The following is a 144,179-nucleotide window of genomic DNA, read 5'->3' as shown; positions in this document are numbered from 1 at the left end:
GAGTGAAGTGTGGAAGTATGTAATATTTTGTTCTCTTGTGTTTTGACTTGACCAACTAGTGGTAGTGGAATGTAGAAATGACTAGCTTGTCCTCTCTTCAAGTGTTGGTGGAAAATGCATGCAAGGGTAATGTAGACATTTGATAATTAATAAAAGTGTGATTAAAAAGATATTAAAAGAATGAGTTTTAGTAAATAAAGTACAAATCGATAAATCATGAAATTAATATCACAAATAATATGAGATTTTAGAAGTTTAATAAAATAGTTTTCTCAAATTTTGGACAAGAAATGAATTTTAAAAGAAATATTACAAGTAGAGCTCTAATAGTCACATTTCACATAAATATAAAACACGAATATAATACACGTAAAACCTCGAGAAGAATATATACAATGAAACGCTATTTTACAAGTTAAAGTTTATCGGCTACTCGCAATTTATCAAATATCACTAAATCGCATATATCTCAACTATTATTTAATCGGGTAACGGCAACGAACACATTTATTAATGTAAAGTCAAAACCGTCGCAACTAGTAATATTATTTAATCGCGTAGCGAGAATTATTCGCCAAAAGTCATATAAGTACATTATAACGACATACGAAAGTCATGTAACGATAAACGAGTCAAATTCACATAGTTTGGCAATTAAAACACGAAATTTAATATATCACCAAAATGAAATACTGTAATGTATATAAGTCAAATATTACAGGCGTTACATCCTTCCCCCCTTAAAAGGATTCTGACCCCAGAATCTAAATAAACAAATGAGGATACTTATCTAACATATCACTTTCTAATTCCCACGTTGATTCTTCAACTTTGGGATTCCTCCACAAAATTCTAACTAAAGGAACTGTCTTATTCCTTAACACCTTATCCTTTCTATCTAGAATGCTAACCGGTTGCTCGATATAAGACAAATCGGGCTCCATCTCAACTGGTTCATTCTCTATAATGCACTTGGTGTCGGGGTTGAACTTCTTAAGCAATGAGACATGGAAAACATTGTGAACGTGCTGCATTTGAGGCGGTAAGGCTAGTTCGTACGCCACTTTCCCAATTCTGCTTAAAATCTCAAAAGGACCAATAAATCTTGGACTCAATTTCCCTTTCTTTCCGAATCTGGCTATTCCTTTCCAAGGTGACACTTTTAGCAAAACGGCTTCTCCAATTTCGAACTCAACATCTTTTCTGTGCGGGTCAGCATACTTTCATTGTCTATCTTGAGCTGCAATCAATCTATTCCGAATCACTTCTACTGCTTCTTTCGTTTGCTGGATCAATTCTGGACCAATTACTTTTCTTTCTCCAACTTCATCCCAATATATCGGGGATCTACACTTCCTTCCATAAAGAGCTTCGTACGGGGGCATTCCAATGCTGGCATGATAACTGTTATTATACGAAAACTCAACCAAAGGCAAATGCTCGTCCCAATTTCCTTTGAAGTCCAAAGCACAAGACCTCAACATGTCTTCGATAGTTTGAATTGTACGCTCGCTTTGTCCGTCCGTTTGTGGATGATAGGCAGTACTCATCTTGAGTCGGGTTCCCAAATGTTCTTGAAATTGCTTCCAAAATCTCGAGTTAAAACGAGGGTCTCGATCTGACACAATAGATACTGGAACTCCATGACGAGTAACAATCTCTTTCAAATACATGTGAATTAGCTTGTCCATTGAGAATCTCTCGTTAATTGGCAGAAAATGAGCCGACTTGGTCAACCGATCAATTATTACCCAAATAGCATCATGATTAGATTTCGTCCTTGGCAATCCAACTATAAAGTCCATTGCAATGTGCTCCCACTTCCATTCTGGTATCTCCAACGGCTGTATTAATCCACTTGGCTTCTGATGTTCAGCTTTTACTCTTTGACAAGTGTAGCATTTACTGATCCATTGAGCAATTTCCTTCTTCATATCTGGCCACCAAAAGTTTTGCTTCAAATCTTGGTACATTTTTGTGCTTCCGGGGTGAATAGAAAACTCTGAATTGTGAGCATCCTTCAAGATCTCATTTTTCAATTCCTCCACGTTTGGTATCCAAATTCTTGATGAAAACCTCAAGATTCCTTGGTTGTCTTTCTGTGTACAGATTTCTTCTCCGGTCAACTCATTCATCTTTTCGTTCATTACTTCTTCTTGGCACTTCTTAATCTTCTCCATCAATTCAGGCTGAAAGGTCATGGTATGAATCATTCCTGTAGGTGCACTAGGAGCTCGAATTTCAATTCCCATCTTCTCAAATTCCTGTGATAGTTCTTGAGCCATAGTCAACATATTCAACCTTTCTTTGCGACTTAACGCATCTGCCACTACGTTCGCCTTTCCGGGATGATAATTAATCGTGCAGTCGTAGTCTTTAATCAATTCCAACCATCTTCGCTGCCTCATGTTCAACTCTTTTTGCGTGAAAATGTACTTCAAACTTTTGTGATCCGTGAATATTTCACACTTCTCGCCATAAAGATAGTGTCTCCAAAGCTTCAGAGCAAACACAATTGCTGCCAATTCCAAGTCATGAGTCGGATATCTTTGTTCGTGTGGTTTGAGTTGTCTTGACGCGTAGGCTATTACTTTCCCGTGTTGCATTAAGACACAACCTAATCCTTTGTATGACGCATCACTGTAGATAACAAAATCTCCTTGATCATCTGGCAAAGCTAGAACTGGAGCAGTGACTAACTTCTGTTTCAACTCTTGAAAACTCTTTTCACATTTTTCGGTCCATTCAAACTTTTCATTCTTCCGAGTCAATCTTGTCAACGGTGCTGCAATCTTTGGGAAATCCTTCACAAACCTTCGATAATATCCGGCCAATCCCATGAAACTTCTAACTTCAGTTGGGGTCTTCGGCCTTTCCCAATTCATCACAGCTTCTATCTTCGCTGGATCCACTCGAATACCTTCACTTCCAACAATATGTCCTAAAAACTGCACTTCTCGTAGCCAAAATTCACATTTTGAGAACTTTGCATACAACTTCTCCTTCCTTAAAGTTTCCAAAGCTATCCTCAGATGTTCAGCATGTTCCTCTTCAGATTTCGAGTATATGAGAATATCGTCGATGAATACAATGACGAACTTGTCTAAATACTTCTTGAATACACGGTTCATCAAATCCATGAAGGCGGCTGGTGCGTTTGTCAATCCGAATGCCATAACTAGAAACTCGTAATGCCCATAACGAGTTCCAAAAGCTGTCTTTGAATTGTCTTCCGGCTTAATCTTCAATTGGTGATATCCCGAACGCAAGTCAATCTTCGAAAAGTAAGTTGCTCCTTTGAGTTGATCAAATAAGTCGTCGATTCGAGGCAAAGGATACCTATTCTTGATTGTCAACTTGTTTAATTCTCTATAGTCGATGCACAATCTCATGCTTCCGTCCTTTTTCTTCACAAAAAGCACTGGAGCTCCCCACGGGGATACACTCGGCCTTATAACTCCTTTGTCTAACAACTCTTGCAATTGCTTGGCCAACTCCTTCATTTCTGCCGGCGCCATTCGATACGGTTGCTTTGAAACTGGTTCCGTGCCGGGTGCTAAGTCAATAGAAAACTCAATTTGACGGTCGGGAGGCAATCCAGGAAGATCGTCAGGAAATACATCAAGAAATTCATTAACTATCGGAATGCTTTCTATATTCGGCGTCTCTTTAGATCTATCAATCACATGAGCCAAATAACCTTCACAACCTTGCCTTAACAACTTCTTAGCTTCAATTATCATCAAGAATGTCTTAGTTTGTTTCTGCCCTTTAAACTCTACTTTCTTGCCTTGAGGAGACTTAAGGATTATCTTCTTCTTCTTACAGTCTATTTGAGCATCATTTTCTGCTAACCAATCCATACCTAATATAACATCAAACTCTCCTAATCGAAAAGGTATAAGGGAAGCAGGAAAACTAAAGCCAGAAATCTCTATAGTACATCGGGGGCAAATACTTCTAACAGATACTTGTTCTTGATTAGCAACAATGATAGAAAGAGGTTCATCTAACGGTTCAATTTCACAATTCAACTTGCCAACAAAAGATTCAGATATGAAAGATCTAGTAGCTCCAGAATCAAATAGCACTTTAGCATGGTTGTTGTTGACAGAAAGCGTACCTGCCACAACCTCAGAACTCTGAATAGCATCTTTGATATTCATGTTGAATGTCCTTGCTTGAGCCGGATAAGAGGGATGGAAAACAGGAGTTGCAGACTCAAAGACTTGAGTAGAAGGTAGTTGTAGAATCGGAGCAGAAGATGTCATTCCTTGATTGTAAGGGATAGCTTCCAACTGCATCAACTTGCTGGTTCCAGGAGCTTTACAATCCCTTGACATATGACCGGTCTTTCCACACTTGAAACATGTAACAGAAGGCTTCGGGTTCTGGCACTCGTTCGCATAATGACCCTTCGAGTTGCACTTGAAACAGACAATATCAGCCTTATTACAACTTCCCGTGTGTTTCTTGTTGCAGAACTTGCATTCTGAATTAGCTTGTTGACTCCTTTGACCACTCGGTCCTTGAATCTTCTTCACACTCCTACTATCACCTTTCTTGAATCCTCGGGGACCTCCTTGATTCTGAAACCCAAACTTCTTGAAACTCTTTCCACTTTGGCTCCCTTGAGCCGAACCTTCACCTTTACCCACAAACTTCCTCTTCTTGTTATCCTTCTCCTTCTGGTTCTGATCACTTTCTCCTTCAATTACCATTGCCTTCTGGACCACTTCAGCATATGTGGCCAATTCAAAAGCAGCCACTCTGCTTCGTAGCCAAGGCTTCAATCCTTGTTGAAATCTCTTCGCTCTTTTCTCGTCCGTGTCCACATAATCTCCCACGAACCTTGCTAATTCTGTAAACTTCTTTTCATATTCCCCAACAGTCATTCCTTCTTGCTTCAATTCAAAGAACTTCAACTCCATCTGAGTTTGCATATACCTTGGAAAGTACTTGTCTAGAAATATCCTCTTGAATCTATCCCAAGCAATAACCTCACCTTCTTCTAAAGCACGGGCTGACTCCCACCAGTAGTTCGCTTCATCCTTCAGAAAATAGGAGGCATATTCAACTTTCTTATCATTGGTTACAACAGCCAAGGTGAAAGCCTTCTCCATCTCCTTTAGCCAGGATTGAGCTTCAACAGGGTCTTGAGTTCCTCGGAACTCGGGTGGTTTCACAGCTTGAAAAGATTTGAAAGTAGTAGGTGGTGGTGGTGCTTGTTGTTGTTGCTGGAGTTGTTGTTGAAGTAATTGTTGTTGTTGAGCAAGGGTGACAGATTGTTGGTGAAGAAGTTGCATAAGTTGAGCCAAGGTTGGTGGTGGTTCTTCAGTATTTTCATTGGTGGTGTTGCAGGCTCTTCGAGGAGGCATGATTCTGAATGTAGACAAGAAAAGCTTAATTGCAGTTCAATATATGCATACAAGTTATATCAAAGGAGAACATTGGGTACAAAGGTATTATTCAAGAGTTATTCACATGGTAACGGTTTATGGTAATTATTATGGCATCATGGTATGTATGTGTATTATTAGAGTCTAAGGTATCATATTGCAAAGGTGCAATTATTCGGTCAAGGTCATATCATGGTATATTGGAAAAGTTCAAGTATAATCAAGTTCAAAAGGGTTTAACATGGCAATTCTATCTAAGCATGGTATAACAATATAATAGAAAAATGAGATAAAAGGTCAAAGTGCGAGATTAAACATTAATCCAAATGATAGGTACGGAACAGTACGAACGGAAATAAAGTGCAAATAAAAGTCTTCCCGAAACAATCCGGGGGTACAAGTACGAAATGGAAAGTCAAAGTACGGATAACATGATAATAAAGATAAATAGACTAAGGAATAGTCTAGGGGGATGGTGATGATGCTGGTGAAGCTGATGGACTGGCACCTGGCTCACGGAGACTGCTAATCACACGGCGGAGCTCGTCAGTAATGGCGGTCAAAGTGATACGGCTCTCACGCTCGCGGTAGGGTGGAATAGCTGCCAAACGGTCCTCGGCCATGCGAATGATCTCCTCGATCCTAGCAATCAAACGGGGACGGTTGCCCTCATCATCAAAGTCCTCACGGTACAGCTGGTCAATCCGGTGCTGGAGAATCGTGTTCTGGCCCTCAAGTCGGTCAGTAAGCCTCACCATCTGCTCGTAAAGCGGGAACGGAACAGTAGTCGGGAATCCGGGACTAGAAGATGACGATGTCTGCCAACAGTTATATATATATATACACGCGGTTATAGTCAAAAGGGTGAGAAAACTTAAAAGATTCTAACGCCCCAAATCCCACATGATCTAAGTTCATCTTAATCCTCTAAATCCTATCTTATATTCATTTATCCTATGTTGTTCAGTGACTCAAACCTGTCGCTCTGATACCAACTGTGACGGACCCAACTTAATAACCGACTAAAGCATGCATAAACGATAAATAAACTAGAATTATAGAGTTATGAAATATTAGAACTAAAATCTAAATCCACAATCCCCGGATCACCAGGAATGAGTATGAACAACATCTAAAGTTATTACAATCCCAAATAGAAATCCAAATTAAGTCTAAGTCATACTACAGTTTTTAAATCCCAAAAACTTAAAAGAAATTAACTAGGGAACTACGAGTTCCCAACCTGTCCCATCATACGGCGGAAAGCAATCCCGTTGCCTGAGGTGGTCTTACGAGCGGTCTGCTTGAATCGGGCCATTCTCGGGTTTCACTGAAGGGTTATAACAACAACAATATATATGAGCAAAAAGCTCAGCAAGTGAAAGCAGTAAATAAAACAGTTCACAATATGCAATATAATCAAGTGCAAAAACAGCAATAGATATCACAAGGTATAAACACAAGTAAAGGTGTAATGTGGGATAAATTTATTGGAATTGGAAACACACAGCGCTACGAGCATTGAGGGGTGATCAGCCCACACCAAGCTCCGAACCACATAAAGTGATTCAACCAGGGAGGATCCTCGGCACACATTGGCCATAAACAGACATCAGGCTCCCCGCTACTGATGCTGCAATAATTGACTGGCGCCTCAGTCGTAATAAATTATTATCCAATTCCTTTTAAGGTCATTTCAAATCAAATCATTTTCAAGAAAAGGGTCTTGATCAAAGACAAGTTATAAGCAAGGGTGTTTTCAAAATATAAGTGATCTTTCAAAAGTAAAGGATGTTATTAAGATCGGGGTTCCAAATGAGATAATTCAGGTTAATGTGGGGTATCAAGTTCTCATTATTCATCAAGGACTATTGGAGTATAATCATGTGGTTGTAAGGTGATATTACATGAAAAAGGTAATTCAAGTGTTAAGGGTATTATTGGAATCCAAAGTCATGATCACAAGGGTGACAAGGAAATTCAGTCCTAAGTAAACAGTAATTCAACGTTCACAGGGTATACAATTACAAAGCAAGTATAAAGGAAGAGTTTCACTTGCCTGGATAAAGCTTACTGCACTCTTGTATAGATGCTTCTAGGGGTTCCTTGCCTGGCCTCCTACTTGCACCTATAATTAATAGTATCCTCGTCACTAACTACCCTTTCGCGTATAAATGTATATACATATATATATAAATAAATATATATACATATATATTAAATATACACTTAAACTTAATTAAAACAAGTAGCATGATCATCAAGTAATACACATAGCAAGTAAGGCATGGCATTTTGTTACTTAACTTATATTACTTAATAATCTCTAATTATTCCTAAGTCAATTAAGCATTTAATCAAGTAGCACATAAGGTCTAAGACCAATACCTCCTAACCATATTCTACTGACCTCAAATAACAAATTAATAGTAAGGCACACTTGTGCCCCACTACCCAAGACTTACAAGTGAAGTGCAACCTAAGTGACTCACTAGTATGCTTACCTTGGCGACACTTGTGTGCCTTGGTAAAAGAATGCATCTACACTAAGTGAATTGACTTAAACTAACTTGCACTCTCTAATATGACTTAAAACTAACTCATGAACTCCATATGAGGTCAAGGCCTCACTGATGACACACTAAAATGCAATGCACCCTAAGTTGGTACTAGAATGTGACTCCCTGTGTGACACTTGTGTTCTTTAGTGGAAATGAGGCATCTCCACTTAAGGGTATTGACTCCAAACCAATTTATAAAGGTTGACACAACATTAAACTAATGTTATGAAGTGGTGTGACTCAAAGGCATTGCCTATATGGGTCCTTAAAAACTAGTGAACCAAAGTGACCATTCTGCCTTGGCAGTTTGGCACCTCTTGGGGGTTTTGGCAAAAACAAGTGTTTCCACTATGTGCCTTGGTGAAATTGTGACTCTACTGGATACTTAAGACTTAAATCTAAGTTGTGCACTTGGAATGACACTAAGGCCTTGCTCAGGCCTCCTTGGGCCTCTAAACAAAGTTGGCACAGAGCACCCTGCTCTGCTGTGGGGACTGCCATGAACTTACTCACTTGTCACTCACTAAACTCACTCAATACCCCAATCCAATGACTCAAATAGCTTCCTAATACTTCCCTAAGTTCATCTAAATCAAGGCCCCATGAGGGCCTCCTCATTGACAAGGTGTTTAACATACAAAAGTGCAATTGACCCAAATGTGCCCTGTTCTGGGGTGTACCCTGAAATGTGTGTGTGCATCTATGTAAATGATGGTTTTTATGACTCTTATGGCTACTGGAGACTTGTATACATCAAGTCCCAACTCCAGGAGACTTGGGCCTATGAGGGCCTAAGCATGACACCTCCATTTCACTAGTTTTCTAAGGTGTAAAAATCTGCCATGGTGTGTGTGTGACTCCTTCCACCTTAACACCCTCCAAAACTCCATATACCAACAAACCAAGCCACAAATACTACCCTACAATATACATATACCTACTGACTAGCTACTCCAAGCAAGATATCACAAAATCCAACCTCATATAAGCATAAAACCGAGGCATTTGTAGAGCAAAAACAGAGCAGAATTTCAGGAGCAGTTTTTAAGCACTTTCCAAGCCAATGCACATACATACAAGTTTATTAATCATCAAAACTAAACATAATACATCAAGACACCATCTACATTATCATTTTATGGCAAAAACCGAAACATGCATTGATCAAAAACCAAGTTAAAAGCTCCAAATCATCACATATAACACCCATTCGAATATCATGGCCTAAGATCACTAGTTTCACATGGTTCTTGTATAAATCATAACATGCAAGGTCTAAAACTTTTTTAAAACACATTGTAAAGGATCAAAACTTCTTGAAACCATAACAAAACATCACACAATTTCGAATTTAAGGTCATGAAAAGAACCCATTTCCTTCGGCTCCCTTGAGGGTCATTGCCGAAGGTGATGAAGCAAGTGTATTTCGGCTAAATGGAGGTATAACCTCCACCAAAATCACATCAAGCTCATCATCTAGGAACCCCTGAAATGGTGACTCTAAGTCCATAAGAACTAAAGCCCCATTCCGGTTCCAAATGACACATGCAAGCTAAGTCTAACCTTGAGAGAGAAGATACAAGTGTGGGTGATGAAGATCTTGGCAAGACAAGCTTGATTCTTGAAGAAGATGAAGAAATCGGCAATGGAGGAGGGTTTAGAGAGAGAGAGCCGAGAGGAGAGGTGAGGGAGAGAGAAGAGAGAGATGAGAGAAGTGGGTTTGATTTTAGTTGGTGTGTATGAATGAGTGAAGTGTGGAAGTATGTAATATTTTGTTCTCTTGTGTTTTGACTTGACCAACTAGTGGTAGTGGAATGTAGAAATGACTAGCTTGTCCTCTCTTCAAGTGTTGGTGGAAAATGCATGCAAGGGTAATGTAGACATTTGATAATTAATAAAAGTGTGATTAAAAAGATATTAAAAGAATGAGTTTTAGTAAATAAAGTACAAATCGATAAATCATGAAATTAATATCACAAATAATATGAGATTTTAGAAGTTTAATAAAATAGTTTTCTCAAATTTTGGACAAGAAATGAATTTTAAAAGAAATATTACAAGTAGAGCTCTAATAGTCACATTTCACATAAATATAAAACACGAATATAATACACGTAAAACCTCGAGAAGAATATATACAATGAAACGCTATTTTACAAGTTAAAGTTTATCGGCTACTCGCAATTTATCAAATATCACTAAATCGCATATATCTCAACTATTATTTAATCGGGTAACGGCAACGAACACATTTATTAATGTAAAGTCAAAACCGTCGCAACTAGTAATATTATTTAATCGCGTAGCGAGAATTATTCGCCAAAAGTCATATAAGTACATTATAACGACATACGAAAGTCATGTAACGATAAACGAGTCAAATTCACATAGTTTGGCAATTAAAACACGAAATTTAATATATCACCAAAATGAAATACTGTAATGTATATAAGTCAAATATTACAGGCGTTACATTAAGAACAGGTGATAAGTTACTGTTGCTCATTGTGTTCCAAAAGTGGATTCTGCTGACGATAAGTTATCCTTTTTTAGAAACATATGTTTTATTTTTTTTGGACCTTTTTTGGCTTGTCAGAGGAAGGTTTGTTATGCCTCGGCTGAACTAACAATTATGTCAGGGTTGTATTAAAATTGTTGATATACGGCTTGCGTCCGCATCAATGTAAAGACATGAGGCTTTTCATATATATAGCATATATTCATGGCAGGTTCTCGAAGACCTCATGGTACACCACATTTTTTGTTAAACCTGTTTGGTCCTTAACACTGTCAACCACAACTATTCTAAGTCCAGTTGGCGATGTGACTCTGGAAACCGCGACATAGAACTGCCCATGGCCGAAAACCGGGCTTGGTAGATATAACCCGACATTCTGGACCGTTTGTCCCTGGCTTTTATTGACGGTCATCGCATAACAAACGGCTATCGGAAACTGCTTTCGTTTCAGATTAAAGGGCAATGTGTTATCAGCCGGGCACATATTTATCCTTGGGATGTATGTTGTATCACCAATTCTATTACCTGTCAATATCAGGGCCTCTATTAGAAACGGGTAACATCGTGTGATTATCAGCCTGGTACCATTGCACAATCCCTTCTTGGCATTTAGGTTACGCAGAAGCATTATCGGCGCTCCAATTTTAACTCTGATTTCATGATTTGGCATACCACTAAATTTGAGTGAGTTAAGGAATTCAGGAGGGTATAAGACATCGTCTGCCTCAGAGAATGTAGAACCCTTACAGATACTGTCACAGCTGTTGTAGACTTTGAACTCCCCTGGTAGCCTCTGCAAAACATTGATATTGACGTTTTCAACATGCTCATTGAGTGGTGTTAATATAGCTCGATTGCGTAGATACTCTACGTCACCATGTTTTTGATCCATTTCCGCATAGATTTCATTAACCATTGCCTGTACTGGATCACCAGAGTAGTTAACAAAGACCTGCAGCACATGTATTTGGATGAGAGTACGCTATAATTTAATAAGCATTCCTCGTGTAGAAATGGAAAACATGTTTTGAGTGAAAATTTATTGCCTGTATCCCAAAGTAGATAACTCCTTGTACCAAATTCTGTACTTCAGATTTCTATACGCAAGTGTAGCACTAATATGACTGTAAATGGCATGGCCATTTTCTTCATTAAGGACAAGTGGTGATCTTGAAGATGTGGTTTTTTTATGAAAAAAATCATTACACCGAATGGTACTCTTGAATAAATGATTCCCTGATTAGACAGAAAATTATCGTAGTATTCTTTGAGATAATAATTTATATACTGTAGCAAGGCAATCTAATGTGAGGGCCATGTTCAGAAGATGCAAAGGCCCCTCAAAAACTAATCTTGAGTATTTTTTTTAAGAAGTGTGTTTACCTGGTTCTATGGGTCAAGTGCAAAGAAAGTACATGATGGTGTAATACCAACATGCTAATGTTGGAACAGAACATAGACTGAAATGAGGTGTAGGAGGCATACCTCCTCTGGTAAGTTTATCCACGAGGGTTCCAGGTCGTCGCCAAGTGCAATACCTTGTTCAGATCCATCACCCAAAGCCAGCACCCAATCTCTAAATTGTACTTTGGCTCCTCGAACTGTAACTGTTGGTACATTTGTCTCAATACGCATGTTCTCGTCTAGTGTAAACACCTCACAACTTTCCCAAAGCTTTGACTTGTTAATACTGGCCGCAACAACTTCTTGACGTCCTTTCCTAGGAATGACCGGCAAAATTTGTCGGAAATCGCCTCCTAGAACCATGGTCAGGCCTCCAAATGGTAATAATCGTGACTCCTCATTAATCTTGGAGCGTATATCACGGAATGTGCGATCAACGGCCTCAAATACAAAACGGTTAGTCATTGGAGCCTCATCCCAAATGACCAAGGCCGTGTTACATATCAGCTCAGCGAGGTGTGTGTTTTGTTTAATGTCACAACAGCTAAATTCATTGACATCAATTGGTATTTTAAATCGTGAGTGAGCTGTCCGACCACCTTCCATTAGTAGCGAAGCAATACCGGAGGAGGCAACAGGTAGGACAATCTTCCCTTCGCTCCTAAGGCTCGCTATAATAGTCGACCACAAGAATGTTTTGCCCGTCCCACCAGGGCCATATATAAAGTAGAAGCCACCATTATTTGTATGCACTGATTCCAGTATTCGATCAAAGATGATTCGCTGCATATAATTCAAGCATTGTATACCCTCACCTGACTTTAATTTAAGCTGTTCCCGATCATACATCATCTCTTCTAGCAATAACTCGTTCATGTACTTAGTACCTGAGGAGATATTAAGGTCAGGCAAACCTGGGTAATCTGCAACCTTTTTCCCATATTGCTTTAACAGCCCATTAATCGCCTCCAGGGCCAACATTTGCTTGTCATCATCAGTGAGTTTTAAGTTTGGCAATTTTGTAATTTTCCGTCTAGTATACTCTATGTCATCAGTGAGTGCTACCCAATGCTTCTCCCAAAGCTCGGACGGGTTGCTAATTTCACAGAAAACTAATAAAGTGACGAATAAGTCCCGGATTTGCGATGCAGTTGCATAGAGCGAGGCATCGGAAAGAGCAATATGCCATTCTTTATCTGATTCAAGCAATCCTCTATGAAAACATGCTTCCTTATACGTAGGGTATATAATGTTGTCGACCGTTCTGATGTCCTCAAAACTCTGTGGCCCGACCACAAGGTTCAATAGTAAGCGCATGTAAAAACGTTCCCCCGAAGCCGGATGTGCATAGACCATGCGTCCAACCACCTCAATATTTTGTTTGCGGCGAAACCAACGTTTAGCTGATGCATCCCATCTGAATTTTGTTGGGTACTTAATAAATGTCAAGTCCCGCCCAAGCTCATCATTACGATTATTCAACATCCACTGAATAAACATGGTGCCGTCAGGATCGACCCGCCGAACAACCTCTGGCAAAGTCTCATTGTCACGAAACCTTACTTCCTGCTCATTCTCCAAGTGAAAATATAATCGCTGAACAAAAGGCTCCCTGTGATGTATTGGAAACTCAAATAGGCGCCAACATGACTCGGCTGCTGATACATATCGACATGACAAATAGTTCTTTACCTCATCTACACACAGTTTCTTGACGGAGCTCGAGGGTATGTCTGTAGTTGGTGCTTGTGTTCCATGACTCTCTAACAGAATTGTCACTGTATCTGGACCCTTGCCAATATATTTGAACAGATATTTTATAGAGAGGGTACGATTGCACCATTCAACATTTATGTGTGCTTGGTATTTCACGAGAAGGCCACGATGATAAGGGACCACATGCCTAATTAATAAAGCAGTGAGCATAAATAAGTGAATGTATGTGTAGTGCCGTGCAATTTACTTTGAAATGTGATCTGGCCTTCTATTTGAATTGTTCATAAATTTTATATCAGGCTACCTAACATTTGATGGGCATATTTTTGGTCTTACATAATAATTGTAACATAGGTACATTACCAAAGCAATGCAGAATTGGTAAACAATTTATACTTTGAATTTGTGTGATACCTGTTATCCAAGTGTATATTATTGCACTCCACGGTATGTTTTGTATCCCGCCTCCTATACCTGGCATAGCCGTCTGCATCCATAACCGTTACGTCACTAAAATTTTTTGGATAATGTTTTGTGCATTGGCCATTGGACATGCAGGGGCATTTAGGATTTGCTGCTCCACATGGGCCATGCATCATGAACTGGGAGACAGCTTTGTAACCCACCTGATCGGTAAGCTTATCTGGAATCTCGGCACATATAACATCATCAATTTCATCGACAGTCAGTAGTTTGTCAGCAGGGGCTAGCCATAGCACAATATGAGCATGTGGAAGGCCGCGCTTCTGAAACTCTATCGTGTAGACAACTACAATTCGATCCAGAAGAAATAAAGAGATGTAAGAGTCCAGTTGAACCAAATATCTTGAAAGCATTCAGTTTTGTTTCATAACAAGGGTGAAATTATCGCAACGGTTATACATGAGGATTGGTAATTAGCACCCTGCTGTTTTTATAATTTAAATTAGAAAATTCTAAAGTTGAAATACAGAATTTGAATATTGCAGACTATTAAAGCAGTAAGCATAATGTATTTGGTTTAAAAATTAATCAACTATAACGAGCTGTACGAGATGTAAGAATGATAAAAATTTACTGGAAACATCTTAATGTTGGTGTACACTATCATTACAACACAGAATACTTATTACCATATACTTGCCAAAAGAATGAAACATCTCTTGAAGCCTAACATTACAGTTATGATCACCATACATCAAAAGCAAAACAGGATGTGTTTATAAACAACCATACATCAACAGCAAAAGGGGATGTATTTATAAAGCTCACAAATCTATCTGGTAGTTAAAGACCAGTGTGAAGTTGCGAGTGTTTGTGTGTCAAATCTGAAATTTAAAGGGATTAAGGAAGAGATGTTTTATTAGCTAGCCAGATGATTAGTTTGAATTTCAATCTTATTCCCGTCCAGAACCCAGAGTGTTAGTATTAATAGTCTATTGGGATGTTGTAATTAATTAGTAAAAGTGCTAGGCCTTTAGCTATCAATAATGGGAATAGCACAGTGGACATGTGATATATGCAGATACAATATCTATCAGGCTCTTGTGTTACGCGCGTTGTTGCGCAATACCTAAGCTCTGAACAGATGTTCTGTAAGTTGTTTACATAGCAGTATAAGCTCCGTGTAACCTTCTGGTCTGAGAGATTGAAAATTAATGTGGGAGACGGTCAGAACCACAAATTTTATTATTCAATAACGGGGCTGATATATGGGGACATGGGGTAATATATAGAATAGAAACAGATGTATCTGTTTGTTTTGCCTATAATCATAACACATTTCTGGTGTGGTGTATATCACTCAGAGAAAAGGATGAATGAAAAGACATTTTTGTTACAAGCCTATCTATGGGTGGGGAGACAAATACCTGCAAGGACACGGCCTAAGACATGTTTTTTGGTGAAGTCATTGATCATAGCGTCAAGCTTCATTTTGAATACGCGTGCAACAATATCGGGACGCACGGAGGCATCATGGGAGCCTGAAGACCGAACAGCTTCCTGAACCTCATCCCATTTCGGATTACTGGTAAAAGTGATGAATAGGTCTGGATGTCCATATTCCTTGCACACAGCCAAAGAATCCTGATAATTTTGTTGCATGTATCTAAAGCCACCAGTGAAGCTTGATGGTAATATAATTCGTTTTCCCACATCTGTCGCATCCACATCTCCACGCCTAAAGCCATCAACAATATTATTGTAAAGATCAGATCTGATTATAGATTGATTTCTCTGTACCCACAGCAGCCTGCCACGTTCCACAGAGCACCATGCATCAACCAGAAATTGCAGCAGAAGTCTTCCCCCAAGTAATAATGTACGACCTTCAGCAGTGCGGTATTGGGCCCTGAATGCATAATATTCACGCATACTGACCGTATCATTCCTTTGAGTTTCACTATTGTTTGCACCACGGTGTTTTATGTTGTTTCTATATCCATCCTCACCGAATGGGAATAGTAGAGGGTACTGCAATGACATAAATGAAGGGTGCAATTCACTGATGTGCTCGAGCCCCTTCTTCTTGTTATCGACAACGATATCTCTGTGACTTGAGAAGTCATTATCCACTACCAGGCCAGCAAATTCATAGTCATTTTTAGTTGGAAGGTTCTCGAAACGGCCATCTGTCTTACGTCTTTCCAACAATCTCACAGAAATAGGTTCCGGTTGCCCCCATGTATATCGCTCTCGCAGCTGTCTAAATATATTGACCAGAACATTGTCGCGCTCGAGCATTTCTTGCAAGACGGATACAACACCTGCATCCACCTCCCCATCCGATCCTGGGAAGTTAATCCTATGCGCTAGAGCCTCTTGGCCGTCATACATGTACAATTGAGCAAACTTGGGAGTCTTTCCTTCTGGCGGTATCAAAGATCCAAAGCTATGATATGTTCTTCCACAGACACGGAAAACAAATGGTCCCTTTCCAGTATTCACCGAATGATCAATATTACCACCAAATGAACAAAATGCAAATATGTTGTTATAAACACGACTTTTGTTGAAATACTCCTTTGACCTTGCACTGCCCGTAGTTAAGAATTGGCTCAACTCTGGGGGTGTAGTTCGCAATAAAGGTAGTTGGACTTTCCCCTTGCCACAACAAATAGAATATCCCTTTGGGCCAGTCCCTACATGCCTACCCGTGAATTCGGCAGCCCATACCTGCGCCTTACAGAAGGCGCATGTTTCGTCCTGGGTACCAAGGCTGAGGATTGCATTGCTTTGCACTGTGGGCGAAAGTGATAAACAGAATTGGAAGCATCAATTATAAATCTTAGGCATTAAGATGAAATGGATCCAATTCAAGTAAGAGATACCAAAGGCAAAGAGGGCTAAATGCTTACAAAATTCCTGCTTTTTACGATCTATGGATGTGCGCATCCTCTTTGTTTCTAAAAGGCATCAAAGTCAAAGACATTAATGAATTTTCATAAAGGTATGCTGTGTTAAATGTTTACCTGCCCCCTATATGTTTCAGAGAAGGAAGACATACAAATGCTGAGATAGTGACCTAAGTGAAACACTTTAACGAAGTAACATTAAAGGATGCTCGGTTAAATGTTTGTCTACCACCTACATGTTTCTGAGAAGGACGACGCGGAAATGCAGAGAAAGTGACCTAATGTAATATATGATACGACCCATACCGCTATTCGTGTATTGTGGATGGTCGTGGATGCTGCAAGGCACAAATTCATTTGCCATTGCGGAGAACCTTTGTAGGTATATTTTAATCTGGTGTTATGGTGAATGTATGTAATATTTTTTTGGATTTTGGCACTTCCAACCTGCTCTAAAACTCTACATATGTTTTGAGTAGATGAGTAAGTACATAAGCACATTAAGATATACACGAAAGATGTATACCTTGTGTTGATCTTGTTGATGGACTGCTTCCACTTCCAGGGTTTGCATTTGCATTTGCATCAGAGGCTTGACTTTCAGGGGGGACTATACGAAATAAATTGTGAGAAGAGGGCATTAGGAGAACAACATCGAATGACATGATGAATGTACCCAACATGTTTGTTTAATGGGCTCACCACTGTCTGGGGATGAGCCAACTGTCATGTGTGATTGTCTGTCCTGTACAATGGACTTTGGTCTACCCCTTTTCCTTGAAGGGCCTTCCCCTGGTTTCAGGCAGCAATTCATGAGAGTGGCACGCACAACCCACATCAAATACATGATACAATACTGAATCTGAAAGCTGAGGCATAAGTTATACTCACTTTTAGATCTGGATGCATTAATCCTCTTTCTTGATAATCTTCTTTGTTCAATGACTTCTGGTGTGAGAACAATTGGAGGGCGACCCCGCTTTCTTGTTGAACTTTCCCCACCTACAAGAAACATTTGCAAGGTCGAAATTAAGCAACTTTCAAACACCCGAGACTGGCTTGGAATTATGGTATAGGGAAAAAGAGAGGTATATGGATGACTGATATTAAAGGGATGACATTTAGTATCCAGAGAAATATACAATTAATACGAGGGATCAAAGCATGGACGATTAGACAACATATGTGTGTGTGTGTGTGTGGGTGGGTGGGTGGGTGGGGGGGAGTGTGTAACCTTTTTCTTGCGTGCTCTGACCATTTCCTTGACATGGGTCGACCCTTGTGTTTGACGATCCACAGTTTACGGCACCCTTAGGCCTACCTCTCTTCTTTGACGGGCCTTCCCCTGAGTCGAGATACCAATGAAGACACGAAAGCATCCAAAAATCGCAGCCACCACACAGTGAACACTTTATATTAATAAGGCTGTGCTAAATATGCCAACTTTGTCAAGTAATCCTAGATTTGGTTCGTGGCGTCCATATAATTGCGGTTGTTGACAGGCATATATATCCAGCAAAGCAGGAGGTTATGTGTATAGTCGAACTTCAAAACTTAGGAAGGAATTGGAAAGTCTTTACATTATGTGTACTGATACATATATACTGATTTGCCACCTCAGTGAAGTGTTTGTTGGTAGGTTTAGTGTCAAGTTGGGTGTTAGTTCAAGATTATCTTTGACATCTTCTAATCGTGTCAACCACGCCGGTTTTGAAAGCAACTATTCCATCAAGATTACTTAAAAAGTATGCTCTTAGCTTATACAAACAATTGAAGAAGCAACCTTATTTAATATAACAAATTAACAGTACATGCAATCTAGTTTTTAAAGAAGACAAAATTAATGGAACAATGTACATATATATTTGTTTTAAAATAGATAATTTGTCAAACAATATATGGATTAGACAATATATGTATGTCTATGCGTAACCTGTTTCTTGCGTGGTCTGACCATTTCCCTGACATGGGTTGACCCTTGTGTTTGATAAACCACGGTTTACGGCGCCTTTGGGCCTACCTCTCCTCTTTGACGGGCCTTCTCCTGATTTGAGACACCGATAGAAGAAACGAAAACACCAGAATGTCACAGCCACCACAAAATGAAGAGGAGAGATGGTTAATGTTGTGTTAAATAAGGCAACCTTGCCAAGTAGTCCTATAAACTTCTTACCAGGACAACTAAAATCATATAAATAACTTGAGGAACGTCCTTTGATTGTTTGGAGGCCTTATAAAATACTCTCTCTGTCCCTCTCACTTCTTTACAGTATTTATATAATGATGGATGTTGTTTGTCACTATGGAGCTTTTTCAAGTAGGCAGGGTGTAAAGGGATAGCACCCAGTGTAATAAAAGTGACTGTAAATAATGTTAAGTTGTGGCTTATTATCTAAACGGATAATATGATACATTGCAGGTTTGGTGAGAAATGGCCATGAACACAGTTTAAGTGCAGAACAAAACAATATTACTCACTCTTAGGGCGGGCTGCATTAACCCTTTGTCTTGATAATCTTCTTCGTTGAATAACTTCTTCTGTCACAACAACTGCAGGGCGACCCCTCTTCCTTGTAGAACAGTTCTCACCTGCAAGCACCACAAACATTATACGTAAAGATATTTCCAAATTTTCCATCCGTATAGCCCTAACAAAAGCTACCATCTGAATTTATATGAACACCTAGATGCTTTTATATCCACAAAGATCAATTTTGCAGGACAAATTTTCAACAGCATTTATTAAAAAAACATAACACAATGAATGCATCCATCGAATACTGAGCGAAAGATGATAAGTCATGCAATTACCTGGGACAGATGCATTGTCCAGCTGGTCGTCCATAACAACACCAGTTTTAAAGACCTGCTCAAGCAGGGGGGAATTCGTATGATGCAGGGGAAAACTAAAGCAATAATACATGGAAGCAAAGACCAGATGCATATACTTTTCTAGCTTTTGTAAAATATAGTATAACCTGTAAAAATTGTTTACTTAATCTACTATAAGACATGTGACTCTCTATCATGAATCTGAACATTAAAATTAACTATATAATGAGCGCAAAATTATATAGCCAAGGTAGTGCATTATATATTTGGGCAGTGCGAGTAAGTGCCTATCTCATTGATTATTTGTGCCAACATGAACTACTTGAGCCATATAAAAAAGCAATAGGATCCTCATTTATTTTTCCCTCAAAAGAAAGCCTATAACATCAACACAAACCTGGTGAGGCAAGGCAAAAGTACAGTAGAAACTCTTTAAATTAATACTCGTTTAATTAATAAACTCTCTAAAAAAAATATATATTCCCGACTTGGGCCAGTGTAAAAAATTGAAAAAGTAGATAAAATAATAAGATCATAATTTTTCGGGAGATCCCTTTATTTTTTTTCGGTCCCAAGAGAATCATAAATTAATAATTCATAAAAGCTGAAGAAAAATATATTACACTCTATTGAAATATGATTCAATAGTTGGCTATTTTTCTTTGAAGTTCAAATCTATTTGGAGCTCATCTATAAGTTTTCTTATTGCATCCAATACCTCAGGTGAACTTACTTAGGAATACTGTACACCGAACACATTTATTCCTCTTATTTATTCCTCTTATCTACAGTCACTGCACAGTACTTCAAAAGTCATTATTCATTTCCAAAACATATGAACACAGTAGTTACTAATTTACTTTGATTCCCAAGGTTCGCTCCAATGTAAATCTAAGAGGTATAGATTAATTTGCCTTTTGTTTGCCCTGTACAGTTTAATCTGTTAAAAACTCTTTAAATTAATAATTATTGATTTATCGATAAATTAATAACTCTCTAAATTAATAAATTTCCCCGGTCCCGACATTATTAATTTCTAGATTTTTTACTGTATTTTGCCTTATATATGTATATCTAGAACTTTATATCACACTATGACAAAAAAAATAAAATTATATCACACATATTCTCATAAATGTTGTAATAAATTTTGATGGCAATATTTAGCCCCTTTTTTTTGTTATTTTAATGTTTTGAAAATAAATATATATTTTAAATTCGTCAGCAAGTTCAGAAATTTTGTTCAACCACTCTTATCTAAAACTAATTATACAATGATTAGTGTTTGTGTTTCTTCATGGATAGCAACCTGAAGGTTCGATTAATTCTAAAACTAATTATATATTATGCTACATGAAATCAAATTATACACTCTGATCGAGTGATAAACTTTAGGTGTTAAAGTTTGTCAGCAATTGCATCAAGCTCTAATTTATGCCAGTTCTGCATCATCTGGAAAGTAACAAAAATTATGCACCATCCATTCAGAGGAGGTCATCAACACCAACCACATCATCCCTAGTTTTACTTCAATCAAATTTCAAACTACTAATTGCACTAAATGTATTAAGTGTCTAGCAATATGTGATATCTAATAAGAATTACACAAATCCTGTCACATGCGTACTTTGGATAAATTCCATCAGCTAGTAATTTATACAATTCCTTGTTTATGGCCCTTAAACCTGCACAGACCACGCCAAAAGCTAATACATTCCCAAGATTCTGGCGGCGTTAGTTCGGTGGCAATGAAGCTTAGTGTATGTTTTGACCTTTGGAACAGGCGAAGCTGTGAAGTGGGAATATCTAATCTCCCTGCTTTTCTACGTATTAGTTGCATTTAATTAATAAATTTCTAAGTTGAATGGAATATGAAGTGACAAAGTTTGAGCAGCAGTATAACAGGCATGGTGCAAACTGCCCATATCAGGTAAAATGACCTCTATTTTCTTCCTTTCTCATAGGAACTCCGGGAAGGGGATTAATGAATACTCACAATAAAACAACTGCCTGGCAGAGTGCTTTAGCAGCGTCTTTAGCACTGACATGTCACGGAACAAAGCTGCTGCGGAACTTTTATTATAGCAGCAGTTCTAACTTGATTAATTTTGTGCTTAAAATTTTTATATAATAGGAACTGACACCACCCTAATCCTATGGCAGCAGGACCAACCTGATAAATTCTTTGTAAAGTCTTGTGAAGGTCTGTTCGAGGAAAAGGCCCAGGGATGACCCCAACAACAGCACCTATGATCCATACATAAGCATTCATCTACTTCTTTATATTAGGTCTCATATTATTTTATATAAAATGATTCTATCGAAAACCCGAAATATGATTTATGATTTGTGTTTGATCCGAACTCGTATATAAATTATATTTTTAACTTACTATATTTACAATTAAATAGTCATCATTTAATGAATTTTTAATATATTATTTTAGTTTAAATTTTCGAATAATATAATTTTTACCATTATCATGCATCAATTATCATCACATATACTTAGATAAATTATATATATAAGTCTAAATTTGTAATTATATATTTTTATAGTATTATGTTTACTTTAGACTTAATAATAATTACCTACTCTTTTTGGAAGGAGTTGATGATTCAAATCTCGTCCAAGACTCGAAGACAGATGAGCAGGCCTCGAACTTGAGCTGGGCTGCTCGCGACTGGCTTGAACTGAAATTTGTTCAATAAAACTCGACCTGGCTTGAGTTTATATACAAGGCTGACTTTAATGAGATTTCATAGCCGTTTAATTAAAGGAGTCGAACTCCGCAGAGGTTTCGTCTCACTTAAACTAAAATGAGCCGGCTCGCCCTATTCAATTAACCTCAACTCTGACATTTTTCTTCCACTCATATATAGGTAAAAACATAAGAATCTCAGATGACATTTTTGGTCTAGACAGGTGAACCAAGTATGACTCATATTCTCGGATCCTAAGAAAGACATCATCTGCAGGCCATTACTGTACACATAATGAAAAGCCAAAAGCATCATTTACCAAGTCTTGTTCTGATTTTCTAAAAATGAAGAGCGCACTGACATGTCACGGAACAAAGCTGCTGCGGAACTTTTATTATAGGAGCAGTTCTAACTTGATTAATTTTGCGCTTAAAATTTTTATATAATAGGAACTGACACCACCCTAATCCTATGGCAGCAGGACCAACCTGATAAATTCTTTGTAAAGTCTTGTGAAGGTCTGTTCGAGGAAAAGGCCCAGGTATGACCCCAACAACAGCACCAGCTGAAACACAAACACATTGCTCTCTCTAGAAAACTCACCTAATCCTTATATGCACACCACTATCCTCGATATTACATTAGGTTTGCTTGGCAAACAGAGGGCAAGTATACATTGAGGATTTTGTTTACCATAGCACAGACAACAGATAAGACACACCAAATTGACCAAGCACAAATATAGTTTGAAACAGTAATGCTCATTCGTAACTGATACGTTGAGGATTGTATCAAAATGGAAAAATCAGAACAAAATTTATTTAATTCTGAGAAAGACATCATCTGCAGGTCATTACTATACACATAATGAAAAGCCAAAAGCATCATTTACTAAGTCTTTTCCTGATTTTCTAAAAATGAAGAGCCAAAGACAATCACAAAAACTTTTGGTTGAGCTATGGTCCTATGTGTCTTCTGAGTCTACCCTGATAGAGCAGCTAATTCAACTATCCTTTTTATCTTTTATGGGAAACATTCTTACCATCCTTAACCTTAAGGTCTGTGTCTAATTGCGTTTATGTTTCCGAGTTTCTGTCTTGAAGCCTGACATACTTATGTGTGGTAACTATTGTTCAGAGCATATGCTAGTAGACTATTTATTTTCCTCATTCTATTCCACTAAACTGGAGTAACCACATCGGCCACCTCATCACAGGTATGGGTCCTCTGGGACATACTTGCAGTTATTTACTCTAGCAGGCATCATATTAAACCAGACTATTTAGTTGACGGGCAATCCTGTTGTATTGTATCGCCAGCACTCATAAGATGATGAATTATAGGTGGTTTTATTTTTTAATATAAAACCCCATCACCTATATGGAATCTATGGATTAAGGTTATATTGCTGCTTGCATCTTGGAACCGATTAAAATGTAAACAAAATTGAATCCGATGAAGCAAAAACATGATGGCATGATCAAATGATGTACCTGGTTTCTTAGCAAATCCCGAAAGTATAGGCTCGACGAATCAAGTGTTGTGCAGTATCTTGTTTCTTTGAAACCTCTGAAATGACCAACAAACTCCTGAAAACCAGTTGCGATACCCAAATTCCACAGCTTCCCAGAAAGAAAGACAAACAGGCCAGAACCAATTCACCAATTAAAAAACGATTTTTATCACTATAGCTCAAGCACTTTGCAGGAGCTATAGTTCACACCGGCTATATTATTGGAGGGGACAAAACTGTCTTTTAACACTGATTAAAATGTCTCAGCAAATACTTGTCCTAAGGATTTAAAAGTATCACCAATTTTATCCCCCTGTTCTGCTATTATATATAGAAGAGATTGACTACAATAATTATTGTTTTCTAACACCATACATCTGTTTTTAGGTTGCAGTTAACATGGATACACATAATATTGAATGTTCGTGGAAACTTTTCACCAGAGTTGGCTATCTATGTTCTCATGCCTTTTTCTGCCTTGTTATTTGTGGAATTAGAATCATACCAAGATAGTATGTCTCAAACAGATGGTTGAAGAACAAAGTTGAGCATTTCAGCACACTTGAACTTGGAGAAATATCTGATAGAGGTACAACAAATTTATCGAGCCGTGTGCAGACACAAGATTGTTGGTTTGAGTTCCAAGAGTGCCTGAGCGACGCATCTGGTAATGCTGATATTTTAGAGTATATTAAAAACGGACTTTGCAGCATGATGAAGCACATAACAATAACAATGAAGAAACCAAGAACTCGATTAAACTCAGAGCAGATCGAAGAATTAATAGATTCTCGTGTTGTCAATGAGATCACAATACAGAATCCTAACAAAAGCAACAACAAGGGCAGCATGAAAAGAATCATATCAGGAGCAGAGAAATCAACTGGGTGAAACAAGAGGAAAATGAGAAATGTGCAACTTGCCAAGAGTATGCTTGTCATGATTCAAGGACTTGTCCTGAGAAGAATTAACATTAATCTTTTGAAATAAGAACATAGTTCTGTATTGTTAAAGTTCTGAATCAGTAAAACTAGTTCAGACCAATTGATTTTGTTCTTTGTTATCTATTGTGTGCTCACATGTTCTTACAGTTGTATGCTTATATACAACAAGAACTAATTCAGGAACAGTATTCTAATCACAAGTAAATATATTTTTCTAGATTTTAGTGACTTATCTTCCTCCTGAGTCTGAATTATATTGTTGTGTTTGCTACGAAAAATAAAATAAAGATACATTTTTTAAACCTGTTTAATGTAGATACAATAACTTAATAATATACATTGCAGAAACATTTTGAATGCAGCATCATTAGCTAATAAGATACTGACTATAGTCATTAGATAATGTTCTCCTCAAAGGAATCAAAACAGTTATACCGCTGTTCAGAAGTTATGCTATTTGCATCAATTTAATATCCACTACATTAGTAGAATTACATAAAAGCGGCAAATTCAATCATTTCAAAATGAAGTGATTAGCCTCATCATTCAGTTCGACGAAAGCGAATTTTATATCTTCAATGTTTTCATCTTTATTGCTTTCTTTCTCTGCAGATATGATATGGGACATTAAAATACTCTAGATCGAATGATACGAATCCAAAAGAGATTCAAGTAGTGAATACTTATCCTGCAAAAGTTTTTAAAAAAAATTAAGTATCTGAACAATATAGATAACATTGATATCTGGTTGAACTAACCTCACTATATGGTATAAATTAAGAAAGTTGACATCTGCTCATCAGGACTTACCTTAATCATATCATTCTTTGTAATAATCTCTTCACCACTCAAAACATGTTGATCTTGTTGGAACAATCGGACCTTGGCTATAACGATCTGTAAATTTGTAAATATTTAATTAATAAATTTATTATCTGTTTATTATGTGCTCAGTATTATCTGGTTGTGGTCTGATTATATTCTCGAGAGTCGGTGTATTTCATTTCTATTTGATTGTCGAGCCGTGTTATTAATTTCTATTTGTTATGGATTTTATAGAGATTGGATTTTATAAAATTGTGTATTGCTTATAAAATCATTTTTATCATTTTATAATTTCATTAAATATTTTTAGAGATTTATAAAATTCCTAAATTGATGTTTCGTTAATTATTCAGCCCTAAATGATTTTCTGTGTAGATTCAAGTGGGGTGTTTCTATTAATTTCAAAAATGATCCAGAAATCATGAAAATCATATTTTATTAGTTTTTAATTATCTTGAGATTTTTAAAATTATTTTGGTATTTATCTGGATCATTTTATCCGTAAGTTTGTTCGTTAATTTGTCAAAACAGTCCGAGACCGAGCTGGCAGGGACGCGTGTCATTTGTTTTAGATACGTGGCAGGCTTCCATTTTAATCAGTTGTGTTTACTGTTAATTATCTAAAAACATCAATCTCTCACCTGTATCTCTCTCACCGCCTCTCTCTCTCAGTCACTCTCTCTCTCTCAAATCTCTCTCAAATCTCTCTCTGACTTAATCTCTCTGCACCCTCTCTCTCTCTCTCACAACCAATCTCTCTTCCCCGGTTTTTCTCTCCCTCGCGTCGCTGCTCTCCCCGCGTCTCCACCTCTCGTTTTCGCCGCCGCCCTGCTGTGTATTTCCGGCCGTCGCACCACCTTCGCCCAGCCGCCATCACCGCCTTTTTTCTCCAGTCTCTCTCTCTCTCTCTCTCTCTCCTGTTGGTTTCTCTCCCTTTTCTCTCTGGTTTCTTCCTCGACTTCCCCTGTTTCTTGGCTGCGATTTATGGCTGGATTGTGTGCGTTTGTGTGTGTTTTCGAGGTGTAAAAGTGAGTGGTGTGAGTGAAGGTGTGTGTGTATACTGTGTGTGCGTGTGTTGGTGGTGTGCGTGAGTTTTCGTGTGTGCTCAGCCAAGTGTGTTGGCCATGTGGGTTATGTGAATTAAAATGTTTAACTTCCGTAATTGGTTCCTGTGGTTTCATTAGCTACCAATTCTTTTCTTTATCAAAAGTTCTATTATTTAGTTAATTATTTTACTTAATTTGGTTGGTAGTCGTAAGGTGAATTGATTCGTAGTTATTTGCGGATTTGGTTGATATTTGAAATTTGAGTTAGTTGTTTGGATTAATTACAGGTTTTTGGGATTGTTGTGTCGATATGATATCGACTGGTAGTCCGATAAATAGAGGAGGTGCTGCCCGATTTTCAAATAAAATTAGATTTTAAATTATACGGGAACGTCTCCTGTAATTATCGAACTATCAACCGAGTCTATAAATAATATATATATGTATATATATGTGACTTGGTGTAATATTTTACTAAAAGTATTATAACCCTACTTTCCCGTACTATCAGTGGATTGTACATTTGGAATTCAACCCGAACCTTATTTGAATTATGTGAGCATATATCTGCTTATCTGTACTACTTTATATATTTGAGTCGGGTTGTATTATCGAAAGGGTTAGAGTCTAGTGAGGATGTCTGACATAGAGACTGTCTAACTTAGGATTGTTCGATCCTGTAGGTTCTGTTTCGGGACACCAGTTTTCGAAAGGCTAGTCGACTCCCTTCATAGCATCTGATTCCTATACCTCAGCAAGGCAAGTACCACTGACCATACTCTCGATGGTTCAGATTATATATGAATAAAGTAGAGCAAGAATGCATCTCAAATGTCAAATGTTTTAAGTACATATTCCCCGGTTACTATGGAATTCAAATATCTTTTTAAATTGTTTTAGGGGAATAGTAACTTGTGAATATCTATCCCGGTTGAGATTTAAATTCTGAAAATGTTTAGTGATTATCATTGCTAAACCTGTGATATAATTTTTGAGACATGGTATTGATTCATGAATATCATGTAATGGTTTTGAAAATGGGATGGATACAAATCAAACTGAAACTGGAAATGGATCAGATATTTCTATTTGGAGCTGCGTAAGAGGTTCCGTTATTTGATAACGACCCAGCATGGTGGCGTAAGAGGCTTGCGTGGTTTACACACCCAAAACCACCTGGTCCAGCGTCTAAAGACCTAGCTAGTCTTTAGGTTCCGGAACATTATTTCGTGATGGCCGACTAGAGCCGTCCAGTGTTGATAGACTGATCAGCTGTCTTCACCTGTTAGCGTCCAATATATCTGATATTCGTTTTAGATAAAAACCTGTATAGCATGCTAGTGATAAAATTTTGAAACTAAAACTTATGATTATCACATTTTCCAGCATGCTAATAAATGTTGATTTCCAGTTTCATATCAAATGATGATTTACTGTGTTATGTTCGAAGCATGCATGTTTTCTATTCTCTTGCTCTTATAAACTGTTTTATGATTTTATCTTCTATTTATTCATATTGGTACTGCTGAGCGATTCATAGCTCACCCTTGCAAAATATTTACATAACTGTTTCAGATGCCTAGAACGAGACCGCCTAGACGACCATTGACCAGTAGTGGACGGGGTTCCATCCCTCCACCCATGTTGGGCATGTTTGAGGTAGTGGAGTCAGATATTATAAGTTATGGTATTGTAATAATTAGTGAGTTTATTCGGATTTAAGATTTATGGTATTGTAATATTCAGGTGACTTAAATCATACTTAAACCTGGCAAGATCCTAGTCAGGGGTTGTATTATTATTATTATATTCAGGTTGTGTTTCCTTTTCATTATTATTAGTGACGTCAACTCTTACCCTGGGGTTGAGACCGTCACAGTTGGTATCAGAGCTACAGGTTTAAGTCCCTGATTTAGGTTAAGTATAGGGTTTCGAGTCATTAGAATAGTTGTTCAAGTGTGAGTTGGCAACTCATATAGAGTCGCAAGTCTGGAGTTCAGTCGAGGGTTTCGAAGGAGGTTACCCTGGCACCGATTATTGTTATTAGAATCAACCTTGATATGTCAGTTTGTAATGTTGGCAGGCCCCTATTGAGATTTCTAGCGATTCAGAGACACCTCACCATTCATCCTCCCAGGGCCAGGAGTCTAGTCTTGATGATTCCTTCCCTCAGTGGAACCCTATTGCCACTACTCAGTATCCCCCTTCTGGTTTCGAGGCCGAGTCGAGCTCTAGACCCCGCATAGTCCGCAGATCCGTATCTGCTGTTCGTGACTTTCCACCTGGGTGTGGGCCGTCTGCTGTTAGACCACCTGGGCGACCACCTGTGTCACCACCTATGTCGCCATTTATGCCACCATCTGTGCCACCACCCATGCCATCACCTGTGCCACCACCTATGCCATCCCCTGTGCTGCCACAGATTCCATCACCTACCTATCCCTCGGGTATCAGGTCTCCTATCCCTTATCATGTGCATCAGGCTGTAGATAGGACCTTTATCAGGGAGCACAGCCCCACTTTAGCAGCCCATCTTGATCAGATTCCTATTGGACCTTACCAGGGCGTCCGAGTACCATCCCCAGATATCCAGGCCCGAGTGAGAGCATTGACCCAGGCTGCCATAGCGAGAGCCCGATAGGTGGAGCCCCATGCTAGTCCCACAACTAGGGTAGTGCATTATCAGCACTTAGTGGATTGGTTGGTTTTTGAGCTGGGATCCATTGGGGGTAATGACTAGATGTTGTGTTTTTGGGAGTTGTGAATGTTAGGATCCGGACTAGCGTGCCTTGTAGAGTTCGGAATCCTATAGTTTCCTTTTCAGTTGTATGTTGTAGTAGCAGTATTTTCGTTGTATATTCAGATAGTGGTTGTGTATTGTAGTAGTTGTATAGTTCTTGTACCATATTCTTTCTAGCATGTATGAGGTAGTGTACTGTTGTTGGATTGTATTTCTTTCAGCTTTGCATCTGGATATTGTACGGTTGTTGTAATATACTTCTTTTATCGTTGTATCATTTTCATTTCTGCACTGTTGTTCTTGTTGATTGTTATCATTGCTATTGTTATTTCTGTTGATGATATTGTTGGTTTAGCTAATCATTATAATCAGATCCCAACAGATATAAAATTTGGGTAAATCTCTAATAAAACTGAATCTTTCTCTTTTAAAATGTTTCAGAAAATGCCACCAAAGAAAACAAACCATTCAAATTCTTCTGGTAATGAGTCTGTTGGGGGTTCTGCTATGAATGATGTGCTGGACATGCTGCGCCAACAATCTGTCCAAATGGCTCAGCAGCAGCAACAATTTCAACAACAGCAACTCCAATACCAACAGCAACAACAACAGCAGCAGCAGTTGATACAACAGCAACAACAGCAAATCCAGCAGCAACAACTGCAAATGCAACAACAAACCTTTCATAGGGTACCAAATCAGACCACTAGTTTCAAGACTTTTTAGTCAGTGAAGCCCCCGGAGTTTAAAGGTGAGATGAATCCTGTAGCTGCAAGTCTGTGGCTTAAAGAAATGGAGAAAGCCTTCACTTTGACCCAGGTAAGTGATGAGCTTAAAACCGAGTATGCTAGTTACTTCCTTAAGAATGAAGCTAATTATTGGTGGGAGTCTACTCGGGCATTAGAAGGAGAAGGTCTAGTTGAATGGACCAGATTTACAGAGTTGTTTTTGAATAAGTATTTCCCGAGTAGTTTGGCGAATCAAATGGAAATTGAATTTTTGGAGTTGAAGCAAGGAGAAAAGAGTGTGACTGAGTATGAGAACAAGTTTACAGAACTTGCCCGTTTAGTGCCAGTATATGTAAGCACAGAGTCTCAGAAAGCTAAAAGGTTTCAGCAAGGGTTGAAGCCTGAGATTAGAAGTGGAGTTGTAGCTTTACAACTCACTACATATACCTCGGTGGTCCTGGCTGCCTTAGTGATAGAAAGTGATCAGAAGCTGGCCGCCAAAGAGAAAGGCGATACAAAGAGGAAATTTGATAATGTTGAGGATAAGTCTGGATCAGGCGGACCCAGCCAAAGGTTTCAAGGGAGCATCGAAAGGAATAGGAATCAAGGATTCCGTAGACAGAATTTTCCCCCAGCTAGACCCAGTACTACTTCAGTTGGTTCTGACCAAAGCAGGTTCGTGAGAACTCCGATTGCAAATTGTAAACGATGTGGTAAGAGACATGGTGGATTGTGCAAGATGAATGTGGATTGCTTCAGGTGCGGGCAGAAGGGTCATTACTCGACAATATGCAGGGTACAGAATCCAGGAATAACTTGTCATAAGTGTGGTAAGGTGGGTCATTTGGCCAACAATTGTAGGAGCAATATTCAGACTAGTGTTGGAGGCAGCTCGTCTCAGGGACCAGTTAATAGTACTGCGAGGGCCAGAACCTTTAAGATGACCAAGAAGTCTACCCCTCAGGATTCTGATGTAGTCGCAGGTACACTTTCTCTTAACTTCGTACCTGTTAAAGTTTTGTTTGATTCTGGAGCTATCCAAGTCATTTATATCTAAGGGTTGTGTAAGTAGAATGGATCTAATGTTGGAAGATTTACCTGAGTCTTTAACAATAGAAGTGGCCAATCAGGATAAGGTCTCAGTAAGCCAGTTTTGCCCCAAGTGTCAACTAGAAATCTTAGGCCATTCCTTTCTAGCTGATTTGATACCCTTTGAGTTAGGAGAATTTGATGTGATCTTAGGAATGGATTGGTTATCTCTATATAAGGTGAAGATTGATTGCAAGAAAAAGAAGGTGATTATATTTACAGAGGACAATGAAAAGATTGTTTTTCAAGGAAAGAGACAAGAAAAGAAATTTCTCTCGATTATGCAAGTAAAGAAACTGCTAAGACAAGGCTGTGAAGCTTATCTAGCCCATGTTCTGGATACCAAGAAAGAAACCCCAAAATTAGAAGAGATTTCTGTAGTAAGAGAATACCCGGAAGTTTTCCTTGAGGAATTACCAGGATTACCACCGGATCGGGAAATAGAGTTTTCTATTGATTTAGTGCCTCGAGCTGAGCCAGTGTCGAAAGCGCCATATCGGATGGCCCCAATAGAGATGAAAGAATTGGCTAAGCAACTTCAAGAATTGTTGGATAAGGGAGTAATTAGACCGAGTGTATCCCCGTGGGGTGCTCCGGTACTGTTTGTGAAAAAGAAGGATGGTACGATGAGATTATGCATTGATTATAGGGAATTGAATAAGTTGACTATTAAGAATAAGTATCCCTTACCCAGGATTGATGATTTGTTTGATCAGCTAAAGGGAGCCTGTTGTTTCTCTAAAATTGATCTGAGATCTGGATACCATCAGTTAAAGATTAAACCTGAAGATATACCAAAGACAGCGTTTAGAACCAGATATGGACATTATGAGTTTTTGGTGATGTCGTTTGGGCTTACAAATGCCCCAGCTGCTTTTATGGATTTGATAAATCGAGTATTCAAGGAGTTCTTCGATAAGTTTGTAATTGTTTTTATTGATGATATTTTAATCTATTCAAGGGCTGAGGAAGATCATGCAGAGCATTTGAGGATTTCCTTGCAGAGGCTAAAGGAGAAGCAGTTATATGCTAAGTTTTCGAAGTGTGAATTCTGGTTGGAAGAAGTTCAATTTTTAGGGCATGTGGTTAGTAAATATGGTATTAAAGTAGATCCCGCAAAGATTGAAGCTGTGTCAAAGTGGGACCAGCCAAAGAACCCAACGGAGATAAGAAGTTTTCTTGGATTGGCTGGTTACTATCGGAGATTTGTTAAAGATTTTTCCAAGATAGCCACTCCATTGACGAAGTTGACTAGAAAGAACGAGAAATTTATTTGGGATGAGAAATGTGAGGAAAGTTTTCAAGAATTGAAAAAGAGGTTAGTAACAGCTCCAGTGTTAGCATTGCCAGATGAAGGAGGTAATTTTGTTATTTACAGTGATGCTTCTTTGAAGGGTTTAGGTTGGGTATTGATGCAGCACGATAAGGTTATTGCATACGCGTCTAGACAACTGAAACCCCATGAGCAAAAATACCCAGTTCATGATTTGGAGTTGGCAGCAATTATTTTCGCTTTGAAGTTGTGGAGACATTATTTGTACGGAGAGAAGTGCGATATCTATACAGATCATAAGAGCTTAAAATATATATTTAATCAAAAGGACTTGAATATGAGACAAAGAAGGTGGTTGGAATTGATTAAGGATTATGATTGTTCTATTAACTACCACCCAAGTAAAGCTAATGTAGTGGCAGATGCATTGAGTAGGAAGGAAAGATTAAATCTGATGGGAATCGCTGATGAACTGTCAAAGGAATTGGAAAAGTTGAAGATTGAAGTTCAAACTCCAGGGAGTCATAAGGAGAGTTCGCATGAAATTATATTTCAGCCAGAGTTATTAGAAAAGATTAGAAGATGTCAAGAAGAAGTCATGGATCAAGCCCCAGATAGTTTGACTGGTGAAGAAATTAGCGCCCAAAAAGACAGTAAGGGTATACTTAAATTTTCTTCCAGAATTTGGATTCCAAATGTACCTGAGTTGAAGAGTGAAATTTTGCAAGAAGCTCATAGTTCTAGATTCTCAATTCATCCAGGAAGTACTAAGATGTATCAAGACTTGAAGGAAAACTACTGGTGGCCAGGAATGAAGAAAGAGATAGCAGACCGGGTCAGTAAATGTCTAACCTGTCAGAAAGTGAAGGCGGAACACCTGAGACCAAGTGGATTGCTGCAACCTCTAGAGATTCCCCAATGGAAATGGGAAGAGATTGCAATGGACTTTGAAGTTGGCCTACCGAGAACCCGATCAAACCACGATGCTATTTGGGTGATTATCGATAGATTAACTAAATCCGCGCATTTTCTCCCTATCAATGAAAGGTATTCCCTAGAGAAGTTAGTTAAGTTATATTTGGATGAGATTGTGACTAAGCATGGAGTTCTTGTAGCAATTGTATCTGATCGAGATCCAAGATTTAATTCGAGATTTTGGCCGGTCTAAGTTTCAAGAGTGCTTAGGAACCAAGTTAAAGATGAGTACTGCATACCATCCTCAGACAGACGGGCAAAGTGAAAGGACAATTCAGACTATAGAGGATATGTTAAGAGTTTGTGTTTTGGATTTCAAGGGAAACTGGGATGATCACCTACCATTAATAGAGTTTTCTTATAATAATAGCTATCACGCCAGTATTGGAATGCCACCTTATGAAGCACTATATGGTCGTAAGTGTCGATCCCCTCTCTACTGGGAAGAAGTGGGTGAAAGAAAGTTATTAGGTCCTGAGCTAGTTCAGCAAACCAAAGAAGCAGTGTTGTTAATTCGTGAAAGGTTAGAAGCAGCTCAGAACAGGCAGAGAAAGTACGCAGACGAGCATCGAAGAGATATGGATATAGAAGTCAGATCAGTAGTATTACTTAAGGTCTCTCCATGGAAAAGATTGGTTAGATTTGGTAAAAAGGGTAAGTTGAGTCCTGGATATATCGGACCATTTGAAGTCTTAAGAAAGGTGGGTAAAGTCGCTTATGAGTTAGCCTTACCGCCTCAGTTTCAACATATTCATAATGTCTTTCATGTATCTATGTTGAAGCCATATGTTCCTGGTTCAAATCAAGTCATTAAGTATGAACCAATCGAGATTCAGCCAGACTTGACTTATATAGAACAACCAGTTCAGATTCTAGATCGCAAGGAGCGAGTTCTTAGGAATAAGACTACACCGATAGTAGGAGTGCTTTGGAGGAATCCCCGTGTAGAAGAGTCTACCTGGGAACTAGAGTCAGAGATGTTAGACAGATATCCTCACTTGTTCAGTTAGTCCAGATTCTGAGGGCAGAATATTTTTAAGGGGGGAAGGTTATAACGATCTGTAAATTTGTAAATATTTAATTAATAAATTTATTATCTGTTTATTATGTGCTCAGTATTATCTGGTTGTGCTGTGATTATATTCTCGAGAGTCGGTGTATTTCATTTCTATTTGATTGTCGAGCCGTGTTATTGATTTCTATTTGTTATGGATTTTATAGAGATTGGATTTTATAAAATTGTGTATTGCCTATAAAATCATTTTTATCGTTTTATAATTTCATTAAATATTTTTAGAGATTTATAAAATTCCTAAATTGATGTTTCGTTAATTATTCAGCTCTAAATGATTTTCTGTGTAGATTCAAGTGGGGTGTTTCTATTAATTTCAAAAATGATCCAGATTTCATGAAAATCATATTTCATTAGTTTTTAATTATCTTGAGATTTTTAAAATTAATTTGGTGTTTATCTGGATCATTTTATCCGTGAGTTTGTTCGTTAATTTGTCAAAACAGTCCGAGACTGAGCTGGCAGGGACGCGTGTCATTTGTTTTTGATACGTGGCAGGCTTCCATTTTAATCAGTTGTGTTTACTGTTAATTATCTAAAAACATCAATCTCTCACCTGTATCTCTCTCACCGCCTCTCTCTCTCAGTCACTCTCTCTCTCTCAAATCTCTCTCAAATCTCTCTCTGACTTAATCTCGCTGCACCCTCTCTCTCTCTCACAGCCAATCTCTCTTCCCCGGTTTTTCTCTCCCTCGCGTCGCTGCTCTCCCCGCGTCTCCACCTCTCGTTTTCGCCGCCGCCCTGCTGTGTTTTTCCGGCCGTCGCACCACCTCCGCCCAGCCGCCATCACCGCCCTTTTTCTCCAGTCTCTCTCTCTCTCCCCTGTTGGTTTCTCTCCCTTTCTTATCTGGTTTCTTCCTCGACTTCCCCTGTTTCTTGGCTGCGATTTATGGCTGGATTGTGTGCGTTTGTGTGTGTTTTCGTGGTGTAAAAGTGAGTGGTGCGAGTGAAGGTGTGTGTGTATACCGTGTATGCGTGTGTTGGTGGTGTGCGTGAGTTTTCGTGTGTGCTCAGCCAAGTGTGTTGGCCATGTGGGTTATGTGAATTAAAATGTTTAACTTCCGTAATTGGTTCCTGTGGTTTCATTAGCTACCAATTCTTTTCTTTATCAAAAGTTTTATTATTTAGTTAATTATTTTACTTAATTTGGTTGGTAGTCGTAAGGTGAATTGATTCGTAGTTATTTGCAGATTTGGTTGATATTTGAAATTTGAGTTAGTTGTTCGGATTAATTACAGGTTTTTGGGATTGTTGTGTCGATATGATATCGACTGGTAGTCCGATAAATAGAGGAGGTGCTGCCCGATTTTCAAATAAAATTAGATTTTAAATTATACGGGAACGTCTCCTGTAATTATCGAACTATCAACCGAGTCTATAAAGAATATATATATATATATGTATATATATGTGACTTGGTGTAATATTTTACGAAAAGTATTATAACCCTACTTTCCCGTACTATCAGTGGATTGTACATTTGGAATTCAACCCGAACCTTATTTGAATTATGTGAGCCATATCTGCTTATTTGTACTACTTTATATATTTGAGTCGGGTTGTATTATCGAAAGGGTTAGAGTCTAGCGAGGATGTCTGACATAGAGACTGTCTAACTTAGGATTGTTCGATCCTGTAGGTTCTGTTTCGGGACACCAGTTTTCGAAAGGCTAGTCGACTCCCTTCATAGCATCTGATTCCTATACCTCAGCAAGGCAAGTACCACTGACCATACTCTCGATGGTTCAGATTATATATGAATAAAGTAGAGCAAGAATGCATCTCAAATGTCAAATGTTTTAAGTACATATTCCCCGGTTACTATGGAATTCAAATATCTTTTTAAATTGTTTTAGGGCAATAGTAACTTGTGAATATCTATCCCGGTTGAGATTTAAATTCTGAAAATGTTTAGTGATTATCATTGCTAAACCTGTGATATAATTTTTGAGACATGGTATTGACTCATGAATATCATGTAATGGTTTTGAAAATGGGGTGGATACAAATCAAACTGAAACTGGAAATGGATCAGATATTTCTATTTGGAGCTGCGTAAGAGGTTCCGTTACTTGATAACGACCCAGGATGGTGGCATAAGAGGCTTGCGTGGTTTACACACCCAAAACCACCTGGTCCAGCGTCTAAAGACCTAGCTAGTCTTTAGGTTCCGGAACATTATTTCGTGATGGCCGACTAGAGCCGTCCGGTGTTGATAGACTGATCAGCTGTCTTCACCTGTTAGCGTCCAATATATCTGATATTCGTTTTAGATAAAAACCTGTATAGCATGCTAGTGATAAAATTTTGAAACTAAAACTTATGATTATCACATTTTCCAGCATGCTAATAAATGTTGATTTCCCGTTTCATATCAAATGATGATTTACTGTTTTATGTTCGAAGCATGCATGTTTTCTATTCTCTTGCTCTTATAAACTGTTTTATGATTTTATCTTCTATTTATTCATATTGGTACTGCTGAGCGATTCATAGCTCACCCTTGCAAAATATTTACATAACTGTTTCAGATGGCTAGAACGAGACCGCCTAGACGACCATTGACCAGTAGTGGACGGGGTTCCATCCCTCCAACCATGTTGGGCACGTTTGAGGTAGTGGAGTCAGATATTATAAGTTATGGTATTGTAATAATTAGTGAGTTTATTCGGATTTAAGATTTATGGTATTGTAATATTCAGGTGACTTAAATCATAATTAAACCTGGCAAGATCCTAGTCAGGGGTTGTATTATTATTATTATATTCAGGTTGTGTTTCCTTTTCATTATTATTAGTGACGTCAACTCTTACCCCGGGGTTGAGACCATCACATTGGCCCTGCGTTTTATGATACTTATTAAAAGATGCAAAAGAATATTAACCTTAATCGCTACAGCGCAAGCGATTCAAATCCACGTCTTTTACTGTATTCCCTGATTCTCCTTGGACGAAGTGTGGCCTTCGATCTCCCAAGGTGTGCCTCTCCTTAAAGCTCCGAAAACGCAAAACCCTAGCTGGCTCCTGGAGAACAACGCCTGCCTCTCTCAAACCCTAGGAAGAATTCGTTTTGGTGTGTCTTTCAGCTTTAGGAGAACGAGAATATATATAGGCTACCAGTAGGGATCATGGACCATTAGTTCAGGCCTTCCAATGACATTCCGGGCCAGGCCCAATGTCATTAAATATTAATTCAATCCACTAAATAATTAATATTTGCACTACCTTTCCTAATTCCGTAAATTAATTATTTAATTCGGCTCCCATATTAATTGCTTATAAATTCCCCATGTTTAAGATATCGCATGTCCATTAATTAAATTAATATCTGACAATTAATTTAATCAATATCTTTTATTTTTTGATCATCCACTCAACCTTATAATTATGCAAGAACAAATCTGCCTGCAGGACTAAAGCATAATTACCTTTATGAGCTTTCAAGAGGACATCATCACCTGAATATATTTTTTCGAACATGGTTTCCTTTTATAGTTAATATCCCACTCTGTATATAATGTCATTGCCCAATATAGAAATTAGTAATTTAAAATAAATTACTTAACGTATGAATCAAGGCATGTGCATTAAATACAAGTGTCAATCACTATATCCGGATTAAGAACCTAAGCAATAATAACATCGTAGAATCTTAGTTCTTTATTGTCTGAATTAAATAAACAATTATTCTACTATTTTGATCCCATTCAATAGTCAAGATAAACTATTTACAAATAATACTTCAGTCGTTCCAATGGTTTGTCTAACACCATTTAGACTGTGAACCTTTATTATATTATATAAGGAGTTCGACAATCTAATCTTCTGCCATCCCATTTTGTAAAGCATAATGTAACGTAAAGGTAATTACGATAACTCAACACAACAAAAGACAGGAAACAATACGTAAGTATAATACAGGAATCTACAGGTTGGAGATTCGATACGAACAGACAAAGACAATCAAGATATCTGAGACGAGCATCCGTCCACTGAAAGAAGTCCATTAATATGTTCAAGCCTCAGTGAAGAATAAAGTTCAATGTGTCTGCTATCAAGATTGCCTGAAGATCAAGTATCAAAGACCAGAAGATTCCAGTATATTCAATTTGATTATTTATAATCAAATCTATCGAAGCAACATCTGACCCGGAATGACTGATCAAGTATATTATCAAGCAAAGGATTCAAAGAATTATTTCAGTTCGAGTCGTTCGTGAACCAGACCAGTGCACAGGACGTCAGGACGTACGAAAGTATTCAGTGGATTCGATCAACGAATTAATTGATCAAGTCAATCGAGCTGCTCCAGGATATTGCTAAAGGAATTTATTAATATATATATATATGTATATATATATATATTAATTGTGAATTACTTGAACATAAATAATTCAAGTAATTATTTAAACACAATTAATTCTATATATATATGTATATAAATATATATATTTTAATAAGTGTTACAAATGAGAAGTTCAAGGCAAAATCTCCTAAGTATACAATCGTTGTATACACTGTGAATAAATCAGGCGCCAAGTTTGACCAAAAGTCAAAACTTGCGCTTGTTTTATTCATCAGGATTTTGGCTAAGTAAAGATCAGTGTATGGAAGGAAGGAGCGCAACATTTGACTAAAGTCAAATGTTGCGCCTCCTGTCATCCCTCTTGGCGCAACTCTACACACATCTTTTCTTCTAAGTACTGTCTACAGTGGAGTCACCAGTAGTGGAGCGCAACCTTTGACCAAGTCAAAGGTTGCGACTCCCACCCATCTCTCAAGCGCAACTTCATGAAAATGGCTAAGTCATTTTCACTGGGAGATCAATACAGGCGCAACATTTGACCCGTTGACCCCCTGTAAACAATGGATACATTTGGGCGCAACTTTCATGTATATATATATGTGTTTATATATATGTATCTGAAAGTGGCGCCACTCCTTGTTTATACCTGAGTTAGTTTTATTTTTGTAAAACGAATTCGTCCAGGACGAACTCAAGTCGTCCAGGACGAACTCGTTAACCATGGTTAGTTGTTGGAAAGCCTATAAATAGAGCTTAGTGTTTTCATTTGAAAACAACTACACACTTTGTAAGTGCACACACTATACACGTTCTCGAGAGTTAAATTAGAAGATCGTATTTATCGAGAGTTTGTAATAGAGTGTTTGTAGTCTCTGCAGCCGACATTTGTGTTGGAATATGTAGCACCCGAGGATTATTTCTAATATAAGAATATTCCCCGACTTGCTGGAGTTATTTATTTACGATTGATTTAACATGGACTGAAACAAAGATTATCCGCAATTAAATTAAATCGAAGAAAATTGGTACGACGTATTCAACCCCCCCCCTTCTACGTCTGATTGGACCTAACAATTGGTATCAGAGCTTAGCTGATCGATATGCAGATCTGAGATCCGTAACCAATCTGGAAAGCTAGCTGTCCGTACAATCGTAATTTTATCTGATAACAATGTCGACACACAAGTTAGGAATCAAAGTACCTCCATTTGACAAGGATGACTACAACAACTGGAAGATGAAGATGTTGTTGTACATCAGAGTTGCCAATCCCATGTACATTGGGATTCTGGAAAATGGTCCGTTTTTGCCTATGAAGATTATTCCTGAATCTGTTGAGAATGGTGTTCGTATTCCACAGAAGTCTGTTCCCAAAGAGAAAAGCGAATACACTGAGACAGATAAGGAGTATATTGCACATGACCATAATCTGCAACTCATAATTGTTGAATCAATGACCAAGACTATGACACATCTGATACTAAGTCTGAAAACTTCAAAGCAGATGTGGGACACTATAGAGGCATTGATGGAGGGATCTGAAGAAGTCAGGGAAAACAGATACGATATGCTAATTGCCAGATATGAAGCATTTCAGGCAATACCTGGAGAGAACATTTCTCAAATCTATGATAGGTTCATGTTGTTGTTGAATGAACTCACCCTGCATGGAAAGACTTATCCACAGAAAGAGATTAACAGAAAGTTCTCATTTGTGATGCCACCCCATCTAGTTGTAAAGACAGAGACCATCCGGGAAAGAAGCGACTTCAGAACTATGACTTTGGAAAAGCTGTTTGGAAAACTGAAGACGTTTGAAATGGAACTTGAACAGAGAAAGATCATATATGGTGGTGGATCAACAGAATCTAAGAGTATGGCCTTACAGAAGACCACTGCACTTATTGCTGATCAACCATACTTTGGTTATCAACAATTAGTTGAATATGGTATCAATGATCACACTGTTGCTCAGAGTGATTGTTCATCCATCAAAGCTGACTATCCTTCTACCATTACTGAGATTGTAGAAGCTGAAGTTGATGAAGTTTCTGATGAACCGGAGGATGAGTTCTACACTCAAGAAGAGCTGGAGCAGCTGGAAGATAAGTCAATGGCTTATATGGCTGCAAGGTTCAAGCATATCAAGTTCAGAAAGAACCCCCGGTACAAGAAAGCTTCAGGGAACAAGTTTCAGGGTAAAGGAGGATACTCAGGGTCAGGGTCAAAGAGTACTGGCAGTTTCAAACCAAACATGTATGACAAGAGCAAGGTCAGATGCTACAACTGCAATGACTTAGGACACTTTGCAACAGAGTGCAGGAAACCCAAAGCGGCTCCTGTCAGAAGCAACTCATATGATAAGAAGAATTCTTATGAGGATCTGAAGAAAGAGAATGAGAAGCTAAAGGCTAAGTTGGAAGCAATGGTGGCCAAGCACAAAGGAAGAGCTTACATTGCTGAGGGAAAAAGCTGGGATGACACAGATTCTGATGATGAACCTGTCCAGAGCAATTATGCATTTGCATTAATGGCTGACACTGTCGAGGAATCTCCATCTCAGGTATCTCCTGAAATTTCTGTTGATGACATGACTACTGCTGATTATAAAAAGACTATAAATGAACTAGGTCAAGAGATGTATAACTTGCACACTAGCTTATTAGCTTCAGAATCAGATAACAGTAGTCTCTCTCTAAAAATAGCTAAACTTGAAGAAAAGGTAGATGAATTAGCTTTAGAGAAACTCATGTACACTAACCTTAAAGATAGAATTGCTTATCTAGAGAATAAGGAGAAGTGTAGTGCAGAAATTGAGGAGTCCCTTAGGTCTCAAGTTGCTGACCTAGAAACTAAGCTTAGGGCCTATCAGAATTCTGCTTTTCTACAGAAAGAGATCTTGGATAGTCAAAGGGTTGATAAGAAGGTTGCTATTGGCCTTGACTATAGTTCTTTGGAAAGTGCTAAAAGAAAGAAGAGAAAAGAGAATGAAGGCATATTTGTTTCAGCAGGAACTGAGAATGCTCCTGAAGGAACAAATATACCTAAAATTCTGAAGAACACCAAGACCCCTATCTTTAGAATGGCACAAACAGAACCTCTGATAGAAGAAGACCTTGTCATCAAGGAAGAGTTGAAAAATGAGGAAGTTGTTAAGCCTCAAGTAAAACAGGAATCACAAGATGTACCTTCTAATTCCCAAGTCAGAGATGACTCAGATAAAACTGGATTAGGAAGTACTAGTTCCAACAAAAAGAAGAACAACAGGAATGGCAAGTTAGATCCTAAGAACACCAATTCTAGGAATTCTAATGCTACAAAGGTTTGTAATAATTGCAATTCTACTAATCATCTTACTCATGCATGTAAAGTGATTAAAGTAGATAATTCTGTTTCTAGCATGCCTAATACTGTTAACATGAATGCTGTTCATTTGCCATGTGGTAGAGTAGGTTGCATGCTATGTGCTATGAATATGATGTCTGCATGCTTTACCATGTTGAATGCATCTTTTTCTGCACCATCTACCATGAATATGAATATGCTTGCACCTTCTGTTGCCCCTGTGGCAAAGACTGCTAGTCCTTCTAAGAAGAAGGAAACTCCCAACTCCAAGTCTAAAAGCACTTCTGCTAAGACTAAAAAGGAGAAGAGTCCAGTCACCCCTGAACAAGCACATGTTAAACCAGTTTCTGTTGATAATCCTGTTTCTACTAAATCACCTGGACCCAAGAACGTCTGGGTACCAAAGAAAGTTTAATCCATTTGTGAATGCAGGGCACAGGAAGGAAAAGTAAAGTTGTGTGGGTTCTTGATAGTGGTTGTTCAAGACACATGACTGGAGAAAAGTCCCTGCTCACAGATGTGGTGATGAGAACCGGCCCAATTGTAATCTTTGGAGATGACAGCAAAGGTTTTACAACGGGATATGGTAAGCTGAAAGTTGGAAATGTCATCATTGAAGATATCTCTCTGGTGGAAGGACTCAAGCACAACTTACTGAGTATCAGTCAGTTCTGTGACAAAGGATACGACGTAATCTTTCAGAAGGAAGTTTGCTTAATCCAGAACCGGAAGAACAAGGATCTTACACTTCGTGGTGTAAGAAAATCAAGTTTGTTTATAGCCGACATAGACTCAGCAAGTAAGGGGGAGGTCAAGTGTTTCTACACCAAGGCCTCTGCTGATGATAGTTGGTTATGGCATCGGAAGCTCTCACACTTAAACTTTAAGACTATGAACTCTTTAGTCAAAAGGGAACTTGTGAGAGGATTGCCACAGAAAGAATTCTGTCAAGAAGGACTCTGTGATGCATGTGAAAAAGGGAAGTCAAAGAAAGCATCACACAGGAGCAAAGGCATGACTGATATTGGTTCACCCCTTCAACTGATTCATATGGATCTGTTTGGACCAGTCAACATTCCTTCTATATCAAGGAAAAGATATGCTCTTGTGATCGTCGATGACTACTCAAAATACACATGGGTATTATTCTTACATTCAAAGGATGAAGCAGCACTCGTCATCATTGATCATATCAAGAAGATTGAAAAGGAAGCAGATCTGCCAGTAAGGGCAATTAGATCAGATAATGGAACAGAATTTCGTAATGCTGTTCTTAATAACTTCTGTACTGATAAGGGCATCTCTCGTCAGTATTCAGCTCCAAGGACTCCACAACAAAATGGTGTCGTAGAAAGGAAGAACAGAACCTTGATTGAAGCAGCAAGGACTATGATTAGTCAATCAAGACTTCCAATCTATTTCTGGGCTGAAGCTGTAAGCACTGCTTGCTACACTCAAAATCGTACCCTGATTAACAAGGATTTGGATAAGACTCCTTATGAAGTAATGGCCAACAGAAAACCATCACTGAGTTACTTTCATGTGTTTGGTGCAAAATGCTTTGTGTTAAAAGAAGAGCATTTGGGAAAGTTTGATGCCAAAGCTGAAGAAGGCATATTTCTGGGTTATTCTTTGGAGTCTAAGGCCTACAGGGTTTATCTGATCAATGACGACAAACTGATTGAAAGCATCAATGTAAGATTTGATGATACCAAACTCCCAAGTCTCCAAAAAGAAAATGAATCTGATTCTCTGGAGTTTGAGAATTTAGAAGACATCTATTTAGGAGAAGATCAACCTGAAGCTGATATAAGGGAACCTAATTCAAATGAAGGAAATGCTGATCCTGAACCATCTGGAAGAAGTATTGGCAACAATACAAATGATCATCATGGTCACAGTGGTCAAAGTGGAGGATCATCAAATAGAATCTATATCAGCTCAGGGGGAGTAAGTCAAAGTGGATCCACTAGTCATCACATACAACACAACTATGATTTTGGTGAATCATCAAGATTGAATCTGCCAAGACAAAGGGTATGGAGTAGAGACCATCCTGTTGAACAAATCATTGGTGATCCAGACACAGGAGTGCAGACTAGAAGAGCAACTCAGAATGAATGCAACTTTGCTGGATTCTTGTCTCAGATAGAACCAAAGAAATTTGAAGAGGCTCTAAGTGATCCAGATTGGGTATCTGCAATGCAGGAAGAACTCAATCAATTCGAAAGGCAGAAAGTTTGGAAGCTGGTGCCAAGACCTAAAGGAAAATCTATAGTTGGCACTAGATGGGTTTTTAGAAACAAACTGGATGAAGATGGTATTGTTACGAGGAATAAGGCAAGACTGGTTGCAAAGGGTTATTCACAAGAAGAAGGAATTGATTATGATGAAACCTATGCTCCAGTTGCTAGGCTTGAAGCAATCAGGATGTTCTTAGCATTTGCAGCTCACTCCAACTTCAAAGTATATCAGATGGATGTGAAAAGTGCATTCCTGAATGGTGATCTGGAAGAGGAAGTCTATGTTGAACAACCCCCTGGGTTTGAAGACAAAGAATTTGAAGACTTCGTATACTTTCTCTTCAAAGCACTCTATGGCCTGAAGCAAGCCCCTCGAACCTGGTATGACACTCTTTCCAAGTTCTTACTTGAAAATGGTTTCACCAGAGGTATCATCGATAAAACTCTTTTCCATAAAAAGCATAAGAATGATATAATTCTTGTACAAGTATATGTCGATGACATTATATTTGGTTCTACTAACGATCTTTTGTGCGAAAGATTTGCTAAGTTAATGCAGAGCAAGTATGAGATGAGCATGATGGGAGAATTGTCCTTCTTCCTAGGACTTCAAGTCATTCAGAAACCTGACGGTATTTTTATCTGCCAATCTAAATACATCAAGGATCTTCTGAAGAAATATGGAATGGAAGAAGCATCTCCTGCCAAAACCCCTATGCCAACTGCTGTCAAACTTGATCAGGACAAATCTGGTAAGTCAGTTGACATCACAAAGTATCGAGGTATGATTGGCTCTCTCTTATACTTAACCGCTAGTAGACCAGATATCATGTTCGCAACTTGTTTATGTGCTAGATTCCAGGCTGATCCTAAAGAGTCACATCTTATAGCTGTTAAGCGTATTTTTAGGTATCTTAAGGGAACCCCCAATCTAGGGATTTGGTACCCTAAAGATACAGGTTTTAATCTGATTGGCTATACAGATTCTGACTTTGCAGGATGTAAGATTGATAGGAAAAGTACTTCAGGAAGCTGTCAGTTTCTTGGACGAAGGTTGGTGTCATGGTATAGCAAGAAGCAACACTCCGTGTCTACGTCTACAGCTGAAGCTGAATACATAGCTGCTGGGAGTTGTTGTGCTCAAATCTTGTGGATGAGGAATCAACTACAAGATTATGGACTTATGTTGAATAAAATTCCGATTCTGTGTGATAACACGAGTGCCATTGCCATTGCCAACAATCCTGTTCAACACTCCAGGACAAAGCATATTGATATCAGGTATCATTTCCTTCGCGAGCATGTCATGAATGGAACAGTAGAGTTACACTTTGTACCTACTGATCAACAAATTGCAGACATCTTCACTAAACCATTAGACGAATCCACTTTCTCTAGACTGGTTGGTGAACTTGGGATGTTAAATATGTCTAATTAATTAGACAAGAAATAACTGCAATTTGTTCGTAAGTTCACAAGTTTTAAAATGTACATATTTTCAGGACTTGTGAATTTACAAAATGCATCCAGTATTTTACATACTAATCTGATAATTAGTTTTAATTATTTGCCATGATTTATATGATTTGCATGACTTTATGTGATTATGTGATTAATTGCTAAGTGGTAGATATTTAGAATTAATTCTCTTGAATTATTTAAGTGCTTATATTCAATTAATGAATATTAGTGTTTATTTAATTCATATTTTAATTTTATTTGATTAATGGACTTGAAGCAATTCAAATTATTTTAAGTTGTCCATTAATTAAATTTTAATTAAAATACTTGCAGCATAATTTATTAAATATTTGTTGACTAAATTCTTAATTTAGTTAAAATTTATTTGATTTAATTGTGATATCAATTTGTTAGAATATTTTGATTTTTATTCAAAATAAGTTTGACAAATTTGATATATCTTTGAGTGAAAACTTTCGATATTTTTGCTCAAGTATATATACTGATTAATGTATAACAGGCGCAACATTTGACTAGTCAAATGTTGCGCCCCAGGAATAACTGTATACTTTGAGTTAAGAATTCGATTTGTTTTTTTTAAGTCACTTATACAGTGAATACACTTGAGGGCGCAACATTTGACTTTTTGGTCAAAAGTTGCGCCTCTCAGCATATGTGTTTGGATATTCTCTGTATTTTGGCTAAATAGGCAAAGTTGCGCCTCCATAACACCTGTGTGTCTATGGAGGGCAATAATGTCTTTTCAATTGTCGCGCCTTGCATCTTTTACAGTGTATGCCATAGAGGGCAAATTGGTCTTTAACCAATTTGCGCCTCACTCTCCTCTGTGTATATGTATACGACTTGTGTTGTTTCTTTACTTTATCTACCATCAGTTTTATACATACACAGACATACACACGCAAAAACCTCTCCACTGCCATTCAAACACACGAACTCGAGATTTTTAAAATCTCCAAAACACAAACAAAACTCTGTCCATTTACTGATCTGAGACCAGATTTAGGATCCCCGTAACAAAAGCTTTCACTTCATATAAATCTTTTCACGATCCGTGACCGTTTTTCGTAAGGGTTTTTCGAACCTTTTCATCTTCTCGGACGAATTTTTACGTGTTTTTAGTGTCCATAATTTGTGAAACAGATACCATAATTCTTAGAATTTCGAGAGGAACAACATACTGTAATTTCATCGAAATCTGAAATTCTTGGAATTAGGGTTTTACGGAGCGTTATTAATTAATTATTTTCGTGACATAAGTTGAAATTTGTTCGTTATTATTCGTGAAACGAAATTTATAATCATTTTTAATTTTAATTAAAAATGGCTGCAAATTTTGATATTCCGAAAACAAATTTCACAATTGTTGAAAATAATAATTTAATTACGCAAGCGAATTATCGACGCTGGGTTCGTTATATGTCTGAATTTTAATTTGCTAGATTTGCTATGACAGAATCAGTTTATCTTAACAAATCTCTACTTCGAGATTTTCTGTCTTCTGTTTCTGTTGTAAATGAAGGACAGGTATTTGGACTCAAGTGTGTTATTCAGGGACGAACACTGATGATAACTGAACAAACTCTGAACAATGCACTCCATCTGCCAACTGACAATTTTGAAGCTGTTCCAGACAGGGCTGAAAGGACAAACTTCTTCTTTGCTATTCATTGCCAGAGAGAGAATGGTGATCTTCCAGGGAAAATGTATGTGAAGCACTTACCTCGAGAATGGAATTTCTTCTTTAATTCCATCTCTCATGTATTTGCACCAAAAACTGGAGGGTTCCATGGGATTACCATCTTCAATCAAGAAATTGTAATTGCAATAGCTCAGAACACAAGAATCAATCTGGGACACTTGATCATGGGAGCTTTTCAGGACTCCCTAAGGAAAAACAGAAATATACTCCTCTATCCTAGGTTCTTTCAGATTGTGCTAAACCAAATGCTGACTCCTGCTGAAAGAGCTGTCTATCCCAATATAGACAATGTCATATGCTCTTTCATGACTACCAGAGTCATTTCTATGCTGGAAAACCATCAGAACTACACAAACAATGAGGATGTAGTTCTTCCGGAGGCAATGCGAGAATTCCTGAACAATCAAAACTTGCCTCCACCACACATTCAACATGTTGCTGATCCAGTGGTTCAGGAAGAGGAGGTCCCTCAAACACAAAGTGAAGAAGTCCCTGAGTCATCTCATCAAGCTGATATCCCTGAGACTCAAACTTCTCAAATGGAAGAGGAAGTGATAGTGGAAGATGCACAGACATCCTCAGATGACAATGCTCAATCTGAAGGAGAGGATTCATTACAGGATAATTCTACTGATTCTGAGGATGAAGTAAATACTCCTGTTCAAACCACTGCAGCTGATGTAATGGTGGATGTTGATGAACTTTTCTCTAACACTTACAATCCACTGCTACAATCAGGTATCCATTCTGATTCTGACAATTTATCATTTAGTGCACCTGATTGGGTTCAGAATCTTTTGGATTCCAATCAGCTTTCACCACCTATCACAAGTGCCAATGAATTTGAAATCCCCCAAATTCATAACCAAGGCACCACTTCACAAACAATTTTAGCAGAAACTTCTCAACCCCTCAGCCAACCACTTCATATTTCTGAAAGAGAGGGAGAAAGTGCCTTAAGTGCACCACATAAGGAGATTGTTTCTGAAACTGCAGCTCTGTCTCCTAGTCAGGAAAGGAGAATAGAACCTGAGACAACTGCAGACATGTCTATTTCTTCACCACCTCAGCCACATGATATTACAATGCACAGTGAGGTTGCACACACAGTTGAAGAATTGACGGTTGCTAACACTTTGTCGTCCATGTCAGGGATAGACACTGTTGTTTCTGATCCTATTCAGGGTCAAGTGCCTTCACAGGCTTCTGGGGGAAACTTGGATGATTTGCCAACTTCTGCATCCTTGTCTACCCCCCTGGGAGGAACATTCCCAGATCCCATAAGGGACTCTTCACCTCTCGAAGGTGAACGGCAATCTGTTTCTGAGCCCTTCATATCAGGTTGTGTGCCAGTTACTGAGGACTTGTCACAAAGTCATTCGCCGTCAAAGGCAGTTGTGGGAAACCAGGGTGCTTCGCCTATTCAAGGATCACATCCTTCGAGCCCTGTGTCTACCCACCCTGAGATTCCAACTCAGGATCCAACAAAGGACTCACTACTTTCGAGTAGTCGGCAACTTGTTTCTTATGACTCAGATTCATCTGACGAGGAAACTGAGGACGAAGGCTCACGAACCTTCATTGCACCTTCTGTGACCTCTCTAGAAGAGGCTAAGAAGATTTCTTTTGCAGGTACATCCACAGAAGCTGGAACTTCTTTGAGTGAGAGGGAAACACTTACAGAACCAGTTATACAGAAACCCTCTGCCCCACTGAGTGCTCTAGTGTTGAGTGAAATGAGAGAAACACCTGCAGAACGAACTAGTGAGAACCCATCAACCCAACCTTCAATTGAATCTGCTATTCCAACTGTATCTGTGACAGAATTTGAAGCTCTGAAGTTCAAAGTTCAACATCTAGAAGCTGAAAATCTTGTTCTACGGGAGGAGTTAGTGGAAATAAAATCAACTATGGAACAAAGGTTAGCTGCACTTGAAGCTAAATTGCTGGCATCTCAAACTTCCAGAGAGGATTACTCAACTGAGGGGGAGAGAGCAGCAGAAAAAGCAAAAGGCAAAAGGGTGATCACAGGGGTGTCTGAAGAACTGATTGATTCTGCTCTTAGGCATCAATTCAGTTACAGTCATGATGAATACATCCCTGAGTTTGTGGATGACAGGGTGATAAGGATGGTTGGTGCTGAAAATGATGATCTGGAAGAAGGAGAAATCCCAGACAATGAAGTCTTTGCTGATGAACTTGCATATCATAATGACATCTTTCCTCCTCAAGAATTTGAAATTGCAAATCCACAAGACATTGCTGAAGTTTCTAAGGATTATGCTGAGCAAAGGAGAGCAAGGGAGAAGTTAGAAAATCAAAGACGGATTCGAAGGGAAAGGAGACTTGCCAATCTACACAAGGAAGGAGATGAGTGGGATGCTGCTAGATCAGTGTTTAACTTTCCAGAGGTCACTCAAGATAATGATGATGACGAAGTGAAAGATATCTTTGACTCCTTCAGGAACAATTACAAGGACTTACATGATTATCATGAGGTGTTAAATGATATCATCTCTACTGTGTCTGTTGCTGTTCTTCCCAGAAGAGGATGGATGGTAAACATATCATTTGAGCTACAAAGAGAAGGCCATGGACTCAAGCATGTGTCAAGTCAGTTTCTCAGAGATCTATCTTTAACTGAGCTGTTTGTGGTAAGAAATAAGATCATCTCAACCGGCAGAAAGCACAATGAAGTATTCAGAGATATGGTGGAAGAATGGATCACTGATATTGGAGTTGAAATTCATGACAAACCTTCAGTTATCAAGTATTTTAAGGATGGTATGATTCAGAGTATTGGACTCACTGATGAAGCATTATCAACATACAATCCTCGTATACTGAAATATCTGGAAACTCAAGTCAGGGAGAAGTGCTCAAGGACTAGCAAAGGAAGATTAACTGCTGAACTGCTATATGCCTATCGTCTGAACTTTGCTGCTCTGAGAGACTTAGACTTATCAGCAATCAATCGTCAACCACCATATCCACTGCCACCACTCAATCCTGAAATTCTTGAAAATCCAAAAGCTCCTGTTGTAACCTACAATCCTACTTCTGTGATATTCAAGAAGAAGAAAGACTCTGAGGCCATTGCTATACCACTGACAGAAATTGGAAAATTCTCTTCCAAAAGAATCATTCGTGCTGTTGCTGCTGTCAAGTTATCAGTTGTGAAAGAAGACAAGAGTGTGCTCAAAGATCTGATTGATCTTCTGGAGATAAGAAAGGCTGTAGAGACTGTCCATAACACTTCAAGGGTTCGTGCTCATCCATCAAGAATCATCATGAAAATTGAAGGAATGGAGATGAATGTTACCTTTAAGAAGTTGAAGAAAATGGTTCATGTCCAGACATTAGAGAAGATGAAGAAGAATCTAGAGCAACCTCCACCTGAGAACACACTGGAGCAAGTGGCACTGAGTACCATCACTGCTAGGATTGAAGAAATTGAGAGCAAGCTCACTCAGAAGAAAGAGGAGGAAGCTGCAAAGAGAAAAGCAGAGCAGAAGCTGATTAATGCAAGAGCCAAGAAACCAAGGAGAGATTAGTTCAGGCTAGAGGAACAATGGCTGCTTGTATTTACTTTTGATTTCTGGAAAATGTAAGATATAATCCAGACTGTACTTAGTATTATTTCCTGTTTAAAATAGTATGCTTTTTCATTGTGTCAGTTGAGTTATCCTCTTAAAGGATTTGCTTGTCGAACTCTAACAATCAAATAGGGGGAGATTGTAAAGCATAATGTAACGTAAATGTAATTACGATAACTCAACACAACAAAAGACAGGAAACAATACGTAAGTATAATACAGGAATCTACAGGTTGGAGATTCGATACGAACAGACAAAGACAATCAAGATATCTGAGACGAGTATCCGTCCACTGAAAGAAGTCCATTAATATGTTCAAGCCTCAGTGAAGAATAAAGTTCAATATGTCTGCTATCAAGATTGCCTGAAGATCAAGTATCAAAGACCAGAAGATTCCAGTATATTCAATTTGATTATTTATAATCAAATCTATCGAAGCAACATCTGACCCGGAATGACTGATCAAGTATATTATCAAGCAAAGGATTCAAAGAATTATTTCAGTTCGAGTCGTTCGTGAACCAGACCAGTGCACAGGACGTCAGGACGTACGAAAGTATTCAGTGGATTCGATCAACGAATTAATTGATCAAGTCAATCGAGCTGCTCCAGGATATTGCTAAAGGAATTTATTAATATATATATATATGTATATATATATATATATATATATATATATATATATATATATTAATTGTGAATTACTTGAACATAAATAATTCAAGTAATTATTTAAACACAATTAATTCTATATATATATGTATATAAATATATATATTTTAATAAGTGTTACAAATGAGAAGTTCAAGGCAAAATCTCCTAAGTATACAATCATTGTATACACTGTGAATAAATCAGGCGCCAAGTTTGACCAAAAGTCAAAACTTGCGCTTGTTTTATTCATCAGGATTTTGGCTAAGTAAAGATCAGTGTATGGAAGGAAGGAGCGCAACATTTGACTAAAGTCAAATGTTGCGCCTCCTGTCATCCCTCTTGGCGCAACTCTACACACATCTTTTCTTCTAAGTACTGTCTACAGTGGAGTCACCAGTAGTGGAGCGCAACCTTTGACCAAGTCAAAGGTTGCGACTCCCACCCATCTCTCAAGCGCAACTTCATGAAAATGGCTAAGTCATTTTCACTGGGAGATCAATACAGGCGCAACATTTGACCCGTTGACCCCCTGTAAACAATGGATACATTTGGGCGCAACTTTCATGTATATATATATGTGTTTATATATATGTATCTGAAAGTGGCGCCACTCCTTGTTTATACCTGAGTTAGTTTTATTTTTGTAAAACGAATTCGTCCAGGACGAACTCAAGTCGTCCAGGACGAACTCGTTAACCATGGTTAGTTGTTGGAAAGCCTATAAATAGAGCTTAGTGTTTTCATTTGAAAACAACTACACACTTTGTAAGTGCACACACTATACACGTTCTCGAGAGTTAAATTAGAAGATCATATTTATCGAGAGTTTGTAATAGAGTGTTTGTAGTCTCTGCAGCCGACACTTGTGTTGGAATTTGTAGCACCCGAGGATTATTTCTAATATAAGAATATTCCCCGACTTGCTGGAGTTATTTATTTACGATTGATTTAACATGGACTGAAACAAAGATTATCCGCAATTAAATTAAATCGAAGAAAATTGGTACGACGTATTCAACCCCCCCCCCCTTCTACGTCTGATTGGACCTAACACATTTGATACTAGATTGTCTACAATTTATAATATACAGACAATGTGAAAACTTGCATTCAAGATTCTCAAATAATTGTTATATACTTCAAACAAATATTTCAGTATAACCCTAACAGATCTTTGGTTCCATGATCTGAGTTTTTTCCCTGCATAGGAACAAAAAGTTTATCTCATTATCAACATTATCTGAGACTAGCTACAAGAAAAAAAAAAGAAGACTCCAAGTGCTCGGTTGGTTTTCATTTTATCTCCCAGAAAAACAAAGAATCATTCATATAAAAAACATACCTTGTCAGGTTTGTTCCACTCCTTGACAATGGACGTATTCTGAAACAGCACAACATGATACAAGGAAATGGGACGACATGTGATTGTTTAGGTTCTTTATGACATTATTTAATACATTTCACACTAGAACAATACCTGATTTTGGTGCATGCCAGTAGTGTTCCATTCCTTCCCAGCAAATGTATTCTTTAACAAATTTACTAATAGCTTTTAGAATAACGTAGAAATATATGTAAGAAATTTTACAGTACCATTTTAATTTATACTTTTTCAATTGTATCCCAATCATATTCATCTACAGTACTCTTTGCAGAGATTCCAGGACCTCTCATGCTATCATTGTACTGCAGTAATACAAACAAACATCATCTTTGAAAAAATAAAAATTTAATTATTTAACTGAAACTAGTATGATATTTATATATTTACATCCATAAGTCAAGAGATGCAACCTTTTTTTTCTTTTTCACATTCAGAATCTCCACGGATAATGCGCATTCATCCAAAACTTTCTTACCCTGCGAATCAAAGAATCTTATATATATCTCACATGATATACATTAGTTTATTTTTTTTAAAGTTTCATTAACTATAAAAACATTAATTACCTTAATCCTACAGACTTCTAGATTTAGATGTGGAGCTTTTGACAGATGGAGTTCTCCATTTACTATGAGAGAATTTGATATCATATACTATTCCATCATCTTCAAACAATAACTATTACACGGGATAAATCTTGGAAGTATTTCAATTGGAAAATATCACCGTCCAAAGTGAAAGTCCAGAAAGAAGTACTAGAATTGTTTAAAGTTGTTAGCATATTATTTAAATGAGATTCATGTCATTCAATAAACGGCAAACTTACCAAAATGAAAGGAAGGGACCCTGTGTAGTATCTGGTCTCGGCATCATTTGACCAGAATTTCCCTGAGTTCATTAGGCTTCGCACTACCAACTCACACCATGTATAGTTTGAGCAGTTATCTAGATCACAGTAGAAGCCCAATAATTTCTTTCGTATATAAGAATTAGATGGTGCTTGGATCAGGAAGCTTATCAGTACAGAAACAAAGTTTTTTTTAAAATTTAAATCCACAGTAGTAGAATTCTTGGTCAACCGTATAACATCAGTCACGGCTACTCTCAAAGAATTCTTTTTAAACTTGAATTGCTTCTTCCACTCATTCGCCAAAGATTTACGTTCACGAAGGTTACCGAGTTTGCTCCCAGTGGCAAACCAAGAACACGGTGAACGTCATTCTATGTGATTTTTACTGTAGTTTCATCAACCATCATACAACAATTATCAAAATCAATTTTTTTTGCAATACAGAATCCAAGATATCTTGGATAGTCACGTAATGAGAAGTCTAGAACACAGCCAAAACCCGTGCTCCTTACCCACTCTTTCTGCGAAAGAGTTAGGTTCTGAATCATGTCACAAAACAGAGCAGGACTCAATTTCATATTTATTCTCTGTTCTAAGTTAACCAGCTTATGTTCTCCCTCATGCACTACAGGATAATGCTCGTTGGCAGCTTCATTGCTCTTTCTTTTCTTACTCGTGCAGGACTATGTGAAAAAACAATATATATTTTTTTAGTTTCAACATCCAACATAAACATTTATAGTTATTGAAATCTTTTATTTGAACTGTGAAAGATTGAGCTATGCTTACTGCGTAATCAGTGGTCGTCGTTAAATTCCTGACTACATTCATTGTATCTTTACTACCAACAACTGATGAAATATGATTTCATGTTTGTAATAATTGAAAACAATTAATCAAATAGTAAAAAATTAAATATACTTGAATTCGAGGACATGTAACACATTCAAACTGCACAGAAAAACTCACAGTTAACACATGTTTTCTTTATCAGCTCAAGTATACCAGAATCAGAACGTCTTTCGTCCTCTGTGTTATGTTCACTAGCTTCCATTTGGTATTCATCTTTAAGATTAAAAAAGAACTAAGTTTTAAATAATTAAATCAGGCATGATAATGTAATTATATTATAAACTACTTGGCTTACGTTCATCTCTGAAAACTTTAATCAAAGAAGTTTTGAAATCTTCAAATTGTTCCCTTGTAAACCATGTCTGACTAATCTAAATGGTCATTACAAGACAAAGATTAAGTAATGTCTCGAACACTACACAGAATAACGAAAATAACACTGTGACCATGAAAAAGATTAACAATTATAGTCTTACAAAACCAAGGTAGTCCTCCATTAAGCTATATCTTTCTAGACTCATTTTCACAAACAAAGTCGTGTAAAATAACACGAAAAATCCACAACTTTTGTCATCTTCTTGTTTTGGAACTTGTAAACTTAGTAAACTGCTTCACTGGAAGAAGATTTTTAGTTAATCAAGAATGTAATAAAATTAAATTTGTCATATTACCTCTGGAACCAGGAATGGTATGCTGTCATAGTACTTAAGATCAGAACAATCCATTTTGGCATATTTGTAAAACGAGAAAAGCAACCTTTAATGTGAAGATTTTTAGCACAAATTTTTTGTCATGCACTATATCTGATAGTTAATTAAAAAAACATACAATATATTAGATCACCCTCGAAGAAATTCCTCAATAGTAGTTGAGTCCGAACACTTCAGAGAATCCAGAAGAAGCATCGTAGGTCGTTCAATCCCTCTTAATTTTTGGTTTGGGTTGCATAAAATCACTAAAACAAAATGTTTCCTTAAATAATAAACTATTTATAATCGTTTTGACCAAACTAAGGTTGTTTACTGCAATAACTAAATCCTTATAGTCTCGAAACACTAACCACAAGCATACGGGGTAAAAACATATCTTTCATTGAAGAACTTTTCTTTATCAAACATTACACCATAAACAGCTTACGATAACCAAAAAAAATGTTACAATAGGACAGTCAAAATGTTACTAAATCCAAAAAAATGCCTAAGGTAACATTAAATTTATGTTAGTTTTTTTGATGATACCTTAGGGCCCCTAACGTAACATATTCTCTATCTAGTGTAACATCTACTGCTATGTTACCAAAGAGCCTTATAGTAACAATTACATAAAGCTACTATAACATAAATTTATGTTACCTTAGAGTGTTACAATTTTTTAAAAAAGCAGGACCCCACTATGGGCCCATGCTGACGTGGCATGTGGGCCCCACAATGCTGACGTGGCATGTGGACCCCACAGTGCTGACGTGGCGAGTGGTCCCCACCTGCGGGGTCCACTCTAGTGTAACACTTTAGCAAGCTATTGTAACATTTGTATCTAGGCTAAAGGAACATTTTTAGAAGCTACTGTAACATTTTTAGATGCTACTGTAACATTTAGCAAAACAAAAATAGAGAAGCTGTTATATCAAATTATATATATAATCCTAAATTACCATTCATTACCATAACCGATTCCAATTCTACAGAATCCAAACATCCAATCATCCGAAATCCAAACAGATTACCAACAACTAAAGAACAAAGTTCGACTAAAATAAACCATCACATGTCTACAATATACTAGTTCACAAACTACTTTAATAGTAGCATTATAAGTTTATATACTTGAAAAGCAGTTTTACTAAAAGTTAACGCCTCTAGTCATAGGAGTACCATCATCATTATCACTTCCAACAGTCGTGCACACCTCCTGAATATCAATTTTGATGTCCGGGTTAGCTTGTGCAAGTTTTTTGAAGACAAATGCCAAATTTTGTTGCACCTTCTGATCAACTCCTGCTTCAACCTGCTTCACTTTATCTTGAAATTCAGACTCCACTTGCTTCACTTTCTCCTCCAACTCAGCAGCAAACCCTTCTTTTATCTTTGTGGTAAGGTCTTTAACATAGGCTTCTGTTGGTGCATTAGAATTGGACATATTTGCTGGCTTTACACATCTACCTTTGAGCCAATTTGGACCGTGTTTTGCGCCAAGTTCATCAGAAGCAGCATCTCCAGTACTAAGTCTTGTGGTAATAGTTTCCTACAAAATCAAAAAAATAAAAAGTGAACTGGTCAAATAATAAATAGCAAAAACGGACAAAACTTGTGCACCTTGTTTTTGATATATAAAAGTTAACAAGTCTGTGTTCTTTATCTATGTGTATAGAGCAAACATGAAGTTTAAAAATATAACATTTATACCGGATTGGTCAAGCCTGAAACAAATCAGAATCACTATACCAACATATAAGCTAAATAGTAAAGAAATTAAAAAAACACATGGTAATTATCCCTGAAAAAAGTGGCAAAACGTAAACATATATTTGCAGCCCACTGTTATTTTCGTAAGAGGATAAACACATTTAACCAAACTCAAAAAACTGAAGACCAAAATAATATAATGGGAAAACAAATGCCTACTATACAAGTTAGAAAGCCATCTTGGATATTTTTATATATACAACATTTAAAACAAGAAATAGTCAACTGGCAATATATTAAAACATAAATAGTCAACCATAAATCCATGAATGTGAAATAAAATACTTACAATTTTCTTTTCAATTTTTTCAGTACTGATCTTGTACTCACGTTTTGCATCTCGCTTCCAAGTATCAATAAAAATCTTTGCATCACATGGTTCACACTCACTTGGCACCTTTTTCTAGCACAAAAGAATGAGAAAGCAAAATGAGCAACATTGTGATAATACATTAGGCAATTAAACATGAACGAGTGAAATCAAACAAGACAATCATAAAGTAAACAAAATATTAAATAAATCAATTACATACCATCTTATAACGATATTGTGCCAAACTTTTGGGACCAAGAGTGTGAGTATCAACATAATGTTTACGGGCATTTGAATTTTTCCTTGCTTTCTCCTATAAAAATTAATTAAAAAATGATTTTATCATATTTGTGAGACAGCCTAAATGCTTGAAATTATAAGCATACCTGAATACTCTCATCATTCCAATAATCCAAGAGCATTTTAAGAGTCTCGAGTGGAATGTCATCTGGTCTATTCTCCAACCTCATTTCATCATTTTCATAGGCTGTGAAAAGACCTGCCTTAGTTCGACTTTTATAAGTCTTCCAAGATGAATGAATTGTCTCGATTACCCAATTTTCCAACTCATCAGGAATTACATACCGGGCCTGAAAATCCAATAACAATAAATAGATAAAATACTCATACTAAAAGGCATATGTTTAGCCTATTTGTAATTAAAGAGGTACCAACTCAACTCTGATAAGAAAGCAAGGTAAATAGCAAGTACTGTTGAAGGAATCCGTACGAAGAACGTCAAGTGATTTATTGAAATTATATGTCTGAAGAATTTCAGGATGCTGCTGCACACCGCTGGAAGAAGTTCATTAATATGTTCAAGCCTCAGTGTACAAATAATCTTTTGTAGCACGTCCAGAAGTCCAGAAGGTATAAAGTCTTAATACTTTATTTATTCAGAAGATTCCATACTATTGTTACCTATGAAGAAGATCTACGAAGACATAGACTCGACGAACAAGCCTCGTATCAAATGTTTATTTGATAAAGAATATTTAATTCAGCTAGATACAGATGAACCAGACAGTACATTTGTGTGTCAGCTAATCAGATTAAGTGTTCTGAATCAACTACAAGTGCCCGTTCGATCAAGACAGAGATCTACAAAGTTTAATCAAGCTTGTAGTCCCTGCTGCTGAAGGAATATTATTTTATAAGTATGTCTTTAATTATTTCACTTATCAAAACAACAAATTAGTTGTATAATTTATTTATTAAATTGATTCACCTTCGAATTAATTTAATTTATGAATTTATATGATTAATATAATTAACTGAGTAATTATTGAATATTTATATATTTAATAAAACTGTTTAATATGCAATTATAGCTCGGTATGACTTTATTAAACAAAGTCATACCGTGCTCATCTGGCTGACTTAAGCAGTCGGTATGGCTTTATTTATTAAAGTCATACTGTGTATGATTATATGGCATTTCTGTGTATGACACAATGTCATACCGTTTCTCTGATTCAGACATTTCCTGGTACGACTAAATGTCATACCGTGTCTGCTATTCAGACATTTCTTTATGACTTGTGTCTTGCGCCTGTATGACTTAATATGTCATACCGAAAGATGCCTTCTGACTTTGTTTAACAATGTCATACCGAATGACACTTGAAGGCCAAGTCTGATTAAGTCATACCGAGTTTTTCAGTATGGCATTCTCTTAAAATGTCATTCATTCCCTTTGTTTAGCATGGCTTTGTGTTATAATGTCATTCCTTCTTAGTGGTTGGCATGGCTTTGCTTTGTAATGTCATTCCTAAGCTAGAAAGTCATTCCTTTCTATGTCATACCTAGATCCAAGTGATTTGCCTATAAATATGGCTTCACTTCTTCATTTGTATGTTGTTCAGTGCATTGTAAACTTTCAAGTTGTTAGTAACTTGCTATTCGTTATATCCACAGTTTTCTGTGCTTTGATCACTCAGTTGTTTTAATCACTAAACTAGAATACATCATGTCGAATTTATTCTACGAACTTTAGTGGACATTAAAACGAACCTTATTAATTATATAACGACTTAAAACATTGTTATATTAATTAATTAAAATCTGATTAACAAGTTTAATTCAAATCAGATTATTCCGCCGTGATTTTTAGTGACGATTGTATTCAACCCCCCCTTCTACAATCGTTTTAGGACCTAACAATTGGCATCAGAGCGGTTGATACCATTTTCCGTATTAGATCCTATACACACTCTGTAACGTCCAAATATTTTTTATTCGAATTAATTTTATTCCAAAAATTAATTTTGATTTAAAATATTTTTTTTTCAAAAATCCAAATCTCATCCAAACACTATTCACTTCAAATCCTTAAACATGAGTACACAAAAGATCAGTAGCATCAAAATCCCACCGTTCAGCAAGGAACACTTTAGCCTATGGGAGAGGCACATGTTATTATTCCTCCGCACAGCCAACGAAAAATATATCGGGATATTAAACAAAGGTGTTTCTACTCCGATGAAGCTAATAATAGCACACGAAGAAGATGGTGTGTTAATGCCTCATAAAACTGTTCCGAAAGAACTTTCTAAGTACACAGATGAAGAGAGTGAGCAGATGAACTTAGATGATACTCTTCAACTGATTTTAGTTTAATCCCTAGATCCTGTCATGTACAATGCTGTTGTTAATTGTACGAACGCAAAGCAAATCTGGGATACACTAGAGATTATAAACGAAGGCTCAGATGAAGTCAGAGAAAACAACAAAGAGATACTGATGGCTCAGTATGAACAGTTTGGTTCCAATCCCGGAGAAGGGATTTCAGAAGTATTTATCAGACTTAATAATTTGATAAATAATTTAAATCTGAATGGGAAATACTATGACAATAAAGAGGTCAACATGAAGTTTCTCTTAACACTTCCTGAACATCTGGAACACGGAATCACTGCAATCAGGGAAAGCAGAGATCTGAATGAGATTTCTCTGGAAAGACTCTACGGAGGTTTGAAAACTTATGAACTCGAGCAAGTTCAAAGTAAGCATAGATATGGCTAGGGTAAAACACTGAACCATTCGAGAGCTCTAGTTGTTGAGTCACCTGTACCGGAAGAAAAGAAGGATGTTGTTGTCCCTTCTAAGACTACTCAGGAATTTGTTGTACCTGAGATGGGTCAGACTGCTTCTTCTAGTGGTGACGAAGAGTTCTATACAATGGAAGAGCTTGAACAGTTAGAAGATCAATCTCTATCACTGTTTGCCAAGAAGTTTGGAAACATGAGATTTAGGAAGAACCCCTCCTACAAGTACAAACCTACTGTCAACAGGTTTCAAAAAGGAGGTTATTCATCTTCTACTAGCAAAGGAGGATACAAGACTGGGATGGTGGATTGAAGCAAGTTCAAATGCTTTAACTGTGGTGAACCGGGACACTTTGCAACTGAATGTAAACAACCCAAGGTTCAAGGAAAGAGAAAAGATTCCTACGACGAGTTGAAGCAGAAGTATGATGCATTAGTGAGAAAGCATCAAGGTACTTCTGGAAGTTAAAACTTCAAAAGCAAGTCTTATCTAGCAGAAGGGAAAAGCTGGGATGATACAGACAGTGATGAAGAAGAGCAGATTGGGAATGTTGCTCTAATGGCTGATGCTAGATCATCTTCACCTCCTCCTGCTGGAAGCTTTCAGGTAGATCTTACATGCCCTAAACTTTTTATGCAATTAGGACTAGAAAGAGATGATGCTATTAAAAAATTGAAAGCTGCCAATCTTAAAATTGATACGTTAGTCTTAGATATTCATGCTTATAAGATGAATGGGATGAACGTATTGAAACCTAAAATTGAACAACTGACTATGGATTTAGGATTACAAGTTGCTAAAGTCAGAGTTCTAGAAAAAGGTGAGATTGCTTTAAGACTTCAGCTAGATGAAGAGAAATGAAATGTAAAGCCTTTAAGGACGCCTCCACTATAGTTAAAGAACTTAATGATAAACAAGAGATCAAGAGAACTATTGGAATAGGTTTTGACTATAACAAATCTGTAGGTAAGGCTAGTAACATTACTCCATTCAAGAAGAGTGCTAAGGAGAGAGGAATTCCTTTTGTTTTGAAAGATTCCCCTCAACCTTTGTTTAAATCCTCAGAAGCTGAACCTCTGTTAGAAACTCCTGTTGTCATTAAATATGAACTTAAACAGGAAGACCTTAAAATGAAAGAGAGTAATGAGAAGAGAGATGAGATCCTGACATCACTGAAACCAATCAAAGTGAAAGGCAATGTTAGGTTGCCTAAAGCTGGTTTAGGTGTCAACTCAGAGAGAACTAAATTCAACAAGCCTAATAATTTTGTGAATAGTAAGAACAAGAACAATAGATGTCATTCTACTGAAAACTTTAAATCTGTTAACAATGTTAGAGTAGAATCTATTGATGTTCCTACTACTATGACTGATATGCCTGTTGCTCCTGTTTTTGATGCATGTCATAAATGTTGTGGTGTTGATAACTGTATGCTTTGTGCTTTCAATACAATGTCTGCTTATTTTAGAAATTTGCATGCTAAAAATGAAAACACATCTCCTAGACAACACACAAACAATAAGCATGCTAGATCAAAGACTGCCAGTCCTCCTCGTGTTAGGAAGGAGACTTATGTTCCAAAGCCTAAAACCAAGGTTTATAAGGCTCTTGTTAAGGAAGTAAGTTCAGTCAAATCAGAACCAAGTATCAGTCCAAGAGGCTCTGTTGTATTACCTGATAGAAATCAATTCTTTAAGTTTGCTGGACCCAATCAAGTGTAAGTCCCAAAGAAGGTTTAATCAGTATGTCTTTTGCAGGGTGCCAGTGCAATTGTATGAGTTACTTGGGTGCTTAACAGTGGAGCGTCAATGCACATGACTGGCAACAGATCCCTGCTCGAAGACATAAGAGAAGGAGCTGGCCCAACAGTCAGTTTTGCTATAGCAAAGGTCGTACTTTGGGATATGGCAAGTACAAAATTAGAAGGATCATCATAGAAGATATTGCTATAGTTGAAGGACTTCAACATAATCTCCTGAGTGTCAGTCAGTTTTGTGACAAGGGATATTATGTTCATTTTGAAAAAGAGACATGTATCATTAAACATATCAAGGATAAGCGTCCTTCACTATGTGGCATAAGGAAAGGCAATATATTCGTAGCTGATTTGTCTTCAGGACCAGGAAACGAAGTTCACTGTTTCTACGCCAAAGCGTCTGCTGAAGATAGTTGGTTATGGCATAAGAAGCTCTCACATCTCAACTTTAAAACCATGAACTCTCTAGTCAAGAGAGATCTAGTGAGAGGTTTGCCTTCCCTGGAATTCTCAACATATGATCTCTGTGAAGCTTGTCAGAAAGGAAAAGCGAAGAGAGCATCTCACAAAGGCAAGACCATCAATACCATTACAAATCCACTTCACTTACTGCATATGGATTTGTTTGGCCCCGTGAATGTTGCATCTATTGATGGAGGAAGATATGCCTTAGTCATTGTGGATGACTTCTCGAAATTTACTTGGGTTTACTTCCTGGCTTCTAAGGATGAAACCCCGATGACAGTGATTGATCATATAAAGTTAGTTGAATTGGATAAGGGTGTGCCAGTGAAAGCTGTAAGGTCAGATAATGGCACGGAATTCAAGAATCAAACACTAATCAACTTTTACTCTGAAAAGGGAATTAGAAGGCAGTATTCAGCACCAAGGACTCCTCAGCAGAATGGAGTCGTCGAAAGAAAGAATCGTACACTGATTGAAGCTGCAAGGACTATGATTGCTGAAGCAAAGCTTCCACTGTACTTTTGGGCTGAAGCTGTGTCTACTGCCTGCTATACCCAGAATAGAACTTTGATCAACAAGGATCATATGAAAACTCCATTTCATCTGTATAACAACAAGAAACCATATGTCAAACATCTTCATGTCTTTGGAGCCAAGTGTTTTGTTCTCAAGGATGGTGAAGAGAACTTGAACAAGTTTGAGCCAAAGGCATCTGAAGCAATTTTTGTTGGTTATACAATTAGTGCTTATAGAGTTTTTGTAATTGATACTCTGTCAGTGAAAGTTAGTGTCAATGTAACATTTGACGATACTAAACTACCAAGTTTACAATCTGCCAATCCATCTGAATCTCTGAAGTTTGACAACTATCCAGATTCTGATTCAGATGATGATGTGCCACCTGAGGCTGCAACAGGTGATGACAACAATGATGATAATGATCCAGGCAATGGTGGAGGAAATGACAATAATGCTGGAGATTCCACTGATGCTAGTGGTGGATCAACAAGTCAACCTGGCAGCAACTCAGGGGGAGCTGGTGGATCAACTAGTCATACACTTTAGCTTAATGATAATACTGCTGAATCATCAAGGACACAACTCCCAAGGGAAAGGATTTGGAGCAGAGATCATCCCTTTGATTTAATTATTGGTGATCCTGATGCTGGTGTCAAGACTAGAAGTGCTACGACTAATGAATGTCTATTCTCTGGTTTTCTATCACAATTAGAACCAAAGAAAATAGATGAAGCACTTGCTGATCCTGATTGGGTTCTTGCCATGCAAGAAGAACTCAATCAATTTGAGAGACAAGAAGTCTGGGCCCTGGTTCCAAGGCCAAAAGGAAAGTCTTTCATTGGAGCTAGATGGGTCTTCCGTAACAAGTTAGATGGTGATGGCATTGTTGTGAGAAACAAAGCCAGACTGGTTGCAAAAGGTTATTCTCAGGAAGAAGGAATTGATTACGATGAAACTTATGCTCCAGTTGCTCGTCTTGAAGCCATCAGAATATTTCTTGCATTTGGTACACACTCCAACTTCAAAGTTTATCAGATGGATGTGAAAAGTGTATTTCTGAATGGAAAGTGGATGAAGAAGTATATCTGGAACAGCCCCCTGGCTTTGAAAATCCAGAGTTTGCTGATTTTGTATACTTCCTATTCAAAGCTGTCTATGGGCTCAAGCAGTCACCAAGGACATGGTATGACACCCTCTACGATTTTTTAATTGAAAACAATTTTACTAGAGGTGTCATAGACAAAACTCTTTTTTACAAATTGCATGATAATGATATGATATTTGTTTAAATATATGTTGATGATATTATATTTGGTTCTACTAACGATAACTTGTGCAAGAGATTTGCTAAGTTAATGCAGAGTAATTATGAAATGAGTAAGATGGGTGAGCTATCCTACTTTCTTGGTCTTCAAGTAAGCCAAAAGGAAGATGGAATCTTTATTTGCCAGTCAAAGTATGTCAGAGATCTTCTAAGAAAGTACAATCTAGAAGACTGTTCACCGGCAAAGACACCCATGGCCACTGCCACTAAGCTTGACCAGGATAAATTTGGTAAGAAAGTTGATATCTCAAGCTATCGAGGTATGATTGGCTCATTACTTTATCTCACTGCTAGTAGACCAGATATTATGTATGCAACATGTTTGTGTGCTAGGTTTCAGGCTGATCCTAAAGAATCACATCTTATAGCCGTCAAAAGAATCTTTAGATATCTTAAGGGTACACCTGGTTTAGGTATTTGGTACCCTAAGAATACTAGTTTTGACTTAACCAGCTATACAGATTCTGATTATGCCGATTGCAGGATTGATAGAAAGAGTACGTCTAGAAGCTGTCAATTTCTAGGACGTCTGTTGGTTTCCAGGTACAACAAGAAGCAACACTCAGTGTCCACTTCTACTGCTGAAGCTGAGTACATAGGTCTTGGCAGTTGCTGTGCTCAGATTCTCTGGATCAGAAACCAATTGAATGATTATGGTATCTCTGTCGACAAAATTCCAATATTTTGTGACAACACCAGTGCCATAGCCATTTCAAACAATCCAGTGCAACACTCCCGGACCAAGCACATAGATATCAGGTATCATTTTATTCGAGAACATGTCATGAATGGTACTGTGGTGTTACATTTCGTACCCACGGCTGATCAAATTGCAGACATCTTCATTAAACCACTTGATGAATCCACTTTCTCTAAGTTGGTTTGTGTACTAGGGACGTTAAATATGCCATGATTCTCTTTGTATATATTTTATATGTATTTTATATATTACTATATATTTTTGTGAATTTTCTGTGTAATTTTATCTATTTTATTAGATTTTATATAATTATTTGTAAATTATCTGATAATTTTATGTGTAATTATGCATGTTCATATCTGTCTCTATAATTTTCTAAGTGCTGCATACTCCCCTGTAATATTCTCCGTGCATTTAGATAATTATCTGTATTTATTTTGTATTTTTTCAAAATTAATCAAGCATAAATATTTGATTTTAAGTTAATTCATTTTAATGAATTAAAGTTAAATTCATAAGTATTTATATTTAATTAAAGTAGAATTTTACAAAATATATGTGTAATTTAGTATATATTATGTGTATTAGATTTTTTATTAGATGTGCAAAAGGTTTTATTGTTTTTAAATAATCAAAAATCATAATATTATATTTTATTTTTATTAAAAAACTGTTTTGATACGCGGTATGACTTTTCCAGAGAAAGTCATACCGCATGTGGCTTCTTTGGTACACTTCATAATGCGGTATGACTTTCCTTAAGAAAGTCATACCGAACTCTCACCTAACCCCCTTTGTTAAAACACGGTATGACATTATCTTTTAATGTAATACCGAAGCCTAAACAATGTCATACTCAGTTTTTCGGTATGTTTTTACTTGATAAAGTCATACCGACTTTCACAATTCGTATGACTTAGTTTAATTATCTCATACCTACTCATTTCTTCATCTTCATTGCATACATACATACCTCCATTGCTGTAGCTTCAACTTTTTCAAGTTTTGTTAGTAAAACTTGCTGGTTACGATTTATCAAGCCTAAAAAGCTTGCTGGCTACTTGTTTTAATCACAAAATCAGTCGAAGTGCTGCCGATTTTATTTTTAAAATTCGAACCCTTCGCCGAGTTAAAACCGATTCGCACCGATTCCGAACGATTTTGAGCGAATTTTTGCCGGGTTTGTGTCCAGTAGGCTGTGGATTATCATTATTGATCAGTCTGTGGTGATTTTGGTTCAATAGATTTGAAACCCTACTCGTTGATTTCGAGTTTTAAGGTTTGCGTAGCCAATTTGGGGATTTTTGAATATAGTGGAGCTTAGGGCCTTGTTTGGAGTTTAAAATTGCCATTTTAAGATTAATTATTTTTTAATTCGAATTTACCAAATTAATTCGAATAATTAATTAATTAATTAATTGATATTTAATTATTAATTGAATATTTTATTTGAAAAAATCTCACTTAATTCAATTTTTAATTTTAAAAATGGTCGGTCGCTTTGTAATTGAGGAGACAAATTTGAATGGATTCTTCGACCCCGAGGCAAGTTTGGCTCGTTTTAGACCGTGGGTCCGTTTTCTGAATAGTCAGTCGCTCGTCAGCACTGCTATTACAGCTCATGCAGAACTCCAGATACAGCCTATATAGGATCTCTACTCGTCAGCATTGAATACTACGTTGTTGGATAATCATCGTATGTCTGGAGAAATAGATGGAGGACGTACCATTCTTATCAACACTGATGATGTGAATAGGATACTTGGGTTTTCGAGGGAGAATTTTGCTGAACTCCCTACTGAAGATGAACTCACCCAATTCTTCGAGACAATTTTATATCAGGGAAAGATCAATTTGCCTAGGATGTTGAAAGGCAATCTGAAGCCCGAGTGAGACCTTTTCTTCGACACTTTGGCTAAAGTGTTTGCTCCTCCCACTCGCAAGAACTTCAATGTAATAACTTCTTTGCTTCAGAAGATTGGGTTTAGTATTGTTTATAATCGTCCAATCAACTTTGGTAAGCTTATACTTCAAGCTATACTTTCAAAGTTGGGACCACTAAGGAACAGATCTGTTGAGCAGAACGCGAAGGTTGCTTGCTTTTATCCTTGATTTATCATGTTATTTCTAAATGATAAAATGACTGATGCTGAGAAGGAACACTACATCAACTCTCCAGTGGCACCTGTTCCTCGTGCTTGCACTAAGTTGATGACTCAGCTGGATAATAAGAACAAATTTGCAACTGTTCCTCTTGTCACCATTCCTCATATGCTACAAATGTTCAACGCTCCTCTCCAGCAGTATCAGCTTCCAGTGGCTCCTCCTCCTCCTCCTCAACAGCAACAGCAACAACAACCGCAAGAACCTCAACCCCTACAGATTCAACAACCTGCACAACAACCTCAACAACAACTACTACACCAACAACAGCAGCACTCACCTCAACAATCTCAAGAAGCACAGTCTTCACACGATTCATCCAACCAATCATCATATCACTCCCCTACTCATCAACAACAACCTATCCCTTCATTTGAAGACCAAACAATGGAATATGATTTCTTAGAGAATCAACCATCTTCATCTGAACCTCTCCCACACCAAACACAATCCCAAATCATACCACAAACACAATCTACCTCACAACCACTTCACTCTGACTCTCCTATCAACCAGGAGCTACAGTCCTTCCGCCAGGACCTACAGGTAGCTCAGGTACTTTCTAACTTCTCATCTAATTTTAATGTTGATACGTCAGATTATGGTTGTGATCTTGTTTGTGACCTTGATTTTGTTTTCCAGCCTACCAGCAATGAACCTGACAGCACACAGGTTCATAACCTAGCTGATGATTCACTTCAACCAACTCTCGTTTCTCCAAACACATCAACCAACACTTCAATGCAACATGTTCGTAAAGTTGCCAGGAAACAGAGTACGAGTAGTTTAATGAGTCAACCCGCAGCTCTGTCTCCCTCCAAGAAGCAAAGGGTGGAAGCCTTGGAGACACCTGTAGCCTCATCTTTGCCTTCCCAACAAGGCTCAGATTTTGAAATGGCAAATAAACAGTCTCTGGACCGATTCTCTCTACAGAATGAGGCCATTGAAATTGACCGTCCGGCCGCGGTAACTTGTACAGAGTCAAGCACTGCGCTAGCACTCACGCTAGTGCCAGCCCAAACAGATACACAGGTTACTATGTTTACTGAGTGCACAGATTTTCAAAATCAATGTTTAATGTATGAAAATTTTTCTGATCACCCTTTCTTTTCTGATCAGGCGGAACTTGGCAGCGTGCAAGTTAATTTGCCCTCACAGGCGTCCGGAGGACAATTTGTTCCTCCACTACCTTTGCTCCCATCTCAAGGGACATTGGTAGTTTATACAGGTACAACAGGAAGTGTGAATGCAAAGAGTGATGTAAGGCAAACACCGAGCGATACACATGCACGAGAGGCTAGTGAAATAGCTCTGAGTGTACGTGAGGTGAGTGCACACACTAACACTGCTCTATTTGAGGAACAAATGGCTAAGTTACGAGCTGAATTAGCCAGAATGATAGCTGAAAATGAGAAGTTGAAGGGTGCACAGTTGGTGACCCTGGAACAGAAAGCTGAGGAGAGGCTATCCAGTTCTTACAATGATGAGCTTAAAGAAGAGATTCATGAGTTAGCTGTTGAGATGCGATCTAATCATGAACTTTACATGTCTAAGTTTGATTCCATCGACATCAAGCTTGATCAACTTCTCAGGAACTCAAACAAGTCTGATGATCAACCCTCCGGAGAGGATCCCTCAACTAAGGGGGAGAATAGAGAAGACAAAGGTGACAGGGATGATAGAGGCAATAGCTCAAATCAAAGCAACAAGGGGAATACCACTTCTGGATCTGCCCCTGACAAAGAATCTGATAAATCAAAAGGCAAAGAACCGTTACCTCAGTCCGACAATGTCTTCAACTCTGATAGTTATGATGACTATCCAAATGATATGGATGATGATGACGTCTTCGATGCTACCTATCGTCAAGCAGAAGAAGAAGGTAAATTTGATGAGAGTTATTTGTTTCAGGATGAATAACTTGTTGATCTAGAACATGAGGAGAATGTCCGGAAGTTCAAAGCTGAAAATGAAGCTAGGAAGCGTAAGCTTAAAGATTTCCAAACACTTCTAGAGGACAAGTTGATAACAGAAGAGCAAATCAAGATCGAGAAACAGAAAATCTATGATGCAGCGTGCAAGCAGTAGAATCTTGATATTAAAAGGAAAGTCGGAAAAATCTGGGACATTGCAAAGAGAATATTCAATGGACCTCAAAGGGAACCTTTCAACGACAAAAAGTTCTTATCTGTGATCTATGATCTTCGAGAGGTAAACCCCGACGAGGATGTCTTTATGCATGCCTTTGCTTTGGAATTGGAATATTTAACTGTTGCAGTTAAGGGCTTGTTAGAAGAATGGGAGCTAAATGTCTATACACAGAGGAATGGTTCCTTCAGACTATCTGTCGAATCTCTGAAATCATTCTCTGTATCTGAGCTCTGGGGGCTTCGGAACAAGGTTAAGCGCAGCTCCAATCTGAACGAACTCCTTCGTGACAAACTGCTGGAACGTGCTGTCTTCAACAGTCATCAGGTTGTCAAGAATCCATACTGTGTAAAGTTCGTTCACAAGGAGATCTTCAGGACTATCTATCTCAATGAAGAAGCCTTGTCAAAGTATCCCGCTAAGCAACTTGCTCTTACCTCCACTCTTTTAAGAACCAAGGGCTTCGCTTTTAAAACTAAGTCTGATGCTGATGATATGATTCTTGCTTACTGAACTCGAAAGAATGTTGGTCAGTACTTTCGAAGGATGAAACATGTTACTAAATCTCAGCCATCAGACTTCCGCGAAGACCCTGTGGAATTGGAAGTACTACATCAACTGGCTCTGGCAAGAGAACGAAAGAAGCGTGGTGAATCCACTACATCTGAAGTGCCAACCAGGGAAGAACCATCAACTCCTATCCTTCACAATTCTGATATCGAAGAAGGAGAAGTTGATCTTTAGATTCATTAGGGATTTGTAATATATGTTCAGTAAGAACATCCTTTTGTAATCTATTGTAATCTTTTGAATTCTGGTCAATGTTTAATTTAATACCAGAAACTTTTTGCTATTTATAATTCATGTTAAATCCTTTGTCTTATCAGTTAGTTGAGTTATCCTCTCGATAATTTGCATGTTATGTTAACAAACAAATAGGGGGAGATTGAAATGCATATGTTTAGCCTATTTGTAATTAAAGAGGTACCAACTCAACTCTGATAAGAAAGCAATGTAAATAGCAAGTACTGTTGAAGGAATCCGTACGAAGAACGTCAAGTGATTTACTGAAATTATATGTCTGAAGAATTTCAGGATGCTGCTGCACACCATTGGAAGAAGTTCATTAATATGTTCAAGCGTCAGTGTACAAATAATCTTTTGTAGCACGTCTAGAAGTCCAGAAGGTATAAAGTTTTAATACTTTATTTATTCAGAAGATTCCATACTATTGTTACTTATGAAGAAGATCTACGAAGACATAGACTCGACGAACAAGTCTCGTATCAAATGTTTATTTGATAAAAAATATTTAATTCAGCTAGATACAGATGAACCAGACAGTACATTTGTGTGTCAGCTACTCAGATTAAGTGTTCTGAATCAACTACAAGTGGCCGTTCGATCAAGACAGAGATCTACAAAGTTTAATCAAGCCTGGAGTCCCTGCTGCTGAAGGAATATTATTTTATAAGTATTTCTTTAATTATTTCACTTATCAAAACAATTAAATTAGTTGTATAATTTATTTATTAAATTGATTCACCTTCGAATTAAATTAATTTATGAATTTATATGATTAATATAATTAAATGAGTAATTATTGAATATTTAATAAAACTGTTTAATATGCAATTATAGCTCGGTATGACTTTATTAAACAAAGTCATACCGTGCTCATCTGGCTGACTTAAGCAGTCGGTATGACTTTATTTATTAAAGTCATACCGTGTATGATTATATGGCATTTCTGTGTATGACACAATGTCATACCGTTTCTCTGATTCAGACATTTCCTGGTATGACTAAATGTCATACCGTGTCTGCTATTCAGACATTTCTTTATGACTTGTGTCTTGCGCCTGTATGACTTAATATGTCATATCGAAAGATGCCTTCTGACTTTGTTTAACAATGTCATACCGAATGACACTTGAAGGCCAAGTCTGATTAAGTCATACCGAGTTTTTTAGTATGGATTTCTCATAAAATGTCATTCCTTCGCTTTGTTTAGCATGGCTTTGTGTTATAATGTCATTCCTTCTTAGTGTTTGGCATGACTTTGCTTTGTAATGTCATTCCTAAGCTAGAAAGTCATTCCTTTCTATGTCATACCTAGATCCAAGTGATTTTCCTATAAATATGGCTTCGCTTCTTCATTTGTATGTTGTTCATTGCATTGTAAACTTTCTAGTTGTTAGTAACTTGCTATTCGTTATATCCACAGTTTTCTGTGCTTTGATCACTCGGTTGTTTTAATCACTAAACTAGAATACATCCTGTCGAATTTATTCAACGAACTTTAGTGGACATTAAAACGAACCATATTAATTTTACAACGACTTAAAACATTGTTATATTAATTAATTAAAATCTGATTAACAAGTTTAATTCAAATCAGATTATTCCGCCGCGATTTTTAGTGACGATTGTATTCAACCCCCCCTTCTACAATCGTTTCAGGACCTAACACATACCTAATTAGTTTTTCATAAATTATCCCTAAAAAAAATTTCATTTTGTAGCTGAGTTCAAGCAAATTTGTAATAACATACAGTAATTTGTACAAGCTTAACAGATTTAGCATCAATAATGTATAACAGCATTTACTTTCTATTAAGTTTTACATATTCACTACTAGATTATACCTAATTAAAGTTGCTCTTAGTTCTCCAATATAAATAACTAAAAATGATAAAACAATGATATTTGTTCATAGATACCTTCACATAATTCCACATAGTCTGTCTCAAGTTTTTTGGAACATGACGCCAAGTGACATAAGTTAGTGGGACACATCGCTTAGCAAGCGTTCCAAGGAAGCTACTTAATTCTGATAGAACTTTGTCATTTTCTGCTATGGGCTGAAAGTCATCATTCATCTCAATGACAATTCTCTTGTCGAAGCTTCTAGTATGAACTTTGTCCATCCTCGTTTTTGCTCTCATTCTTTGAGGAACTGCAACTGCAATATTTTAGGAAAAAAACCTACATCTAAATATGCTTGGATTACATAAAAAGCCATTTTATGTGTATTATTTACAATTCATGAATACATAAGTTGTCCAGTAGTGAACTTTAGAAATGCTTCACCTTATTAATAGTAAATGACTTTAAATATTTGTAGGTTAGGCGATTATGATCAATCATAGTATGCAATATCATATGACCAACTTTGATAGTCATATTGCTATTTTAACAAAACACTTGTAAATTGAAAATTTACCATTTTTTAGAATTTGAACATAATAATAGGTAGGCATAGCTCAATTCTAAAACTTAAAATGATTGAAAGAATATTAGGCTAACCTTCCACATCGTCTTCGTCAATATCAGGCATTATATTTTACTCAACACCCTTCTTACTTGCACTTGCACTTGCAGCTGCTATTTCCTTTTCAATTATTTGTTGAGCTTTTTCCTTTATAGCCTTTTCCTTTTCAGCCTCTTCCTTTTGGCGTTTCCACATAGCCCAAAAAGAAGCCATTGAACCTTTGCCATCATCTGATTGTGGTAAGTCAGCAATAGGATCTGGTGATATTACAGGTACAGGTGGACATGTGTCTTCCTTTTTTCTTGTGTCCTGATTTGCAGGATTGGCGGCTGAAGTGGCTCTTGTAGTGGCTCTGGATCCTGTTGTTGGTCTACGTCCCATTAGAAGCTTTTTATTGTTTGTCTTCTTTTTATCCTGCAAAATATATTGGCTTTGGTACCAATACTCTAATTATAGTGCATAAACTTAAAGTTTAAGAACTTTCGCTACACAGACCTTCGGTGGAGTCACTGACCCATCACTAAGAGAATCATGTTCGGGATCATAATTTTCACTTCCATCTTGGGCCTTCTCATTACTCTTGCGTCTTTTATCCTTTTTTACTATTCCTGCTGCTAGTGTAGGTAATTTTAGAGCGGAGAGAAATTCATAATTCATCTGAACTCTTATAGCCCTTTGTCTTTCATACTCTGTTAGAGGTGGTGGTGGAGGTAAGATTATCTTTGCACTCTGCATATAAAAATTAAAAAACAATTATATATGGCATGTAATATGTACTGGAATAAAATAAAATTCCTAAAAGTCTATCATTTTTTTTATATATGGCATGTAATATTTATGTGATTCTAGAAATTAAATATTTTCTCAAGGAACATATCTAACCTCAACCTCATTTTCTCCCATTGTTTCGTCTTCATGTTGTTTGCTCAAATCCAATTTTCTTTTGGCAGTCAGGCTTAGAAGTCAGAGGTTTATCATTGCTTTCTACTAATTTATTGACTCGTGGCGACTTCCTAGTACCTTGTGGCCATTTCTGATCTGAACCCAATAACTTTGCTTTTTTGTTCTTCTGCTGTTGTTGTAGCAATAGTTGATGAGCCGTGGTGAATTGACGCTTAGGTTGTTTTTTAGCTACAAAAGTGCAAGGGTAGTTACACAAGAGTTCAACGTTAAAATGAAAAATATGGCAGGAAAAAATATTATAAAATAAATAGTCTAGACAAAGTAATATTGTAGCACAAAGTTCAGATACCTAATGTACCTGCAACTAGATTAGGTCTTGGCCTCATGACCACATGCGGCTGCAGTTTTTGTATTGGCTTTACACTCGTGTCAATGACATTATCAATGTACAAATCAATATGGTTTCCATCCTCGGTTAGATCAACTAATCGGTTAAGCTCAATAACACTGGTCAGCAACTTTAAATCTCCCCTGTACCAAAATAGATTCCTCCGATTTCTGAATATTCAAGATCATCTTTGACATGCTCCATGAGTATTGTATATGAAAATCTTTCAATATCAACACCCCATATAACAATCTCTATCCCACCAGCATATTGTGTACTCTGAAATTCACCCTTATGGTGGAATCTGAGATAAATTAATTTTTCCATCCTGTTAAAAAAAATAGAAAACAGATACATTAGACTACAAAAACAGAGTCCACGACACTAAGAAAAATAATAAATAATGAATAAAAGAGCAAGGCCCACAAGTTGCCACAATATTTATTCTAATTAATGGCAAACAGATGTGTTATCATGTTAATATTTCTTTCTAAGCTGAACCCAACTTTTCTATAATACTTGGATATAGGTATGATGTATTGAGAGTTATATACCCAGTTTAAGAAAAAATTGAAACTAATAGTATTTGCAAGGCATCGCTCACTCATTGATTAACTTATATAAAATCCCTTCTCAATATACTTAAACAATCCTGCTGCATTCAGTAAAAATGATTAAAAAAACATACAAACAATACTAAATAACAAGCAAACAGTTAAATCAGTGAGAACTTCACCCATTACAGTAAAAAATTACACATTAATAAGCAAGCAGGTAAATGATCACATTCAAAAATTGAATTTCTGAAAAGCAACAAGTCATATATATTGCACAAAATATCTTGAATTAGAAAATTAGGCAGGTTCTTGGACTGCATCCGTCTCAATAAGCACTTGTCTGGTTGGAACATCATCCCTAGACGAACTAGCCTCTTTATCTTGATTTTCCATTTCTGCACCAAGGTTTGCATTCACTAAGATTACTTCATCCTGATCTTGACCTTCATTTTCATCTTCTATATCGCACCAGCCCCTTGGCAGTTTCGTGATGACATTGTACATCATCTTTTCAACTGGATCTTCTACATAGAATACTTGTTGCATTTGTGATGCCATGACGTATGGATCAAATTTATAGCATTTTCGATTAAAATTGACTCGAGTCAGTCCATATAAATCCTTTTCTTCTTGGTACCAGCAGTACTTGAACAACACTACAACAAATTATCCCCAATAATCAACTTCTACTATCTCTTCAATTGCTCCATAATAATTGACTTCGCTGACCTTTGGGTTCTGATCTTTCGCGCTTGCAAAACTAGTTGTCAAAACCTTCAAAAACACACCACTATTTTGTGTTGTGCATCTAGCATCCCTGTTCTTTGAGTGATATCTGTATCCATTGATTACATATCCACCATACCTCTTCGCTGATCGATTAGGGCCCACAGTAAGAACTTCTAACTCCTTGGAAATATTACCTCTTTTGCCAACCTCTTCCTTCATCCATTTCCAGAAGTCTTCAGTATGTTCCTTGACCCTTTTATATCTTTTCGACTTTGCTTGACTATCAACCAAAGCTTGATGATTTCTACATAAATTAGCTAATTTAAAATTCTATAAAAAGAGAGTAATTCTGTAATAAAACTATGTTAGGAGTTGAAACTTACGCAATCAGCTCCTCTACTTCTTTGTTTCCAGAGTTGAATAAAATATATCGATGCATTGCCGTCCACTCAGATACTTTTAAATGTATAGCTTTTCCATCTTTATTTCTTCTTGTGCCAATATGGTATTCCAACTTTTCAGGACAGCCTTCAATATTTTCAGACTTGGTAATATTTAACCCGCCATTGTTACCCAAGAATCTTGAACAAAATGTCAAGCACTCTTCTTCAAGGTAACCTTCGGCGATGGAACCCTCAGGTTTACTTCGGTTACGCACATATTTTTTCAGTTTGCATAAATACCGCTCAATTGACCACATGGAACGAAGGTGTGCTGGTCCACCATAAGCTAGTTCACTGCATAAGTGAACCAACAGGTGGACCATTATATCAAAGAAAGCATGTGGAAATATAGTCTCAAATAGACATAAAATTTCTACAATTTCTTGTTGCAGCCTCTTTATCTCACTTAAGTCGATCACTTTGCTCCAAACACTTCTTAAAAAGGCCCCAAATCTGATTAAAGGGATGGCAACCACAGGTTTCAGTGATTTTTTAACAGCAAATTGCAATAAATGGTGCAACACAAAATGTGCATCATGACTCTTATAGCCTGAGACTTTTCTCTCTTTCATGTGCACAAACCGAGAGATGTTAGATGCACTACCATATGGCAATTTGGCATTTTTCAGTACCATGCAAAATCGATCTTTCTCATCATTTGTAATGTCAAATATGGAAGCTTTGATTTCAAGGTATTTCCCATCACTTGATTTAACAGGATGGAGGACCTTCCGAATGCCAAGTTCTTGCAAATCTAAACGAGCATTAAGATGATCTTTTGACTTTCCATGAATATTTAATAAAGTGCCAAGTATGCTCTCACAAATGTTATTCTCGATATGCATTATATCGAGGTTATGCCGATGCAAATTCTGACTCCAATACGGCAAACTAAATAATATCGACTTTTTCTTGAAAGGGGACTCGACCCTCTTCCCCTTTTTTCGGCCTGGCTCCTTCTTCTTCTTTCCAAACTCATTCTGAAAATTCGACAACAACTCTTCTATGTCCATTCCGGTTAAAATTCCAAGAGGCATCCCCAATTCGATTTTTCCATCAAACTTTTTTTTATCGAACCTCCATCTGTGTCCTGGATCAAGAAATTTTCTATGGTTCATGTAGCAAACTTTTCTACTATGTTTTACGTACATTGAAGAAGTCTCATAATTGCATACGGGACAACCTAAATACCCCTTCGTGCTCCAACCAGATAACATCGCATATCCGGGGAAATCACTAATTGTCCATAACAGACTTGCACGCAAGAGAAATGTCTTATTAGTAGAAGAATCATATGTTTCTACACCTTCATCCCACAACTCTTTCAACTCGGCTATTAGAGGCTGCATGTACACATCAATGCTATTCTTAGGTGATTCTGGACCAGATATAAGTGTTGATAGAATAAGATTTTCTGTCTTCATACACAACCAAGGAGGAAGGTTGTAATTTACCAGAACAATTGGCCAAGTACTATGATTTATATTCATCGAACGGTAAGGATTGAAACCGTCAGATGCTAGACCTAGTCTGATGTTCCTCTTTTCTGATGAGAAATGTGGATAAAGTGCATCCATCTTCTTCCATGCCTCTGCATCAGCAGGATGCCTAAGTTTGCCATCCATTCTACGTCCAAGTGCATGCCATAACATAAATTTTGAATAATCTGTACACATAAACAATCTCTGCAGCCTTGGTCTTAATGGAAAATATCGCATCACATTTGCCGGGACTTTTTGGGTCATCATCTCCGCTTCATCATCATTTGTGCTTGATTTCTCAACTACAACCCATCTTGAAAGACCACAAGTTCTACATTCTTCTTCCTTTTCAGTTTCACCCCAATATAGCTGTTAGGTCCAATCAGACGTAGAAGGGGGGGGGGGGGTTGAATACGTCGTACCAATTTCTTCGATTTAATTTAATTGCGGATAATCTTGTTTCAGTCCATGTTAAATCAATCGTAAATAAATAACTCCAGCAAGTCGGGAAATATTCTTATATTAGAAATAATCCTCGGGTGCTACAAATTCCAACACAAGTGTCGGCGGCAGAGACTACAATCACTCTATTACAAACTCTCGATAAATACGATCTTCTAATTTAACTCTCGAGAACGTGTATAGTGTGTGCACTTACAAAGTGTGTAGTTATTTTCAAATGAAAACACAAAGCTCTATTTATAGGCTTTCCAACAACTAACCATGGTTAACGAGTTCGTCCTGGACGACTTGAGTTCGTCCTGGACGGATTCGATTTACAAAAATAAATCTATCTCCAAAGGTATTCAAGAAGTGGCGCCACTTTCATATACAGATATATAAACATATATATATATATATATATATATATATATATATATATATGAAAGTTGCGCCCAAGTGCATCCATTCTTCACTGGAGGTCAACTGGTCAAACCCTGCGCCTATACAGTGTCCTCCTGTAGCGTACTTAGAAATTATTTGATAGTGTATGAGAGTTGCGCTGAGTAGATAACAGGAGGCGCAACATTTGACTTTTGGTCAAATGTTGCGCTACCACATACTGTACAGGTGAAGCACTTAGCTGTTTTTCCAAAGGGAAAACTAAACGCAAGTATTGACTTAGTCAAACTTGGCGCTTGTTCACCCTTCACACTGTGTACTCAAAGATTATATACTTAGAAAACATTCTAAGTGGTGGACAAAGTGTAGAGGCGCAAACTTTGACCGGGTCAAAGTTTGCGCTTCAGTTGAAACAGCCGCATAGTTAGTACTTAGTCATTTTTTCCTTTGGACTCTCATTGGCACCATTATATATATATATATATATTATTAATTGTTTATTTAATTACTTGAATTATTTATATTCAGGTAATTCACAATTAATATATATATATATAATAATGAGTTCTTTGGCATCATATTCTGAAGTAGCTCGATTGACTTGATCAATTAATCCGTTGATCGAATCCACTGAATTCTTTCGTACGTCCTGACGTCCTGTGCACTGGTCTGGTTCACGAACGACTCGAACTGAAATAATTCTTTGAATCCTTTGCTTAATAATATACTTGATCAGTCATTCCGGGTTAGGTGTTGCTTCGATAAATTTGATTATAAATAATCAAATTAAATATACTGAAATCTTCTGGTCTTTGATACTTGATCTTCAGACAATCTTGATAGCAGAAACATATTGAACTTTATTCTTCACTGAGGCTTGAACATGTTAATGAACTTCTTCCAGTGGACGGATGCTCGTCTCAGATATCTTGATTGTCTTTGTCTGTTCGTATCGAATCTCCAACCTGTAGATTCCTGTATTATACTTACGTATTGTTTCCTGTCTTTTGTTGTGTTGAGTTATCGTAATTACATTTACATTACATTATGCTTTACAATCTCCCCCTATTTGATTGTTAGAGTTCGACAAGCAAATCCTTTAAGAGGATAACTCAACTGACACAATGAAAAAGCATACTATTTTAAACAGGAAATAATACTAAGTACAGTCTGGATTATTTCTTACATTTTCCAGAAATCAAAAGTAAATACAAGCAGCCATTGTTCCTCTATCCTGAACTAATCTGTCCTTGGTTTCTTGGCTCTTGCATTAATCAGCTTCTGCTCTGCTTTTCTCTTTGCAGCTTCCTCCTCTTTCTTCTGAGTGAGCTTGCTCTCAATTTCTTCAATCCTAGCAGTGATGGTACTCAGTGCCACTTGCTCCAGTGTGTTCTCAGGTGGAGGTTGCTCTAGATTCTTCTTCATCTTCTCTAATGTCTGGACATGAACCATTTTCTTCAACTTCTTAAAGGTGACATTCATCTCCATTCCTTCAATTTTCATGATGATTCTTGATGGATGAGCACGAACCCTTGAAGTGTTATGGACAGTCTCTACAGCTTTTCTTATTTCTAGAAGATCAATCAAATCTTTGAGCACACTCTTGTCTTCTTTCACCACTGATAACTTGACAGCAGCAACAGCACGAATGATTCTTTTGGAAGAGAATTTTCCAATTTCTGTCAGTGGTATAGCAATGGCCTCAGAGTCTTTCTTCTTCTTGAATATCACAGAAGTAGGATTGTAGGTTACAACAGGTGCTTTTGGATTTTCAGGAATTTCAGGATTGAGTGGAGGCAGTGGATATGGTGGTTGACGATTGATTGCTGATAAGTCTAAGTCTCTCAGAGCAGCAAAGTTCAGACGATAGGCATATAGCAGTTCAGCAGTTAGTCTTCCTTTGCTAGTCCTTGAGCACTTCTCCCTGACTTGAGTTTCCAGATATTTCAGTATACGAGGATTGTATGTTGATAATGCTTCATCAGTGAGTCCAATACTCTGAATCATACCATCCTTGAAATACTTGATAACTGATGGTTTGTCATGAATTTCAACTCCAATATCAGTGATCCACTCTTCCACCATATCTCTGAATACTTCATTATGCTTTCTGCCGGTTGAGATGATCTTATTTCTTACCACAAACAGCTCAGTTAAAGATAGATCTCTGAGAAACTGACTTGACACATGCTTGAGTCCATGGCCTTCTCTTTGTAGCTCAAATGACATGTTTACCATCCATCCTCTTCTGGGAAGCACAGCAACAGACACAGTAGAAATGATATCATTTAACACCTCGTGATAATCATGTAAGTCCTTGTAATTGTTCCTGAAGGAGTCAAAGATATCTTTCACTTCGTCATCATTGTTTTCTTGAGTGACCTCTGGAAAATCAAACACTGACCTAGCAGCATCCCACTCATCTCCTTCCTTGTGTAGATTGGCAAGTCTCCTTTCCCTTCGAATCCGTCTTTGATTTTCTAACTTCTCCCTTGCTCTCCTTTGCTCAGCATAATCCTTAGAAACTTCAGCAATGTCTTGTGGATTTGCAATTTCAAATTCTTGAGGAGGGAAGATGTCATTATGATATGCAAGTTCATCAGCAAAGACTTCATTGTCTGGGATTTCTCCTTCTTCCAGATCATCATTTTCAGCACCAACCATCCTTATCACCCTGTCATCCACAAACTCAGGGATGTATTCATCATGACTGTAACTGAATTGATGTTTAAGAGCAGAATCAATCAGTTCTTCAGACACCCCTGAGATCACCCTTTTCCCTTTTGCTTTTTCTGCTGCTCTCTCCCCCTCAGTTGAGTAATCCTCTCTGGAAGGTTGAGATGCCAGCAACTTAGCCTCCAGGGCAGCCAACCTTTGTTCCATTGTTGATTTGATTTCTACTAACTCTTCCCGTAGAACAAGATTCTCAGCTTCTAGATGTTGAACTTTGAACTTTAGAGCTTCAAATTCTGTCACAGATACAGTTGGAATAGCAGATTCAAGTGCAGGTTGGGTTGAGGGGTTCTCACTAGTACGTTCTGCAGGTGTTTCTCTCATTTCACTCAAGACTAGATCACTCAGTTGGTCAGAGGGTTTCTGTATATCAATTTCCGTTGGTGTTTCCCTCTCACTCAAAGATGTTCCAGTAGCCTTAGATGTACCTGCAGAAGAAATCTTCTTAGCCCCTTCTAGAGAGGTCACAGAAGGTGCAATGAAGGTTCGTGAGCCTTCGTCCTCAGTTTCCTCGTCAGATGAATCTGAGTCATAAGAAACAAGTTGCCAACTACTCGAAGGTAGTGAGTCCTTAGTTGGATCCTGAGTTAGAATCTCAGGGTGGGTAGACACAGGGCTCGAAGGATGTGATCCTTGAATTGGCGAAGCACCCTGGTTTCCCACAACTGCCTTTGACGGCGAAAGACTTTGTGACAAGTCCTCTATAACTGGCACACTTCCTGATATGAAGGGCTCAGAAACAGATTGCCGTTCACCTTCGAGAGGTGAAGAGTCCTTTGAAGGATCTGGGAATGTTCCTCGCAGGGGGTAGACAAGGATGTAGAATGTGGCATTTCATCCAAGTTTCCCCCAGAAGCCTGTGAAGGCACTTGACCCTGAATAGGATCAGAAACAACAGTGTCTATCCCTGACATGGACGACAAAGTGTTAGCAACCGTCAATTCTTCAACTGTGTGTGCAACCTCACTATGCATTGTAATATCATGTGGCTGAGGTGGTGAAGAAATAGACATGTCTGCAGTTGTCTCAGGTTCTATTCTCCTTTCCTGACTAGGAGACAGAGCTGCAGTTTCAGAAACAATCTCCTTATGTGGTGCACTTAAGGCACTTTCTCCCTCTTTCTCAGAAATATGAAGTGGTTGGCTGAGGGGTTGAGAAGTTTCTGCTACAATTGTTTGTGAAGTGGTGCCTTGGTTATGAATTTGGGGGATTTCAAATTCATTGGCACTTGTGATATGTGGTGAAAGCTGATTGGAATCCAGAAGATTCTGAACCCATTCAGGTGCACTAAAGGAAAGATTGTCAGAGTCAGAAGTGATACCTGACTGTAGTAGTGGATTGTAAGTGTTGGTGAAGAGTTCGTCAATATCCACCATCACATCAGTAGAAGGTCCAGCTACAGTGGTTTGAACAGGAGTATCCACTTCATCCTCAGAATCAGTGGAATTATCCTGTAAAGAATCCTCTCCGTCAGATTGAGCATTGTTGTCAGAGGATGTTTCAGCATCTTCCACTATCACCTCTTCTTGAACTTGAGAAGTTTGAGTCTCAGGGATATTAGCTTGATGAGATGACTCAGTGACTTCTTCAGCTTGTGTTTCAGGGGCTTCCTCTTCCTGAACCACTGGATCAGCAACATTTTGAATGTGTGGTGGAGGCAAGTTCTGGTTGTTTAAGAATTCTTGCATTGCCTCCGGAAGAACCACATCCTCATTGTTGGTGTAGTTCTGATGATTCTCCAGCATAGATATCACCCTTGTAGTCATGAAGGAGCATATAACATTGTCTATATTGGGATAGACAGCTCTTTCAGCGGGAGTCAGCATCTGGTTTAGCACAATCTGGAAGAACCTAGGATAGAGGAGTATATTTCTGTTTTTCCTTAGGGAGTCCTGAAAAGCTCCCATGATCAAGTGTCCCAGATTGATTCTTGTGTTCTGAGCTATTGCAATTCCAATTTCTTGATTGAAGATGGTAATCCCATGGAACCCTCCAGTTTTTGGTGCAAATACATGAGAGATGGAATTAAAGAAGAAATTCCATTCTCGAGGTAAGTGCTTCACATACATTTTCCCTGGAAGATCACCATTCTCCCTCTGGCAATGAATAGCAAAGAAGAAGTTTGTCCTTTCAGCCCGGTCTGGAACAGCTTCAAAATTCTCTGTTGGAAGTTGCAGAGCAGTGTTCAGGGTATTTTCAGTAATTGATAGTGTTCGTCCCTGAATTTGACAAGTAATACCAAGTACCTGTCCTGCATTCACAACAGAAATAGAAGACAAGAAATCTCGTAGAAGAGATTTGTTAAGATAAACAGATTCTGTCATAGCAAATCTAGCATACGAGAATTCAGACATATAACGAACCCAGCGTCGATAATTCGCTTGCGTAATTAAATTATTATTCTCAACAATTGTGAAATTTGTTTTCGGAATATCAAAATTTGCAGCCATTTTTAATTAAAATTAAAAATGATTATAAATTTCGTTTCACGAATAAAAACGAACAAATTTCAACTTATGTCACGAAAATAATTAATTAATAACGCTCCGTAAAACCCTAATTCCAAGAATTTCAGATTTCGATGAAATTAAAGTATGTTATACTCCTTGAAATTCTAAGAATAATGGTATCGGCTTCGCAAATTATTGATGCAAAAATCACGTACAAAACAGTCCAAGAAGTTCAAGAGGTTCGAAAAACCCTTACGAAAAACAACGATGGATCGTTGATTTTTAGGTATGAAATGAAAGTTCTCGGTGAGGGGATCACGAATCTAGTTCCAGAATCTAAAATGGACAAGGTTTCAGTGGTGATTTGTGAGATGAAAGATCTCGAGTTCGGAAGTTTTAAAAAGTAGTGGAGGTTTTTCTTGCGTGTGTGTATAGGCTGTATATAGACTGAAATAAGATATGAGAAGTAAAGCAAACGCCCAAGTCATATACATATACATAGAGTATGATCGAGGCGCAACTTGGTTAAATACCAAGTTGCCCTCCATGGTAACCACATACGGATGCGCTTGGCGCAACCTTTGAAGTTACAATACTGCCCCTCATACATACACTGTATGAGGCGCAACTTTGGTACTTTGCCGAGAAAACGAGTCATATAGTCAGTATGTATAGACATTGGCGCAACATTTGACTAAAGTCAAATGTTGCACTAGATCTAATATGACTGTTTGAGAAAAGCTCAGAAGAAAAAAAAAATTCTAAGTTCAACTTAGACAAAGCACAAATATGTATACTCTGAGCGCAACTGTTGACTTTCAGTCAAAGTTTGCGCTTGTAACACACATGTTACAGAGTACGGGGAGTAAAAAGTACTCCAAGAGATTATCAATTTGTGAAATGATATCATAATTAGATTAAATAAATTTTAACTAAATTAAGATTTAGTCAACAGATATTTAATTAATTATGCTGCATTCATTTTAATTAAAATTTAATTAATGAACAACTTAAAATTATTTGAATTGCTCCAAATCCACTAATCAAATATAATTAAAATATGAATTAAATAAATACTAATATTCATTAATTGAATATAAGCACTTAAATAATTCAAGAAAATTAATTCTAAATATCTACCACTTAGCAATTAATCACATAATCACATAAACTCATGCAATTCATATAAGTCATGGCAGATAATTAAAACTAATTATCAGATAATTATGTAAAATACTGGATGCACTTTGTAAATTCACAAGTCCTGAAAATATGTACATTTTAAAACTTGTGAACTTACGAACAAATTGCAGTTATTTCTTGTCTAATTAATTAGACATATTTAACATCCCAAGTTCACCAACCAGTCTAGAGAAAGTGGATTCGTCTAGTGGTTTAGTGAAGATGTCTGCAATCTGTTGATCAGTAGGTACAAAGTGTAACTCTACTGTTCCATTCATGACATGCTCGCGAAGGAAATGATACCTGATATCAATATGCTTTGTCCTGGAGTGTTGAACAGGATTGTTGGCAATGGCAATGGCACTCGTGTTATCACACAGAATCGGAATTTTATCCAACATGAGTCCATAATCTTGTAGTTGATTCCTCATCCACAAGATTTGAGCACAGCAACTTCCAGCAGCTATGTATTCAGCTTCCGCTGTAGACGTAGACACGGAGTGTTGCTTCTTGCTATACCATGACACCAACCTTCGTCCAAGAAACTGACAGCTTCCTGAAGTACTTTTCCTATCAATCTTACATCCTGCAAAATCAGAATCTGTATAGCCAATCAGATTAAAACCTGTATCTTTAGGGTACCAAATCCCTAGATTAGGGGTTCCCTTAAGATACCTAAAAATACGCTTAACAGCTATAAGATGTGACTCTTTAGGATCAGCCTGGAATCTAGCACATAAACAAGTTGCGAACATGATATCTGGTCTACTAGCAGTTAAGTATAAGAGAGAGCCAATCATACCTCGATACTTCGTGATGTCAACTGACTTACCAGATTTGTCCTGATCAAGTTTGACAGCAGTTGGCATAGGAGTTTTGGCAGGAGATGCTTCTTCCATTCCATATTTCTTCAGAAGATCCTTGATGTATTTAGATTGGCAGATAAAAATACCGTTAGGCTTCTGAATGACTTGAAGTCCTAGGAAGAAGGACAATTCTCCCATCATGCTCATCTCATACTTGCTCTGCATTAACTTAGCAAATCTCTCGCACAAAAGATCATTAGTAGAACCAAATATAATGTCATCGACATATACTTGTACAAGAATTATATCATCCTTATGCTTTTTATGGAAAAGAGTTTTATCGATGATACCTCTGGTGAAACCATTTTCAAGTAAGAACTTGGAAAGAGTGTCATACCAGGTTCGAGGGGCTTGCTTCAGGCCATAGAGTGCTTTGAAGAGAAAGTATACGAAGTCTTCAAATTCTTTGTCTTCAAACCCAGGGGGTTGTTCAACATAGACTTCCTCTTCCAGATCACCATTCAGGAAAGCACTTTTCACATCCATCTGATATACTTTGAAGTTGGAGTGTGCTGCAAATGCTAAGAACATCCTGATTGCTTCAAGCCTAGCAACTGGAGCATAGGTTTCATCATAATCAATTCCTTCTTCTTGTGAATAACCCTTTGCAACCAGTCTTGCCTTATTCCTCGTAACAATACCATCTTCATCCAGTTTGTTTCTAAAAACCCATCTAGTGCCAACTATAGATTTTCCTTTAGGTCTTGGCACCAGCTTCCAAACTTTCTGCCTTTCGAATTGATTGAGTTCTTCCTGCATTGCAGATACCCAATCTGGATCACTTAGAGCCTCTTCAACTTTCTTTGGTTCTATCTGAGACAAGAATCCAGCAAAGTTGCATTCATTCTGAGTTGCTCTTCTAGTCTGCACTCCTGTGTCTGGATCACCAATAATTTGTTCAACAGGATGGTCTCTACTCCATACCCTTTGTCTTGGCAGATTCAATCTTGATGATTCACCAAAATCATAATTGTGTTGAGTGTGATGACTAGTGGATCCACTTTGACTTACTCCCCCTGAGCTGATGTAGATTCTATTTGATGATCCTCCACTTTGACCACTGTGATCATGATGATCATTTGTATTGTTACCAACACTTCCTCCAGATGGTTCAGGATCAGCATTTCCTTCATTTGTATTAGGTTCCCTTATATCAGCTTCAGGTTGATCTTCTCCTAAATAGATGTCTTCTAAATTCTCAAATTCCAGAGAATCAGATTCATTTTCTTTTTGGAGACTTGGGAGTTTGGTATCATCAAATCTTACATTGATGCTTTCAATCAGTTTGTCGTCATTGATCAGATAAACCCTGTAGGCCTTAGACTCCAAAGAATAACCCAGAAATATGCCTTCTTCAGCTTTGGCATCAAACTTTCCCAAATGCTCTTCTTTTAACACAAAGCATTTTGCACCAAACACATGAAAGTAACTCAGTGATGGTTTTCTGTTGGCCATTACTTCATAAGGAGTCTTATCCAAATCCTTGTTAATCAGGGTACGATTTTGAGTGTAGCAAGCAGTGCTTACAGCTTCAGCCCAGAAATAGATTGGAAGTCTTGATTGACTAATCATAGTCCTTGCTGCTTCAATCAAGGTTCTGTTCTTCCTTTCTACGACACCATTTTGTTGTGGAGTCCTTGGAGCTGAATACTGACGAGAGATGCCCTTATCAGTACAGAAGTCATTAAGAACAGCATTACGAAATTCTGTTCCATTATCTGATCTGATTGCCCTTACTGGCAGATTTGCTTCCTTTTCAATCTTCTTGATATGATCAATGATGACGAGTGCTGCTTCATCCTTTGAATGTAAGAATAATACCCATGTGTATTTTGAGTAGTCATCGACGATCACAAGAGCATATCTTTTCCTTGATATAGAAGGAATGTTGACTGGTCCAAACAGATCCATATGAATCAGTTGAAGGGGTGAACCAATATCAGTCATGCCTTTGCTCCTGTGTGATGCTTTCTTTGACTTCCCTTTTTCACATGCATCACAGAGTCCTTCTTGACGGAATTCTTTCTGTGGCAATCCTCTCACAAGTTCCCTTTTGACTAAAGAGTTCATAGTCTTAAAGTTCAAGTGTGAGAGCTTCCGATGCCATAACCAACTATCATCAGCAGAGGCCTTGGTGTAGAAACACTTGACCTCCCCCTTACTTGCTGAGTCTATGTCGGCTATAAACAAACTTGATTTTCTTACACACGAAGTGTAAGATCCTTGTTCTTCCGGTTCTGGATTAAGCAAACTTCCTTCTGAAAGATTACGTCGTATCCTTTGTCACAAAACTGACTGATACTCAGTAAGTTGTGCTTGAGTCCTTTCACCAGAGAGATATCTTCAATGATGACATTTCCAACTTTCAGCTTACCATATCCCGTTGTAAATCCTTTGCTGTCATCTCCAAAGATTACAATTGGGCCGGTTCTCATTACCACATCTGTGAGCAGGGACTTTTCTCCAGTCATGTGTCTTGAACAACCACTATCAAGAACCCACACAAATGGTTTAGTAGAAACAGGATTATCAACAAAAACTGGTTTAACATGTGCTTGTTCAGGGGTGACTGGACTCTTCTCCTTTTTAGTCTTAGCAGAAGGGCTTTTAGACTTGGAGTTGGGAGTTTCCTTCTTCTTAGAAGGACTAGCAGTCTTTGCCATAGGGGCAACAGAAGGTGCAGGCATATTCATATTCATGGCAGATGGTGCAGAAAAAGATGCATTCAACATGGTAAAACATGCAGACATCATATTCATAGCACATAGCATGCAACCTACTCTACCACATGGCAAATGAACAACATTCATGTTAACAGTATTAGGCATGCTAGAACCAGAATTATCTACTTTAGTCACTTTACAAGCATGAGTAAGATGATTAGTAGAATTGCAATTATTACAAACCTTTCTAGCATTAGAATTCCTAGAGTTGGTGTTCTTAGGATCTAACTTGCCATTCCTGTTGTTCTTCTTTTTGTTGGAACTAGTACTTCCTAATCCAGTTTTATCTGAGTCATCTCTGACTTGGGAATTAGAAGGTACATCATGTGATTCCTGTTTTACTTGAGGCTTAACAACTTCCTCATTTTTCAACTCTTCCTTGATGACAAGGTCTTCTTCTATCAGAGGTTCTGTTTGTGCCATTCTAAAGATAGGGGTCTTGGTGTTCTTCAGAATTTTAGGTATATTTGTTCCTTCAGGAGCATTCTCAGTTCCTGCTGAAACAAATATGCCTTCATTCTCTTTTCTCTTCTTTCTTTTAGCACTTTCCAAAGAACTATAGTCAAGGCCAATAGCAACCTTCTTATCAACCCTTTGACTATCCAAGATCTCTTTCTGTAGAAAAGCAAAATTCTGATAGGCCCTAAGCTTAGTTTCTAGGTCAGCAATCTGAGACCTAAGGGACTCCTCAATTTCTGCACTACACTTCTCCTTATTCTCTAGATATTCAATTCTATCTTTAAGGTTAGTGTTCATGAGTTTCTCTAAAGCTAATTCATCTACTCTTTCTTCAAGTTTAGCTATCTTTAGAGAAAGACTACAGTTATCTGATTCTGAAGCTAATAAACTAGTGTGCAAGTTATACATCTCTTGACCTAGTTCATTTATAGTCTTTTTTATAATCAACAGTAGTCATGTCATCAACAGAAATTTCAGGAGATACCTGAGATGGAGATTCCTCGACAGTGTCAGCCATTAATGCAAATGCATAATTGCTCTGGACAGGTTCATCATCAGAATCTGTGTCATCCCAGCTTTTTCCCTCAGCAATGTACGCCCTTCCTTTGTGCTTGGCCACCATTGCTTCCAACTTAGCTTTTAGCTTCTCATTCTCTTTCTTCAGATCCTCATAAGAATTCTTCTTATCATATGAGTTGCTTCTGACAGGAGCTGCTTTGGGTTTCCTGCACTCTGTTGCAAAGTGCCCTAAGTCATTGCAGTTGTAGCATCTGACCTTGCTCTTGTCGTACATGTTTGGTTTGAAACTGCCAGTACTCTTTGACCCTGACCCTGAGTATCCTCCTTTACCCTGAAGCTTGTTCCCTGAAGCTTTCTTGTACCGTGGGTTCTTCCTGAACTTGATATGCTTGAACCTTGCAGCCATATAAGCCATTGACTTATCTTCCAGCTGCTCCAGCTCTTCTTGAGTGTAAAACTCATCCTCCGGTTCATCAGAAACTTCATCAACTTCAGCTTCTACAATCTCAGTAATGGTAGAAGGATAGTCAGCTTTGATGGATGAACAATCACTCTGAGCAACAGTGTGATCATTGATACCATATTCAACTAATTGTTGATAACCAAAGTATGGTTGATCAGCAATAAGTGCAGTGGTCTTCTGTAAGGCCATACTCTTGGATTCTGTTGATCCACCACCATATATGATCTTTCTCTGTTCAAGTTCCATCTCAAACGTCTTCAGTTTTCCAAACAGCTTTTCCAAAGTCATAGTTCTGAAGTCGCTTCTTTCCCGGATGGTCTCTGTCTTTACAACTAGATGGGGTGGCATCACAAATGAGAACTTTCTGTTAATCTCTTTCTGTGGATAAGTCTTTCCATGCAGGGTGAGTTCATTCAACAACAGCATAAACCTCTCATAGATTTGAGAAATGTTCTCTCCAGGTATTGCCTGAAATGCTTCATATCTGGCAATTAGCATATCGTATCTATTTTCCCTGACTTCTTCAGATCCCTCCATCAATGCCTCAATAGTGTCCCACATCTGCTTTGAAGTTTTCAGACTTAGTATCAGATGTGTCATTGTCTTGGTCATTGATTCAACAATTATGAGTTGCAGATTATGATCATGTGCAACATATTCCTTATCAGTGTCAGTGTATTCACTTTTCTCTTTGGGAACAGACTTCTGTGGAATACGAACACCATTTTCAACAGATTCAGGAATAATCTTCATAGGCACAAATGGACCATTTTCCAGAATCCCAATGAACATAGGATTAGCAACTCTGATGTACAGCAACATCTTCATCTTCCAGTTGTTGTAGTCATCCTTGTCAAATGGAGGTACTTTGATTCCTAACTTGTGTGTCGACATTGTTATCAGATAAAATTACGATTGTACGGACAGCTAGCTTTTCAGATTGGTTACGGATCTCAGATCTGTATATCGATCACCTAAGCTCTGATACCAATTGTTAGGTCCAATCAGACGTAGAAGGGGGGGTTGAATACGTCGTACCAATTTCTTCGATTTAATTTAATTGCGGATAATCTTGTTTCAGTCCATGTTAAATCAATCGTAAATAAATAACTCCAGCAAGTCGGGGAATATTCTTATATTAGAAATAATCCTCGGGTGCTACAAATTCCAACACAAGTGTCGACTGCAGAGACTACAATCACTCTATTACAAACTCTCGATAAATACGATCTTCTAATTTAACTCTCGAGAACGTGTATAGTGTGTGCACTTACAAAGTGTGTAGTTATTTTCAAATGAAAACACAAAGCTCTATTTATAGGCTTTCCAACAACTAACCATGGTTAACGAGTTCGTCCTGGACGACTTGAGTTCGTCCTGGACGGATTCGATTTACAAAAATAAATCTATCTCCAAAGGTATTCAAGAAGTGGCGCCACTTTCATATACACATATATAAACATATATATATATATATATAGAGTGGAGTTCTGTGGTATACTAATACAATTGAGAAATTGGAGTCCCTAAGATCCACCGTTAGATTTTAAAAAGATCCTCTGGCTAAGATTTAATGACAAAAATAGGGCTGACAGTTACTAAGCAATTTTGAACTTCAAGGTGTATCCTGCATTCACCAGTGAAGCACACAAGGACGCTCGATATCAAAAATCCCTCACTTCCGCTGTGTTGAACCCTAGGTCAATCACTGTGTAGAACTAATTTAACGACGGACTAGTGGTTTGCAGGACGCATCAAATTTTGGCGAAAATGAGTTCGGGTATGTCTACGATCTCTTGATTCTGTCCTTTAATTGCGTTGCATGTCGTTTTTCTGGCCACTCAATATCTTCATTTTATGAACTCCGGCGGCCCGATTCACTGGGGTGTCCTGCAGTTGCCGGCTCTATTTCGTGGATACCCTCTTTTTTTTCTTGGGGCTTTGATACAAATAGAAGTGTATGTGTGTTTTTACTAGACATTGCAAGAATATGTCAATTGATGGAGACCTCTACGACCGGGCAATCCTTCTTGATTAATGACTACTTTGGTGGATTTTGGGTCTTGTGTTGTGTATTAGATGCTTAAACTTTTAAGTGCATTTTGTTGTCTTGTTCTGCACTTTGTTACTAATTTGATCATGCAGTTGTGTTGTACTTGATTTTGCATTTGTTATGTATTTTTGAAACGAAGATTCCTAGTTTTAATGTGTCCTGCAGTTTTGTGATATGCTAGACCGAATAAGATACATGTGCTTCACTTTCACTTCACGTTTATTTACTGAACACTCGGCACTGCAAGAATATGTCAATTGATGGAGACCTCTATGACTAGGAAATCCTTCTTGGCTAATGACTGCTTTGGTGGAATTTGGTTCTTTTGTAGTGTATTAGATGCTTAAAATTTTAAATGCTTTTTGTTGTCTAGTTCTGCACTTTATTACTATTTTGATCATGCAGTTGCATTTTATGTGATTCAACATTTGTTATGTATTTTTGAAACGAAGATTCCTATTTTTAAAGTGTCCTGCAGTTTTGTAACATGTAAGACCGAATAAGATACCCGTGCTTCACTTTCACTTCACGGTGGTATGAGTTTTGCAGACAAAATTTGATTTTTTTTTTGAATCAACAGGACTCTTTGTTGTAGCACGATGGTATGAGTTTTTAGCTCACTATGCGAAGTTAACACGCTGAATGTTCTGTCTTCTGTCTCAGATTATAAACCGGACTCTTTTCGTTGTACCTTCTCCATATCAGACTACTATGCGATGTTAACACATTTTTAAGGATGACTTTGTAGTTGAGGAAGGCTCGATGAATATGAAGAGGTGCTGGTGTAGATGTCGAGCAAGAGGAAAAGTTGCATCAGGATCAGTCCTAGAAGAATGATGCTATGGATTCAATAAACAGTTGTTTTTGCCTATATTGCCTACGACATTGTAGCCTGAAAGATTTTTTAAATGCTTCATTATCATCTCCAATGGTTTTTTCCCCCTATTTCCTGTTATCCGGGACAATCTGTTTGTACTTAAATACCTAGAAATTGGAGATTGCACCAATTGGAATATGAACTACTTTTACAAGTGTGATTGACACGTACTTACAAGTGTAATTGACACGTACTTGGAATATGGATGTGAAGTTGATTTTTTTGTAGGATATTGAGTTGTTTTCATAGATAAATTAGATTAGACATTTCGACATATATTCTACTAGTGTGGAGCACAAGCATATTTCCTGGAATTTTAGGAAGTGGTGTAAGTATTAAACCTTTAAAATTTTATGAGTGTCTCACTAACTTTTCGTTTCATCAAAAATTTTATCCTCATATCTCACCATGCTCTTATGAACTTGGTTAGAAAGATATTAATTTTCATCCCCTGTTCTCTACCTTCCTTTAACTTAAAATTGCAGATGGAGTATTAACAAGAAAAGGATTTCATACAGAATAATGGGGGCATGCCCCAGGCAAACGGAAGTAAATATCACTAATAGAACTCCTTTATATACATGTAATCAACAGCTAAAGCTAACATTAATCTAGACTAGTTATAATACTAAACTAGGGTCTTTGCTAATTTGTTTTTTGAAACTAGTACAAGAAAACAATTTTGTTTTAACACTGTTTTACTCTGGCCGCATTTTGATCACATCAGTACGCCCCATTTGACAATGCATGCGGTGGTTCCGCTCTCTCCACACCTGATAGATGGTAATGTTAAGAAACGAGAGTAGCCAATTTAACTCCCCGTCCCACTGCCCTGTTTCGAAGCACTCTGCCTTGAGTGTATTCTCGCCAATCTTGAAAATAAGAAAAGGCCCTCTAAATATCACATTCGAGACATAACTGCATCCCGCAAATCACATAAGTCAGATAAATATAATACCAAACCTGTTCATTCTTCCTTTGGTGAGTAGTCTTTCCTTTAGAGCCAACCACATTATAAAGGAATGCCAGTCCATATGAAACCATGCTGGAAAATTCCCAGAAGTACGAGTGCAGTTCCAAATTTGACCCAGCAAAACGTTCGACACATGGAGCCCATCCCAAGTGATTGCATCTACCTCATGAACTTGAGTATTATGCCTATTCTGCTTTAACTCTAAAAAATCAGAACGGCTTGAACTTGTTAGTAGCCAAATGCCAGTATGCAGACAAAAGTTGATTTTTGCAAAAAGATTTGAACGAACATTACTCTGTAATGATGCTACGAAGAAAAATACATTAGCTATAAAAACTTCCTGCACAAAATTCTTAGGTACATGCGATCTTGCAGTACAGGATTTTAAATGAACAACAAATGCATTGAAAATTCTGCAAAACTTACTTGATTCGGCCTTCTTATCAGACATTAAACACTTGCTATGGAGAAGAGCAGAGAATGATCCAAGAGATGTAGATATTGCCTCAAAATGAAAGAACGAAAAGAAAAAAAAGAAGAAAAAAATGGCTTAACGACTGCAGGACACTACTTCTATGCAATCCCCTGGACACACTCACAGGCAGTTGTAACTGCCGCATAAAGACACTATCACTAAAAAAATGAACGGGCTGGGGTTTTAAAAAATTAAAACTTATAAAACAAAAATTAAATCAAAAATCCTCAGCCATTGGATCTAAAAAAAATGAAGGGTTTAGATTGGGACTCCAAGGACTCCAAAAATTATAGTACTCCATATAACTTTCTTCTATATATATATATATATATATATATATATATATATAAGAAAGTTGCGCCCAAGTGCATCCATTCTTCACTGGAGGTCAACTGGTCAAACCCTGCGCCTATACAGTGTCCTCCTGTAGCGTACTTAGAAATTATTTGATAGTGTATGAGAGTTGCGCTGAGTAGATAACAGGAGGCGCAACATTTGACTTTTGGTCAAATGTTGCGCTACCACATACTGTACAGGTGAAGCACTTAGCTGTTTTTCCAAAGGGAAAACTAAGCGCAAGTATTGACTTAGTCAAACTTGGCGCTTGTTCACCCTTCACACTGTGTACTCAAAGATTATATACTTAGAAAACATTCTAAGTGGTGGACAAAGTGTAGAGGCGCAAACTTTGACCGGGTCAAAGTTTGCGCTTCAGTTGAAACAGCCGCATAGTTAGTACTTAGTCATTTTTTCCTTTGGACTCTCATTGGCACCATTATATATATATATATTATTAATTGTTTATTTAATTACTTGAATTATTTATATTCAGGTAATTCACAATTAATATATATATATATAATAATGAGTTCTTTGGCATCATATTCTGGAGTAGCTCGATTGACTTGATCAATTAATCCGTTGATCGAATCCACTGAATTCTTTCGTACGTCCTGACGTCCTGTGCACTGGTCTGGTTCACGAACGACTCGAACTGAAATAATTCTTTGAATCCTTTGCTTAATAATATACTTGATCAGTCATTCCGGGTTAGGTGTTGCTTCGATAAATTTGATTATAAATAATCAAATTAAATATACTGAAATCTTCTGGTCTTTGATACTTGATCTTCAGACAATCTTGATAGCAGAAACATATTGAACTTTATTCTTCACTGAGGCTTGAACATGTTAATGAACTTCTTCCAGTGGACGGATGCTCGTCTCAGATATCTTGATTGTCTTTGTCTGTTCGTATCGAATCTCCAACCTGTAGATTCCTGTATTATACTTACGTATTGTTTCCTGTCTTTTGTTGTGTTGAGTTATCGTAATTACATTTACATTACATTATGCTTTACAATAGCATACAACTATTTGGACATGCGTGTATCTTTTTATAATCGAGACCCAAATCTCTAATTATATTCTTTGCAGCATTGAAAGACAAGGGAATGTTTGCCTCTGGAAAAACTTCTTTGATCAAGTCTAATATTTCCCCAAACCCCGACTCCGTAATTCCATGAACACACTTCAAGGAATAAAGGCGTACAATGAAACTTAATCTTGAAAAGTTTTTACAACCTGGATATAAGGGACGTTTTCCGTCTTCCAGATGACTATAAATTTTTTTAGCATCTGTATTTGGTCCATTAGTACGATGCAACATCTCTTCTAAATTATCCCCAAAATCTATATCATTCCCTAAATCTATATCCTCATTACTTCAAGAGTTTGGGACGAGGTGCTGTGAAACTTCTACTAACCAGTTTGCATATACTGGAGCAGGACCACTACATATGAGATGATCAAAGATGATATCCTGACCATGCCACTTGTTGTTCTTACAGTTTTTGCAAGGACAGGGCATTTCCTCACCTACGGCCATTTTGACGAATGCATTTTCTATAAAGGCCTTTACTCCATTTATATACCCCTGACTAAACTTTGGAAGGTTAATCCAAATTTCATGCATGTCCACCATCACTACAATTACGACAATCCATATATAAGAAAAAACACATTCACAAAGTTTGCAAGTATAAACTACTTTCTGGACTTACAAAAGCAACACATCAAGCATGCATTTTAACACATCAAGCTAGAAATTAAAACAAAGCAAAATTATGCAGCATGCTTTAACAATATATATATATATGTATTAGTCCTACTGTACTTAACTTTCTATGCAATATTTAAATTGTCATACAAGGAAATAAGCAAGGAAAACAAAACTAGCAGCTTTAATTTCTAAAGTAAACACATAATACACGTAATTAGGTAAGAAAAAGAGAAGAGGTCAATACCTTAAATTAAGCACAAACTTAAAACCCAATTTCCTGAACTCAGTCCTGAAATCAAAGACAATAAATTACAAATAATTAGTTTTCATAAAAAATCAACATAAAAATTCACAAAATGAAATAAAAAAACATACACATAAACTAATCTAACAAGCACACATCAAGGAGGACTTTCAAATAAATTAATCTGCAACATTTATAACTTCACATATAATTTGATTTTCTTGGTATTTAGTAAAGTCTCCTTGATGTATATCATAGGCATTCGGGATTTAAATCTATATAATTAAATTAATCTTAGTACCACTGCATGATCAAGAAAATAAACTAAATGCAATCAGCCTTCAGGAATTCTGTCATGTAAAATCAACTAATAATATTTTTAGTATCTCAAAATCAGTGGTTATTACTTGGTAGAAGTCAAAACTTAGCCCATGAGCAGGAAACCAAATGTTATTTGTTCTACTTTCTACCATCAGCTATTGGTTCCAATCTAAGAGTCAGAGTAATTTTTTCATGAAACTGGGCACTAAAAAGAACTTTTCTGACTAAGTGCTAATTATTATCGAATATGCTTTAACTCATTAAATCTGTGCATTTGTTATTTTTCTGTGCATTGCCACAACTTGGTAGAAGTGACAATGTCTAACACAACTTGATATCTTTATACGTAATAAGCCTTATTATAATAAAAGTAGTATATATTTTATTTGCACAAAAGTTTGTTGATTATCTGCGGGAGGCAGACACTTGATTGAAACTTTACCATTGATATCATCAAAAATTATCTTAATCACATAGCTCAGATTATAAGACTAAGAAATCAAGTATGAAAACTAGATTTAATAGTATGTAATAAACATATAGACTATTGGTTGGCATTAAAGACTTCATTCATGCAAAATCCAACCATTATAGTTTTAATATGTCAAAAGGACAATGCATTAATCAATATTTCAATTACATACACAACCAAAAACTCAGTATTATTAGATTATTTCAATTCTGTAGTGCTATAGTCTGAGCTATCTTACTAAGATCAATTTAATCTTGCTAAAAAAAAATTACTACATTCAGTAAAAATGATTAAAAAAACATAGAGAAAAGGTGCTTCAGAGCGAACTACCAAGTATTGTAAAAAATAAATCCTACCATTTAAGAGAGATCAAACTAACATATATCAACTAAATAAACACACATCAAGTAGTTACATATATGAGAGAGAGGGGAGAGGGAGAGAGAGAGATATGGGGAACAGGAGGAGGGAGAGAGACTAACCACAGCAACCTCCAAGCCTCAACAGCAAGCTTCTCCGTAAGAGTTTGAGTTGCTACATTCACAATCTTGTTCTTCAAGTGTATATATCAACAAATCAATCAATAAAAAAACAAAAATATACAGACTTATGAAATTATATACAAATATACCGATTAAACTTACTAGAAATAACGTAAACAAAACCCCTAATTGAAAATAGGCTTGAAGTGCAAACCCAACAAAGAACACCTGAAATTAAAGAGTAAGACAGATGTTAGATGAAGTTTAAGGGATTATGTGTAAGAAAATGAAGTTTAATGAAGAACCAAAGCCCTAATTGAAGATCTCAAGCCTCCGCCTCCAATTCAATTGGCCCTAATTAAAAATACAAATCCCAATTACATACTAGAGAGTGAAAGTCCTGGCGACAGAGAGGTGGACAGAGAGGTTAGCACTGAGAGAGGTGATTAGTCGCAGAGAGGTTAGTACGGGTAGGGATAGAAGAGTCGAAGTGGGAGAGTGAGAAGTCTGTGGAAATGTTAGTGAAAATTTGGGCGGAATTTCTCGAAATGTTACCCGCTTGTTTTGTAAAATGCACGAGTCTGAAAAGGGTCTAAATTTATTATATTTATATATATTATAATAATTTTAATATATAAACTAATAAACAAAAGTCAAATAATTATATTAGGAATATTTTATTATTTATATATTTTATTACTTTTATAATCATATATTGACACTTTTTGTCATTAAGACTTATATATTTGTTCTCATATAAAAATGAGGTGAATTTGATATTTTTTTATTTTTTTTATATTTATAATTCTATATCATTTTTTTATATTTTACTACTTTAAAAATGCTATTTTAAAATTTTAAGTTTTATTATATATAAAATTTGTGTATCCTCATGTATCTCATTATTCAATTTATATATCATCTCAAATTCTTGTAAAATTAATTTAAATAAATATTTAATCTTTTTTTTGACCAAAAATAAATATTCAATCTTAAAAAATATTTATTTCCGTTTTAATACTCTAAGCTAACACTTTAGAAGTATGTTACAAGCTGAAACACTTTGTAGCTAATGTAACACCACATTTTGAGCTAAGGTAACATAAAATATACAACGTTATAATAGATCCTAAGGAGGATAGCTAAGGTAACATATTGGGGTAACATTTCTCTAGTGGGTGTTGCAATAGGTCATTTATGGTGTAGTGAAAGTTCTTAAATAGTCTCTCGTCATCACCATTCGAATCGTAGTAATATTTGATTAGCATTGGATCAATAAAGAGACAAGATTTTTCTTTCTCTTCATCAAGGGTTTTCCACAAAAAACTGTATCAAATGGATTGGTGTTTATAAATTTCACAATCTTGGCAACTCTTTTAACATGCAAATCAACATTCAATTAAAAAATTAATTATACCTTATATATTGATCAGCCTGAGCATCACTCAAGTTTTCTGTATCTAATTGATTCACTACAAAGAATTAAAATTGAGTAATCAGAATTGCGATTGAATTTTTATGAAAGAACTTAAGGAACAAATCATAGAAATGATACCTATGTCGCTTTCTCCAGCGAATCGAGCTGTTTTCCTCATCTTGAATTGTAGTTGGGTTCTCCCTTTTGGTGCTTTTTTTAAAAACCCTGATTACTTTAAGAAGCCAAGCACTCCGTATGTGATGGTTTTAGACAGAGTTGTACAAATATAGACAAAATTGACAACTTTTAGAACTTCTTAGTACCGTATGTCTGATACATTTATTGATTAGTCAAGGGAATCTTATTTATGAAAATATACCTGTGTATTAATATATCTTTTTATACGCTATGATCCCTAAATAAACCAATTTTTTCAAGAATATAATATAGACATTAAATTCAAAGTACAGTTCGTCATTTAATACACGTGTTTGTTCTCTTCATTAAATGATTAATGCTGAATAATCAAAATCACATTTTGTTCTAGATTCTTTACCGTGTTCATGAGAGCATTTATTTTGGTTTTTTGGTTCGATATAGATGTCGTTTTTTTAATCTTAGTTGGAAAACATGACATTAAATTTTTTTTTCAAGGTTTTATTTCAGATTGAACAAAAATTAAAAGGAAAAAACCAAAAGCTCTTCTTCATGGTGTTCACGAAGAATCAGTCCATTAAAGGAGGTTAAAATTGTGTTACTTGAATCTTTGTGTTGAGATTTTTTCCTTTTGTTTTCTCTGATTTAATGTCCTGTTATGGTAGTTGACTATAAAAATTCCAATTTTGTTCTTAATATACATAAAGGTGTTTTTTTAATCTAGTTGAAAGAGTAGAACATTAAATTTTTTGAAAAGTATTTTAATATTTTTTAAAATGATTAAGACCGAGCATATTTTTATATTATTTTTAAAAACATTTTAATATCGTTCTGGATTCTAGATGATGTTCATGAGTAGAATTTTAAATCATTTTAAATATTGTACGTGTATTTTCCTTTTTGATTTTTATTGAAGAAGCAGCACATTAAAATTTATAATAAAAAAATTGTATTTTTAAGTAATTTATGCTTATAGGAAAAGAACTTTAGGAAAAATCCGAAGTATTGATAAAAAAAAAAAGGAAAAATCCGAAGTAAAGAACTTCATTACAAACTCAGAAAATTATCCGGCAAAAATAAGAATATAACAGTTATGCTCACAGTTTTTTTCACGGATCACCACAAATATATGCACACCAAATGCATAATGCAGATTTTGTAACAAGTCATTTTAGTTGATCAGCAAATTTGCTTGATCATTCATCTTCTTAAAAGAATTCTTTAGAGACTCCAATCTCTCATCAGGAACATCATTGTTAGTTGCATGCATAATGTGCAATAACAAGGTCTGCTGAATTGACTAGTAAGAGGTTAAAAGAGATTCCAGCAAGGTGTGTTTCCCCTGAAAAACAAAAGTTAAATATTTTTAAAAGACAAGAATTTACCAAACACAAGAACCCAAAGCAGAAGCACTGGTAACATCAAAGCTTACTGGGTTATTTTCATGTATGGTTTTATCTCTGCCGCTCTTCGAAGTGGTCCCCTGTTAATACATTTGTAATAAGATAAATTGAACCAACATAACAAAGAAGAACAACAAGAAGATAGTTCGAACAAAAGAAATAATTATTTGACCTTTTCGAATGTTTTTTTTGAATTGCCTTGCTGTTCTGGACTAGCACTGCGGATTTCAGTTGATGGCATCGTAACATCAATTTGGTTTTCTTCCTTTTTAAATTTCCATTCTAGACCTTTAGAAGTGAACTACGTAACCAAGCATATTCTCAGTATACTCCAAATTCTAATATATTACATTTTACATTGTTATGGAAGTATTTTATAAATAAGATCAGCATATGAAATCTCATCAAAACCTTGGGTATCAAATCCCAGTCTAGATCATTACCAACCTTCTTTGGAGTATCACAGACGCCATGTCCCTTAAAAAATGTTCAAGACTATAGGTTAGAGAATGTAATTTCATATTTGGAATTATAAAATGAAACACCTTGCAGTAAAAAAAACATATCAGCTAATAAAAAAACTTTCACTTGGAGAGAAAGATCTTTCACTACAGAGAATTTAGGAGACCTTACAAGCTGTTTATTAACTAATTTTTGACTCTGGTAGTCCATCGCATCTGAAGTAAGCTCATACTTTCTATGTAACATGAGTATGAAACATTAGTGCGTTTTCGACAACAGCTGCTCAAAGGTACAAAACTATATAAAAAAACAACTTATAAAAATATTGACTGTTACTATCTAATAACCTTTACCCTGCAGTTTTCTAGAGTCATGTAGTGAATTAAAACATGGTTTCTGCAAATCACCATCCACTATAAAAGACCTCTCCATGAGAACTTGTTCAACTCTGTGCAGACAATAATTGTTCCAAGGTAAGAACCTTGGTGTGATTTTATCTGGGAAAAAGCTCTTCCCGATGTAACTATCCAGAAAGAAGTACTAACAAAAAAATAACAGGAGTCATTATCTAAATTATTTAAGTCAACCGTTGTATGATATGAAACATATTTTTTAAAATGCATACCAGCAGGAAAGGTAGCGATCCAGTGTAGAACTTTGTTTCAGGGTTTTGACGCTAATATTTAGTCGACTTCTTCACACAATCAACAACAAACCCACACCAATTATAATCAAAACAACGGTCTAGTTCACAGCATAATCCTAACAACTTTTGTCTGATATATGAATTTGAGGGAGCTTCGAAAAAAAAACATGTCATTAGAGATATAAAGTTCTTTTTGAAATTTTGGTCTACAATGGTTGAATCCCTCACAACAGCATAAACATTTTTCACAGCAACTCTGAAAGCATTCTCACTTCCACTATACTACCTCCTCCATTCCTTTGCCAGTGGTTCACTATTAAAGAATGGTATAGACTTCGGTCCCAGTGGGAACCCAAGAACAGAATGGACATCATTCTAAGAAATTTTGAGAGTTTCACCCTCAACCACTATGCTGCATGAGTCAGAGTCAAAATTGTTTACAATATTGTAAGACAGATATTTAGGATAATTCTGAAGGCGAAAATTCAAAATACTTCCAAACCCTGTCCTGGAAACCCATTCTCTTTGAGAACTACTCAAGTTCCTAATCATGTCACAAAATAATGCTGGACTAAATTTCATGAGAAGTTTACGCCCTTTTCTGACAATCTTATCGGTGTTTTTAACAAAAACAACTGCTTGATCTTCAATATCCTGTGTCTCTTGTTCTCTCACTCCTACAGCCTATATGGACAACATTGTAACGTAAAGTGAAAATGCAATAAATATGTTAAAATGGATGTAGGTAAATAAATGTTTTTTATCGTCCACTCGCTGTTTTTTGCCTTCCTCTTATCACATATCCATATATCATTATCTTTATCAAACAAAGAAAATATAACAGTGTTAGAAGATATAGTTTCCAAGTCTCTATTTTATATAGCAAACAACTATATAATGAGGCACGTGTAGAGTACAAGTAATCATGAATTATGTATATAGGTTAAAAAAATCGCACCAGATAAACATGAATCTATTAGTGTCGTAACATCAACATCAAATCTTTTTTTTCCAGAACAGCCACCTGTGAAAAAGCACAAGCGAAAATGTTGCTAATATGTATATAGATTTTTAAAAGTTAACATTATTTGTTTTAGTGGTTTCAAGTTATCTCACTTGATCTCTTAAAAATTGCCATCAAGCTGTGATGGAATTTTTCAATTCTTTCAGTGGTGAACCAATGCTTTGTCATATGAAATTAATTATAAAAGAATAATCATAACAACAGATTATTGTAATTCAATTAACTGAATATTTTGAAGTTTGAAACCTACAAAGGAAGGATAGTCAGTCATTAAAACGAATGTTAACGGACACATCTTCAAGAACATCGTGATGTAAAACAACACGAAGAACCCACAGCTTTTTGTGTCATTCTGCTATGGTACCTATCAATTTTATAACAAACACTTAGATAGTTTTATTCACTATGCCATAACCAACAGGCAAGAACTATAGTCACCTCAGGCACAAGGAAAGGGATGGTTGTCGGGTTCTTTGCGGAACAGTCTGTACTAGCATACTTGTAAAAGGATTTCAACAGCCTACATTAAAAAGAAATATTCAATCTTCAATGGCAAGTAATCAGACATTTACAAAACCCAAACAAAGTAGTAATTTCTCATAAAAAATTACCCTCTCATAAACTCTTCTACTTTGCTAGAGAAAGATCCTTTTAATGAATCCAGAATTAACATTGTTGGTCGCTCACTTCCACCTCTGACATCATTGTTCGGATTGCATAAGATCACCAAAACCCAATGATTCCTAATTTTTCATTTTTTTTAGTACATATGACTCGTTTTTAAAAACATAAAATAGAACAGGATAAAAACTTTAACACATACCATAGGCATATTGGGAAAAAAACATACTTCCTTCCAAAGAAATCGTCCTTTAACAGTCTTTTAAATACCTTTTCTCTTCCGACATTATCATATTAACTTTTAATTAGTAGCGAATCAACGTATAGACATTGCCCTGCCTTCTCCCCATCCAGTAATGACCACAAACGACTACATAAAAATTTGAGTAAACAATACAATTAGTAAAAATTCTCATCAATTCATTGCATGCAGAACAAAGTTGTGTCAAATCGGAAAGCATACCTTAAGTACAGATCCGCTTGATCATCATTTAGCTTCTCTGGATCAGCTATAAAAACCGAAAATGAACATCAATAAGATTTGCATAATGTCTAACTCTTATGCATAATATGTAATCTTTATTACTACAATACCTATGTCTACCGTATGAGAGATGTGACGGACCCAACATAAATAACCGACTAAAGAATGCATAATACGAAAGATAATTAAACTACGAAATTATAAAATATTAATCTACAAGTCTAAATCCACACTCCCGGAATAACCAGGAATGAGTATGAACAACATCTAAAGTTATTACAAACCCAAATTAAAATCCAAATTAAGTCTAAGTCATTACTACACATTTTAAACCCCAAAAGTTCAAAAGATATTAACTAGGGAACTACAAGTTCCCAACCTGCTCCATCATACGGCGATATGCAATCCCATTGCCTGAGGTGGTCTTACGGGCGGTCTGCTTGAATCGGGCCATTCTCGGGTTTCACTGAAGGGTTATAACAACAACAATATATATATGAGCAAAAAGCTCAGCAAGTGAAAGCAGTATATAAAACAGTTCACAATATGCAATATAATCAAGTGCAAAAGCAACAGTAGATATCACAAGGTAAAATCACAAGTAAAGGTGCAAAGTGAGATAACAAGTTTATTGGAATTGGAAACACACAGCGCTACGAGCATTGAGGGGTGATCAGCCCACACCAAGGTCCGAACCACATAAAGTGATTCAACCAGGGAGGATCCTCGGCACACATTGGCCTTAAACAGACATCAGGCTCCCCGCTACCGATGCTGCAATAATTGACTGGCGCCTGATTCTTAATATATTATTATCCAATTCCTTTTTAAGGTCATATCAATTCAATTCATTTTCAAAAGGGGTATTGATCAAGGACAAGTTATAAGCAAGGGTGTTTTTCAAAATACAAGTGATCTTTCTAAAGTAGGGAATGTTATTAAGATCAGGGTTCCAAAAGAGATAATTCAATTTAATGTGGGGTATCAAGTTCTCATTATTCATCAAGGGACTATTGGAGTATAATCATGTGGGTGTAGGGTGATATTATATGAAAAAGGTAATTCAAGTATTAAGGGTATTATTTGAATCCAAAGTTATGATCATGAGGGGTGATAAGGTAATTCAGTCCTAAGTAAACAGTAATTCAACGTTCACAGGGTATACAATTATCAAGCAAGTATAAAGGAAGAGTTTCACTTGCCTGGATAAAGCTTACTGAACTCTTGTATAGATGCTTCTAGGGGTTCCTTGCCTGGCCTCCTACTTGCACCTATAATTAATAGTATCCTCGTCACTAACTACCCTTTCGTGTATAAATATATACATATATATAAATAAATATATACATATATATAAAATATACACTTAAAATTAATTAAAACAAATAACATATTCATCAAGCAATGCACATAACAAGTAAAGCATGGCATTTAGTTACTTAACTATTATCACTTAGTAATCCTCCAACTATACTTAAATCACTTAAGCAATTAATCAAGTAACACATAAGGTCTAAGACCAATACCTCCTAACTATACTCTACTGACCTCAACTTAACCAATTATTAGTAGGGCACACTTGTGCCCCACCTCCCAAGACTTACAAGTGAAGTGCAACCTAAGTGTCTTACTAGTATGCTTACCTTGGCGACACTTGGGTGCCTTGGTAAAAATAATGCATCTACACTAAGTGAATTGACTTAAACTAACTTTCACTATCTAATATGACTTAAAACTAACTCATGGACTCAATATGAGGTCAAGGCCTCACTGATGACACACTCAAATGCAATGCATCCTAAGTTGGTACTAGAATGTGACTCCATGTGTGACACTTGTGTTCTTTAGTGGAAATGAGGCATCTCCACTTAAGGTATTGACTCTAAACTAATTTCTATAGGTTGGTACAATGCTAAACTAACATTATGAAGTGATGTGACTCAAAGACCTTGCCTATATGGGTCCTTAAAAACTAGTGCACTAAAGTGACCATTCCGCCTAGGCAGTTTAACACCTCTTGGGGGTTTTGGCAAAAACAAGTGTTTCCACCATGTGCCTTGGTGAAATTGTGACTCCTCTGGATACCTAAGACTTAAATCTAATATGTGCCCTTGGAATGAAACTAAGGCCTTGCTCAGGCCTCCTTGGGCCTCCATGCCAAGTTGGCACAGAACAACCTGACCTGCTGTGGGGACTGCCCTGACTTTACCAACTTGTAACTCACTAAACTCACTCAATACACCAATCCAATGACTCAATTAGCTTCCTAAGACTTCCCTAAACTCATATAAATCAAGGCCCTATGAAGGCCTCATCAATGACAAGGTTTTAACCACTCAAGGATACAATTAATCCTAAAATGCCCTGTTCTGTCCTATACTCAAAGATGTGCGTGTGCATCTATGTAAATGATTATTTTTATGACTTCTAAGGCTACTGGAGACTTGTGTACATCAAGTCCCAACTCCAGGAGACTTGGGTCTATGAGGGCCTAAGCATGACACATCCAATTCTCATGGTTTCTAAGGTGTAAAAATCTGCCATGGTGTGTGGGTGTCTCCTTCCACCTTTACTCCCTTCCAAACACCATAAACCAATCAATCAAACCACAAATCCTACTCTACAATATACATACACCTACTGACTAGCTTCTCAAGGGAGTTTACAACAATTATCCATAGTATATATATATATAAACCGAAGCAAAATACAAGGCAAAAACAGAGCAGAATTTTCAGGGAGCATTCATGAGCAAAATTTCGAATGTAACATAATGGTATTCACATAATGGCTACTGATTACTACTAGATATCATCATACACACCATAAACTATCATTTTAGCACTTAGAGCATGGCATGCATTACTCAAAAATCACATACAAAACTCAAATTCATAGCTTTATATTCGGTTTTCACATAACTCAACATGCATTACTATAATCTCTCAAATATAGCTCTAAATCATATTGTAACATCAAGAGAATAGACATGCAAGGGCTGATTATTCACCAAAATCTCACCACAACAATATACCCTTCAAAAATTCAAGAAACAAACTCCCAAAACCATGAAATTTTCGAGTGACCACACACATACATTCGGCTCTTCCTTAGAGTCATGGCCGAATGTGATGAAACATGAGTATGACTTGGTCAAATAGAGGTGTAAACCCATCCAAGATCATCTCAAGTTAATCTTTAGGAGCCACCAAAATAGAGACCCTAAGCTCATAAGAACCAAGGCCCTATTTCGGCTCCAAACTCAACATGCAAACAAAGTTCTAACCTTAAAGTGAAGATACAAGCTTGAGTGATGAAAGTTTTGGCCTCCAAAAGCTTGAAATGGTGAAGAATGAAAAAAAAAATGGTAGAGAGAGGTATAGAGAGAGATTCGGCCGAGAGGGAGATGAGGGAGTAGAGAGAAGTGAGAGAGAGAGGAGAGAAATGAGGGTTTTGGTGGGTGAAAGGGGGTGTGACAAGTGGAGCTATATGCTTGCTTTGACCCCTCTTTTGACTAGAAAAGTGTTAGTGGGGTTGGAAATGTCTAGCTTGTCCTTGGAAGCAATGTATGTGGTGTTTGCATGCAAGGGTAATGTAGACATTTGATAAATAATAAAAGTGTGATTAAAAGAGTATTAAAAGAAAGAGTTTTAGTAAATAAAGTACAAATTTATAAATCATGAAATTAATATCACAAATAATATGAGATTTTAGAAGTTTAATAAAATAGTTTTCAAAAATTTTGGACAAGGAATGAATTTTAAAAGAAATATTACAAGTAGAGCTCTAATATACATATCACCCAAAAATATAAAACACGAATATAATACATATAAAGTCTCGAGAGAAATATATATATATATTCATCGCTATTATACAAGTTAAAGTTATCGGCTACTCGCAGTTATCAAATATCACTAAATTATACCAATCTCTATTATTATTAAACCGGGTAGCGACAACGATCACATTTTTAATATAAAGTCAAAACCGTCGCAACTAGTTATATTATTTAATCGCGTAGCGAGAATTATCCATCAAAAGTCATACAAGTACTTTCTAACTATAATCGAAAGTCACGTAACAATAAACGAGTCAATTTCACATAATTTGGCTATTAAAACACGAAATTTTATATATCACCAAAAATGAAATACTGTAATATATATATATATATATATATATATATATATATATATATATATATATATATATATATAAGTCAAATATTACAGGCGTTACATCCTTCCCCCCTTAAAAGGATTCTGACCCCAGAATCTAAGTAAACAAATGAGGATACTTATCTAACATATCACTTTCTAATTCCCACGTTGATTCTTCAACCTTGGGATTCCTCCACAAAACTCTAACTAAAGGAACTGTCTTATTCCTTAACACCTTATCCTTTCTATCTAGAATGTTAACCGGTTGCTCGATATAAAACAAATCGGGCTCTATTTCAACTGGTTCATTCTCTATGATGCACTTGGTGTCGGGGTTGAACTTCTTAAGCAATGAGACATGGAAAACATTGTGAACGTGCTGCCTTTGAGGCGGTAAGGCTAGTTCGTACGCTACTTTCCCAATTCTGCTTAGAATCTCAAAAGGACCAATAAATCTTGGACTCAGTTTCCCTTTCTTTCCGAATCTTGCTATTCCTTTCCAAGGTGACACTTTCAGCAAAACGGCTTCTCCAATTTCAAACTCAACATCTTTTCTGTGCGGGTCAGCGTACTTTCGTTGCCTATCTTGAGCTGCAATCAATCTGCTTCGAATTACATCTACTGCTTCCTTCGTTTGCTGGATCAATTCTGGACCAATTACTTTCCTTTCTCCAACTTCATCCCAATATATCGGAGATCTACACTTCCTTCCATAAAGAGCTTCGTACGGGGGCATTCCAATGCTGGCATGATAACTGTTATTATACGAAAACTCAACTAAAGGCAAATGCTCGTCCCAATTTCCTTTGAAGTCCAAAGCACAAGACCTTAACATGTCTTCGATAGTTTGAATTGTACGCTCGCTTTGTCCGTCCGTTTGTGGATGATAAGCAGTACTCATCTTCAGTCGGGTTCCCAAATGTTCTTGAAATTGCTTCCAGAATCTAGAGTTAAAACGAGGGTCTCGATCTGACACAATAGATACTGGAACTCCATGACGAGTAACAATCTCTTTCAAATACATGTGAATCAGCTTGTCCATTGAAAATCTCTCGTTGATTGGCAGAAAATGAGCCGACTTGGTCAATCGATCAATGATTACCCATATAGCATCATGATTAGATTTCGTCCTTGGCAATCCAACTATGAAGTCCATTGCAATGTGCTCCCACTTCCATTCTGGTATCTCTAAAGGCTGTATCAATCCACTTGGCTTCTGATGTTCAGCTTTTACTCTTTGACAAGCGTAGCATTTACTGATCCATTGAGCAATTTCCTTCTTCATGTCTGGCCACCAAAAGTTTTGCTTCAAATCTTGGTACATTTTTGTACTTCCGGGGTGAATAGAAAATTCTGAATTGTGAGCATCCTTCAAAATTTCATTCTTCAATTCTTCCACATTTGGTATCCAAATTCTTGATGAAAACCTCAAGATTCCATGATTATCTTTTTGAGTACAAATCTCTTCTCCGGTCAACTCATTCATCTTCTCATTCATCACTTCCTCTTGGCACTTCTTTATCTTTTCCATCAATTCAGGCTGAAAAGTCATGGTACAAATCATTTATGTAGGTGCACTTGGAGCTCGAATTTCAATTCCCATCTTCTCAAATTCCTGTGATAGTTCTTGAGCCATGGTCAGCATATTCAACCTTTCTTTGCAACTTAACGCATCTGCTACTACGTTCGCCTTTCCGGGATGATAGTTAATCGTGCAGTCGTAGTCTTTAATCAATTCCAACCATCTTCGCTGCCTCATGTTCAACTCTTTTTGCGTGAAAATGTACTTCAAGCTTTTGTGATCCGTGAATATTTCACACTTCTCGCCATAAAGATAGTGTCTCCAAAGCTTCAAAGCAAACACAATTGCTGCCAATTCCAAGTCATGAGTCGGATATCTTTGTTCGTGTTGCTTGAGTTGTCTTGACGCGTAGGCTATCACCTTCCCGTGTTGCATTAAGACACAACCTAATCCTTTGTACGACGCATCACTGTAGATAACAAAATCTCCTTGATCATCTGGCAGAGCTAGAACTGGAGCGGTGACTAACTTCTGTTTCAACTCTTGAAAACTCTTTTCACATTTGTCGGTCCATTCAAACTTCTCATTCTTCCGAGTCAATCTTGTCAACGGTACTGCAATCTTTGAGAAATCCTTCACAAACCTTTGATAATATCCGGCCAATCCCATGAAACTTCTCACTTCAGTTGGGGTCTTTGGCCTCTCCCAATTTATTACAGCTTCTATCTTTGTTGGATCCACTCGAATGCCTTCACTTCCTACAATATGCCTTAAAAACTGCAATTCTCGTAGCCAGAATTCACATTTAGAGAACTTTGCATATAACTTCTCCTTCCTTAAAGTTTCCAAAGCTATCCTCAGATGTTCAGCATGTTCTTCTTCACATTTCGAGTATATGAGAATATCGTCGATGAATACAATGACGAACTTGTCCAAATACTTCTTGAATACACGGTTCATCAAATCCATGAAGGCGGCTGGTGCGTTTGTCAATCCGAATGCCATAACTAGAAACTCGTAATGTCCATACCGAGTTCTAAAAGCGGTCTTTGGGATGTCTTCCGGCTTAATCTCCAATTGATAATATCCCGTACGCAAGTCAATCTTCGAAAAGTAAGTTGCTCCTGTGAGTTGATCAAATAAGTCGTCGATTCGAGGCAAAGGATACCTATTCTTGATTGTCAGCTTGTTCAATTCTCTATAGTTGATGCACAATCTCATGCTTCCGTCCTTTTTCTTCACAAAAAGAACTGGAGTTCCCCACGGGGATACACTCGGCCTTATAACTCCTTTGTCTAACAATTCTTGCAATTGCTTGGCCAACTCCTTCATTTCTGCCGGCGCAATTCGATACGGTTGCTTCGAAACTGGTTCTGTGTCGGGTGCTAAGTCAATAGAAAACTCAATTTGACGGTCGGGAGGCAATCCAGGGAGATCAGGAAATACATCAAGAAATTCATTAACTATCGGAATACTTTCTATATTCGGGGTCTCTTTTGATCTATCAATCACATGAGCCAAATAACCTTCACAACCTTGTCTTATCAACTTCTTAGCTTCAATTATCGTCAAAAATGTCTTAGCTTGTTTCTGCCCTTTAAACTCTACTTTCTTGCCTTGAGGAGACTTAAGGATTATCTTCTTCTTCTTATAGTCTATTTGAGCACCATTTTCTGCTACCCAATCCATACCTAGTATGACATCAAATTCTCATAATCGAAAAGGTATAAGGGAAGCAGGAAAACTATAGCCAGAAATCTCTATAGTACACCGGGGGCAAATACTTCTAACAGATACTTGTTCTTGATTAGCAACAATGATAGATAAGGGTTCAGCTAACGGTTCAATTTCACAATTCAACTTGCCAACAAAAGATTCAGATATGAAAGATCTAGTCGCTCCAGAATCAAATAGCACTTTAGCATGGATGTTGTTGACAAAAAGCGTACCTGCCACAACCTCAGAACTCTGAACAGCATCTTTAATATTCATGTTGAATGTCCTTGCTTGAGCCAGATAAGAGGGATGGAAAACAGGAGTTGTAGACTCAAAAACTGGAGTAGAAGGTAATTGTAGAATCGGAGCAGAAGATGTCATTCCTTGATTGTAAGGGGTAGCTGCCAACTGCATCAACTTGTTGGTTCCAGAAGCTTTGCAATCTCTTGACACGTGACCGGTCTTCCCACACTTAAAACATGTAACAGAAGGCTTCGGGTTCTGGCACTCGTTTGCATAATGACCCTTCGAGTTGCACTTGAAACAGACAATATCAGCCTTATTACAATTTCCCGTGTGTTTCTTGTTGCAAAACTTGCATTCTGAATTTGCTTGTTGACTCCTCTGACCACTCGGTCCTTGAACCTTCTTCACATTCCTATTATCACCGTTCTTGAAACCTCAGGGTCCTCCTTGACTCTGAAATCCAAACTTCTTGAAATTCTTCCCTTTTTGGCTCCCTTGAGCCGAACCTTCACCATTATTCCCAAACTTCCTCTTCTTGTTGTCCTTCTCCTTCTGATTCTGATCACTTTCTCCTTCTATTACCATTGCCTTTCGGACCACTTCAGCATATGTGGCCAATTCAAAAGCAGCCACTCTGCTTCGTAGCCAAGGCTTCAATCCTTGTTGAAATCTCTTTGCTCTTTTCTCATCCGTGTCAACATAATCTCCCACGAACCTTGCCAATTCTGTAAATTTCTTCTCATATTCTCCAACAGTCATTCCTTCTTGCTTCAATTCAAAGAACTTTAACTCCATCTGAGTTTGCATTATACCTTGGGAAGTACTTGTCTAAGAAAATCCTCTTGAATCTATCCCAAGCAATAACCTCACCTTCTTCCAAAGCACGAGCTAACTCCCACCAGTAGTTTGCTTCATCTTTCAGAAAATATGACGCATACTCAACCTTCTTATCATCGGTTACAACAGCCAAGGTAAAAGCCTTCTCCATCTCCTTAAGCCAGGATTGAGCTTCAACAGGATCTTGAGTTCCTCGGAACTCGGGTGGTTTCACAGCTTGGAAAGATTTGAAAGTTGTAGGTGGTGGTGGTTCTTGTTGTTGTTGTTGGAGTTGTTGTTGGAGTAGTTGTTGTTGTTGAGCAAGGGTGACAGATTGTTGGTGAAGAAGTTGCATAAGTTGAGCCCAGGTTGGTGGTGGTTCTTCGGTATTTTCATTGTTGGTGTTGCGGGTTCTTCGAGGAGGCATGATTCTGAATTTAGACAAGAAAAGCTTATTCACAGTTCAATATATGCATACAAGTTATATCAAAGGGAAAATATTGGGTACAAAGGTATATTATTCAAGAGTTATTCACATGGTAACGGTTTATTGTTGTTATTATGGCATCATGGTATGTGTGTGTATTATTAGAGTCTAAGGTATCATATTGCAAAGGTATAATTATTCGGTCAAGATCATATTCATGGTATATTGGCATGGTTTAAGCATGATCAAATTCTATAGGGTTTAACATGGCAATTTCTATCTAAGCATGGCATATATATTGACAATACGAGATGAATAGTCAAAGTGCGAATATTAAACATTAGTTCAAATGATAAGTACGGAGCAGTACGAACGGATAATAAAGTGCGAATAAAGTCTTCCCGAAACAATCCGGGGTACAAAGTACGAAATGGAAAGTCAAAGTACGGATAACACGATAACAGAAATAAATAGACTAAGAGATAGTCTAGGGGGATGGTGATGATGCTGGTGAAGCTGGTGGACTGGCAACTGGCTCACGGAGACTGCTAACCACACGGCGGAGCTCGTCAGTAATGGCGGTCAAAGTGATACGGCTCTCACGCTCGCGGTAGGGTGGAATAGCTGCCAAATGGTCCTCGGCCATGAGAATGATCTCCTCGACCCTAGCAATCAAACGGGGACGGTTGCCCTCATCATCAAAGTCCTCACGGTACAGCTGGTCAATCCGGTGCTGGAGAATCGTGTTCTGGCCCTCGAGTCGGTCAGTAAGCCTCACCATCTGCTCGTGAAGCGGGAGCGGAACAGTAGCCGGGAATCCGGGACTAGACGATGACGATGCCTGCCAATAGTTATATATATATTTATACGCAGTTATAGTAAAAAGGGTGGGAAAACTTAAAAGATTCTAACGCCCCAAGTCCCACATGATCTAAGTTCATCTTAACCTCTAAATCCTATCTTATATTCATTTATCATATGTTGTTCAGTGACTCAAACCTGTCGCTCTGATACCAACTGTGACGGACCCAACATAAATAACCGACTAAAGCATGCATAATACGAAAGATAATTAAACTACGAAATTATAAAATATTAATCTACAAGTCTAAATCCACACTCCCGGAATAACCAGGAATGAGTATGAACAACATCTAAACTTATTACAAACCCAAATTAAAATCCAAATTAAGTCTAAGTCATTACTACACATTTTAAACCCCAAAAGTTCAAAAGATATTAACTAGGGAACTACAAGTTCCCAACCTGCTCCATCATACGGTGATATGCAATCCCATTGCCTGAGGTGGTCTTACGGGCGGTCTGCTTGAATCGGGCCATTCTCGGGTTTCATTGAAGGGTTATAACAACAACAATATATATATGAGCAAAAAGCTCAGCAAGTGAAAGCTGTATATAAAACAGTTCACAATATGCAATATAATCAAGTGCAAAAGCAACAGTAGATATCACAAGGTAAAATCACAAGTAAAGGTGCAAAGTGAGATAACAAGTTTATTGGAATTGGAAACACACAGCGCTACGAGCATTGAGGGGTGATCAGCCCACACCAAGCTCCGAACCACATAAAGTGATTCAACCAGGGAGGATCCTCGGCACACAATGGCCATAACCAGACATCAGGCTCCCCGCTATTGATGTTGCAATAATTGACTGGCGCCTCAGTCTTAATATATTATTATCCAATTCCTTTTTAAGGTCATATCAATTCAATTCATTTTCAAAAGGGGTCTTGATCAAGGACAAGTTATAAGCAAGGGTGTTTTTCAAAATACAAGTGATCTTTCTAAAGTAGGGAATGTTATTAAGATCAGGGTTCCAAAAGAGATAATTCAATTTAATGTGGGGTATCAAGTTCTCATTATTCATCAAGGGACTATTGGAGTATAATCATGTGGGTGTAGGGTGATATTATATGAAAAAGGTAATTCAAGTATTAAGGGTATTATTGGAATCCAAAGTTATGATCATGAGGGGTGATAAGGTAATTCAGTCCTAAGTAAACAGTAATTCAATGTTCACAGGGTATACAATTATCAAGCAAGTATAAAGGAAGAGTTTCACTTGCCTGGATAAAGCGAACTGAACTCTTGTATAGATGCTTCTAGGGGTTCCTTGCCTGGCCTCCTACTTGCACCTATAATTAATAGTATCCTCGTCACTAACTACCCTTTCGTGTATAAATATATACATATATATAAATAAATATATACATATATATAAAATATACACTTAAAATTAATTAAAACAAGTAACATATTCATCAAGCAATGCACATAACAAGTAAAGCATGGCATTTAGTTACCTAACTATTATCACTTAGTAATCCTCCAACTATACTTAAATCACTTAAGCAATTAATCAAGTAACACATAAGGTCTAAGACCAATACCTCCTAACTATACTCTACTGACCTCAACTTAACCAATTATTAGTAGGGCACACTTGTGCCCCACCTCCCAAGACTTACAAGTGAAGTGCAACCTAAGTGTCTTACTAGTATGCTTACCTTGGCGACACTTGGGTGCCTTGGTAAAAATAATGCATCTACACTAAGTGAATTGACTTAAACTAACTTGCACTATCTAATATTACTTAAAACTAACTCATGGACTCAATATGAGGTCAAGGCCTCACTGATGACACACTCAAATGCAATGCATCCTAAGTTGGTACTAGAATGTGACTCCATGTGTGACACTTGTGTTCTTTAGTGGAAATGAGGCATCTCCACTTAAGGTATTGACTCTAAACTAATTTCTATATGTTGGTACAATGCTAAACTAACATTATGAAGTGATGTGACTCAAAGACCTTGCCTATATGGGTCCTTAAAAACTAGTGCACTAAAGTGACCATTCCGCCTAGGCAGTTTGACACCTCTTGGGGGTTTTGGCAAAAACAAGTGTTTCCACCATGTGCCTTGGTGAAATTGTGACTCCTCTGGATAACTAAGACTTAAATCTAAGTTGTGCACTTGGAATGACACTAAGGCCTTGCGCAGGCCTCCTTGGGCCTCCATGCCAAGTTGGCACAGAACACCCTGACCTGCTGTGGGGACTGCCCTGACTTTACCAACTTGTAACTCACTAAACTCACTCAATACACCAATCCAATGACTGAACTAGCTTCCTAAGACTTCCCTAAACTCATCTAAATCAAGGCCCTATGAAGGCCTCATCAATGACAAGGTTTTAACCACTCAAGGATACAATTAATCCTAAAATGCCCTGTTCTGTCCTATACTCAAAGATGTGCGTGTGCATCTATGTAAATGACTGTTTTTATGACTTCTAAGGCTACTGGAGACTTGTGTACATCAAGTCCCAACTCCAGGAGACTTGGGCCTATGAGGGCCTAAGCATGACACATCCAATTCTCATGGTTTCTAAGGTGTAAAAATCTGCCATGGTGTGTGTGTGTCTGCTTCCACCTTTACTCCCTTCCAAACACCATAAACCAATCAATCAAACCACAAATCCTACTCTACAATATACATACACCTACTGACTAGCTTCTCAAGGGAGTTTACAACAATTATCCATAGTATATATATATAAACCGAAGCAAAATACAAGGCAAAAACAGAGCAGAATTTTCAGGGAGCATTCATGAGCAAAATTTCGAATGTAACATAATGGTATTCACATAATGGCTACTGATTACTACTAGATATCATCATACACACCATAAACTATCATTTTAGCACTTAGAGCATGGCATGCATTACTCAAAAATCACATACAAAACTCAAATTCATAGCTTTATATTCGGTTTTCACATAACTCAACATGCATTACTATAATCTCTCAAATATAGCTCTAAATCATATTGTAACATCAAGAGAATAGACATGCAAGGGCTGATTATTCACCAAAATCTCACCACAACAATATACCCTTCAAAAATTCAAGAAACAAACTCCCAAAACCATGAAATTTTCGAGTGACCACACACATACATTCGGCTCTTCCTTAGAGTCATGGCCGAATGTGATGAAACATGAGTATGACTTGGTCAAATAGAGGTGTAAACCCATCCAAGATCATCTCAAGTTAATCTTTAGGAGCCACCAAAATAGAGACCCTAAGCTCATAAGAACCAAGGCCCTATTTCGGCTCCAAACTCAACATGCAAACAAAGTTCTAACCTTAAAGTGAAGATACAAGCTTGAGTGATGAAAGTTTTGGCCTCCAAAAGCTTGAAATGGTGAAGAATGAAAAAAAATGGTAGAGAGAGGTATAGAGAGAGATTCGGTCGAGAGGGAGATGAGGGAGTAGAGAGAAGTGAGAGAGAGAGAGGAGAGAAATGAGGGTTTTGGTGGGTGAAAGGGGGTGTGACAAGTGGAGCTATATGCTTGCTTTGACCCCTCTTTTGACTAGAAAAGTGTTAGTGGGGTTGGAAATGTCTAGCTTGTCCTTGGAAGCAATGTATGTGGTGTTTGCATGCAAGGGTAATGTAGACATTTGATAAATAATAAAAGTGTGATTAAAAGAGTATTAAAAGAAAGAGTTTTAGTAAATAAAGTACAAATTTATAAATCATGAAATTAATATCACAAATAATATGAGATTTTAGAAGTTTAATAAAATAGTTTTCAAAAATTTTGGACAAGGAATGAATTTTAAAAGAAATATTACAAGTAGAGCTCTAATATACATATCACCCAAAAATATAAAGCACAAATATAATACATATAAAGTCTCGAGAGAAATATATATATATATATTCATCGCTATTATACAAGTTGAAGTTACCGGCTACTCGCAGTTATCAAATATCACTAAATTATACCAATATCACATTTTTAATATAAAGTCAAAACCGTCGCAACTAGTTATATTATTTAATCGCGTAGCGAGAATTATCCATCAAAAGTCATACAAGTACTTTCTAACTATAATCGAAAGTCACGTAACAATAAACGAGTCAATTTCACATAATTTGGCAATTAAAACACGAAATTTTATATATCACCAAAAATGAAATACTGTATAATATATATATATATAAGTCAAATATTACAGGCGTTACAAGAGAACCGAACCCTCTTCTTCATTCTTTTTGTTGTGAGAACTTTGGTTTTCTGATTGAGCTCTATGTATTTTGGGCAAGAACCCTCTTTCCACCTTTTAGAACATGGCAGTATTACATAAACAGAACCACTTCTAAATGCAATTAATTATGTATGACTGCGCGGTAATAAAAATAATTTGTCTACGTGTCAAGAATGCTAGTGTTAATTGAGTTATATTAGGATATTGTAAGGGTTAGCCCACTTAATCCGAGATTCTTTATACACAGTTTCCAATAATACTCTTTTATCTGTCCTGTCTTAAGAAAACATAGGTAAGTCATAATGTAATTTTTTTTTAATTAGATTCTCTTATGAAGGAAATGGATTCAATATGTATGTTTTTTTTTAAAATCAAATATAATATCTAGTTTTTTGCTATATTCTGATTCGTTTAAAGGTATTCATTTGGTTTTAATATATAGATTTATGTTATTTGTTTTTTTCCATTTGTCAGAACGTTCAACATATTTGTGTTTTTTTTTTGTCAACTACGATTGTACTTCTCAAAACGAGCAAAATTACTCTTTTTCCGATTACAGGAAATCACTACTACAAATAATGCATTAGACACCGGTCAAACGCCGATGTCTGTTAAAAATCCGACCGATATCTTCGTGTGCGATGTTATATGTATGGTAGTTAGACATCGGTCTTAACCCGATGTAAATATCATGTTCAGACATCAGTTTTCTCAAAAATTTTGATGTCTTTTGCTGAAATATTACCAATATATTGCTTTGTTACAACATGAATAATGATTTATTATGAGATTTGGCACCCTTTCAACACATACATCACAGGGCAATATAAACCATATGCATCGTTTTGTTAAAAAATTTGATGTAAAAACTAGATAAGACATCATTAGGAAAACAGGACCGATGTCCATGACCATTTTAACATCGATGTTTATTTAAAGACTAATGTAAATCATATATTCAACACTGCCTTATATATTAGACGATGTTAATGCCCTTTTTAACACCGTTTCTTATTTAAGAGACGATGTAAATGGTTTATTCAATATCGCTTTTTGTATATTAACTGATGTAAAATTACTCTTTAACACCTCCTTATAGCTCTTGATCGATGTAAAATCACATCTTTAACACCGTTTTTAATATAAAAATAGATGTAAAATGGCATCTTTAGTACTAGAAAGTAGAGTTTTAACACCATCATCAAGTTAAGAGCTGATGTAAAAGAATTTTCTAACATCGGTTTGTTACAACCCTTTGATATTAAAGGTTTATAAGACATCGTGTTAAAGATTAAAACTGATTTTAAAAAGTTTTCTAACATCAAATTTTTTAATTTTTTTGATATTAATTTTTTTTTAACATCAGTTTGTAACATACTCATAATGTCTTTAGTTTAAAAAACATCGGTTTAATTTAATATTGTAATGTACTTGTTCGTTTCAACATCACATACAAGGAAAAATGTGATGTCTATGAACTCATTTGACATCGGTTATATGTGAACTAATTGATGTAATTGTCATATCCATTTTTGAAACAAAAATTATACCATGCATGCAGCTTCTACACTCTTGCCAAAAACTAAAAGCACACTCTTGCCAAAACTGAAAGCACAATCTTGCCAATACTACAACAAACAAAACTAACCAGAAGAACAAAAAATCTAAAATTGCAGACACAAAAAATATAACCAATGTACTGAAATTCAATTTCATTTCCAATTACTAACTTCCCAACCAACAAATAATATTCAGCAGTACATACACATCCAAAATAGATACCAACTTCCCAACCAACAACGGTAAGACAATTCCCAAACTACAAAGTGCTAGAGCTGACAACATCCACATAACACCTCCTATATATACCATTTTAATTAATTACCATTCAATATAAGAAATTCAAACTAAATCTTGTCCTCAATAAATTCGAGAGCCTCCATACGGACCACATCCAGCTCCTCCTCTGTGTAACAATTTCGAGACCTGACCGCCCACTGAAAAGAAATAATATAATTATAATTAGAAGTTTAATAATATATTTTCATTTTAAATAAATCAACCTGCATGCAAGGCTATTAAAATAAAAATGCACCTTGGTCATGAAAGACATTTCTTTGTCCATAACAATGTCTCTCATATATCTAAGGACTGCATACCCACATTCAAATCCCCCTGGTTGCTTAGGCGATCCCTTAATTTGAGCAATCGTAGTGATACAAATGTATTAATAAGGTCATCCATAGAAATTAAAATAATTAAAATGAAATATTATAATGCAGATGCATGACTTACCATAAGATAGACTACTTTGGGAGTTCTCTTTGCCCTTCCACTTTGAGCATGGTAACTTGCCAATGCACTACAAAAAGAGATCATGCACTGGATGAGTATTCTTATACAGTTACATATTGAATTGTTCAACTAACAAGCAGAAAAATATAAAATTACTCTATTAGTCCTCGTTCCAAATCTCGAAAACGGGTGTTGTGTGGAAAAGGATTCATAATATAGAGATCGCCATCCCAAATTAAAACCAAAATCCAATGGGCCCTGTTTTTATTATAAAATACAAACTAAGTCAGACTTTAAATATTTAGACTAAAAATTAAAATATAACAACAACAAATATACGTACATATGATTATGTGGCATGAGATATAGTCGAAAATAATTATCCATCAACCGTTTGACACACAACACTTTGAAATTCTTTATTGAGGGTATATGTGGATGCAGGATCCAAAAAGACAAACAAGAGCGCGTCATCCTTCTTCCGGTCCTTATAACATAAATGATGCAAGTACCTACATCATATCGAAAATGGAAATAATTCAGATTGGACAATATGGTTGTCTATTATGCACAGTGAAAAGAATGAACAAATATGAAAAAATTGCTTACGCCATATACGCAGATACTACAGATTGTCCGATCATGTCAAACTCCAACAACGAGATCAAATTCTCTTGCAAAACAAATACTGTTTTCACAGCTCCAAATACATCAGCGCCACATGGAAGTTGTAGGGAAGCCCCGCTCGCTTTCATAAATGTGGACGCATGTTTGTACAGAACATTATATTTCCTCGGCACATTTTTTATTAACTTCACTTTATGAAATGATTGTTGTAGTTTCTTCAGCCCACTATCAAGTGTCTTTGGTTTTCCCTCTTCATTTTTCTTTTCCTACAAATAATTAAGTAATTAACATACAGAAATCAGCATGCATCAAGTAGAGTTTCTAACTATGCATAGAGTAGCTATCCATACCTTCGGAGAAGCTCTTCCAAAGATAATCAACTCCTTAGGCCAAGCAAGTTGAGATCCAACCGCTTCAGAAACTTTCTCTATTTCACCAGGAATTGGTATCGGAACCAATGCATTTGGCTCAATGATTCCGTCCACGGACACACGCATGCATCCAGGAGGCACAGGCACTCCATGCACTGTTTCATTCATTTCTGGATCATCAAAAACGATCCCAAACGCAACCCTTCGTTGTATAGTGTCCACTGCAAGGACACATTGCCCCTAAAGATATATATGTACAAAAATATATTAGAAACTCGCAATATTACCAGCATAAAATACTAATCACAAGTACATATATGTACTAATTAAACACGAGAAAATTATGTAATGATTACAATAATAATTTTTACCGATTTTTTATATGGGGGAAGAGGATCGATTATAGCACAGAATTCATCATCAAGCCCCAATTCTTTCGCAGCATCTGGCTTCTTTGTAGGTTCCGCAACCTGTTTTCCTTCTTCAACAACAGGTTGGCAACTTGATTTAGATGAAAGTGGGGAACCAATATTGGATGCACTTATCATTGCTTTTAGTTCAGCAATCTCCTTCCTCTGTCTCTCTAACTCATCAGACAAGTCTGCCTTCGAGACCCTATTCCTTTCCTGTCTCGGCAAATTAAAGAACAATTTTGGAGTGACAAATCCTCTAACTCCTCTTACCCTACCCGAATGCTCAGGAGTTTCCAGTGCCAAAGTCAACACATCTTTACTCCCAGAGGGTTGAAATTCACCTATTTCCTTCTTCTTTATTAAATCATCCTATCATCAAGAACACAAACTAATAACTATGACCAACAATGATATATTAATAATTTACTTATAATTAAAACTGTTAACAGTATAACTTACAATTTTGCCAACTACTTTGGCTAGGTCTTTGTCATCTATCTCAACATCCTCCTTCACTTTACGAGCCTTCTTGCGATCAGGTATCTCTCCCCGCTCTAATTTTCCTGCCTTAATAAGTTTAAAATTTCAAAATATATTACATAGACCGACACTGTAATATGCAGACCTAATGTATAAATATAAAAAAGATCAAAAAGGTATACCTCTTCTTCCTGCAACCCAACGTATCCCTTCCTTGAAAGACGATGATGATATTTCCGCTTCTTCACCCTCTCGCTCTGATTGGTATGTTTTTGCTGCATAGAATAGAACTACAATATAAAATCTTGTGCTCTGAACAATGTGAATTTGAATTACAGTATTAAGAAGAAAAATTAGAGCGAAATATGTAATTTACCATCCAGCTCTTATCAATCCTAGGTTTCACAAATTTTCTCCAAGCTTCTTTGCCTACAAAAGCATACTTCCTTGGAGGCTTCATCAATTTCTTCTTTTGACCAATATATGGAACAACATATTTGGTTGTTAAAGTGGTTTTGAACTGTCTCCACTTACAACTGGCAGATTTTAGCACCTTATCCTCAAGTTCTGGAACAACTTCGAAGGTATCCTACATGATAACAAAACAGATATAAGTTCCACATGACATTGTAAAATTCCCAAAATTATATACTTGCACATATCTTTTAAGACTGATAAACTGAGTTATTATTTTATACTTTTTATTGAATCAAGTTATTATTTTATACTTAATCAAAGTACTAAAAATGGATGCAGATAAACATATATCACAAGTTATATATTAATTTTCAAGTCAGACAATTTTACATCACTTCCATTGTACAGAGGTATCCAGATTAAAACTCCAGGGTATTTTCTATACTTAAAATCAAAGTACTAAAATGGAATTAAAGAGATGTTTAAATTTCACCTGTACATCGAGCCATAGTTTTTCTTTTAATTCCAAATCGACTTCTGGCCTGCTAGGAATGTCGATTGGAATCATATTCCTTGCCACCATCCCTATGTAGGACTGTAAAGTGGCCCTTGCATCTCCAATAGGCTCTCCAAGTTCATTATATCTAATTTTAATTTTCTTACCCTGTGCCTTCTTCACGAGTACTTTATGTAGAGCCGAAACACCTCTTGCAGTTCCGAGTCTTTTCTTTGTTGATTCAGTGCTTGTAACTGTTGCTTCATGCTCTCCAGGCTCATCATGCACTGCCTCCCCTGACTTAGCAGGCTCTTTATGCACTAGATCCCCTGACCCTGCAGGCTCCATAGGCTGCTTTCTTTTTTTGTTGTTTGCTTTCTTCTTAGCCATTTAACTTTTATGAGCTGTAGAATATAGCATAAAACACATGAATGTATTAGGCAGAATACATGAATGACATACAAATGAATAGAAATTGTACCACTAGGAATTTAAATTTCACATTCAAGTAGATATAAAGCATGAATAAAAGTTGTACAACTAGCAATTTTGGATATAAATAAGCAGCAATTACATTTAAAATGCACTCTAGCTCCAAGTATTGCATAACCAAATTACAACAAAAATTCAAATTGTGCAACTACTAAAGTAATGAACAATGACAAAAAAAAGAGCAGCATATATTCTTCAGGGTTTAACCCAAATTCCATCAATATTAGGCCTAACACTGTGGCCAATATCATCATTGACCATATCACACAAAGGAATGCTAGTGCAGAATGGGGAATGTTACATCACTGTGTCTCCCAAATCATCTTCGTTATAGATATCATGGTAGTATCTGGTTGTGGAGGTCAATACAACAGACCAGGCAGTATTTTCCGGATCTTGGATATAAAAACTTGTTTGACTTGGTGAACAGAAACATATTTATCTTTCTTATGGCCATGTCGAGAGAAGTCTACAAGCGTGAACCCAAGATCATCCACTTTAATACCCTTATCGTTCTCTGCCCATTTACATAAGAACAACGGAGCTTTGAACGCGTGATAATCCAATTCCCAGATTTCTAAGATGATGCAATAGAATGTCATATCACATTCAACTGGATTTAAATCTTTTGCACTGGATACTTGCACAGTCTTGGCAACTAAAGACACACCGTTGTTTTGAACAACACGTGCATCATCTCGATCTTTTGTAAAGTATCTGACGCCATCAACCATGTACCCTTCATAAGTGAAGACGGAAAACGAAGGTTTGCCAGCTAGCCACCTTAATGTTTCTGAAATTTTTTCACCATTATCTTTCATTTCACTACTGACCTACATATATATATATATATATAGTTCATATAGATTAATTCTTTAATAATATAGGCATCAAAGTTGAATAAAAAAAGTTCAAATAACTAAGAAAACAAACTTTTTTTTCGAACCAATCCGCAAAGAGTCGATTATGCTCTCCCATAAGCCAATGCACACTTTTCTTCTTTCCACGTTATATTTGTTCTAGATGCTCCTTGTACATTCTGATAGAATGCAAATATATATATACATCAAGTAAATGACACTAAATAACATAAAATAGTTCATAAAAAAGACCTTACATAATATATGGATACACTTCAAGATTGTTTAGAAGGACACATAAATGAGCCTCATCTCGCTCTTTTGCTTCCAGTTGCTTTAATACTGCCGCAGATAGAGGACCTGACAGCTTTTGGTTCTTTGGAAGACCTGCAGTGCCACTTTGCTTAAGAAACTCAGCACAGAATTCAACGGATTCCTCTCTGAGGTATCCTTCCGCTTTACAGCCTTCCGGATAGTAACGATTTCTTACATAACTTTTTATCGCTTTGTTAAAGCGTTCAAATGCATACATCCATCTATAAAAAACCGGGCCACATAAACGTAATTCACGAACTAAGTGGACTACGAGATGTATCATTACATCAAAAAACGACGCATGGAATATTTTTTCAAGCTCACACAAGGTCATCACATCAGATTGTAATTTATCTAATTTTGATATATCTACAACTTTTCTACATAGAGAGTTAAAAAAGAAACACAATCTTATGATTGTGACCCGAACATTTTTGGGAAGAACCGAACGAATTGCAACCGAGAGTAATTGTTGAAGGAGAATATGGCAGTCATGGGACTTCAACCCATACATTTTCAAATCAGCCATGGAAACACAGTTTTTGATGTTGGATGCATGTCCATACGGAAGTTTCATAAACAAAAAAGAAGATAGCATTTTCTTCTTTTCTGCCTTGGACAGGGTAAAAGCAGATGGGGGTAGTAAGTTTTCTTTTCTCCAACTTGTGGAGCTAGATTAGTCCTAACACCCATGTCAATCATATCAAGACGAGACGCGACGCTATCTTTTGACTTTAATCACATATTTGGTAATGTCCTAATCAGATTGTCACATACATTTTTCTCAATGTGCATAACATCGAGACAGTGACGAACATGGTGAAACTTCCAATATTCCAACTCGAAAAAAATCGACTTCTTTTTCCATGGACAATCCACCTTTTTAAACTTCTTCAATTCTTTTCTGAAAGAAAATGTAATTTGTTCTTGTCGAGCCAACACTTCTTCCCCAGAAAGCGGTTGATGTGCTATCCCAAGCTCTTGTTCTCCATCGAAAGCAGCCTTTTGCCTTCGATAAGGATGATACAAACCCAAATACCTTCGATGACCTTGGTAGCACATTTTCCTACTTTGAGGCAAATATTTAGCCACAGTATCATCAGCACATACAGGACAAGCCAAATAACCCTTGTTGACGCACCCAGACAAGTTCCCGTATGCAGGAAAGTCGTTTATCGTCCACATTAAAATTGATTTTAAAGTAAAATAAGATTTCGTGGCAGCGTCATATACATTTGGTTCACCTTCTTCCCAAAGCTTCTTCAAATCTTCAATCATTGGTTGTAAATATACATCAAGGTTGTTACCAGGCTCATGCGGACCAGAAACTAAAGTTGTTAACATCAAAAACTTCCTCTTCATGCATAACCAAGGAGGTAAATTGTAAGTTACTAACACTACGGACCAACAAGTATACCTATTGGTGAGGCCATTGTTATGAGGGTTTATACCATCACCTGCCAAAGCCAAACGAATGTTTCTTGCTTCGGTAGAGAATTCTGGCCACCTATAATCGATATTTCTCCATGAAGGAGAATCTGCCGGATGACGCATCTTGCCATCCTTTGTTCGTTGGTTCGCATGCCAAGTCATCTGCTCAGCAGTTGACTGAGATTTAAACATCCGTTTAAATCTAGGTATTATTGGGAGATACCACATAACTTTGGTAGGAATATTGACCCTACATTTACCATCTTTCCCCACCTTCCAACGAGATACTTTACATTTTTGGCATCTAGAGGCATCTGTATTTATACCCCTATATAGCACACAATCATTCGGACAAGAATGAATTTTGATGTACTCGAGCCCTAAATCAGATAAGGATTTTTTTGCTTCATATGTATTGACTGGCAATACATGATCCTGAGGAAGAAATGACCCTATTGAAGATAACAGATCAGTGAAGGCACTATCACTTATACCAAACCTAGATTTCCAATTTTGTAATTTCAAAATTGTTTATAATTTGGTCGATTCGCTGCCCTCGAATAATGGTTTCTCAGCATCAGCCACAAACATCCTGAAATCCTCGGAATCATCATTGTAATCTCTTGACTTATACGCCGCTTCACAAACATCTAAGGTTTTACATGTAGCTTTAAACTCCGGGTCAGAACTGGGGCATTTACTAGATGGCCTGCTAGTCCTAGAAGAATTCTCTCCATGCCAAATCCATTCAACATAACCCTGACTAAAACCATTTTCATAGATATTACCCCTAACTATTTTAACAGAGAATTTTTGAAAATTTACGCAACGTGCTCTTTGGGTTTTCACAATGTTCCTCTACATACATTAAAAACTGTTCGACCCCAATTTCATAATCCAATGTATCCCTGTCTTTCAAAATCCAGTTTTTATCTATATGTTGTTCCATGTATTCAATGGACCAAGTACAACCTACCTAATTGTCATTTCAAACATCAGCATATACATAAGTAACATAACAGCATATACATAAGTAACATAACAGATAATTAGTATATATAGTAACATAGATTATTACACATATATTACTTAATTATAAGATTCACATATATTACATAATTAAAAGATAATTAAACATCAGTTCATTAATAAAACATAGCAATTCATATCGATACATATTAAACCATGGCCATACACTACAAATAATAATATACAATCACCAAATCTCAAAACCATTAACAGAGCACAATAAATTTTGTAAAATGTGTATAAGCTTTCAAATAACAGAGCATATATCGCACTTGTAACACCAATGAGACTATATTATACAACAAATTCGAATTCAAATAAAAAATAAACAAAAAATTCATGTAATCCGAATCCAAAAAAGTTATAATAACCTACAATTCCAATTTGTACCACTATAAAAGTGAGAAAAGAGGATATATACCTTCAAAAAGCCGAGAAACGAGGTTGCAGATGAAATCCCCAAAATTGATTCAAAACCCTAGAATCCAAGTTGTGCAAACTGAGCTACCAATAGAGCTGCAAACAGAGCTACTTTCTTGAGAAAGGGTCTCCGAGTTGTGTCCCACAAAGAGGGTAACAGCTAGGTCTTCAATTGAAGCTTTGTTAGGTCCAGATACGATTGTAGAAGGGGGGGGGGGGGGGTTGAATACAATCGATACAAAATAATCGCGGAAGTGAATCTGATTGAATATAACTTGTTAATCAGATTATAATTAATTAATATAACAATGTTTGAAGTCGTTATATAATTAATACGGTTCAGTTTTAATGTCCACTAAAGTTCGTGGAATAAAATTCGACAGGGTATATTCTAGATTTAGTGATTAAAACAACCGGGTTATCAAAGCACAGAAAACTGTGGATATAACGATCAAGCAAGTTACGAACAACTTGAAAGCTTTACAAATGCTTTGAATATCAAAGTGATGAACATTTGAAATGAAGAATGAATGCCATATTTATAGGCAAAGCATTGTACGTGAAAGTCAATCACTAGACAAGACAATTACAAGCTAGGAAAGACATATACAAGGAGAGTATGACAATCTAGGCTTGGGCAAGACAATAAGAGGCAAGGAAAGACAATTACAAATTGTCTTCCAAGCTTTAACCAAGTCAGAAAGACAATCTATTGGCAGAAAGACAATCACAAGAATCGGCAAGACAATCCAGGATTGTCTTGAACACCTACAAGCATTCGGCAAGACAAGACAAAAGGATTGTCTTGGCAGATGTGTGACCCTCGGCAAGACAAGACAAAAGGATTGTCTTGCTGCCATACTAAATCATTCGGCAAGACAATTCAATTGAATTGTCTTGCACACCATTGAATCACACGGCAAGACAAGACAATTGAATTGTCTTGCACACTGATTTCAACCCATGTGGCTAGTTCAGTAAGACAATCACGGATTGTCTTGCTGAGCTAGTTTTGGTGATAAATAAAGAAATAGAATGGTATAAAAATAGAAAATTATTCACTTAATTAAGTTAATCATATAAATTCATAAATTAAATTAATTCGAGAGTGAATTAATTTAATAAATAAATTACATAATTAATATAATTATTTGAGAAGTGAAACAATAGTCTATTAAATATTTAATCACACAAACTTCAGTAGAACTGCTTCTTGTCTTCTTTAAACTTGAATAACTTCTTATTGATTTGTCGAACGAACGAACTTCCACTTCTGCTTGACTTCAAATATTTAATTTGAATAACTGATACACAGATGTACTGTCTGGTTCATCTGTATCTAGTTAAATCAAATATTCTTCGTCATATAAACAATAAGAATTTGGTTAGTTCGTCGAGTCTTCGTCTTGTACGTACATCTTCACTAAATGGAATCTTCTAATGAAATAAAGTATAGAAACTTTATATCTTCTGAACTCCTGGACGTGCCACAAAAGATTATTTGTGCACTGAGGCTTGAACATATTAATGAACTTCTTTCAGTGGTGTGCAGCAGCATCCTGGAATTTATCTGACATATAATTCCCATAAATCATATGACGTTCTTCGTACGGATTCCGACGACTTGCTATTTACTGAGCTTTCTTATCTGAATTGAGTTGTACCTCTTTAAATACAAATAGGCTGAACATATGCCTTTCAATCTCCCCCTATTTGTTTGTTAACATAACATGCAAATTTCCTAGAGGATAACTCAACTAACAGATAAGACAAAGATTTGAACAAAGGAATGTAAATAGCAAAAGTTTATGGTTTGCATTAAACATTAAACCATGATCATTAATAGATTACAAAAGGATGTTCCTTGAACATATTTAATAAATATCCTAATCAATCTATTCACTCAGAGCGAGAGACTTCTCCTTCTTCTATATCTGACACATGAATGATTGGAGTAGAAGGCTCATTCTGAGTAGGCTCTTCAGCTGGAGTGGATTCTCCACGCTTCTTTCTTTCACGAGCCAGAGCTAGCTGGTGAAGTACTTCCAGTTCCACAGGGTCTTCCTGGAAGTCTGATGGCTGAGATTTAGTAACACCCTTCATCCTTCGAAAGTATTGAGAGATATTTCTTCAGGTGCAGTATGATAGGATTACATCATCAACATCAGACTTGGCTTTAGAAGCGAAGCCCTTGGTTCTGAGTAAAGTAGATGCTAGAGCCAGTCTCTTGGCAGGAAACTTTGGCAAGGCTTCTTCGTTGAGATAGACAGTGCTTAAGAGCTCCTTGTGAACGAACTTCACACAGTATGGATTCTTAACAACCTGAGGACTGTTGAAGACAGCACAATCCAGCAGTTTGTCTCGAAGGAGTTCGTTCAGGTTGGAGCAACGCTTAACCTTGTTGCGAAGTACCCAGAGTTCAGATACTGAGAATGATTTAAGAAATTCAACAGATAACCTGAATGAACCATTTCTCCGTGTATATACAATCAGCTCCCACTGTTCTAGCAAATTATTGACTCCAACAGTCAAGTAATCAATTTCCAAAGCAAAGGCATGCATAAAGATATCCTCGTCAGGGTTTACCTCTCGAAGATCGTAGATCAGAGATAAGAACTTTCTGTCATTGAAAGGCTCCCTTTGAGGTCCATTGAAAATCCTCTTTGCGATGTCCCAACTTTTTCCAACTTTCCTTTTTATATCAAGATTTTTCTGCTTGCACGCAGCATCATAAATTTTCTGCTTCTCTTTCTTGATTTGCTCTTCAGTTATCAACTTGTCCTCTAGAAGTTTCTGGTAATCACGAAGCTTACGCTTCCTAGCTTCATTCTCAGCTTTAAACTTCCGGACATTCTCTTCATGTTCCAAGTCAACAGGTTCTTCATCTTGAAACAGATAGCTCTCCTCAAATTTGCCTTCTTCCTCTGCTTGACGGTATGTAGCATCGAAGACGTCATCATCATCCATGTCTTGTGGAAAGTCATCATAATTATCAGAATTGAAGACATTCTCAGATTGATGTAACGGTTCTTTGCCTTTTGATCTTTTATAGCTTTTATCAGCTTCAGAAGAAGCTTTGCCACTTGCTCTTTCTCCACCCTTGTCACTCCTATCTGCATCATCATCCTTATCACTCCTATCATCAGCATCAGCATTGCTGTGATCATCTTTGTCATCCTTATCTTCCTTATCCTTCTCCCCCTTAGTTGAGGGATCCTCTGGAGTAGACGGAGATGTTGACGGATTGATCTTTAAGTGTTGAACAACTTGAGCCAGAGTTTGTAGGAACAATCGGACCTTGGTCCTGCGTTTTATGATATTAATTAAAAGTTCGAACAGAATATTAACCTTAATCGCTACGGCGCAAGCGATTCAAATCCACGTCTTCTACTGTATTCCTTGATTCTCCTTGGACGAAGTGTGGCCTTCGATCTCCCAAGGTGTGCCTCTCCTTAAAGCTCCGAAAACCCAAAACCCTAGCTGTCTCCTTGAGAAAAACGTCTGCCTCTCTCTGACTCTAGGATTAATTCGTTTTTGTGTGTCTTTCAGCTTTAGGAGAACGAGAATATATATAGGCTACAGCAGGGATCATGGATCATTAGGTCAGGCCTTCCAATGACATTCCGGGCCAGGCCCAATGTCATTAAATATTAATTCTATCCACTAAAGAACTAATATTTGCACTACCTTTCCTAATTCCGTAAATTAATTATTTAATTCGGCTCCCATATTAATTGCTTATAAATTCCCCATGTTTAAGATATCGCATGTCCATTAATTAAATTAATTTCTGACAATTAATTTAATCAATATCTTTTATCCTTGATCATCCACTCAACCTTATAATTATGCAAGAACAAATCTGCCTGCAGGACTAAAGCATAATTATCTTTATGAGCTTTCAAGAGGACATCATCACCCGAATATATTTTTCGGACACGGTTTCCTTTTATAGTCAATATCCCACTCTGTATATAATGTCATTGCCCAATACATAAATTCGTAATTTAAAATAAATTACTTAATTTATGAGTCAAGGCATGTGCATTAAATACAAGTGTCAATCACTATATCCGGATTAAGAACTTAAGCATTAATAACATCATAGAATCTTAGTTCTTTATTGTCAGAATTAAAGAAACAATTATTCTACTATTTTGATCCCGTTCAATATACACAAAGTATATAAGTATTATTCAATAGTCAAGATAAACTATTTCCAAATAATACTTCAGCCGTTCCAGTGGTTTGTCTAACACCACCTCGATTGTGAACCTTTATTATATTATATAAGGAGTCTGACAATCTAATCTTCTGCTATCCCATTTGATACTAGATTGTCTACAATATATAATATACAGACAATGTGAAAACATGCATTGAAGATTCTCAAATAATTGTTATATACTTCAAACGAATATTTCAGTATAACCCTAACAATCTCCCACTTATACTCAAGATATTCTTTGAGTATATCAGTGTCTATTACAAGCAATCCACTACCAACTATATATAACTATGTGGCAAAGTATCTGACTCCTATCGCTTCCACGTGCTCCTCAAAAGCCTTAGCTGGTAAGCTCTTCGTGAAAGGATCTGCCCGGTTATCCTTCGATGCTATGTCAGCCACAATGATATCTCCTCGCTTAACGAACTGTCGTATGAGGTGATACTTACGCTCTATGTGTTTCGCTGCCTTATGGGCCCGCGGTTCCTTGGTATTCGCCACAGCACCAGTGTTATCACAATAAATCGTGATCTGCTGTGGCAGATTAGGAACCACATCCAAATCCAGCAGGAAGTTTCGGAACCATATAGCCTCTTTGGCTGCCTCCGAGGCTGCCACATATTCGGCTTCCATGGTTGAGTCCGCGATGCATTTCTGCTTCACACTCCTCCATATTACGGCTCCACCTCCCAAAGTAAAAACACATCCCGAGGTGGACTTTCTCTTATCCTTATCTGTCTGGAAATCCGAATCAGTATATCCCAGAGGCACTAAATCAGAGGACTTGTAAACCAGCATATACTCCTTAGTCCTTCGCAGGTACTTGAGTATTGCTTTTACAGCACTCCAATGTTCTTGTCCTGGGTTCGACTGGTATCTGCTAACCATGCCCACGGCAAAACAGATATCAGGCCTCGTACATAACATTGCATACATTAGGCTCCCACATGCCGAAGCATAAGGAACTGCCTTCATGTTCTCTATCTCCTTAGGTGTCGAAGGACACTGCCTCTTTGATAGAGTAACTCCATGTCTGAAGGGTAAATTACCCTTCTTGGAGTCCTGCATGTTAAAACGAGCTAATACGTCATCTATGTAGGGCTCCTGAGATAAAGCCAACATCCTTTTCTTGCGATCCCTTATAAGTTTGATCCCAAGGATGTATGCTGCTTCACCTAAGTCCTTCATTTCAAATTGTTTGAACAACCATGCCTTTATTGAAGACAACATCTTAACATTGTTTCCAATGAGTAAAATGTCATCAACATAAAGCACTAGAAAAACCACTGCATTTCCCTCACATCTCTTATACACGCATGCTTCGCTTGGACATTGATCAAATCCATATGACTGGACTGCCTGATCAAAGCGAATGTTCCAATACCTAGAAGCTTGTTTAAGTCCATAAATAGACCTCTTCAGCTTACAAACAAGATGCTCTTGGCCTTCTTTAATGAATCCCTCTGGTTGCTGCATATAGATGGTTTCCTCAAGATTTCCATTAAGGAAAGCTGTCTTGACATCCATTTGCCAAATCTCATAATCGAGATGAGCTGCTATAGATAAAAGAATACGGATTGACTTAAGCATGACTACTGGCGAAAAGGTTTCCTCATAATCGATACCTACTTTCTGAGTATACCCTTTCGCAACAAGTCTTGCTTTCCAGGCTTTCACCTTTTTGTCTGATCCCCTCTTTTTCTTGTAGACCCACTTACATCCAATAGGTTTTACACCTTTGGGTGGTTCCACGAGCTCCCAGACCTGATTAGAATACATTGATTCCATCTCGGAATCCATTGCCTTTTGCCAAAGACTTGCATCTTTGTCCTGTATTGCCTCTTCGTATGTCCGGGGATCATCATCATGTTCACCAGAGACCAAGTCCGAAGACTCTCCCAAAAACATGAATCTGTCGGGCTGTCGAACAACCCTCCCACTACGACGAGGAACTGGTGCGGTATTAGTGACCGGTTGCACAGTCTGCTGTGGTTGTTCTACTTGTACTACAGGTTCATTATTCGTCCCTCCCACTAATTCCTCTAAAACGATACTACTCATGGGTTTGTGATTCATTATATAGTCTTCCTCTAAGAATCTTGCATTGGTGCTAACAGTGACATCCCGATCCTTAGGACTATAGAATAAATAACCTTTTGTTCCCATGGGGTAGCCTACAAACAGCTTTACTTCTGTACGAGATTCTAGCTTAGTCGCGTTCTTGTTCAGCACATGTGCTGGACAACCCCATATCCGAATGTGTCTCAGACTCGGTTTGTCCCCGGTCCACAATTCTAAAGGGGTTTTAGGAACCGACTTAGAAGGTACTAAGTTCAGAAGATAAGCTGCTGTCTCTAAGGCATGTCCCCAAAAGGACTTGGGTAAATCCGAATAACTCATCATCGATCTAACACTCTCTAAAAGAGTCCGGTTCCTTCTCTCTGCTACACCGTTCTGCTGGGGTGTGCCTGGTGCAGTCAACTGGGATTCTATCCCATTCTCTGATAAATATTCCCTGAATTCCCCAAGCAAGTATTCGCCACCACGATCAGATCGTAGTGACTTGATACTTTTATTATGTCGCTTCTCCGTTTTAGCTTTGTACTCTTTGAATTTCTCAAAGCACTCAGACTTACGGTGCAACAAATAAACGTATCCATATCTAGAATAATCGTCAATAAAAGTGACGAAATATTCATAACCACCTCTTGCTTGGATATTCATAGGTCCACATAAATCAGAGTGAACCAATCCTAACACTTCTTTGGCTCTATTCCCCTTTGCCTTAAAAGGCCTTTTGGTCATTTTACCTTCCAAGCAGGATTCACAAACTGGAAATGGCTCCACTGCCAATGAGCCTAAAGGCCCGTCTACTACCAGTCTTTGAATCCTCCTCAAGTTAATATGACCTAATCTCAAGTGCCAAAGATATGTTTGGTTCAAACTAGAAGGTTCCTTTCTTTTATTAGAGGTAGAAGATGTGTTGTTCAATACCCTATGTTGTAGTTGCAGTGCGGGTTGACTAGGATTAATTATATACAAATTGTCTTGCAATGTACCAGAACATATAATCCGTTTATTCATCATAATAGAAACATTACGATCCAAACAAACATTATAACCATCCATAGCAAGTTTAGAAACCGAAATCAAATTCCTTCTAAAAGAAGGTACATAAAGACAATTGTTCAAAACCAAAATCCTATCAGAACCAAAAGATAAATGAATAACTCCTACTGCAACTACTGCTACTTTCGTAGCATCTCCCATGAACACGTATATCTCGCCATCTCTAAGCATTCTGGATTGCTGGAACCCCTGCATAGAGTTACAAACATGATCAGTGGCTCCAGTATCTACACACCAAGTGCTCGTAGATATAGCCGCTATAAATGTTTCTGTAACTAGAGAAAGAGACATACCAGTATTGTTTGTCTTCTTAGGAAGAGGACAATCCTTTTTCCAGTGACCCGACTGCTTGCACCGGTAGCACTTCCCCTTAGGCTTTTTCACACCACCTTGAACCCCCACTGCCTTCACAGCTTGCTGTGTCTGAGCCTTTTTCTTCTTCTTATTGCCTTTCGGCTTAGAGGAAGAACCTTTCTCAGCCACATTCACTTGAAAACTCTGGCGAAATAATCCTTCAGCTGCCTGAAGTTCTGTCAGCAGTTCCGCAAGACTATACTGCCTCTTGTTCATGTTGTAATTCAAGCGGAACTGCTCAAAACTCTTGGGCAAGCTCATAAGGACAATGTCAATCTGGGTTTCCCCGTCAAGCTCTGCACCAAGGATCTCTATCTCATTCAGATGTGACATCATCTTGAGAACATGATCCCTTACAGGTGTACCTTCAGCCATCTGAGTGTTCATTAAAGCCTTCATGGCTACTTGCCTAGCAGCCCTATTCTGATCTCCAAAAAGTTCCTTGAGATTAAAGAGCATATCCGAAGCAGTGGCCATAGCCTGATGCTGATGCTGCAAAACACCCGACATTGCTGCCAGAATGTAACATCGCGACATCTCATCAGCCTTTGTCCACCGCTTATAATACTCTTTCTCCTCATCAGGAGCATCAGCAGCGGGCTGCTCAGGCTTGGGTTCATAAGTGCAAAACTTGTACTCCTCAGCAGTCAACACAATGTCCAAATTACGTTTCCATTCAATATAGTTAGGTCCGGTAAGTTGGTTATCCTTAAGTATGGTGAACAGTGGATTAAACCCCATTATATCCTGAGAATCATGCATGAAAAAATCACATTACACATAAAGAAGGGTGCATAAAAAATTAAGTCCTATTGGTTCCTCTAACAATTATTAAAATTAAATGCACTAACGTTTAAACACCATAAGTTTCTGGTACGTCACGATGGGTGACATGTATACCACCTAAATTTGTTTAAACGTTACTTCGGTCCTATTACTAAACAATAAGCCACGTTGGGGTGGTCTATATTATTTTTCATAGCTAAGTGTATACCATCATCAAATCTTAAATTACCCGAAACCTATGGAACTTGGTACGCCACGATGGGCGGCATGTATACCTTCCAATATTTCTCGAATAGAATACTTCAATTCAATATTCGTGTCTGGTTTGACTTCTAGGCAGTGGAGGAGTCACATCGGTCTCACTTAATACCCATAAGCCTTAGAAATCGCCCCAAATCAGAGATAAAGAAAATTCGTATCTATTCGTATTAATTCAAGAAGTTTGTTCCAGTAATATCTATAACATTCTAGGCACCATAAATTACATGCCACGATGGGTGACGTATACATAATTTATATTCGCCTTATATGTTAAATTACATACAAACAATGATGGAGACCATGGGATTTAATACCATATTAACTCCCTCTCCCACTTAGAATTTACTTTGAGGATTTTAATCTAGATGCATCGCCCTATGTTATTTCTTCGAAGTCCACATGCATACTATCATGGTTATAGCAACATAAAGAACACATAACATGGCAGCATACTAGCATGATTAAAGCATTAATTAAAAACATCCCTATGTCCATGTCATTCTAGCATGCGAAGGGTTAGTATCACATGGCATAACAACACAGACAAGAAACACATAGTAGCAATAATCAAGAAAAGGCAGAAATTATGTAAAACATAATGAAACACATCCACTATTATGGCCCCGGAAAAACAGCTTCGAAATCATCCTTCGAAAAATTCCGAAAATCTTCGAGAGCCCGTTTGGAGGCCTAAACAGCCTCAGAACGCCCTGAAAAACTGCACCAAATGGACTACGTCGATTTGGAGCCTGTCCGACTAGTTCTGCCGTCCCCGAAAAGGTATTATGCGCCCAAATCGGACATCGTATGCAAAAGTTACCCTAAATAGCAGCGGCAACAGATCGCAGCAGCGGAAGATCTCTGTTTCTTGCAGCCCCGTTGATCAAACTATTACATACAAATTGTACAGGCGAACCAGCCTATTCTATTACATCAGATCATAATCTAAAACAATTACAAATTGAATTACAAGATTAAACTATCACGATCAACCCTCGTGATTTACAACAGCCACGATAAACCACGTGGAATCCAAACATAACAGAATAATTAAAACACGGCCATAATAGTGGACAACGACCTGCATCACAGAATCACTATATACATGCATATATAATCATGACATGGACTACATATCATAAATCGCAGAACCGCAACCTGGCTCTGATGCCATTGTAGGAACAATCGGACCTTGGTCCTGCGTTTTATGATATTAATTAAAAGTTCGAACAGAATATTAACCTTAATCGCTACGGCGCAAGCGATTCAAATCCACGTCTTCTACTGTATTCCTTGATTCTCCTTGGACGAAGTGTGGCCTTCGATCTCCCAAGGTGTGCCTCTCCTTAAAGCTCCGAAAACCCAAAACCCTAGCTGTCTCCTTGAGAAAAACGTCTGCCTCTCTCTGACTCTAGGATTAATTCGTTTTTGTGTGTCTTTCAGCTTTAGGAGAACGAGAATATATATAGGCTACAGCAGGGATCATGGATCATTAGGTCAGGCCTTCCAATGACATTCCGGGCCAGGCCCAATGTCATTAAATATTAATTCTATCCACTAAAGAACTAATATTTGCACTACCTTTCCTAATTCCGTAAATTAATTATTTAATTCGGCTCCCATATTAATTGCTTATAAATTCCCCATGTTTAAGATATCGCATGTCCATTAATTAAATTAATTTCTGACAATTAATTTAATCAATATCTTTTATCCTTGATCATCCACTCAACCTTATAATTATGCAAGAACAAATCTGCCTGCAGGACTAAAGCATAATTATCTTTATGAGCTTTCAAGAGGACATCATCACCCGAATATATTTTTCGGACACGGTTTCCTTTTATAGTCAATATCCCACTCTGTATATAATGTCATTGCCCAATACATAAATTCGTAATTTAAAATAAATTACTTAATTTATGAGTCAAGGTATGTGCATTAAATACAAGTGTCAATCACTATATCCGGATTAAGAACTTAAGCATTAATAACATCATAGAATCTTAGTTCTTTATTGTCAGAATTAAAGAAACAATTATTCTACTATTTTGATCCCGTTCAATATACACAAAGTATATAAGTATTATTCAATAGTCAAGATAAACTATTTCCAAATAATACTTCAGCCGTTCCAGTGGTTTGTCTAACACCACCTCGACTGTGAACCTTTATTATATTATATAAGGAGTCTGACAATCTAATCTTCTGCTATCCCATTTGATACTAGATTGTCTACAATATATAATATACAGACAATGTGAAAACATGCATTGAAGATTCTCAAATAATTGTTATATACTTCAAACGAATATTTCAGTATAACCCTGACAGAGTTTGCTCCAAGTTGTCAAGCTTTGTCAGACAGAGCTCCTGAGTTTTATCAAACTTGTCCATCCTAGAGTGAATGCCCTTTACATGATCATCTAATTCCTGTTTCAGAGAAGTAAAGGAAGGATCAACAACCTTCTCCAGTAGAGTCACCAGCTCTCCACTTCTGAATCGAGCATTCTCAGCATTCAACCTTTCAATCTCAGCTTTCAGAGAAGACATTTGTTCCTGTAACAGATCAGTGTTGGTGTGTGCACTCACCTCACGAACACTCAAAGATTTATCACTATCCTCTCGTGCATGTGTTTCGCTCGGTGTTTGCCTGATTTCACTCGTAGATTTCACACCGTCACCAGAACCTGTATATACAACCATAGTTCCCTGAGATGGAACTGTAGGAGGTGAAGGAACAAATTGTACTCCTGATGCCTGTGAAGGCGGATGTACTTGCAGGTTGCCAAGTAGAGCCTGATCCAAAAAGAAAGAGTGATCAGAAAGTTTTTCATATGACATATTTTGAACATCTGTGCTCTCTCTAAGTGAAGAATCAAAAGACAAAGGTTCTACTAGCGTGAGTGCTAGTTGTGTGCTTGACTCTTTACAGGATACCGCGGTCGGACGGCCAATTTCAATAAATGCATTCTGTGGAGAGAATGAATCTAGAGACTGTATATTTACCATTTCAGTGTCCAAATCCTTTTGGGAGGAAATGGATGCGGCTGCAGTTGTCTCCGGTTCTGCCACCCTTTGCTTCTTATGAGACAGAGTTGCGGGTTCTCTCAGAATTGTACTCCCACTCCGTTTCCGGGCTACCTTTCGAACAACTGGTGTATGAGTAGTGTCGGTTGATGTGTTTGACGAAGAATCAGTTGTTGAAATGAACACGTCAGCTGGGTTATGAACCTGGGTGTTGACAGGTTCATTGCTGGGAGTCTGGAAATCAAATCCAATGTCACAATCAAAATCTGCAATATCAATATTAAAGGTATCAGTGAGATTAGAAAGTACCTGAGCTACCTGTAAATCTGTTCTGAAATCCTGTAGCTCTGGATTGATAGTAGAATCAGCAGGCAGAGGCTGAGAGGCAGATAGTGGTTGAGGAATGGTATGAGTATGTGTGGGTGATGGTGTTGGATCAGACTGAGAGGGGAAGATGGAGGCTTGTTGGTCTGGAAAGAAGTTGTACTGTGGAGGGGATTGGTTTTGAGATAGGTGAGGGGAGGTGTAGGATGATTGATGAGGTGATTGATGTGGTGAGTTGTAAGGAGGGTTGTAGGGAGAGTAATGTGAGGATTGGCTGGAGGATTGGTAATCTTGTAGAAGTTGAAGTGGTTGGAAGTTTTGTGGAGGAGAGTGTTGTTGAGGTTGTTCTTCTTGAGGTTCAGGTTGAGCCGGTTGCTGTTGATCAGGTTGATATTGTTGCTGCTGAATAGGCTCAGGAACTTGGATTGGTTGAAGGGGAACATTAAACTGTTCCAGCATGTTGGGAGTCACAACAAGAGGCACATTCTCATGCTTCTTCTGATTAGCAAGCCTTGATTGAATCTTGGTGCAAGTCCTTAGATTAGGCACCACTGCAAAATTAACGTACATGCTCCTATCTGCATCATTCATCTTATCATTTAAGAACAGCATTAAGAATCTGGGAAAGTGGCACTCAACTTTTGCATTTTCATGAATGGATCTCTGAGTAACAGAACCCATTTTTCTGATAATCTCTCCGAGTAATATCTTCCCGAAGTTGATTCGACGATTATAAGCCACAGAGAATCCAAAGATTTGTAGCATGGAAGATATGTTATGAAAGTTCTGCCTTGTTGTAGGAGCAAACACCTTAGCCAAGGTATCGAAGAAGACATCCCATTCAGCCTTCAATTTGCTCTTAGACATCTTAGGAAGAAAAATCTGTCCCTGGTAGTGGATGTCCTGAAAGAATTGAGTAAGCTCTTCACTAGTTGGGTCCACTTGAAAGTTGTCCTTTGGAAACCCTAGTATCTGGTTGACATCATCAACAGTTATTACAATCCTTCGACCATTAGGCAGATCACCTATCAACTTGTAATTCTCGAGAGTTGTAGAGTTGACGACATTAGAGTAGAAGTCGAAGAGTGGTTGCACTTGTAAGGGAATATCAGCAGTTAGTGCAGTATTGACGAGACTTTGTCGAGTCAGGAAACAGATCCACTTCTTGAATCTATCAGAACAATCCTCGAAGTTCAGATTAGCACAATAATTGGTCTCAGCAATCTCAAATTCTCCGGCCATTTTTTTTTAATAATTAAAAATTGAATTAAGCGAGAATTTTTCAAATAAAATGTTTAATTCTCAAATGTCTCGCAAAGTTCAATTAATAATTAAAATTGATTAATTAATTATTAATTCGAAATATTAGAATAATATCGAATTAAAATTTAATTAACTAAAATGGCACTAATTCAATTAATCCAACTCAGCCAAACACGTCCTTAGTTTCAAAAACCACAAACACACTTAAGCAGCCAAACAGCCCCTTAAATCCAATTATCCCCAAAATGAACTAAGAACCCTAATTCCAAGTGATTCAAAGCCGAGTTCCAGGAGTTAGACAAGAGCAGCGTATGTATTACTTCACTACACAAAGTCGATCGCCCAACACAAAATCAGACGAAATCAGTTCAACTTTTTACCAAAAATCCGGCAGAGGTTCGATTGTAAATGGAGAAAATTAAGTAACCAGCAAGCGTGAAAGCTTGAAAATCAAGAATCCCAACAAGTTTTTGGTCGAAACTTGAAAACCCAGTACAAATCGATGCAAGTATATGTATATAAACGTGTATATAACAATGGAGAAGATGAAGTCGTGAGCAAGACAATATGAATTGTCTTGCTCGATTGTCTTAAGGATTGTATATATAAGTGACACAGTAAGACAAAGAAAAGTATGGTCTCGGTAAGACAATTCAAAATTGTCTTGCCGAGATCAAGGATAGTAAGACAAAGGACGTGGCAGTAAGACAATGAGATTGTCTTACCGATACATAAAGCGACTAATGGCAGACTCGGTAAGACAATGTAATTGTCTTGCCGAGTTGTTTGAAAAAAAGAGCGAAAAAACCGGTTCAGCAAGACAATTTAATTGTCTTGCCGAGCCAAACTGTAGACAATGCCATTGTCTTGCTGAAAAACAAATAATAATAATATGATTTTTGATTAATTTTAAGAAATAAAACATTTTGCAATAAAAATCAAAAACCTATAATAAAACAATACTATATATTACACGAATATTTTGTAAATTCCAACTTTAATTAAATATAAATAATTATGAATTTAGCTTTAATTCAATAAAATGAATTAACTTAAACTCAAATATTTATGCTTAATTAATTTTGAAAAATACAAAATAAATACAAATAATTATCTAAATGCCTAGAGAATATTACAGGGGAGAGTATGAGCACTTAGAAAATTACAGACTAATATATAAGCATGCATAACTACTCAGAATATTATCAGATAATATACAGAATATCATATAAAATCTAATAATATAGAAATAATTACACAGAAAATTCACAAAAATATATAAAAACATATAATACATATGAAAAAATATATACAAGAGAACTATGTCATATTTAACATCCCTAACTCACAAACCAGCTTAGAGAAAGTGGATTCATCTAGTGGTTTAGTGAAGATGTCAGCAATTTGCTCAGTCGTGGGTACAAAATGTAACACCACTGTACCATTCATGACATGTTCTCGAATGAAATGATACCTGATATCAATGTGCTTGGTTCTTGAATGTTAAACCGGATTGTTGGAAATGGCTATAGCACTTGTATTATCACAAAATATGGGAATTTTGTTTACTACAACACCGTAATCATTCAGTTGATTCTTGATCCACAAGATCTGAGCACAGCAGCTACCAGCAGCTATATACTCAGCTTCAGCAGTAGAAGTAGACACGGAGTGCTGCTTCTTGCTATACCAGGAAACCAACCGACGTCCTAGAAATTGAAAGCTTCCAGACGTACTCTTCCTATCAATCCTGCATCCTGCATAATCAGAATCTGTATAGCCGGTTAAGTCAAAACCAGTATTCTTAGGGTACCAAATACCTAATCTAGGTGTACCCTTAAGATATCTAAAGATTCTTTTGACGGCTATAAGATGTGATTCCTTAGGATCAGCTTGGAACCTAGCACACAAACATGTTGCAAACATGATATCTGGTCTACTTGCAGTGAGATAAAGTAAAGAGCCAATCATACCTCGATAGCTTGTGATATCAACTTTCTTACCAGATTTATCCTGGTCAAGCTTTGTGGCAGTGGCCATGGGTGTCTTTGCCGGTGAAGAGTCTTCTAGATTATACTTTCGAAGAAGATCTCTGACATACTTGGATTGGCAAATGAATATTCCATCTTCCTTTTGGCTTACTTGAAGACCAAGGAAGTAGGACAGCTCACCCATCATACTCATCTCATAGGTACTCTGCATTAACTTAGCAAATCTCTTGCACAAGTTATCGTTAGTAGAACCAAATATAATATCATCAACATATATTTGTACAAATATCATATCCTTATCTTGCAATTTGTAAAGGAGAGTTTTGTCTATGACACCTCTAGTAAAATTGTTTTCAATGAAAAACTCAGAGAGAGTGTCATACCATGTCCTTGGTGACTGCTTGAGCCGATAGACAGCCTTGAATAGGAAGTATACAAAATCAGCAAACTCTGGATTTTCAAAGCCAGGGGGCTGTTCCAGGTATACTTCTTCTTCCAGCTTTCCATTCAGAAATGCACTTTTCACATCCATTTGATAAACCTTGAAGTTGGAGTGTGCAGCAAATGCAAGAAATATTCTGATGGCTTCAAGACGAGCAACTGGAGCATCGGTTTCCTCATAATCAATTCCTTCTTCTTGTGAATAACCTTTTGCAACCAGTCTGGCTTTGTTTCTCACAACAATGCCATCACCATCTAACTTGTTACGGAAGACCCATCTAGCTTCAATGGTAGATTTTCCTTTTGGTCTTGGAACCAGGGCCCAGACTTCTTGTCTCTCAAATTGATTGAGTTCTTCTTGCATGGCAAGAACCCAATCAGGATCAGCAAGTGCTTCTTCTATTTTCTTTGGTTCTAGTTGAGATAGAAACCCAGAGAATAGGCATTCATTTGTCGTAGCACTTCTAGTTTTAACACCAACATCAGGATCACCAATAATTAAATCAAAGGGATGATCTCTGCTCCAAATCCTTTCCCTTGGAAGATGTGTCCTTGATGATTCAGCAATATTATCATTGAGCTGAAATGTG

General features: G+C 37.1%; 4 protein-coding genes and 1 long non-coding RNA gene across 7 annotated transcripts; 2 read left to right on the top strand and 3 right to left on the bottom strand.

Annotated features, from left to right (window-relative positions):
* Positions 1–10,680: 10,680 nt before the first annotated feature.
* On the bottom strand, positions 10,681–24,173 carry LOC135152043 (uncharacterized). The gene is made up of 11 exons (XM_064091472.1): positions 23,961–24,173; positions 19,745–19,799; positions 19,412–19,522; positions 18,867–18,977; positions 18,168–18,278; positions 17,825–17,935; positions 17,636–17,725; positions 17,460–17,543; positions 14,013–14,367; positions 11,964–13,785; positions 10,681–11,430 (listed from the first exon to the last, which is right to left on the bottom strand). Exons 2-11 carry the CDS (start codon positions 19,776–19,778, stop codon positions 10,681–10,683), a joined length of 3,579 nt encoding a protein of 1,192 aa, XP_063947542.1. The 5' UTR covers positions 19,779–19,799; positions 23,961–24,173.
* Positions 24,174–26,652: 2,479 nt separating this feature from the next.
* LOC135152018 (non-classical arabinogalactan protein 31-like) lies at positions 26,653–29,818 on the top strand. Of its 2 annotated transcripts, XM_064091342.1 has the most exons (4): positions 26,653–26,777; positions 27,479–27,554; positions 28,371–28,454; positions 28,879–29,818. In XM_064091342.1, exons 3-4 carry the CDS (start codon positions 28,371–28,373, stop codon positions 29,434–29,436), a joined length of 642 nt encoding a protein of 213 aa, XP_063947412.1. In that variant the 5' UTR covers positions 26,653–26,777; positions 27,479–27,554; the 3' UTR covers positions 29,437–29,818. The 2 variants fall into 2 exon arrangements, with proteins under 2 accessions (XP_063947412.1, XP_063947413.1); XM_064091343.1 differs by lacking the exon at positions 26,653–26,777 and having other exon boundaries at positions 26,802–27,554.
* Positions 29,819–30,291: 473 nt separating this feature from the next.
* LOC108204079 (uncharacterized) lies at positions 30,292–31,320 on the top strand. The gene has a single exon (XM_017373374.2). The coding sequence runs from the start codon at positions 30,292–30,294 to the stop codon at positions 31,318–31,320; it is 1,029 nt and encodes a 342-aa protein (XP_017228863.2).
* Positions 31,321–56,925: 25,605 nt separating this feature from the next.
* Positions 56,926–73,639, bottom strand: LOC108192725 (uncharacterized). The gene is made up of 6 exons (XM_064091471.1): positions 73,351–73,639; positions 72,708–72,949; positions 58,248–58,451; positions 58,082–58,174; positions 57,838–57,951; positions 56,926–57,327 (listed from the first exon to the last, which is right to left on the bottom strand). Exons 1-6 carry the CDS (start codon positions 73,637–73,639, stop codon positions 56,926–56,928), a joined length of 1,344 nt encoding a protein of 447 aa, XP_063947541.1.
* Positions 73,640–73,758: 119 nt separating this feature from the next.
* Positions 73,759–98,840, bottom strand: LOC135152011 (uncharacterized). Of its 2 annotated transcripts, XR_010291073.1 has the most exons (7): positions 98,341–98,836; positions 98,118–98,183; positions 97,956–98,026; positions 96,681–96,725; positions 74,520–74,877; positions 74,141–74,389; positions 73,759–73,987 (listed from the first exon to the last, which is right to left on the bottom strand). It is a non-coding gene; the product is annotated as an uncharacterized LOC135152011 (long non-coding RNA). The 2 variants fall into 2 exon arrangements; XR_010291072.1 differs by lacking the exons at positions 73,759–73,987; positions 74,141–74,389; positions 74,520–74,877 and adding an exon at positions 95,743–96,360 and having other exon boundaries at positions 98,341–98,840.
* Between the last annotated feature and the right edge of the window lie 45,339 nt (positions 98,841–144,179).

Source organism: Daucus carota, chromosome 4, assembly GCF_001625215.2.
Source record: "Daucus carota subsp. sativus chromosome 4, DH1 v3.0, whole genome shotgun sequence".
Lineage (NCBI taxonomy): Eukaryota > Viridiplantae > Streptophyta > Magnoliopsida > Apiales > Apiaceae > Daucus > Daucus carota.
Note: the sequence above shows the minus strand (reverse complement) of the source record. Positions and strands in the feature narration are given on the sequence as shown.

Excerpts from the sequence above, each read along its gene's own strand:
- LOC135152043 (XM_064091472.1), bottom strand. The coding sequence starts at position 19,778 with ATGGACGACCAGCTGGACAATGCATCTGTCCCAG. Across the intron at positions 17,936-18,167 it reads TCAGAGCACGCAAGAAAAAG|GTGGGGAAAGTTCAACAAGA; the intron begins GTTACACACTCC and ends TGTTTCTTGTAG. Across the intron at positions 17,726-17,824 it reads TAATGCATCCAGATCTAAAA|GGGAAGGCCCTTCAAGGAAA; the intron begins GTGAGTATAACT and ends GCCTGAAACCAG.
- LOC135152018 (XM_064091342.1), top strand. The coding sequence starts at position 28,371 with ATGCCTAGAACGAGACCGCCTAGACGACCATTGACCAGTAGTGGACGG. Across the intron at positions 28,455-28,878 it reads CCATGTTGGGCATGTTTGAG|GCCCCTATTGAGATTTCTAG; the intron begins GTAGTGGAGTCA and ends TAATGTTGGCAG.
- LOC108204079 (XM_017373374.2), top strand. The coding sequence starts at position 30,292 with ATGAATCCTGTAGCTGCAAGTCTGTGGCTTAAAGAAATGGAGAAAGCC.
- LOC108192725 (XM_064091471.1), bottom strand. The coding sequence starts at position 73,639 with ATGGGACGTAGACCAACAACAGGATCCAGAGCCACTACAAGAGCCACT. Across the intron at positions 72,950-73,350 it reads AGCTGCAAGTGCAAGTGCAA|TTGCAGTTCCTCAAAGAATG; the intron begins GTAAGAAGGGTG and ends AAAATATTGCAG. Across the intron at positions 57,328-57,837 it reads AAAAAATTGAAAAGAAAATT|GAAACTATTACCACAAGACT; the intron begins GTAAGTATTTTA and ends TTGATTTTGTAG.